This window comes from Tauraco erythrolophus, chromosome 14, assembly GCF_009769465.1.
Source record: "Tauraco erythrolophus isolate bTauEry1 chromosome 14, bTauEry1.pri, whole genome shotgun sequence".
Classification (NCBI taxonomy): domain Eukaryota; kingdom Metazoa; phylum Chordata; class Aves; order Musophagiformes; family Musophagidae; genus Tauraco; species Tauraco erythrolophus.
Genome location: NC_141478.1, coordinates 13,351,292 through 13,467,673, shown reverse-complemented (window position 1 = coordinate 13,467,673; position 116,382 = coordinate 13,351,292). Strand labels below are relative to the sequence as shown.

Here is a 116,382-nt window from a genome sequence, read left to right as displayed (position 1 = left end):
TCCCCGCGCCCGCGGAAATGGTCGAGCCCGGCCCCGCCGCCGGCCCCGGGCAGGGGGAGGGGACGGGGGAGGGCCGCGGCCGGCCGAGCATGCGCGGCCCCGGCAGCCGCAGCCCCTGCCCTCCCGCTCCCGCTCCCGGGGGAAAAAAGGGGCCGCTGCCTCCGCCGCGTCTTGGAGCGAGCGGCCCAGAGGGGCTTCTGGCAGCCGCCGGGGAGGCGGGAGAGACGGTCGGCGTGGGGCGGCCTTCCCGCCTCGCCCGGGGGGCACACCGCAGCGCGACTGCAAGGCAGGCTCTGGGGAGCTGGCTACGCGAAAATCCAGCACATCCAGGGGAAAGCTGTGGTTTGAAGTGCGCTCGGAGAGGCCGGGCTGCACACGCTTTTTGAGCTGTAAAAGCGGAATTCGGCCCTGCGGAGGAGGCCCGCGAATCCTTTCCATCTCGTTAAGCCCCTTCCTTGGGGCCGAATTACACAGTAGCGGCACAGCCAGCAACGAGTCTTCCTACTACAAAGAGACGACATCAAAAGTTTAATTGTAGCACATCTTGCTCTTCAAAATTTAGAATTAAAAAAAGCAGTAGCACAAAGGACAATAAGCATGTCAGCTAATTCTGCACATTTTCATAAATTAAAATTTAGCCCTTGCAGACACAGAACAAGCAACGAATCCCTAGGGATCCGGGGAAGACATTTTCAGTTTCCTGGCAGAACAAAGGATCGCAGCGGTAGCTCTTTTTCAGAACTATACGATCTGCTTCCAAAACGGGAGATAAATCACAGCGGTTTTCCTTCAAAAAAGACCTCATCACTTTGTAGTCAGAAATGCATACATGCAGGGGTCAGCTGAAAACCTTTAACATTAGGATCCTCAATACTTGTTAATTGCTAAAAAAAAAAAAAAAGGCTGAAAACTCTATTTGAAGAGATGAAGAGGATCAGTGCTTTTACAGCCCAAAACCAGGAACACAGTGGAACAGTTCAATCTCTTATCAGTGTATAATGTTATTATAGTATAAACTGGGAAGAACATAAAAAAAGTAGAATGATAATTAATTGGACCACAAGCACTAAAAAATTTGCCATTTCTTTTTTTTCCCCTGCTAGCAACCACTGTATTATATATACATATAATTTAGATGAAAATTAGATAAAATCTGACGCTCTAGTTTACATCAGACTCACTTCTATAAATTAATCTGCCTATGATCCACAGATCCAGAGCAATGAAAATAACTTTCAGAAGTACATTGATAACCTCAGAATCCTTCCCTATAGTCAGGCTCCTATTCTTAGAGCTGTACCAGAGTTAGGAATTATAGGATATTTTGGATAAAAACCTTTTGAGCATAGTTGCATGTACGAACAAAATAGCCTTATTTACACATTGCCCAGTAACCGACAAGGAAAAATATTGTACTAAACAGAACAGGACCCTCCCTCACTTTAGAAGCACAGAAGACAAGCAGCTTCCACAAGGAAGTGTAAAGTGACCTGCCATCTTTAGCATATATATATATATACACCCCCCAACAGGAATCTCAAAACTACCTAATATTACTGATCTAGAAAAAGATCAATTCTTACTTCAATGTAGCTTGATATTCTATCCCAGTTTTGTATTAATTCCATGCTTCATTGCCTATCTAAAGTTCTCAGTGTTCAAAAAATGTGTACTTTCTCTCCATTTACCCTTTCTGATACTTACTTCTATACCACTTGAACATTTCCTGTAATGTGTTGTAAACATGCAGCCATTTACAGGACACATTTAGTCATTTAGACAAAAGTCACCATACAATACAAAAGCAGCAGAAGTATTTTAAACATGCTGGAATGAAGGGAGCTGTAAAGCAGTGAGACCAGAAAAGGAGCTCGAACTGGTGATGATAATGCAAAGAAGTTGCTCATTAAAAATACACCTATTTATGTGGTATGCCTAGATACAGCTTTTATGTATAATAATATGTCTAATTGTGTTTAAATGTGTTTATTTTACACAATATGCTTCTGTTTATGTGATGTTTCTATTGATGTGAAATATTTTCTTTACTATTTCCCAATTCCATACGGTTTGTTATTTCCCCAGTGCTAAATCGACTCCTGCTTTGCCAGGCTTCTCTAACAAGAAACGATGCAGAAGGACTCTGTAGGGGCTGGGCCTGATGGTGGGAAGCGAAAAGAACTCAAAACCTGCCGTCACCAAAAGAGAGTATGACTGCAGGAGCCACACTACTTCTTCAAACTGCAAGCGACAAAACCCGTGCCTAAAACTTCAGACACAAATCACTTCCCCATTCATAAAGGCTTCACACAGAGGCAACGTGCTCCCAGACACTTGCTGGAACTGGCAAGCACAGAGCACACCTGCAATGCCAGGCTCTGGTTCTACACATTTGGCCTAGTACTCTCTGCTAGTGCACTGGTAAGCTTGCATGACACGTGACAGATAACACATAATCTCTGCTAATTATGACAAAATATGTTTAATCACGGTAGGAAAATGACTGGGTAAAAGTGTTGCCCATGTTTCTCACTACATCTCTGTTTTCATTTGGCACCATTTACATCATCTACTACTACACACTCCGCTTCCCAGCGCAGAGACAATACGGTGAAGAACGTAAGCTTTTCTATTTTGGATTCTGTTTTGGCTCATCCACAATCAACCCATTTTCTATTCTAGAACTATTTCTTTCCAGTGATGGTTTGTGAGCCAGAAAGAATACCGCTTGCCTGTCAGATGCCAAGGAGAACTTACAGGAATGCCAATTAGAATGTTTTTATATTGTGGTGAGTGCAGTTGTTATGGAGCCTAGAGAAATAACTGAAATGCAGCCTTTCAGTGCTATTTTTATACTTGTTTTATAACCACACTTCGACGTTTCTCATCTAGCTGATGAAAACAGAAGGCAGATGAAAGCAGAAAAAAACCCCAAACAACCCAACAACCCACCTTGCCAAGTTTATACCTAGAAGGTAGACATTCCATACTTCTCTGGATTTGCTTTTTGTGCTTTACCTCATACTATGATAAATGATATACTACATATTCTAGTGCTTAAGAGGAAAAAGAATGTTGGAAGAGTTATTGGTGATCTTTATGCAAGGCATTAGATATATCTATAATCACCTGACAGTAAGTTATGCATTTTGCACGTGTGCACTATGAATAGTCCTCTCGATTTCAATGCAATCATCAACAGTACAAGAAATTAATCACGCACAAGCCTGAGGGTTTGTACTCTAGAAGTCACTTTACATACAGCGTTTATTCGTACGCCACCTAAGGCAAAAAGAAGGACTTACGACTAGAATGGATAAAAATGGAAGAAAAAAGTCAAAGCTATTAAGATTGGAACATTTATTCAAGTTCCATCAGCTTTATCATCAGCTTTTCCTTTGCTTATTGAACTTACATTTTTGGTCCGTGAAGCTTACAAGCTTTTCTAGCTTCTACAACATAATATGATGTCTTTACATGAGCAATTCTTAACTGAGGTATTCTTAACCAATCAATATTGTAAAATGGATTTTAAAAAATACCAGTCGAAATCTTTCAACTTAGCTTCAAGGAAACCACAGAATCACAGAATGTTAGGGATTGGAAGGGACCTCAAAGGATCATCTAGTCCAATCCCCCTGCCAGAGCAGGACCACCTAGATCACTTGCACAAGAACGCGTCCAGGCGGGTTTTGAACATCTCGAGAGAAGGAGACTTCACAACCTCTCTGGGTAGTCTGTTCCAGTGTTCTGTTACCCTTACTGGGAAGAAGTTCTTCCTCATGTTTAAGCAGAACCTCCTATGTTCCAGCTTATATCCATTTCCCCTTGTCCTATCATTGGAGGCCACTGAGAAGAGCCTGGCTCCATCCTCATGACAGTCATTCTTCACATATTTATAAACATGAAATGCCTACTTTTAATACTTTTAAATCTACTGACCTCAGTTTGTTCATATTTGTCTTTTTCCTCCGATAATAAATCAATTTATAGCTTAAAACTTCAGCATGACTTTATGACCAGACATATGTTGGAGATGGAGGGATACTTCTTCCTTGGAAACACATAGCTCAGAATAGATTACTTTAGTTACTTCCCCACCCTTTCTGGAAAAAAAACAAACACCTTTGAACTGAAATACAAACCAGAAAATGTCAAGTAATTTTGTTTCAGAAAAATATGTGTAACCAAAAAAGGCATACGTGGGCTTCTAAAATGGAATTAAGCACCCAAAACTACACAGATACAGTGTTATTTGTCTGCTCTCTTTTAAGACTATTGACTCACATGTTTTTATATAAGTGGCACTATGCTTTTTCCTTGTTCCCAGGAAAAACAGTGAGAGAAAACCAATTTTGTTAAAAAATACAGTAAAGACTGCCAGAATATATCCTGTTAAAACTGGCTGAAGATTTCATTGCACAAATTTGGAAAGGCATGTCCTAACAGATCAGGTAAATATGACTGCACTTTTCCCTTGTAGTATGAAACATATATGGAAGTTATCTGGCGCCCTTCTTTCATGTGTTCATTTCATTGCTTTGCCAGTAAATGCCCAGTTCCATCCCAGCCACACAGTCCTGCGGCAGCCCCGTACGGACCAAAAGGCATGTCACGGTGTTTCACAGTGGAGCTGGGATATGGCCTGTGTCTGACAAACAAAGGAGGAGCTTTTCCTGTTAATCGAAGTCACTTCTCTGGGTACCAAATGACCAAAAGTAACACAGCTTCTTTTCGTTTAACATCTGCAACTACGCAGCAATGGTGATAGAAAACGAACCTTTATTTGAAAGGCACAGTACTACAAAATGGCAAAAATGGTATGTATATAGAGTCAGAAAAAACTGTAATCTTTAACACTATAATGTTACACGCCTTACTTTCACATCCTTTGTTTCACTTGCAAGAGCACTGAATGCAGAAGTGGTTCCCAAGAGCTACGTGGTGAAAATCTTCCCAAGAAGCCAAACCCCTGCTGCCAGGGGAGCGGGAATGACCTCGGCAACAGCTTCTGTGGGAGCCTCTCGGCCACGACCAATCTCTAGATGTTCCCGCCCGCACTTTAAGAACAGCATTTCTCTAAGCACCTACAAATGATCCCACTGCTCTCTTTCGACACCGACCTCTGAACGTCTTTGCTTTGCGACACTGATAACGACAGGCTCCCGCGGGTGGGAGGGCGGTTAGGCCGCTCCTGCGCCCGCACCCCTCGCCCGGGCAGCGCTCCCTCAGGGGGGCACCTGCACCGCCTCGACGCGCTCTGTGACCGCCGGGCCACGCTCCGCAGCCCCCGCAGGCCGGGCAGGGGCTGCCGCCAGCCCCCGTCGGGCTGACGCGCTCCGCACCCCGTGAGGCGCTAGCTCAGCCGCGGCAGGGCCCGCTGCCCGGTCCGGGAGCAGCGCAGCGGCGGGCAGCCAGGGGCGGACACTGAGGGAGCGCCCCCCGTACGGCCTCCGCCGCCGCCGGGCCCTCCCTCAGCGCTCGGCCGCAGCGCCGCGCGCCCGCCCCGCCCCGCCCCAGCGCGCGGTGCAGCGCCCCCTGCCGCCGGGCGGGCGCGCGGCGGAGCGGGGGCGGTGCCGGAAGTGCGCGGCCCGCGCGCCGGCCGGGCCCTTCCCTTCCCTTCCGGGCGGCGGAGGAGAGCGGGCGGTGGTGGTGGTGGCGGCGGCGGCGGCGGCGGGAGCCGCCATGAGCGACGTGGTGGAGCGGACGCTGAGCGCGCTGCCCGCGCTGCTGGGGCAGCACGACGCGGGCGCCGGGCAGGGCGGCGCCGGCGGCCCGGGCAGGGTTTCGGCCACCTCTCGGCTCGGGAGCCTCATCCGGAGCATCACGGCGCTCACCTCCAAGCATGTACGGGCTGTGCCCCGGGGCGGGCCGGGCGTCCTGCTCCTCCCGCCGCGTCGCAGCGGGCGGGGGCCGGGTCTTGTCCTCTTCCTCCGGCCCCCCGGGGGTGCCGCGGGCGCGGCGGGCTGCTGAGGCGCGGCGCGGGGCCGTGTCGTGCTGAGCTCCGGTACCTGGCGAGAAACCTGCCCGCAGTGCGTGTTCGCGCCGTGCCGCGTTGTGCCGTTCCCCGGGGGGCACGGGACGGGAAAGCGCGGCCGCGAAGCGTTGCCTCCAGTGCTTGAAACAAGCAGGTGTATGCTGGTTTTGGGAAGACAGTGGAATACTGTTAAATTAACGTGTCGCCTTTCACTTTTTTAAATGTTTTGCCTCCAGAATTTATGCGAGGTTAAAATAAGTTTAATCTTTTCTAGGAAGAAGAAAAATTAATCCAGCAGGAGCTAACCAGTCTGAAAGCAACAGTTTCTGCCCCCACCACGACCCTTGTGAGTTCTGTTAGTGGTTACAGGCTGTGGGAATAGCAGACCAAAGGTGAAGAAAAACACTGTTCTCACTTGTTTTACCAGGTGGTGTGCACAGGTTATTATACATATTTAATCACCAGCATCAAAAGGTACCACTGTCTGTGGTTTTGCACCGTGGTTAAAATGGGGAGGACACTGTGATTCTGTTTGATGTGAATAAAGTGTAGCAATACAGCACTCAGAGTCTGTCATTCTGTAGCTTCTGAAGTAATGCAGACAAAAAAGCTACATGATGAGCTGCTTCCATCAAATACCATTCTTTGCAGGCTGACGTTGTTCTTACAGTTAATTTGTGCTATGTCAGAAGCAGTGCTGTGTGTGCCCTGCTGCTCATGTCTGAGTTGCAGGAGTATATATATTCTGGTTTGAGCTAGTTAATGCATATCTCAGGCCCCAGCGTGAGAATTTTTGAAGGGAGAAGTTTTACCTCACACATAGTGAAAACCCATCCTAGGTCAGTGTAGTGATTGGTAAAAAATAATTTGCATGAGCAGTGTGATCATCTTACGTTTCAGATAATTCCTATTTTTTTATGTTATAATTAGTGTTATTAGTGTTTTTAATCACATGCTAATCAAAATACGATAATACCTTTTAAGGGTAATATATGGACTTGGTGATCTTAAAGGTCTTTTTCAACCTAGGTAATTCTATGATTCTATGATATGGTAAGTTCTGCTCTTGCGGTCAAAAATTAATGTTGATTGGCAGAAGAGGTTCATAGCAAAGGAAAAATTGCGAGTACCCTGATTTTAGAAAACTGATGCAAATGCATGTATGTTTCTATCAGATAAAATCCTCTACTTTATTAGAGCAGTGAAGAAGAGCATAAAACATGACTGACTTAAAATTCTCAGTAACTTATTTGTGATATTTCAGAGGCTGATGAAAGAATGTATGGTGAGACTCATCTATTGTGAAATGCTGGGGTACGAGTCTTCCTTTGGATATATCCATGCAATCAAGCTTGCACAGCAAGGAAATCTTTTGGAGAAAAGAGTTGGTATGTGAATGGACTGTAGCCTTAATAATATTTTCAAACTGTGTTTTTAAATTTTCTTAGGATTTATAATTCATCTAAAAATACAACTTAAAACATTCTTGTGCTTGTTTCATAGTCTTCCACTCCTCTTTGGAAGTAACTAAATCCCTAGTTTGTGAACTGCTCCCTATCTGCTTATAGAACAGAAAGCAGGGGAGATTATTTTTGGTTTTAAATCATGAGTTGTTCTTTCATTGTTTTGAATTGTGACACCAATAAACAAGTAATTTACGAGAAACTTTGTTTAAAAAACATCAAGCTGGGAATGAGCTTCTGACAGAGTTTGGTTTCTTGTTCATGTACTGTGGTACAAGAGTAGACAAAGATGTTAATGTCAGACAATTTCCACAAGCATAGTATTGGTTTCTCAGTATTTTACGTACAGATAGTTGTTTAGAATTTTTATAAAGGGCTTATTGCTGTTAGCAAAGTGGCCCTAAAATATTTTCTGTTTTGGTACTTTTAGGATTTTTTAAGTTTAGAAACAGTTGTAGGAAATGAGGCAAATAGGAAGGTCCTTATAGCATAAATGCAGAAATTTCTGAGGAAACCTGGAAGGTTCATTCAGACTTTTTGAAATTTCGTGCCGTTGTGATTTCCTTGCCTGCCAGTTTGGCTATTAATGTGTTTCCAGTAGACTTAGTTTGAAGTAGCTGTCAGCCTGTCTCATCTGGAGAATGTCCTTGCAGTTGCTGATTCAACTGCCTAGTGAAGACATTTCTTCTTGTTTGCAGAGAATATGGTTTAACTTCAAGCAATACTATGTCTGCATACACAGAAGGAAGGCAATGTCTTGTGGGATATGCTTGTTTGATATCCTGTGTTTGAATTTCATCTGGATCATCCACTCAAGTATTGGAGTTTCTGAGAGAATGTGTTACAAGTGGTGATTTAAAGTTGCTTTATCCCTGAGTAATGAAAGCCAGTGCACAGATGCTCTGGTAGGGACTGAGAAATTCTATCTTCACCAAACCTGGGAGGGCAGGTGGTAACCTGTTTTGAAGAAAACTCTGTGACCTCTGTAAGTGTCAAGAACCACTGTGTCTTTCTATTAACTGGTTTGAGACCTTTCCACACTAGGGCTTTTTTTGAGAAGGCTTTGGTGGAGCAGCATTATTTTCTTAAAATGTAGGTGGCCTAAAGTTTTCTGGACATGAAGTGCCCTTAAGCTTTGATCTGGTAAAACGATGTTACCAAGAGCATGTATGTGTGTTGTTTTTTTCTGCTGTTCTGCAGTTATATGATATATGAGGACAACCTTGTCTGTTCTTGGTGCAGTATACCAAAGTCTGTATTAAGGAAGCGTTGTCAGTTGATCCAGTCAAGATGGGTCACTCTTACCCAGCGTGACCCTTGATGAATGCCCGTGACTACACTTCTGCAGGTGTGCTAAGGTGATCAGGTCCATAGTTTCACAAACAGATAGATCAGTCTGATAGCCCAGACAATAGCAAGTTACTTCTTACAGTTATAAGTTGCTCGTTTCGATCCCTTGGCCCTAAATGAACCAAGGCCTTTTTCAAAATCCATCTCTGTAATACAGATGATGTCATGAGTTGTGGCACAGCCTCCCCACCCCCTGCTTTAAGGCCCTTATTTTAAACGGAAGAGGTCTTGAAGAAAAAGTTTTCTGGAAGGCTTCTTTTCTGGGGTTCTGGAATTGCTTCCTCCTTGTTAAGAAGTAACAAGGGAGTTTTTGGCGTAGGATGGTGAATTCACTTCTGTATTCCAAGTTGAATATAAAATTTATTTGAAATGGAACTTTATTTTTTGAAAAAAGAGAAAGAAACGTAAGGAAGTGCGTTTGTTACATTGTCGAGAAGGAATATACTTTTGTCCATGCAGAGAAGATACGCGTTTTCCAGGAAGTGATTTCTCAAGGTGTTTTTGGCTGCTTTTTAGCTAGGACAGTATTGTGATGTCTCTTATTTCTGACAGATTATGAATTCTTAGCTGTTCTTTGTTGGGCTTTACTGCAACATAAATATAACTGGTTTGCCTGGAAAGGAAAAAAAAGGGGTTTTTTTGAATTGTTTGCATTAGCTCATGTTGTATTACAGACAGTCTTAAGTTTTCTATCTTGAAGTTAGTTACTGCTTGAAAGTAGTAATGGTGGCTGCTTTCTTTTGTAGGTTACTTGGCAGTTTCTTTATTTCTCCATGAAAATCATGAACTGCTACTTCTACTTGTGAACACCGTTGTGAAGGTACAGTGTTTTTGGAGGTCTTGAGGTAAACTAAACTTGGACCAATTCTTCCCGTTCTGTGTCACGCAACATCTAAGCTATGTACTCGTTAGTTCTATCTTGCTCTCTTAAAGTTGCTGTTTCTTTGGTTAGCAATGAAAATTTGAAATGGCTTTCCCTGGCTTTTTAATTTAATCTTGACATTCCTGCTGTTGAAACTATAATTTAAAATATTTTCCATAAAATTTCCTTTATAAAATGTACCGGTTAGTTCTACATATTCTCAACTCCAGGAGGAGCCATGCATGCGTGTTTCAGTGTAAACTTTTGCTTTTAGCTGACAGCAAGTATCTGTTGACTTCTTTGAGTTCTTTAGAGACTTTTTGATAGAAAATGGAAATACGCTTTGGAATGACACTGAGAATCTATTGCCTAGGAATATTTTTGTAGGTGTCATCTTCTGTATTACTGCCTCTTACATGGAGCAGTTGTGACTTAACAGCAACTTTCTACGTAATGATTACTTTTATATTACAGTAGGCTGAAGCTACGTAAATTATAGACTGAAAGTGATGCTCATTTTGCTGTTGGGATTGAAAACTTGTTATAATCTTTAAAAATCTGACTTGAAGCTAGTAAGGATATAGAAAGAAGCGAAAAAAAATGAGAGTCCACAAAGAACTAAACCAAAGTAAGCACTAAAATCTTATCTGGGACAGATGGCCAGAGCAAATAATGATGTGAGCTGGAAATCTTTTATGTTTCATTTGTTTTGAAAAATAATTCTAGTCTTGTATTTGATGAATTCATGCATGCTTTTTTGTTTTAAGGTTACAGTGAGCTATATCTACCATTTGTAATTGTATTTGGGACAGATTGTGAACTTTTATTCTTTCTTTTGTAGAATGTTACGTGTAATTTGCATTCTCTGCTTAGGGAGTAGGTAATCTTTTAGTTTAGTGTACAAATATGTAACTGGCAGTATTATTGAGCTTGTTCTTTTTTCTTTTTTTTTTTTTTTTTTTTTAATTCTTTGGGCTAGATCAAAGGCACTAGAGAGAATACTGTTAAATTCTGTGAGAAGTGACTCATCCCACTGATCCAACTGGGGACTCAGCATAGTTTTGCAATCATCAAACTATTTCAGTAAAGAAACATTGACTGCAGGTTTATGTGTTAATCCTGAATATGTTTAAAATATGAATGTAGTTCTGTAACAGAAATGTGAGGGGCTTGCCCTGTATAAGGGAAGAAAAGAACTTGATCAGCTCAGTGGCATCTGACACTTCTCAAACACAAGCAGACAACAGAATGGCTGGCAGCAGGATGCTTGCTGTAGATGGGCTAGATCCAGCCTGCTTGTGAAGGATTTGGGCTATGTCTGTGCAGAATTGAAAATTCTAGATGAAAGATGACTGTCTTATTTCAATGATTGTAACAGGACTTACAGAGCACTAATCTAGTAGAGATATGTATGGCGTTAACCATTGTCAGCCAGATCTTTCCACGGGAGATGATTCCAGCTGTTCTTCCCCTGATAGAAGACAAACTCCAGCATTCTAAGTACGTATTTGTTTACAAATTTCAAGTGGCCTTGTATGGTTGGATGGCCTGATTTTGTAGGTAGTTTTAATAAACTGGTGTTTTTTCTCTGGGTTGGTCCTTCTAATCATTACCTTTGGAAATTGTTCCTCTCCTAGTTTTTCTCTTGGATTCTTGAGTCATTTGCAGTCTTGACTGAGTATTGGATAGTTACTAATTTTTTTCATAACCAGTTTTGACAGGTAAATGTAATTGAATTTATCTGCTGGAGTCCTTTTAACAAATATTTCGATGAAGAAGTGTTTGTAGAGTAAGTGGAGAAACAGATGGGGATCCTTTTAGTACTTAACTGATTTTTTTTTTTTTTTAAATAAAGTTCTTTATAGAAACTTTGGTAAAAGTGTATCTGCAGATACAATACCCTTGGATTGTTCGATTTGTGATTTATAACAACCCATACATAGAGGATAACATTATAAGAGTTGTGTTGTTTAGAAAAGGAACCGCGGAATGAACTGACTCAGGAACTTTGATAGATACTTTTTGGAGCTGCACATGTGACCACAGCAGACTAGCGGTGGCCAATTTCATTGTTTTATTTGGTGGCTGTTCTTTTGAATTGTCAATCTGACATCAAGCCCTGCTATGCTTTTAAGATTGCTTTGACACTTCCTCACTTAAATGGTATATATTTGCGAAGTCCTTTGTTATCAAATGTATAAAACGTGGGTTCTCATCTCTCTCCAAATTGTGATGCTCTGATAACTGGCCTCATAATTTTACATTGCTGTAGAAATAACAAGTGCAAGTTGTTTTGTTAAGTACTTGAAATACACAAGCAGCTTCGTTTTATTTTTTGTAAATCTCGTTTGTCTCCAGGGAAATTATCCGAAGAAAAGCTGTTCAAGCTTTATATAAATTCTATCTCATTGCTCCTAACCAAGTTCAGCATATTCATGATAAGTTCCGGAAAGCCTTATGTGACAGAGATGCTGGAGTCATGGCTGCTTCTTTGCATATTTATCTTCAAATGATTAAGGTAGGCAAAGAATGAAAAGTGCAGCTGAACTTAGGAGCTATTTTTATAAATGTATGTATTTTAATTTTAAATACGCTGTACTTTACAGGAGTTTTGCAGGAAAAGCTTACTTGTAACCGTTAGAAAAGTTGGTTTATGTGATCATGGGTATCTGCTGTGTTTGTTTGTGCTAGCTCTCCGTTTAGCTTGTCGGATCGACTTGCATGATCCAAATGTTCAGCATCGTTGGCATCCTTAGCTAGAGGATTTAATTTCTACAGTGTGTTAAAGGGTTTGCTGAAGTTCGCTTGTAAATTATTATCTTTTTTACTGTTGCCTTCAAGTTACATTCATTCTCTTTGCAAATTTGTAAGAAAATAGCATAGGTTTAAAGTGAAGAGCTTACAAGTGTTGGGGGAGGAGAGTAGAAGTTGAATTTAAAGAAATTAAACCGTCAGTGTAGGTGTTTGATTCTTACTCGATTTATGGATTATTTTTACATTTGAGGTGCTATATCAAGGTATTTGAATTGTATTTCTTTTTCATTATGTAGGAAAACTCATCTGGGTACAAGGACTTGACTGGGAGCTTTGTAACCATCCTAAAGCAGGTAGTGGGAGGAAAGCTCCCTATTGACTTCAACTATCACAGCGTGCCAGCACCATGGTTACAAATTCAGCTTTTAAGAATATTGGGGCTGTTAGGAAAAGATGATCCAAGGTAACTGGAACTTTCTCTGTAATTAATATTTTGAAGGTACAAAGAATACAGTCATGACCTGTACCTCACAGACAGCTTTCTGTTTGGTGGTGGGTTTTTTGGGTTTTTTTTGTGTGTGGTTTTTTTTTTTATATAAGATGATTTCAGTATTGATCTTATACATTTGCTATTAATGAATACAGTGAGCAGATACTTTTTAAACTGCAAAATTAGTTTCTTAGTTTGGCTAAACAATTGATTATTGTGGAATATACTTGAAATAGATTTTTGCTGGGACTTCTGTTACTATTTTACCAAACAACTGTGCGAAAATCCAGAGTAAAGATGCCTTAAAGGGTGGTGTCGTTTCCTGAGGACCTAGTTGTCTGCGATCCTTTTGCTGTTTGTTGTATTTTTTATACAAGCAGTGAGGGAAATGGTTTTTTTTCTTGTGATACAGTAAATGTTTCTTTTGAAAGCTGCAAACATCTTGTTAGATACTGTTTAGAAACATGTTGTAGAGCTCTTCCATGTTAAAGTGAACCTGTGGATATGAATGATTCACGTTAAAGATTTCAATTCTAGTGTTTCAGCTGTATGGCAAAATAAGACTACATGCTTGTTAGCACTGCAAATAATTTTCAATTATTTTTTTGTGTTGAACAGGACAAGCGAATTGATGTATGATGTTCTAGATGAATCTTTAAGAAGAGCAGAAATAAATCACAATATTACATACGGTGGGTGATGTTATTTTTTGTTATTATCAGTATTTGGAAAATCGAAAATGTGAGTAGTTGATCATGCTAAAATACATGTGCAGTACTCTTGAAAAATCTAATTATAGTCTTAATACACAACGATATTCTGAAGTGTCCAACTAGTAACTTGTAAAACAAGTGATACATTACCGTACAGGGTGGGTTTTTATCATTGAAGTAAAACATTTTTTATTTACTGGGAATTCATCTTGACTGAAAAGCCTCTATCATATGTTTGCATTGTTTTTGGCCTTAAGTGCAGAAAGTCATCTTCTTCATGAAAGCTCTTATTGAACATTGCTTCAGCTGAAATAAATGATAAAAGAAAAATCCTAGTGATACAGTCCTGTTTATTAGAAATGCTTAGATCTTCTTTTTTACTGTCCTGAGAAAGGCAGTAAAAAGTGTGCAAGAGTGACAGCATCAATTCCTTACAGCTGTGTAGGGCTTTTTCTCTAACTAGCCACAGTTAATAAAAATTACACCTTGAGAGTTCAGTGATAGTGGTGCCTGTGAAAAGATATTTTGGACACACATCTCAATTTAAAATTTCTAGAACATGGTAGAAGACTGTTAATTTAATTATCTTCTCAGCAGAGAAAGCTGTATTTGTTGCTAGAACAAAGCAAAATGAATAATTGAACTGTTAAATTGCTCAGCTTTTTTATTAGGAAAAACTTATTTGGATTTTTCTTTGCCTTCTCCTCCCCAGGTCTTAATGTCTCCCCAAACACCCAGACCTGATGTTCTAGAACCCTACATTAAAAGCTGTTTCACTATTAAAAAAAAAAAAAACCAAACCTGCCATTATTTTATTGTTAAAGCTGCGTAGATGTCACCAAAGTACCTGTGCTAATGGAATGGAGAGAAAATTGAGGCTTTTAAAACATCACTGAGGCGGGGGGGGGAACCATTGCCCACAGCTCTAGATGTCTGTTGCTTACTTGATATATATTTTGTAAAGCATTGCGTAAGCTTCACTTCCACTGAAAAGGGAAGTAGTCTCTTTTAGTAGATAATACATGAGGAAGCATCTGTCAGACGTTTAGTGTATTCAGTTTATTGCTTCTATTCTTTTAGGCAAGACCATACAAGACATGGGGAGGTGTGTTACCTTTAATACAGTCCTCAATTTGGACTTGCAGTTGCTAAGAGTTAAACAGTAAATTTGTTTTATACACTTAAGGGGCCAAAGTGGGCAGTTTGTTATGATTTATGCAAGGACATGGCGTTTAGGTATGTAGTTTTTGTTCAGGTATGATAAGCTTTTTATAAAACTTTAGTTGATGATCCAAGACAAAAGAAAAATGTAATTGAGTGATTACTCTTTCTTACACAAAGTCCTTAGTTATTGCACGTTTCTTGCTTCTTGTAGGCAATTGAGTTGTTAATATGCTAGTCTTTTTTCAGATTTAGTTTTGTAATGCTTAAGAAAAGTAGGTGGTTGTCTATTGGACAGTTCAGTTAGAGACTGAATTACATTACAACAACTAAAAATTACATCATGATTTTAAATGCCACTTAACTTGGAGAGAGTAACTTGGTCTGAATCTTTGCCCAAAGTGCTGCCACAAAGGATTAATTACGGGTTTTTTTGTGTTGTTTCATTTACTTCTACCTTTTTCTCAAACTATGTAATTTTTTTTTTTAATTTTATTTTTTTTAATAAGAGTGTTCTGGGGATGATTTTCACTGTCAGTAGTAGCTAGGAAATCATTTGAATTATTGAAAAATACTTTGTCTCACATCCTTCATAGTTGTCCATTGGCTTTCTAAAGACCATCCCAGTCCAGTCCCTTGAGCAACTGTAGGAGACTTGAAGGTTGGAAGAACTTTAAGGACAGAAAGTTGTATGCACAATGGCAAAGGCTAATAAAAAAACATGTATATACTAAGGGAGATGGTCTTTCATCTTGTTTTTACTTATGTCAGTAGATATTCCACAGTTAGATTCAGTGGGGGTGGGACAACACCGCAATTCCTGGATACAGTCAATGAACTTGTTTGCTTGATGAAAATTTTTTCCCTATAGAAGTATTTAATACCCATTAATTATGTGTCCTTTTCCACCCACCTCCACAGCCATCTTGTTTGAATGTGTCCAGACAATTTATACAATTCATCCCAAATCTGAACTACTTGAAAAGGCTGCCAAGTGCATTGGAAAATTTGTTTTGTCACCCAAAATTAATTTGAAATACTTAGGTAAGGATATCTGATTTCATTAAGATCTTTTTAATTTGATCATAGCAGTATACATTCTCTTGTATCAATTCCAATTGCCTGTGTTCTAGGTTTAAAGGCTCTGACCTATGTTGTCCAGCAAGATCCTAATCTGGCACTACAGCACCAGATGACAATAATTGAATGTCTGGACCATCCAGATCCCATTATTAAAAGGGAGGTCAGTGAATTTTTAAACATCAAAAATTAAGTTAATTTTTAAGATGAGTGATAGGTTTTCTAAAATGAATAGTGCGAAAGGCATGGTATGTCTCAGTTGTTGTGAGAGAGCAGTTAGGAACAGTATCAATGTGACAAGCTGGGTAGATAAGCAGTGTATTTCACTTAAGATTTGCCAAATAAAGACAGTTGCTCAATTTGACATCACAGTAAAGTGTTTCTGTTTGCCTGTTTCCCTTTTTGAGTCATCAGAGCCAATCAATATATTTTTTGCTTTCTCTTTCAGACTTTAGAGCTTCTCTATAGAATTACAAATGGACAAAATGTAGTTGTCATAGTTCAGAAGATGCTTGACTACTTAAAAGAAAGCAAGGAAGAATATACTATCATCAACTTAGTTGGCAAAATAGCAGAGCTAGCTGAGAAATATCCTTTTATTTTTCTGAAGATTTGGAGTCAAAGCTGAGGCAAATGTAGCATTTGTATCTTTCAGAGCATCTCTCATGTTCTTTTGAAGTGGGAAGTGTTACAGCTGTGCATTCCACTCTTTCAAATGCCAAAAAAAAAAAAAAGCAAAAGAAAACGCATACAAAAATGACCACAGTGTTTCTTGTATTTCACTGAGAGAAGGTAATGGCACTCAAAATACCTTATTTTGGCTTTGGAGTTTAGCATTTAAACCTTGTATTTTTAAATTAAAACTTTGAAGTCTTATACCACTGCATGGAGAGAGATGCCTCTGTTCTACCTTGAGTGCTGTTCTGTAATTGCGGGAATGGTCTTCCTCTTGGAGAGCTCTTCACTGGTGTGTGGATTTCAGTAACAACACATTTTCAGAGAAATAAAATATTACTATGCCAAAAAGATGAAAGTGGTGATTAGGTGTTTGGCATATGGTGGACATTGCTGTTAGGCTTGCCATTGCCTGATTTTTCTGTATGTATTCTTGTCAGTTAATTTGAGTTGTAAGCTCTTCTAAGAGAGCTCCCTTACCATCCTGTTTGCACACTGCTTGACACAGAGTAGCATCCAAAAAAAGCTGTGTTGTCATGCAGTACGCAAAAATAAGACAATAATAGTAATGTTTCTGTACTGTTGAAAATTTCCATTCAGTAATTTGAGGGATTTATTTGAGGGAAGGCAGAAGCTAGCTTCCAAAGTTAGCAAAGGCTGCTCAAATTTTAAATATATAAAAAAAGCAATGTTGCTTTCAGCTGAGTACTTCAAAACGTTTATTAAGTTTTTTCACTAAATCAACACCGAAACAGCTAGTCTATCATTGATCAAGTGATACTGGGTAAACAAACTCAAAAGATTGTGCTGGAAAGCTAGCACAGAACAAGTGTGAAATGAAAATACAGTAGGACAGGTTTCCACAGCTAAATCCTTGTGTGAAGTCTGCTTAAACTTAACATTTATTCATGCACCAGTTAAGATGCACTGATTGGCAAGCCAGCAAACTGCACGTAATGGGTAGCTGTTAAGTTAATGCGCAGGCTTCTTCGACAGGGCAGGAATTTAAAACTTCTCTACCTGACCACCAGTTTTCCTGAAGTTTACAGGAAACGCTTTATAAAAGATACAGGAATGTTTCCTCTTCGGTGAGATTGAGCTGATGCTTGACCATCAGGCCCACAACTTACTGGAGAGAGCAAAATGGGTAGTTTATTTGTGGAAAACTTGTTTTCCTTAGGGAGTGCACTAAAAAAGAAAGAAAAAGTTACACCTTAGCACTTCATTCCTTAACATCTGGACACGTATGCCCCTGGCAACGAGTGGTTCATCCAAACAATGAATGCCGTGTTTTCAGTTGGAGGTGACGCTGTGCATCCTGATATCCCAAACAACTTTCTGAGGCTGTTGGCTGAAGGTGAGTAGCTCCCTAAATGGTCTGAAGAATTAGATGGGATTCCTTAATCATGTGGTTATTTTTTCTTAAAATGCACTTTGAAATATTTGATGGGAGGTGTTATTTGCGTTTCAGGCAAAATATATATTGTTTTCTATCTAGGATTTGATGATGAAAAAGATGATGATCAGCTACGGATGTATGCAGTACGGTCTTATTTAGCATTACTGGAAGAGGAAGATGCATTGTATCCACAGAAATTCCTTCAAGTTATGAGTTGGGTAAGGTAGACACATGGACAAAATTGAATACACAGATCTGAGGAAACTGTCAAAAAGTGGTGATGTTTTTAATAAATATTTTTAACTGATTTATTTTTAGTCATGAATATGCTGTTTTTACTTGAAGTCAAAATATTATGCTAAGTCTATTTTTAGTGACCTCTTGGTGCCTGATGACTACTTAGCTTGTCATAGTTTGTGGAAAAGCTGACTTCCTCCCTTTAAGGTAGGTGACTATTGGAATGGCTTAGCAGCCACATGAATCTGATTGCATGCTGAGAGCCTTTCTGTCTTCATCAGGATTAGGCCAGATGTGGTTGTGAAATGCAGTTTTAGCCTTGCAGGTGACTGGCCAAGCGCTATGCTAGTATTGTTCGGCACCTGGGTAAGCCAGCTTCCAAGTAAGCTTCCTCCAAGGAAGAGGCTGCAGTATGAGCAAATCATGTTTTGTAAGGGCTTAATTGCTACGTTTAACTTTCTTTTCAAGACAGCTTTTTGATTTTTAGGAAGCTAAAAGTTGGAGTCTGCTGAGGTAAACACAAAGATCCTTTCAAGCCTTTTGCATTTAAAGCACAAAACGGTCAAGAAATAATTCAGAATATGTTTAAATAATAGTTTCTTGAATATGAGGTGGATTTTATTGTGTCGTTAGTACTACGTTCTAATTTCAAACCTGAAAGCACTGTTCTGTATGCCTAAATGCATATTTTGTCTGTTCTTTGTGAATAGGTGTTGGGGGAATATTCCAGCCTTATTGCAGATGTTGATCCAGAAGTTATTCTGACAAAGCTACACAGCCTGCTGAAGAAGAATTTTGTTACTTCTGAAACTAAAGTGTGGATAATGGCTGCAGTCACCAAGATAGCATCACATACCTCCTGTTCGAAGACGGTTGAGAGACTGATCCAAGAATTCAGCAGCTCTCTAGATACCTGCATGAGACAATATGCCTTTGAATTGAAGCACCTGTATGAAGACAAAGCACTGATGAGAAACTTACTTCCATTTGATGCTAGTTGCAGTGACATGGTGGTAAGACAGCTGCAACGTGTGTTCTTCATGAACCTCTTTGTAGTTCAGGAGGTTGAATATTTTGGTTAAAAGTGTTTTCAAAATGAATGATATTTGACAGTGTTGACAGGTGCCAGTCTTTAGTCTGCTCACAGTGAGTTTTCAGAAGCATACTTTTACAGGCATATGTGATGAATCGTAATGTTCTATACCAAAAGATAACCATAGTGTTTATATAGTAAGCTGGAGTAGCTTTTAACAAAATTATGATTTCATACACTGATTTATTTTTCATTGTCTTTTTTTTAAAGACAAGTTAGGCCTGCTTTAGTGATATGGTACTGCTGCTTAAGTCAAAGGGTTTGCCGCCTATTTAGAAACTACTGATCTTGACACTGAAATCCCCATGATAAATGATTGAAAATTATATTGATGTTGCTGAGGCTTTTTGGGGGAGGCTTTTTGAATACAGTAGTTTCATGTAATGATAGGATCAACTATTTTAGGAAACTCCACTCTGCTTTTTTTTTTTTCTTCTTTTTTTCTTGTTTAGACAAAAAATCAATAGCGGAGGAGTTAAATTACAAATCTCTAGCTCAAAGTCTGTTTCAACATACTTGCTTTGAACAGTTTTTGTTAATACAGCAACTTCACTGGTAGATATGGGAGTTGTGAGACACAAGATCCTGATTTGCTGATAAGACAATATTCTTCTGATAACAGGCTCATGTATAGAAAAAACTTTCATTGCTTTCTCATTTTTCTTAATTCTGTGTAGGTAGATGCTTCCTTATCTTTTCTGGATGGGTTTGTGGCTGAGGGACTTGCTTGTGGTGCAGCACCGTATAAGCCTCATCACCAGAGACAAGAGGAGAAACTTTCTCAGGAAAAAGGTGACTGTTAGTTTACTCCATTTATTAAATAGCTGATAAATTACCTGATAGGTATTAACAAACAATCTAAGTGTACAGTTAATATTATTTCTTAAAGTAATGTTACCTTAATATATCTCTTGTCTGTAGACTTAACCTGAGTTCAACTTAGATTTCAGTTCTGTGTCTGTCTAGCTGGTATATGTAACTATTCATTTATCGCAGGTTACTGTTCTGCAGATGAGCACGTTTCTTTGCTGGTCAATGGGGTTTGAAAGTTATGGGAATTATTAAAGTGGAAGCAAAGGATTCCTAACTTTATTATACTGAGCACTTAGTCTTGACTGTGAAATTGTAATTTGAAATAATAACCATTGTGGATTTATTTTATGACACAAATCTTAACCTGTACCTATAGTAGGTAAGAAATGTGCTTTTATTTATTTAAAAATACCTGAAGTCGCAAGTACTGGTTAGCATCTTCCACTGGTTCATAGATATTCCAGGAGGAGATATAGGTGAGGTAGAATATTCAGAAATATTCTAGAAGGGGGTCCACGGAGTTTATTGAAATTCTTTGTTTATAGATAACTAAATGCATGGGTTGATAGTTTGAATATTTTTATGTGGATGTTGTTTATCACAAAGCCCCTTGCATCTCTGTTCCCTCTTTATGAGACAGGATGTTTTTTTAGCACTGACCCCTCTTTTATCAGGAGAATTCTCTCATTCCAGTTGTCCAGCAGCTTTGCCCTGCTGTGTCACTTTGCTGGGAAGAAGAAAGTATAAGGCTGGCGTGGAGATGAGGGAAAGGGACTGTACCTCTTGATAGTTCCAGGGCTGCAACAGAGAGTCTGTGCTCTGCTTAGTACACAACATTGACTGTTTATGTTACAGTCCAAAACAATTTTTAGAAGCTATTCAAACTGCATTTTGGTTTGTAAAGCATAGCTAAGGTGGCTGGTTCTGAGCCCTGATTTGCCAGTCTTAATGAAAATGGCTTAATCACCCAAGGTGTCAAGTGTGTTTGCAAAGCAGAGCGTGATATATGGACATAGTGCTGTAGACTCAAATGTTATTTAGGTTCATGAACAAATGGAAAACCTCACTTATTTAGATCCAATGCAGTACTTCTGTCTACAAATACCAAGCATCTGCAGATGTTTTAGTGATACACTGGAAAGTCACTATTTCTGTTTAATTTCAGTGTATAAAACCAAATACCAAGTGAATATCTCTTTTATATAAATCTTGTGTGTATCTAAAAAACTTCCATGAGAACAGAAACATCCATTTTTAATGAGGATAGGATCCTGAATGAGAAGTTTGAGAAGTGCAGCAGTACAGCATACCTATTTTCAGAAAATAGATTTATTTCTTGCCTTTTTATGCCTCATTGTAATTTTAAGATTCTGTCTGTCTTGCAGCTCTGAATTTTGAACCTTATGGATTGTCATTTGCTTCAAGCGTGTCCTTATCTGGCGTCACCGGCAGACAGTCCCCCACTGGTTTATCTTTTGGTTCTGATACATCTGGTAATAGTGCTGAGACAGGGCATAAAGAGTGAGTTAATTTGTGTTTGAAACGAAGCACATTTAAGCTTCTATTCTTGTCAATATCATGTGTCTTTGCTACTTCATTGTGTGAAAGTAAAAGGATACAGTTGAACTTGAAAACCTCAGTCATGTAAGAAGAAATTCAGATAGCATCTTCTTGGAAATAACTAGAAAAAAAGCTAATGTAGTTAGACTGTTTTTCCGCTTTCTTCACAAAGTACAAATTAAGTGACAGTTAACGCAGTAAAACTGGGACGGGATTACATGATGATTACATGATTAAGTATTTTTTTCTGGCTGCTTTTTCTTACAGGCTGCACTTACTTTCTATGGGCTTACAATAGTGTGCCTTTTAAGGAAACTTTTTTCGTAAAAGTGACGGTAAAGATGGTGTAAGATAATCCTTAAGTTTTAGAACACTGCAAATAAATTCTGTATCCATAGTTTCATACAAATTAATAACTCCATTTATACTCTCGTAAATTGGTATGCAGGAAATCTTGGAAGCTTTTTCAGATTCTTTTACCAGTTTTCATAAGAAAACTTGAGTGAAGCTTTTGGTTGTAGGACTTCACAGCATTTATCCTGTGTCTGTTGAATTAACTACTGCTAGAGTTCAGGGTGTCTGAGAACATGAGCACTTTTCATAAGAGATAAAAATACTTTCTAAGCATCTTCTAATTTCAGTCTCTTACATTAACTTAGATTAATTTTTTTTAAGGAATCAGCAGTAGAAGTATTTAAATATATTTAGAGATTCCCAGAATCTTTCTCCTGGGGAGAAAGATAGATACCATGTTGCTTCTATTCACGTTTAAAAAATTATTGAAATACATTATAAGTGTCATATGGAACTCTAGATGGAGTTGGCAAACACGCTGTGCTACTAACTGCAGGTGTCTAGAGCTGACTTAGCATAGGTCTATACTTAGGACTACATAGCCTAGTCCAAGTGTGCATTTGCGGAGTGTTTTAAAAGTAATGAATGACATTACTAACATAGAACTTCATGCAGATGCAAAAGTGTTCGTTTGTATTCTGCTACTCACTGTGTGTATCGAAGCACCGAACTTCTGGATGTTGTTCAGAGTGGAGTGTTGGCAGTTCTTATGAACGTGGTGTTTGTATGGTTGATCCTGCTTTGTTTTGTTTGCCTTTTTAGGCCCAATACTCTGAAGCTTGAGGGAGTACGCAAGCTGTGGGGAAAAGAAGGCTATCTTCCAAAGAAAGAAAACAAAGCTGGGAATGAAAATGAGCCACAGACTGTTTCTTGTGGCAGCTTATTAGCAGGACAGATGGGTGATCCTCCTGCATCACGGTCTGATCAAGTTGCCAGCCTCTCTGAGGAAGACAGAGAGAAGCAGCAGTTAGCATCAACTTTGTTTGTTGGGCTAGGATCAAGTGCTGGTGTCAGTCTGGTAAGCGGTTCTTTTGAGACTTACCAGTTTAAAGTTTATGTATTCCCTTATTTACAGTTACAGATATTTATATGCAAATGGAGATCAAATTAGTGTTGTGGTAAAATGAGGCAAAAAAACTCCAAGTCATTGAAAACCTATTGAAAATTACTTTTGTAATGTGATAATTTGTAAAGAACCTGAAAAGAATTGGGTATTACTTGACGATGAAGCGACCTCTGGAGCAGATGTGATTCAGTAGCTAGAACTTCCCTCTCTTTACATGTTGCGCTTCCAGTTTTAATCTCGTTTCCCTAACAGCTATTCCGTGACCCAGCTTTGCGGAGCTGTTGGCATTCATTTGGCAGTAAGGCTAGAGTTCGATGCCCTATGTCAAGACCATTTTTTATTTATGCATGGTAATAAGTGGAACACTAAAGAATTCACCATTAGGTAATCTTTTTAAGACTGATATCATCATATTAGCCAGCTCAAATCTTGGCATTTATCACTGATTTAACTGGAAAATGTTTACCTGTGCTTGCTTTTTAATAGGAGCCTTTAGTTTATGTTTTAGAGAACCTAGAGTCATTCTTGCAATATAGGCTAATCCAATACCCTGTAAGAAATAACAACAAAAGCCTGTTACTGGATCCATTAAAATGTTTGGAATCTATTTGTATTTGTCATCTGAACTGATTCCTTGGTCATTATTTGTCCTTGCTCACTTGGTTTCATGCTGTTAACAGTAACACAGCTGGTTGCTAGAAACTTCTCCACCCATTATTACTTTTTTTTTTCCTTTTTCCTTTTCAGATGGGGAAAGCAGACACAGCTGCTCAGAAGTTCAAAAGAAAATCAAAGATAAACGAAACTCAAAATAGTGAAGGGGCGTCAGACTTCCAAAATATTGCTGCTTCAGATTTTGGTCCCTTACTTGATACAACACCTGTTAACATGGAAGACTGTGAGGGAAGTATACATGCAAGATTAAGGAAAGCCTCCCTGTGTTCTTCAGATATTGTAGAAGATAATTTAGGATTTGAAACACCTCAGTCCCTAAAAACATCTGTGCTGGATGACAGACTTTCAGATAGTAGGTTGTCAGAGTCGTCTTTGTTTACTGATACTAATATTGAAATTTTCCAGCCTTCTCCAAGTGCTCAGTCTGAAAGTGCCAGTAAAACACTGTTGGTCCCTTCCTTACCAGAAGAGCTAGAAGAGCTCACTCACTCTGAAGTAGTGGAACTTTGTCAGAGTGATGCCTTAGCTCTGTATTTCTGTAAGGTGTGGACAGATGACTCTTTGTTGCTCACTGTTTTTGTTTCAAATAAAACCACTTCTGCACTTTATGCTGTGAACTTAGTGTTTGAAGAAGCAGAACATTTTCAGGTAAGAAACTTTGTTTCCATTATGTTTCAAATTCACTTGGAACTTGCTTTTTGCTTAGATTTAAGTGTGCAGTTTGGTTTAACGTAATAGCCTTGCCTTTTTCCCAAAGCATTTCCTTAAAACCTGTGATATGTCTATAGCACACATCCTAAAGGGTAATGAAAGAAATCTGAATACTAAACTTTGTGTCATTTGGTATAAGTTAGCATCTCACTTTTTAAATTCACCTTAATTTTGTTTCCTACTGCTTGTCTTCATATAACAAGTACATATAATTTTTCACTTCTGAATTCAGCTTCTTCCTGGTGTTTATGACTGACTGCAAACCTAACCAGTCATACTCACAATGGTACCACTTGAGCTGCCAGAGAAATCACTGTGTGACTCTTTTTGTCTGGGTGTGACTATTGGCTTTGTGCATTCCTTTGTGTTTACTTGATAGGCAGGCATGCAGTTTCTTCCTTCACATGAAATTTGTCTAAGGTTACTTCAGGTTTTGGTTGTGTTTTTTTTTTTTTTTTAAAGACATTGGTCATTCTTGTTCTCATGCATTCAATTGATGTTGCGAAGGAGTCAGTCACTTTATTTTTTGACATCAGCTACACCTAGGATTTAACTATGGTAAAAGCATGTGATGGTCTTACTGAAACTTCACTTAAAGAATTGGAAAGCTATTTAGGAATTGCCTGTTAGCATGACTGTCCACAGGTTTTGCTGAAAAAACCACAGAATTATGAAACCTTGGAGACACTCAGCAAGTGATAACTGGATAAAGAGAATTAAGCACAATGTTTCTTTTAGAATGAACTTAATCAAGGAACTGCTAATTGGTTATGAAATCTCCATCTTTCCTATTTCTGGCTTGAATCAAACTTGTCATAACATTATTAGAAAGTGGGCATCTCATGGCTACTTTTGTCTTGTAATTCACTTAAGTTTCCACACAGACTGGTACCACAGATAGAATCTAGCTTGTTTGGAGAGGCCAGGGACTGCTGAGTAATCTTGAAATTATCCTTGTGATTAGGGATGATTTCTCAACTTCTTGCTTTTAGTATACAGCTTGGGGTATGTTACAGTGTTGTTTGCTCTTGTGTATTAGTTTATTTTGGGACTGAACTACAGAATTTAGCTTGGTCTCTCTGAGCAGTAATTAGAGGAAGGGGGGGAAACCAACAGGCAGAAAGAGATCAATTTCTCCAGTGTTTTAATTCTGATAGAACTTTTGTAGATATTAACGATTGCTTTATCCTCGATGAGAGCTGAGAAACGATAGCTCTGATCTCTGCCAAATAGTCCAAGAAAAATCAAATAGAAGTAAAAGGCACTTAAACAATTATATAGCTGTATCTTAACCACTTACACAACTTGACAGCAAGACTTATACTCTCTATTCCTTTTAAAAAATTACATAGATTTTGGAGAGTCCCACCTACCAGTTTCCTGTAATTGAAGCTCAAAGTGTGGAACGTTGTCAGAAATGTGTGTGGATGGACAAAATCTGTACACAGGGAATTTTTTCTGGCTCTGTTAATTACCAAGCAGAGATGGAAACTCGCCTTGAATTTTCAATAACTTTATCATTGTTGGACTTCATCAGGTAAATAAAATAAGCTGCAGTTTTAAAAAATGTGTGTACTCAAATAAGTATTAGACAAGGGCAAGATGATTTGGGTATTGATTATGAAAATATAAGGTTTCATCTTGAGCAGCTAATTTTAATCATAGAATCATGTAGGTTGGAAGAGACTTTGAAGATTGAGTCCAACCCTTAACCTGACACTGCCAAGTCCACCCCCAGACCATGTCCCTAAGTACCACATCTGCACCCCTCTTAAATACCTCCAGGGGTGGTGACTCAGCCACTTCCCTAGGCAGCCTGTTCCAATGCTGAACAACCCTTTCAGTGAAGAATTTTTTCTTAATATCTAATCTAAACCTCCCCTGGTGCAACTTGAGGCCATTTTCTCTTGTCCTGTTTCTTGTTACTTGAGAGAGGAGACCCACACCCACCTCGCTACAACCTCCTTTCAGGAGACGGCTGTTAAAGATAGTAAATGGTTATTAATAGACTTTCAAAATAGTTCCAGAAGAAGTACAAATCCAGTGAGAACTGAGTGAGCAGAAGGGCATGTTGTTTTAAAACATGCTTTAATATAAACACGTCAAACTGAAATAAGTGATTTGTGTAGAGAGACCTACACATTATATGAAAAGGCTGACAGCTTTTGCAGGGGAAGAAGAAAACTCATTTTACTCATTTTTGAACACTGCATTTATTTTAGGGTAGAAAAAGCAAGTGTTCTTTTTCCAGTAGACTTTTCTGGTTTATAGTGAAATCCACCTTGTTTTCAATAATAGAGTCTACTACTCATTGAACTTGTTTCGTCTCTTTCACTTTGGTCTTCCATTTACACAGAATAATGTTTGTTGTTTATTTTTTTTAAATTTAGAAGACTAAAGCAATTAATAGAAACTTTTTTGATGCTTAAGCTGGGAAGAGGAGAGGTTTATTTAAACTAATCCATATTTACTTATTGCTTGCTGTATTGTCCAGTTTCTTCCAGATATGATTTTTTGGGAGACTACATATATTCTGAATAATGTATCTTATTTTGCTAAGATATGTGGTGAACTTATTTTTAGGCCAATGGAAATGACTACAGAAGACTTTGGGAAGCTCTGGCTGTCCCTTTCCAATGATGTGAAACAGAATATAAAAACGTCATCATCTCAAGATTCCCTTCAGCACATCTGAATACACTGCAACAGAAGCTGAAACTCCATATAGTTGATGTTATAGGTGAGTGAAAGTATACTGTAAAGTTGCTTACAACTCAATTTCTCCCAGGAAAAGAAGTGTTTGGAAGCAGGTATCTTACAGTTAAGGCTGGGAACCTTTAGGAGCATAGTAAGGATGGGAGCATTGTTCTGTGGACTTTGTTTGCCTTACGTAGGGGGTCTGTGAAGATTGATGTAAATGTATAACTGTACAGCAAACAGTAAATTATACAAGGGAGCAGACTTGCACTGTGAAGAGTTTTGGACAGGACAAAAAAATGGGAATGAAGCTATATGACAAATACAAAGCTGGGATTACACGCAGGAGGCATGATTCTTGGTGACATGTTAGAGGAGTAGGGGTAAGAAGAGAAAAGAACAGCAGAAATGGAATTTGAGAGAAAGATACTTTTTTTGTTGAACTATACTGTAGATACTGTTACAAGTTAATTGTTACTTCATTTTTTTCTGTGGCTTCTGTTGTTTTAAGGTAATGAGGGAATACTGGCATGCCAGCTACTTCCATCGGTGCCCTGCCTGCTCCACTGTCGCACTCACTCGGGGATGCTGGCTTTGTGGTTCAGATCGCCTTGTTCTGCACTTCCGGATGGTTTGCTTTATCAGTGTCAAAAGGTGATGGAGAAATCCTAATAACAACAGTGCCTGCCTTAATCTGTTTGGTGCGTGGAAAAACAAATCAAAGATTTATACAGTTGCACAGGTATTACCAAAGCTAAATTAAGATAACTGCTTCTCAGAAGTATTACAAGTTTTCTGTCAGCTGGCATGTGTCATGTGGACTTGGAAGAATGATGACCTAAATTATGCCTGCAAAAACATGCTCAGGACTGTACAGTGACTAACAAGTAATCCATTAAAGTATTGTTACCTGTTTAAGTGAAATGTATATTTCTTAATTTGTTGTAAATGACTGAAAGTATTTATTTTTATTATGCAGCTTTTATAGATGCCAACAATTATTCCTCATAGCAAATACTTAAGTATGATTTTAAAGAAAACATGTCTCCATCATGAGGTCAGACCTGATCAGTTATCAGGATCACCTAATTTTGTTTGATATTTTTTCTAAAGCTATTTTTAAACTCTGCTGGCAACAAGACCTGTATTGGTGGCTGTATGAAGTACTTTATGTAGCAACAAACACATGTTTTGAAAATATTGAAAAGATTTTGGTGAGCAGCGCACTTCCCATGTTCTTTGATATTTGCCATTTAAGTGGTAACATCTAAATAGATTTTTGATAGGAGGCGAGCATGTGAAACTGTATGGAAGCACCTCATGGGGGATGATCTAAGGCCCTTCAGGTTAGTTTCTGCCTGCAGTTCTTCCTGCCCCATGTTTTGGTCGCGTTCCCTTTCCCTAGGGGCCTGTGACAGTCATGGAATATTCGTGCGTGTCTAAAGATAAGTTTTGTGAGGATCAAGTGTGAGATGACTGAGCTGGGGGTAGCTGGCTGTGAACATGTTCATTGCTCCCCAGTCAATCCTATAAATTTAATCGGGTCAATATCCCTGTTCATGAAAATTCACCTGAAGGAAATTTTCATTTATTCTTACTTCTAACTGTTTATAGCCCCAGTATGACTCTTCAGACTTCTGACTTGCACAGATGTGGCTGTATTGTGTGCGCATGGCTAGGAACTGCACTAAGGCGTAAGAGATCTAAATTGGACCAGCGTAAATGATAAATGTGTCTGTCTAGATGTCTCCTTTTCTTCCTGAAATAGCCTCAGTCTTTAAAATCCAGCAATCTTAAAAAATTATTTATTAACTCATCATGCTAAATGAAAACTTTAATACTGTTTAATGTTATATAACCAGTCATATTTTTTATTTAAAAACATCAAAAGATTGTACACATGGTTCAGACGTGGTGTAACTGGATTCTACAGCGGAATTCTTTCCTTTGTGTGTTTAATATTAACAAGGAAAATGTTTGTTATATTTCAGTGTTACTGATTCTCACCTGATAAGCACTGGTTGTAAAGGAAAATAAAGTATTCTGTTACTTTGCTAAAGTTTTGGTAAACATTCATGAATCATGGTAAGAATGTTTATGTGCTGAAAGTTTCTTTGTTCTTTTTTTTCGTTCTTTTTTTTTTTTAAGTCAAGCCACTTGTGTTATCACAAGTATAATCATGTAAGCAAAGCTCCTTTTTTATTGCTGTTTCAGTACCCTCTTACTGAGGAATTTAAAGTGCACTGATCCTGTAAGTATACTGACCTTTCTGAACCAGCAGGTTAACAGTGTTTTGGAACGAACCCCTAGGTACCAGGAGACGCCACTGTTATGTTGCTCTGTGCCATGAGCAACTTGGGAGTCCTGAATATTTTGGAGTGAATGGACAAAGTGATTGTACCGGATGCATATTTCAACTGTTTTGTCAGGTTCTCCCCCAATACCCCAAGTATTTTCAGATATTTTTAATAAAACAAATACTTTGGTAGGAAAATTTGTCGAAGTGCAATATGGCAGCATGATGCAGTATGCTTTCCTAAACGTAGATCATATCTCCCTTGTCTTACATTACTTTCTGCTAGGTATTCCCAACCCCTTCTCATCCGGACCCGAGAGAATATATGTGTGTAATGGATGGCACTATCTTGCGGTTTTCCTGTACTTGCAAGTAGCTCATAAATGACATTGCCTGATGGTTTCTAAATACTGCAAAGGCAGTTACTCCTATAGAGTCCTACAAGCAGTTTTTCAGCATAAAATCTGAGTTACCTCTTCTTTTCTGGCACCAAGGTATGTGAAAATGGAAGTAGGCTTGCTTAAGTCGTCCAGTTAAGACTTGCTTTTGTGATTCTGTTGCTGTGGTAAGAGGTTTGTACTTTACCTCTTGGTTCTCTTCAGGGTCAACTATTTATATGCCTTTCTCTGAGAATGTTTCTCTTGACACAAATAAGATTACATGTTCAGTGTGGTGTACTGTTCTGTGGTACATGTACAATTCCATTAGGATGCCAGGAGTGGTCACTCCCTTGAGAGTTTCTTGAACGTTAACATTTTTCTCTTTAACTTTATGTAATAAAGTTGGCAGTGATGAAGCAAAGAATATTGTGTCCTGCCATGATATGATTCATAAAATTAACCTGACGGCAATAATTTATCAGTGGTGTGGCTCAACACCACTTATGAAGATTGCTTTAAACTTTTATTTTAAGGTAGTTGGCAGTTTTCTCTGTGCCAATCTTTAATTGCTTCCAGTATAATTACCATGTGAGTTGTTTGCAAATCTTTCTGAGCTGTTTCAGCCAAAACAGCGTGCCTTTTCTGGGAATAAGGATAGGAGGATATATGCTTGCTGCTGTTAAAACATTCTGGTAGGTTGTAGCATCTCCATGTTTAGAGCAGGGATTTGAAATCTGTCAGGGATGTGTCTTCTGTCTAACTTAACTCACATTTAGATAAACTGAGCTAAACACATCATGGAAAACTTGCAAGAAGATGCTCAGTAGAGAGCTAGATCTTGGCATGTTACATCTGCTCCGGCCTCGACACAGGCTGCCTGTTAGTCTTCCAGGCACTGCTCCAGCTGTGCCTGGGGAGAGGCTGGTACCTTGAAGGCAGAAAGCTTGTGCTTTTTCTTCCACGTGGCTTGTGAAGGAGTTTCTGAGCCTTCTGACTTAACCACGCTACTAAACACACTGAGCCAGCATCATTTGTTAGCTCAAGTGCTTGAGAACTTTGTGGAAAACCAGAAATTTCCTCTACTGCTGACACGTTTGTGTTGCCTGTGTGTGATGCAACAGAAAAGTGGATTTCCAGTTTTCTTTAAACCCTTAAATTGTCCATCGACCTCCCTCCTACGTTCACAAAATCTGGTTGTCAAACAGCATTAATGTTGCAAAAGTTGAAGGTGATAGATTACACAAATTCCCTTCTCTTATTGCTTACTTTCAGTTTACATGGCATGGTAGAATAAATAAATAAAAAGGAGTCAAAAAGGGCAGTAACCACACATTTTTAATCCACGAATATGATAATACATCATATACTTAAGGTGATTTGAACATTGCTCATATTTTAGCAATGTTATTACATACCAAGCTACAAGTACAAAAGTAAACAATGAATATACAGGATATGCAAGTATGAGAAATACTTGAAAACATTCTCTTTCCTTAAGGCTACTCAGATTTATAAATAAACAACAGATGTTCAACTGGTTTGTCTAAAATACCAGAATCTGAATATTGATACTTGCAACACGCAAAAAGAAAGTCACAGATACAGGATATCCCTTTCCTTTGGACATCTTGAATGCTGAATAATCATTTTCTCTGGCTCTAAAAAAACAAATGGTTGCCACAAGTGAAACAAACACACAAAATCTGACGTGTGCACTGGGACAGGAGTGTTGAATACAATAAATACTGTTCAAAAGCATCAATGGACAAGTACGTGCTTGGAAAAAATGCAGCTAATGGTTCATGTAAATATGGCTCTGCAAATGGCTGAACTCGCGACCCCAAATGTTGGTGTTTCGTTACTGTGCTGTGTTGCAAAGGAATTGTCACCTTCATTGCTACTAAATATACTTTTTATGGTTAAAGGAAATACAGGAGGAAAATTACATTGTTACAGACTGCTCTGGTAATGTCTTGTGCTGCCATTTTTACTGTGCTCCAAAATGAGTTTTTCTGGGAACAGATAAAAATCCATCCAGCACAACCCTAGTGAATATGCGATCTGGGTATGTGTATTCTCAGCTGTATAAAGGCGTGATAGTCAAAATTGTTGTTGCAAGAGATACAATATAGTTATTCTGGGTTGAGGAAAGACAGAAAAATAACAAAATTTTGAACCGTTTTCTCCACCATCACAGTATTTAAGAGTTTAAATGAGAAACATAAATTTTTCTTACCCTAAAGTAATGGCTGATCAACGCTGGAAGTTTTCCTTAGAGAGGAATGGCTTTATATTTTCTTCTCTTTGTCAACTTTCAAGTACATGCATCTCTGTGTTATAATATATGTGATATGGAAGGTGTTACCTCCAGGCAATGGGATTGTCTGCTATCTGCGTCAGCTAGGAGGAGATGGTACATGATACTGAAGTGTCAGTAGATAGAGGTGAGTCTGGAGGATAAGATGTAGAGGGCAAGTTGAGGAGAGTTTTCTGAACATACTTCCTTGGCTTAGGATCAGCCAGCACCTGCCCAGCTGCAAGATTCTGCAAGTGGCAAGCTGGTGTATCTACTCTGCTCTGGTTCTCCCTCAATCCTAACAGAACTGTACAGAAACCAGTATTTCTTGGCAACATGTTTTCAGTTTGAAGACATCAGTATATTTTGTTTAAAAAAGAAAAGTCGCTGAAAACGTTCTGAACAAATAAGTCAGTCATGAAGCTCACTAGAGTCACTAAGACTGTCCTCTTAAGACTGCTGTGGGAATGCTACATTTAGATGGCACCACAAGCACAGCGAATGGAGTCCCTTGTTTATCACACCTCTGTTTTACTGTAGGCACAAATTAACATCAAGGACATGTTAAACCGAGAGTTTTATCTAGGCTGAATATTTCAAGGATAGGGGATGTAGATGTCGTTTTGTCGCTCTGTTGGTGTCTTAGTCATGCTCCTCTTCACAAGTGCAATTTCAAAATCTTCACAAAGAACATTCTGTTGCAGCAGGCAAAACAGTAAGAGCGGAAAGAGCAGCACAACCTTCAGCCTAAACTCATCTGATGTTACTGAATACGCAAACCCTGACAGTGGGCAAACCGATGTACTACTTGATCTAATTTTCTGGTTACCTTTGAGCTTGAACCACTGAGCTGCTTTTCAAAATTAAAATGACACCTTCTCTCTGTTATGAGCAGGTATGAGACAAAACTCTCTAATGAAAACATTGCTGCATAGAGCAGTTCTTTAAATTTTCTCCCACTTCTACTCAGTTTGCATTATTTGTTGTTCCCCTATTAGACTTGAATACCATGTAAAATCAGAGATGCCTTCTCATATATTGGTTCCTGATCCTTTTGAAAGGAGTGAGCTTAATCCATCACAGCCCTACTTTCTGTCTAAGCTTTTTCAGTTAGTGTGGAAATAAAAAAAAACACACGCACCCAGGGCCTGGGGGTAAATTCCATGCGTTGCTCTTTTACCTTCACCTGTCTATTTTTATGTAGCCGTGTATTTGAGTTTACTTTCTTTTTACACGTTCAGCCTTGAACACAAAGCTAGTAAGATCATGGTGTATAGCCATCTGTTTCTGAACAATATATATCGGCAGCCTCGTTCACTCGGCTCCTTGGAAAAGACTGAATTATCTGAACAAAACATTAAAATTGATAGCTTTCTGATTTAAGTTTTCCACTTCATCATGAGCCTGGTGAGCACTTTCTGATCTCTGCTGGAGACTGTAGTAAGAGACCGTGAGGAAGGAAGCTCGCTTGCTCACCATGGCTCATGAAGGGTGACCAGTTCTAGGGAGAAGTTTTTGGTTGGTTTCTTGGTTTTGAGCGTAGTTTCAAAGGACCTTCTCATCAAGTAGTTTGTTGATGCCATCGCAGATCTTTTTGAGGTATGGCCGACAATCCCCATCAAGACTGTAGAGGGCAGTTAGAAATTCCACATCTGCAAAGTGATTGAAGACGTGATTGATGCGCCCGTGGGATCTCGGTGTCAGGTGTCGATCTACTAGTTCATGCACAAGGTCCTTACATTCATTCAGAAGTTCTGCAAGAACGTTTCTATCAAAAGTGTACTCTACCTCGTAGAAACTGACAATTGTCATGGCAGTTTGGTTCAGCTTCTTCCTGAACTTGTCTACGATTTCCAGCTCCTCTTGGTTGAACTGATTATTTCGATAGAGGATCCCAATTTTTATTGCCACTTTAATTAGGTCTTTCATAATTTTATGGGCTTCCTTTTTGTTTCTGGTGTGTTCTTTTGTTACTTTGTACAGCTCATCGAAGATTTCACTGCTTGTGTCATCGATTAGCATGTTAGCCATGGTTTTGGTTGCCATTTTACTCAGGATCTTTTTTTGGGCTTGCAGTGCGAGATTCTTGGAACTGAAACAATCGGGACCTGTTTCAGGATAACAGAGAAGAGGGAAAATGTTAATTTTATTTGATGAATGATTTTCACAATCTGGTAAGAAAAGTAGCACCTGTGCTTAACTGCAATGTTATGTATGTCACTACTGATCATTACGTATTGTCATGGTTGCAGTAACGGGAACATTTCCAACACTATTTCCAGATGTCCTTGGCGTCTCAGACATCCGTGTTCAGGTCTTGCTCTCACTGAGGTTTTCTGCTTACAAATTAAGTACAGAATATTCTGGCAGGGGATATCTATGCTGGTTCTTTGCTAGTCTTTTAATTTTGAAGTTCAATATTAAAGCTTTCTTGGCAGAGAGATCCGTTGAGGTGTTGTGATCGAAATAATACATAAGCTATCAGAGATGAGCGAAATGAGATACTGACAAATAAATACACGAACCTGAAGGAATTATACTTTTGGTCAGTGGGAGGCACTGTGGTTCCACCGTTAGACTGAGCAGCAGCTGAGAGACTAAGGCTGATAAAGCAGATTCAGAAACGTGGATGTATTTTGCTTTAATCTCTAGTAATGAAGCCTTTACCATTTGTTATCAATTTGAAAAATTATAGAATGTGATTTTTTGTAAAACATGGGTGCTTCAGTGCATACAGTTCCTGCCAGATGAAAATACATCAGCTATTTGCTCTACATTTATCAAATTGCTTGGATTTTTTTTTATCTTTTACCTATCCGTGCAAGTTTCACTCAGCACCTGAGCATGTGGCTACTCCTGCTGGACTTTACCCAATGAGCTTCTGTAATTATCGGTACAGATAAATTTGACCTTCCTCTGTTTTTCATGTTAATGTTGGTATTTAACTGACCCTGTGTGGAAAAAGTACAGGAAACAGAAAGACTTCATATGAAATAATCATCCAGTTTAATACTAGGGTAGTGAATTCTCTGTTGGATCAAAGGACATTTGATCATTGTAGCCAAAGGGTGATGAGCGCGTGTATACTCGGGCTTACGGCCGGTGAGTGCCAAGTGCTGGCAGAGCAGCCTCTTTGGTACAAGGCACCTTCCTGGCCATGCCCTCGCACCTCCTCGGTGTTTGCTCACGCCCTGGAGATGCCCATCTTTCCCTGCCAGCTGGAGACCTCGCTCTGCTCGCTGGGAGACCAGAGCTGTGGCTGGTGCAAGGGGGATGGAGGTAACTGTGTCCTTCACCAGCTGCGGGGGCATCAAACCACTAAGCGATTAAAAATGAAAATAAAAATCAAAGCCTCCAATGCTGATTTGATTTGGGAGCCCGAGCGGGTCTTAGGCTGGTTGGGTGAGCTCCAGAGGCTCTTTCCAGCCTTCAGCACATGGATGCTGTCACCCCGCTGTGCAGCCGTCATCTGTTGCTCTTTGTGGTGGAGGCTGATCCGTGGCCTCACTCATGCTGCTGTGGGTTCGCCGCAGCCTCTCCTTCCTCCCTGTGCTCCCTGCATTCTCCCGTGAGGCAAAATGGGTGCTGGGTGCCAGCACTCACTTCGAGTAAATAACACTCTGAATTTAAACAGTCTACTGTTTAAATCCTATTTTTCAAGTTAGCTGGAATATTAAAGTTGTCATCTTTCTTTGTGTGCTACAGCTGTACTACTGAGCAATATGAAAGAGTAAAATTTAATTTCAACTGAATCACCACCTGGAAAAAATTTCATGTGCTTAAAAGAATTGCCTGTCATTTGGAGATAAAATTGTGGGGCTGAGCTGCTGACTGGGGGAAATAGAAAAACGGTGATTTAATCTAGAAATGATAAAACCAGGATGAAAGCATTCTTTCACTTAGCAGAACACGGGTATATAATAGTATCTGTGCTGAATAATTATGTGCATTTGACACAGTAAAATGAAGATTAATATTAGTGTCTGTTTTTGTAGTAACTATTTGCTATTAATCAAGTGGACACAGTTGTTCAGTATCTCTTTTGATTAAAACCTGAAAATAATTGCAGTAGATTTTCAGAATATTAGTTTTATTAACATTTATGGCACTTCAGCCTCCGTGTCATTTTCACCAGGTGAGAGCCCAGTTGGCTCCCACTGTGCTCAGCGCATCGCTGCAGGGAGAGCTTTGCAGAGCCATTGCAATTCTGTGGCTTGAAGCAAAGCCTGCAGTCGTGGCGTGCAGAAAGAGGTGGCTACCAAAGCACCACGTCCCTCATCGCACGCTCCACGCCCTTGTTACGCCGGTGCATCTGTGGGAGAGCCAGGACCAGCACGACCACCAGCACGTTCTCAAATACACAGGCATGCAGCTGCCCTCCCATCCATGTGATTTCTGAGACAAAATTCTATGCTCAATTAGCATATAAAAGCTTCTAATAAACTTCTCAGAAGTGAGGTTTGTCTGGCACAAAAAAAGTGGTTCTGAGGTATGTTCCTCAAAGTCCTGGCTGTCATCCCAAAACTGAACAGACTGTGATCTCCAAAGATGGGTTTCTTCCCCCGTGACACCCCTGAGTTTGGGTACCTCAAATGATGACAACACAGTTCCCAACAAAAGGTGCAAGCTCTGAAATGGGCAGTGCAGCCAGAGAGCATCAGGCTGCGTTGAACTGAGTGTTAAGGCTGGAGCGTTTTGCCGTAGCAAGTCCCAAGTGCGGGATCTGCTATTTAACAGCATCCGAGTAAGCTCCTTCTCTTCTTTCTAAAAATAAAATAAATCTGTTATTACGTTGGAGCTGCTAAACTTTTCTCTAGAAGCTGTATTCCCCTTTCCTCTATGATTTCCTTTACCAGGCCCTAATGCTAAATCCTCTCCTCTTGCATCTTGCTCTGCTTCAACCAGGACCCCAGTTTCATGCCTCCTGTATTGCTGCGGCCCCCTCCACCACTCGTGCTCCTGTCTCTCCAGCCTGTCTCACTGTGGCATCTCTAGCACCTAAACCGTACCAGCCACGAGTGCTCCGAGCCCTCAGAAACCAGGCATATCCAGATACTTTGTGCACACTCCTTTCTCCCGCCTCCTTCCGTGATTTGTGCTGCTCTGGGTATTACAAAATCCGTAATAGCTGGTAATTAGTTTCACCATTGTGACTGCTGTGTGCTCTCTCCCAGTGAACTGTACCATGCAGACAAGGTCCCAGTGGGGAAGGGCAGCACTCGGTTGGGACACAGGACAACCTTGTGCATCTGTAGCCTACTGTGGTGCTCCATGTTAAACAAGCGAGCTGCAGCCTCCTGCCACGGTCCCTGCACCACGCCAGGCCACTGCTGAGAAGCTCAGGGAGGAGGACAACTGGAGCATCCCGGCTGCACTAGCAAGGTGCCAACCTGGCCACGGGGATAGGTGCTCTGCACAGCCTCAGCTCCTGGTCTCCACCTGCCCAAGCGCTTGCTGGTGGGGTCAGACAATGTCCGCGCCACGAGGAGAAGGCAGGCAACGGTCATCAGCCCATTAGCGCAGCCCAGACAGCGGCGTGGGGGCTGTTTGCCAAGGGCTGTACGCAGCTTTGCTTCAATTCAGGGCGCGCACGGTTTGACAGCCGTGTGTCCTGGAAGGTGTGCGAGCAACTGGACTGATGGTTTGGATTCCTGCCTCCAAAATCACATAGTGCTCCGAGTCCAAGGTGACGCCTTGCCTTTCAAAGATCACAAGTGGTGAGCCGCGTGATGCAGTTCAGGCTTTCATGGGGACCGTAGGTTTATCGCGGCAGTCTTCTCTTACCGCAGCACACTGCTCGTTACACAAAATGCATCATCTTTGCCTCCTACGTACAGCAATTCTATTTTGCGCTTTCATACAGCAAAACAAATCAGCAACAACTTTATAGATGCTATTAGCTTTCAGGAACATTACACCAAAGCTAAGAAAGAAAATCCAATCTTTGAGCATACTGCTTTGCTGGGTGACTATCAGCTTCCATAACAGAAAGTCTGACATCTTAGTTTTTACCAAAGTAAGGACCAGTTCTGCCTTCAGATTTGCTTTATCCCTCTCTAGAGAGCAGCGCATGATAAAAGCTATTAAAAAAACCCCATGTGGTGGGACTGATCCTGTAGCAGCCTTCCATCCTTCCAAAAGTGCAGCTCTTCAGACCTGTATTTCCACAGCTGTGACGCCCAGCGTGTGCCTGGCTGCAGGCGGGAAGGGGGACAGGGGAGAGAGTCCCTGCGCCCGGGGGGTCCCACCGTCACGCTGCCTCCCTGCTCCCCGCTAGCACTGGCCCAGCTTCTGGCACACAGTGCTGAACACGGCAAAGATGCCTCACATCCACTAAACGTAATAACAGGATTGCTTAATAACAGAGTTGCTTAATAACAGAAGTGTGGAAAAAGTCTGGCAACTCTAGAGAGTGGATGTCAGAGTTTTATATTTTAAAGAGTTTTTGAGACTAAAATGCGAGAGCATCTGTAATATTCTTGAAATATTTGGATTCCAGATGGCTGTACCAAGTACAAAATGATTAGAACTAAATGCTCAGCAATACTATTTTCATGTAAATATCCATTCAGTCGCTCTGCACAAAACACACGGCAGAACCAGTGAACCAGAACACGCTCCGCTATGCCCAGGAGCGAGCACAGCCGACGGCTTCTGAAAGCAATTACACAGGCATGGAAACAGCTCCCCCTGAGCACACGATCCATTTCCCTCCCAGTTAGCCACTTCTTAGTCAAAGCCTTAATGAAGTCTTGCAGCCAGGCTCTTCTCTCCCCTGGCAAACGGCAGAAGGACATGTGGAGGTGAGCTCTGGGGGAGCACTGCTTCGCAGGTGAAAGGGAGAGAGCTGGAGTTCATCCACGGAGTTTCTGCGGAGTTTGCCCAGTGCATTTTTAATGGTATTGACAGGGTCGCTTGGAGAGAGAGGATACAGAGCAATTTCTTTGGCTTTGTTGCACCTGCGGAGTTACGGCTGCCCGGCAGCTGGTACTGCAGCACCAGCTGCAGCTTGTACCAGTTAATCGATTGCCTCAGCCATGGCCTTCACCTGGTCTCAAGTGAATCACACTGAGGGCGGTGTTGCCTACTGCCCTGGTGCTGGGAGTGTGATCCCAACTCCCGGCAGTGGGCTGTGCTTTCCAGCCCCTGCCAAGCAGTGTGTGTGCGTGGGGGGCACTGAGCTGGCCTGAGAGCATCCTGGAGAGGTGAGTTTGAGCTGTTCTAAGCTAAAAGACTGAGCTAAAAACATGAAGAACTGCACGACTGCAGTGGGCTCCTGCAGCCTGGCAGGAACCGGAGGTGATGGGAGTCAGAAAAGGTCCCTGCATCTGCACTCCAGCTGTGCTGTAAGTGAGCAGAGGGCTGAATCTTAACTGAACAAGAGGGAAGGATGTAGGAAAGTAAAGATGATGAAGAGGCTGAAATATTTTTAATACTCCTGAATCCTCAATTTTCAAATGCAGGGCAGCCTCTGCAGCAAAAGACAGGCTTTAAGGAGTCAGCAATGCTGCTGGAAACATGGGCATCCCTCCAGCTGCTAGGAGTAGCTCGGTCTTGTGGGAGATGGGCTAAGCCAAGGGACAGGCACGCTCTCAGAGTTTGCTACAGTAGAAGATAGCTGGGTTGTGAAAACTGCTGTAGGAATGGGCTGTTTTAATGATTTGTGTGACCCAGTTTGAATGCATCTGTGTATTTTAACCCGAGCCTGGAGAGTCTGGGAATGCCAATGGGAAGGAATGAGGCAGCTGTATCATAAAGCTCTAGCAGAGAGTTAAATGAGCAGTGAGTATCAGAACGGTTAATCCAGTGTTCCTGCTCATGTTGATAATTTACTGGGCTGGCAGCTTGTTTCTTTATAACACGTGGTTACCTGCAAAGTCTTTTTTTCTTGACATAAATAGTTAAGAAAGCATATTAACCTCTGAGGAAAATAAGAGCAGAGAGTTTTATTATGCTGTTCTGGAAAGCTACAAGGATGAGAAAAAGCTAGAGCAGATTTGGAATGGAGAATGTAGAAAAACAAACAACAAAAAAATGCAGTTGCTTAATTTGCAGCATTCAGGCAAAACATTTAGAGGTAATGAGCTGCAAACTTGTGTGTTTTACTTATCCTTTAAGTATCACTTACATGCTGTAAGATTGATTAGAAAAGTGAACTGCAGAACTCAAGATTTCAAAATAGCTCTAAAAGCAGACAGGCAAAAAAGTGCACTAAAAGCACTTCTCCTGTAGAAGTTTAGTACTGAGCAGCCAAGGAGCTGGCTGTAAGCGCATGTATTACTCTTGGACAGCTACAGGATCACTGCAGAAGAAACATTCAGTGTTTCCAGTAACTTTAAGCCAAGAAATCCAATAGACCAGATGGAATATATCGGCTTTCGGGGAGGGCCAGTTTAAACATGTGTAAGCACCAGGGGCCCAGCGCTCAAACTTTTAACACTTCTAAATTGTTACTATGAACATAAAATAATTGCTCACTTCTGTAGTGGAACAGGAGATTACAGATTGTTAATTATATGATCCTGGGAGAATGTACCGGTATCCAAACGTCTGAAGGGAGAACTTGGACGGGCTGGGAATGGCAGCAACAGCCCTGTAGAGAGGGAATATGACTGAATGGAAAAAAGAAAAAGGCAATTTTTCCTTCCAGTGCTTTATACGAGCTGCAATCATGCTGCAAAAAAGCACTGTCTGGGAATCTAGCGACTGGAATTTCCTAATGATGGTCTTATTTCAGCAGCTGGCTTGCACTTGGCATTTACTTTACTACTAATATATTGTTGCTACCTGCTGGAATGTGCCTTTCAGTACCTGGCGGAGGTGGTGGTGGGCTGGGGAGCTCTGTCTGTACGGAGAAGTGGAGCAATGCAGAACCAGTGGTTAAAATGTTCTCCTCGTCTCGGTGAGGCCTCCAGAGACCATATCCAGGGGGAGAGGAGCTCAGCTGCGGTTTCCATCGGCTCTGCCGACGCTGCCAAGGAAGAGGCTGGCTAAGCTTTTCTCCTGCTACCCCCAGCAGCTGGCTGGGAATGGAACTACCCTGCTGTATTCTCCTGTGTCTAAAAGCAGGAGCTGGCAAGCGGTGTCTGGGTAACAGCACTGTCCCGTGGCCGAAGCCGGCCCATGGTATGGAAACCTTCACAAGAGCTCCCTCGATCACCTGGCAGAGCTGACACGCTGCTGGGATTTTGTACAGCTGCTATTTGATGTTACAAATGAGACATTATACTCACTCATATCCTGGAAACTTGCATCCAGCTTGTGAGAGAGGAAACCCTGCCCTGATGAAAAGGCCCAATGAGGATCATCTCTGTGCACGCTGTCCCTGAGCCACAACCCAAATGGAGGCACCCACCAGGCAGCAGCTGCTTTGCTCGTCACCCAGCCCTCGGGTCCCGCCTGCGAGCAGCCAAGTCACCTCTCTGGAAGTGGCTACCAACACTCTTAATTTTTTTAATTTGGCAACATACACCAGAACCGAAACCTAAACCAGGCTGAAGCCTAGGGAATGGTATCTTCGAAGGGTGACTTTCAAGTGCTCCATTTCAGTGCTGCACCTCCCACTTTGTAGCAGGCAGGGGAGCTCTGCCAAGGCAGCAAACTCATCTGCTTAACTTCTGGCAGTGGGTGGCAAGCGTAAACTACACAGGACTCGCTCACGCAGCACCCCACGGCACACACACACAGAGCGAACGAGGCTTTGCTCTTATCTGGAAGTGCTCAGATGTTTCAGAAACAAGCAGGTCTGTCTGCCAGGAGCGATAGTAAAATACTGTCGTGTTTGGGCTTTTTAAGCTTCGCTGTACAACTAAAAAGAGGTTTTGATAAACTGACCACTGTATTTTCTAAACAGGCTTAAAGTCTTTCAGTGTCAGCTCGTTATGTTGACAGCAAGTGCAAAATACATTGAAAAGACTGAACATCCCTACCGTAGAAATCTGGCTGGTGCTGCAAGACAAAACACTTGCACACTGGCAGCAAAGATTTGACAAGGGAGATTTGCCATAAATCGAGTCATAATAGAACAAGGTATCACCTGGCCTGATCTTTAGGGAATGAGACTGCAGGAGGATTGGTTACTACCTGTTGCAATGACCTATTGATTCTGTTTCTGTTTTTTGAGACAGATGTTGTGATTATATCAGTGTGTTTATTTGTTTGTTTTTTCTTTAAATGCTAGCTTCGGTCAAAAAAGGTCTTTTAGAGTGGAGAAGCATGCTGGCATATCCAAAACACTAGAGCAGGATTGTAGGTAAGCAGGAATAGCTCACAAAACCCAGCAGATAGCGCTTTGGTGGCAATAGGGGACATCTCGAATTGGTTAGGATTTATTGGCCTTCAGACTGTCAGTTTTGCCCCTACCAGTATATGCTATATAGCAAATCCTGGGCATTAAATGTTGAAGAGTTTAACTGCAGTCTCTGAAACATTCTGTGTTTAATCTCCTTTGTCTTCTCCACATCTACCACGTCTTACACTTTCCTTTCAAAGACGCTGCATTTAGAAATGAGGTATCATGGTGACTGTGTAGCAAAAATGTCTAATTAGATGAAAAATTATTATCTCATAGGAAAACTATACTTGCTTTAATGTCTGACCATGTAATTTTTCACAACAGGACAGTAACGAGTTCCTTGATATGTGCTAAGGAACTGTTTATTGCTTAGATGGGACAGAGTCTCTGGGAAAGCATCCAGCATACAATGACTGATAAACCAATTATCTTGTTGAGGAAAAAAGCCTCACAGGCTTCTTTAGAAGGACTCAACCATCACATTCTTCCACACAAAAGTAACAATTATCTAGAAAAGAAAGGATTTCCTTGCCAAAGTATTATTTGCCACTGGGACTCTTAAAAGCCGTGAAAAACCTTTCAAGGCCTTGCAGCTATCTTGTTTTTATCCAGATGCAATTATTGTAGCAACTTCTGTTTGTACATGATCTGTAGCACTCGCTTGTAGAACTACTTTACGATCAGTTTCCAGACTGGTAGATACTGGTTTGAGGAAAAACTTGAAGAGAAAAAAAAAATTGCAAACACTGAATAATGGAGAATCCAGCCTGTGTTATCTAAGTATGAGGGATACAGCTAAGCATCCTGGAAGCCAGCAGCAGGAATAGCCTCACTTACAGCTGCTGAGGCTTTCTGTTTTCAGTACATACAAACTCTTTTGCTCCAGGAATGCAGTGACAACTTAGTCTCTCCCCTTGCCTCTTTAAAACAAACAAAAATCTCCCAAAGCACACAGAGAGAAAACAGAGCCAGGACAGACTGTGCACAACTACACAGCAGGTGCTTTCCACATGTTACATCTGTGCTTCAGTATCTACTTGCAGTGGCCCAGAAGCAAATCTCCTGATTCAACCTCTGGCCATGTTTTCCTGGTATAGACAGAGTATTTGGTGCCTGGGAGCAGCTATGCCCTTCTTCTGATGTTTGAATGTCTGAACGCTGTGACGCTTGTGACAGATCCTGGGGGAGTCGAATGTGATTTCATGAAGGACTGGGATTCTTCACCAGGATGCAGGAACTCTTCTGTGTATTCTTTCACACACTCTCTCTGGGAGGGTGAGGGAAAGAGAAGGGCTATGGAGGTATCTGTGCTTTTTCTGGGCTTGGTAATTACCAGTCATCGCTCCTGGTTAACAGGAGGTGCACGTTTCCCTATGCTTCTGTAGCTCAAATGCTTACTATTCCTTCCGCAGCAGGGTCTCTTTAGCATACAGGAGCCAATTGTTCCCAGTAGGAACATCATCATATGCTGTTAGTAAAGCAAGGCCTGGCAATATCAGCCTAAATATTAAACAAGGTCTCAGTGCAACATGTGTGCTTTAAACAGATGAAGTGCAGCTAAGACTGAGGCTATTGGGTACCAATTCATTCTTCTTCCCTCCACCCCCCTTATTTCTCATCCTCTCAGGAAGAAAATTATGAGGGTTTATTTTTGTGCCTTGAAGTTGCTTGTTGTTGCAGTACACTGCTCTTTCTCCAGAGATATAATGTCCTTGCTTTTTACATAGAGTAATTCTATTTTTGACTCTAATATGCTAAGAATGGCATGAAAAATAACCACGTCTATGCTCTAGGGATGTACAAAATTCCATGAGAAAGCAAGCAAGTGGGACCCCAAGGACAGCTGGTCCAAAGATGCTGTGAAACTCCAAGATGGTATTTCTCTGTAGCTTAATATGAGGCTGAAAGGAAATGGGAGAAAAAAGTATTTCTGCAAAACCAGGTCAAGGTGAATAAACTTTTAAAAAACACGCAATAAGCTGCAACTGCAGAAGGTGTCAAGCTGCAGCTGACCTGGAGGTCCCCAGCTGTGCTGGGCTGAGCTCTGCCACATCCACAGGGAGAAGATGGGACTTGGCAGCTCCGGCACCGCATCCCTGCAGAACTGCACCAGCATCTCTGCAGAGCATATGATTCGTTTCACCGTCCTCCAGCATGCTGCTCAGATACATCAAAATAGCCCACCTTGTCCCACGGAGGGGGAGTGATTGGAAGCAAAATTGGAATTCTCTCTTGTGTGTGGGGTGGTGTGGTTTTTTTTTTTTTAAACAAAACAACCACTGTCAATACTACTTAGCTTTCTTTGCTTGAAATGCTTTGAGGACACCGACACAGTGCGAGTGCTGGGGTAGGGGTAACCGAACAGTGTGCGTGTAAATGAGAAGAGGCCAAGGGAAGTGGAGGGGGAAGACAGGCTGTTTAAGCTTGGAATTGATTTAAGTTAATGGCATCTGCGTATCTGGCAAACGATGGAGATGTTTTGGGTTTTTTTTTGTTTGTTTGTTTGTTTTGTTTTGTGGGTTTTTTTTATGAACACCACGTGCTATTGTTTTACTGCCTTGGTATTTGCTTGCTTGACCACTAAGTTTTGAATTAAGGAGGTGATGGATAGGAGGGAAATAAAAATGGCAGAGATCAGGTACATCTGGAAAAATGTACTGTGGGTCCCTAAATAAAACACCAGAGGAGCTCTTAATCTTCCCAATTAACTCCAGCCATGGTTCCAAACTCTGTTTAAACTAGAGAAGAAAGTCAAATGAGGGGAAGATAGAGGGGACAATAGTGGCAGGAAGTGTCTGATAGCAGTTAATTCTCCCAAGTCAGGAGCAGGCACTCTAGAATGATCACAAAATATTTAAAACTATTAAGAAAAGAAAGTTTAATTACCCTTATGCATAATCTATTTATTGTCTCATTTTTATTGTTTGCTTGTTATGTTCTTTGGGGAGTCAATTAATTAAAAGAAAAAATATTTCGAAGATGCTGGTTAGCACTTATTATTCAGCTACTAGTCACAGGAGTGTGGAAGATGAGGGCTTACAGGTTATAACACGTTTGGACCTGCTGTTTGGCAGCCAACGAATAGGGACAGCCATGGCCATAATACAGCTGGAAGAGCAGGACTGTGATGTGACTATCACTAAAGAAAACAAAGGATGCCAAACCTGCTGCAGCATGAGGGCCTGACAGGGGCATCAGGGAGATTAAGTGTGACTTATTCTGTGACTGATGGATGTTATTAAACAAACAAACAAACAACCTGCCCAAATAACAAAACAAAGACCAACCAAACCAAACTAAAACTCTTGATAGAAAAGACTCTGCAGGTGTGAAAGTCAATTGCTAAAGAAGTATTCTTCTGAACCCTCACCTTGAGTCAAGCCTAGTTATAATATTTTGTATGTCACAGCACCGTTACTTACAAGGTATGTGGGTGCTACCTGTGTCTGGGTATTTATGACAGTTTTAATTTCTTACATGAATGTGAAGACCTAGATATTTAAAGGCATCTAATGTATCACTAAGTGCAGTCCAAAGTTTTAATTCCTAGTCTGAGAATATTCAAGAGGGAGGGAAAAAGGACTACAATCAATCTGGAGGACATACTGCAACTTGAGTCTTTTGAGGTAAAGAAAGTGCTCCCAATTAATTCACCACTCGCCATACCAGTGACCCGCCTCCTGGCTGCGGAGCATCCCTTGCTCTCTGTGCCCGATGTCCTTCTGCCCCTGCACACGGAGCCATGCACCGTGTCCTGCTCTGTGCCCCGCGGCAGGCTGGAGAGAGTTTCAGCTTTTCTGACCCTCGTTTTCAACTATTACACTTTGCTTTCCGTAACAGGTTGCAGGACAGGCCCAGGCTCTGCCCGCACAATGCCGGCGGTGAGGAGGTCATTGCTGTTTGAAGCAGACAGTTTTGCTTCACCCAGCTCCAAATAGCTGATACTTTGTGCTGCAGCTTTACAGCTCCAGCATGATACCAGATGGGAATGTTGCTTGTGCAAGTCCATAAAAGACCTGAGGGCATCCTCCCCTTCTGAGTAAAAGCTGCTGATAATATCAGTGTCTGGATGGTGCCTGCTTTGGTTTCTTTTAACTCATTTGAAGTAATTTTTTTCCATCCACTAAAAGTTTAAAGTTTCTTTAGACACTTCTAACAGGCAATCCAACTATGGCCTTGCTGAAACAAAACCTGTTTGCTGTTTGATAATAACCATCAGAATTGATGTTGTAGAATCCATCTTCAAGAAGTTAGTTCAATGGCATAGTTATAAATGAACCACTGGTGTTACAAGTTTAAAAAAAATAATTTTTTTTTTTGTAAATGTTATCTGCTTATCCTGGCTGACAAGCAAATGAGTAAATTCCTTTTCCTTGTAGTTTAGGGTTTTTTTTCCCTTCTTCAGGGGAAGAGATCGGATTAAGCATGTGCTATACTGAAATAGCTGCCCACGCACAAACACTGGCACTTTGCATAGCTTTACAAGAAAAATCTAAACAACGTGTCAATACTGTTGATCCAGGGTGAAATGAATGTCTTGTTTTCAGTCTGAAAATGCTAGAAAAGTATTTCTTAACAACAGCAAAGCTGAAACTGAAAAGGCAAAAGACACAAATACTTAAAAAGAGAGTCTGCTTATGCCTGTTTGCTGTTGTTCCCAAAAGAGGACAACAAAACTAGAAGAGTCTCCATTTACTTATTGTTTTAAACAATGCTCTACTGTTTGTCTGATTATTATTATTTTTTTTTAAAGATTTTTACAGTTGCAGAATATTAGGCTGTGTGGAAACCTTGTCTTTATTTTAGGGAAGTTTTTTGGTGTTTTTTTCTTCCCTCCTCCCTCTAGAGAAAGATTAGCTGCTGGGGTGATGGCCAACCTAGATTTTAAGTGGAAAACTCCTGACCAAAGGGAAAATTAATGCTGGTCAATGCAGCTGGGATTCATCAAGCTCTCCATCTCTTTTTGTGCATCTGATTAGGGATTTATTGGTAGGAAGAAAGCACATGTTGCCTCATGCCTCAGACGTGATCTATAACCCTGTTTTCCTTTAAGATGAAGCCTGATTTGGACTTCAATATATCCTCTGTGTGATCTGCTCTGCACTGCTCATCTGCAGTTTCAGGTCAAGCATCTGATCAAGATGCACAAAACACTAAGAATGGAGTATGTGATGACTTCCATCCCTATGAAAAAAGACACAGACTCATGAATTAGACCACCTGCTGTATCCTCCATAGTTGTTCTCTGAAATACTGTCATACAGACTGACCAGTTTTTATCCAGCGTTTTCTTTAATAGAAAGGAATAATTTTTAAACCATGAAAAACTCAGTATAGCCTAATGAAAATATAAGCTGAATGTTAGAGTAAGAGCAGAAGATTATGTCCTGTGGAAGGCTACAAAACTCAGTAAGGTGGATTTGCAGGTCAATTCTGTTCCGCCTTGGCTCAAGCTTTGCATGAATAATATCTGCCAAAAGTCACAGTCTCTTGCTGATCTACACTAACAAAAGAAAAAATCCTGAGGTTATACTGGAAAAAAGGGAGGAGGAACTAGACTACAAATGATGGTTTCCTTGTTACGGGTTTAAACTGAAGTGCTAAGCATGGCATCAATATTTTCACAGCTATCTAACTGATCCGAGCAGCATAAATAATATCTTACAGTCAAAACTCCTGTAGAGGGTAAATGCTAATGAAGATGATCTGGTTTTGCACTCTTGTTCATTGTGTGTATGCATACTGCAAAACATATCATAACAGAAGGAGTATCCTGATAACAGGAATGCCTTCTCTGTCATCACGGAGTCTGTAATAACAGTTTATCAGCAGTAGCCGTAACCACTCATGGTGCAGAAGTTTAAGCGCAACTCTTTATTTCAGAAAAGCAGAAATGGAAAAGTACTGAAATGGTCAAGATGGTTCTTAGGAGGCCTGTTGCATTGTTCTGAGGCATGTGAGTACCAGCAATGTGTTGTGGTTTTATATATACATAAGTATCCTCACTCTATGATATTTCAGGTATATGGAGTTGTGGGAACTACGGCTGGTCCGCGGATCCCAGGACAGAAGATGAAGAAACTGGCCTTGGAGAAATTGCTGTGTACTCCTGCAGACCTGAAAATTCCCTGAACAGAAGTGCAAAACAACTTGCAGGTGCTTGGGAGAGCCAGGGAGCCGTAAGATAAAGAGGAACTGTATGATAAGAGACTGGACTGTGGTTTTGCACTAATTGTGTGATGTAATGAATTTGGCTTAAGTTATGTAGAGCATGTGATCACCAATCATGTATTAGGCTAAGGCGCGTGAACAGCTGTAGTTAACCAACCGCCTAATTGCTTATGTCGCGTGCACTGTTAGAATTAGTATAAAGGCGTGCTGGAACTTGCAAGGATTAGATTAATTAATTATATAATAAATCAATACTGCTTGAACCTGTGTATGTCGTGTCCGTCTCAACAGCGACATACAGCAACATCTGGTGACCCTGACGTGATTCACCAGGACATGAACTTTTGGACCACAGGGCGAAGTGCGGTGGAGACGGAGCCCAGCGTAGCCTGAGAGCGGCGGGGAAGCTGCGAATTGATCCGGATCGACTTAGACTTTGACACCTGGGACAGGTGAGCCGCTGGGAACGGGATAATGGGAAATAGCCTCACAAAGGAGGAGGAAGCCGTCCATTCTTTGTGGATGTTAATATTGAAAAGAAAAGGACTGAAAGTATCTAATAATAACCTCCAAAAAATGTTATTGTGGGCGCAGCGACAAGGGCTTGAAGCAAACTCTGCCACAGCATTCAGTGTGTCTGTTTGGCAAGCCCTGGGGAAGAAACTATTTGATGCTGCTACCAGTGGGGAAAAAGAAGCTGTGGACTTATTGACAACGTGGCGATCATTTTTAGAGGCCTTGAAAGACTTAAAGTCTGAGCACGATAAAGCAGAGGATAAGACGGACTCTGTTCCGATAACCTCTTCTGCAGCAAGTGAGGTTGTGGGAGAGACTTCTAAAGTGAATGACAGCTCAGCTGGGAGGTTACCGCCTGTGCCTAAGCCGAGAAAAAGGTTGCTGAAATCCGCTCGTTTAGTGGAGCCGGACTCCCTGGGAGCGTACGTATCCCCCGCAGAACAGCTAAAGGCGGCGGAAAAATCTTCAGGAACGTATGTGTCCCCTGCAGCACAGCTAAAAGCGGCAGAAAAATTTACTCCCTACAAGTTGCCTTGGCAGCAGCTGCAAGAGGCAAAAGAAAAATATGCAGCTTCTAAGGTTGAAACATGCTCTCTCCCTTCTCCATTGAATTCCTCTGATATTGAGGAGACAGAGGACAAACAAATACAGGATCAGTTATATCCCCCTTTACTGGAGAGTGACGGAGAGGATGATCCTAAGAGAGATTTTGCTGAGATGCCCACTATTTCTGCAAAGCAGGTGGGAAAACAGGGGGATCTACCGTGTCGGCCTCCCTTACCCCGGTCATGGGAGTTGCCATCTGCTACAGTGATGGTTCAGCCACATAATGCAGTACGTTTTTGGGATGCGGTTAGGAAAAAAGCAGTGGAGGCTGGAGACTGGGACTTGACTGAAGCACTGGGGGCACCGGTCAATAAGGATCTGCCTGTGATGGAAATAAAGGGAGGACCTAGTACATGCCCTGTGGAGTTAGCCCTCCCAGGTTCTAATCAGCCCAATCAACATGTGGGGTGGTCATGGAAAGTTATACAGGATATGCAGAAGGCGGTAGCTCAGTATGGACCGAATTCCCCAGCAGTGACACAATTGTTGCGATTATTGAGTTTAGAGGTATTGGTGCCATACGATTTTCAACGTTTGGCTCAAATTATGTTTCAGCCAGTACAGCGCTCGGTTTTTATGAATGTTTGGAGACAACAGGCCGATCATCAAGCATTGCAAAATATGCAGTTGCCCCAAGGTGACCCTTGTCACGGTGTAGGTGCAGATGTGTTGATGGGAATGGGTCAAGTGTTTAGTAATCCGGCAGCTCAAGCACAGTGGCATCCCCAAATTCTTGTGCAAATTAAGCAAATAGGGATGCAAGCTTTGATGCGCACGGCAGAAATGGCAGAGCCTAAGGCAAGATATTCAACAATTAAACAAGGGGTCAGGGAACCTTTCTTACAATTTGTGGAAAAATTGCAAGGGGCTATAGAAAAACAAGTATTTGACAACAGTTTGCGAGCCCTGTTAACAAAGCAGTTGGCGAGAGATAACGCCAACCCTGACTGTCAGAGAGTTATTGAGACATTGCCGGGGGACCCCTCCTTAGAGGAAATGGTTATTGCGTGTGCTAAAGTCGGGTCTGTAGAGCATAAAATGACTGCACTGGCCACCGCCCTAGCTGCCTTGCGTGTTCAGGAGCAGAAGTGTTATAGATGTGGAAACCTGGGACATATAATATCAGAGTGCCCAGGACTGAAAGGCCAAAGGCTGACAATAAATGCCGGAAAAGTTAATGGCTCAGTGCCAGTTACTTGCCATAAATGTGGAAAAATAGGTCATTTTGCTAAACAATGTCGATCAAAGTTTTATGCTACCGGTCAGCCAATTCCGGGAAACGGCAAAAAGAGCGCGAGGGGGCGCGCGCAGACACAAATGCCCTACAGTCCTGGCAACCCTTTTGCGGGAGCAATGCAGCATCCACAAACCAATCCACAAACTTATGCGACAAACTATCAGGAAAGACAGTCGGAGCTGCCGGGATGGATGTATCCATCGCCGACACAGTAACAATAAATAATTGTCAAATTCACAAAGTGCCTTTGGATGCATGGGGACCAATCGGTAAAGGACTTAGTGCTTTGTTAATAGGACGATCAAGTGGCACCTTGCAAGGGTTGATAGTGCATGTAGGACTGGTTGATGCTGATTATACAGGACAGATCTGTGCTATGGTATCTACTGCGACACCACCAGTAACTATTGTTAAAGGGACTCGAATTGCTCAACTTGTGCCCTTTGTGAGTTGTGTTCCTAAAACAGAGCAAACTGTTCGGGGCAACAACGGATTTGGATCTACGGGGAAACCATCTGGTTTTTGGTCCCAGACTGTCACCGACAAGAGACCACAAATGACGTGCACACTTACAATGGATCATGCAACCCCATCGCAGACAAAACTAATGGGTTTGTCGGACACAGGAGCTGATGTTACTATCATTGCACAGCGTGACTGGCCTTCCACCTGGCCTCTAGTGTCAAATAGTGCGGGAGTAATGGGTCTTGGGGGGGTTGCTAACAGTTTTATGGCCGCCAAGCCTGTCCTTATTAGTAACCCTGAGGGACAGAAGGCCACTATTAGACCATATGTGACCACAGCACCCTTAAATTTGTGGGGGAGGGACTGCCTTGGACAATGGGGCATAAGAATTACAACGGATTTTTAGCAGGGGTCACTGTGCTGCAGGGCGTGACACAGCCCACACTGGCATTAACATGGTTAACAGAAAAGCCTGTTTGGGTGGACCAGTGGCCCCTCAATCAAGAAAAACTCACAGCCCTGCACCTTCTGGTTAAAGAGCAATTGGTAGCAGGACATATAGAAGCCTCTCACAGCCCCTGGAACACACCTGTGTTTGTGATAAAAAAAGAAATCAGGAAAATGGCGTTTATTGCATGATTTAAGAAAAATCAATGAGGTGATGGCAACAATGGGGGCCTTGCAACCAGGGTTGCCCTCACCAACTATGATTCCAATGCAATGGGAAATTGTAATATTGGATTGAAAGGATTGCTTTTTTACTATTCCTCTTGCTAACCAGGACATGGAGAAATTTGCATTCACAGTGCCTTCAGTGAATAACGGTGAACCAGCCAAAAGGTATCATTGGAAAGTTTTACCACAAGGTATGAAAAATTCACCCACTATTTGTCAGTGGTTCGTGGCAAAAGCCTTAAGCCCTATTCGAGCTGCATTTCCATCAGGGTATTGTTATCATTATATGGATGACATCTCACTAGCTGCACCTTCGCAGGTAATGCTGGCTGAAATGGAGGCTGAAGCACGAAAGTCATTACAATACCATGGATTGGTGATTGCCCCAGAAAAAGTGCAACGCCAGCAGCCATGGTTGTACCTGGGTATCAAGGTGTTAGATCAGACGGTAATGCCACAACCAATTCAGTTGCAAATAAAGGTAAAAACCCTGAATGATGTACAAAAACTAGCAGGGATGATTAATTGGGTCCGACCTTATTTGGGCTTGACGCCTTCCAAATTACAACCGCTCTTGGAGTTGTTAAAAGGGGACTCGGACCTTTCTGCACCACGAGTTCTAACTCCAGAAGCAAAACAGGTGATTGAAGAGGTAGAACAGGCAATCATGCAGAAACATGTATGGAGGATCGATCTAACTGTATCAGTGCAAGTGTTTGTTTTGATAGATGATCTGATACCTTTTGCAATGCTTGCACAGTGGAATTCTGATTGGCAAGATCCTTTGCATGTTTTGGAATGGGCTTTTTTGCCTTTTAAAACTAAAAAAACTGCTCCCGGACTTTTTGAACTTTTAGCTCAAATTATTATGAAAACTAGAGCTCGCTGTGTAGAATTGTTGGCAAGAGATCCTGAGAACATTGTGATACCAGTAAAAAGCGAATATTTTGAATGGTGCCTTGCCAACAGTTCAGCACTTCAAGCAGCAATGACAAATTATACAGGTCAAATTAGTTATCACCTGCCCTCACATCCATTAATAAAAATGGGTGGCCAGATTCGATTTGCACAAAAACAATTAAGTTAATCTGACCCTGTGCCTGGTCCCACGGTGTTCACTGACGGTTCAGGAAAAACAGGGAAGGCTGCTATTGCCTGGTATGATGGACATCAATGGCAGAACAGAGTGGAACACCAGGAAGGCTCTCCTCAGATTGTTGAATTGAGGGCCATGACTATGGTATTTCAGCAATTTTCTTGTCCTGTTAATGTTGTTACTGATTCGGCCTATGTGGCTGGGTTAGTGCAACGGTTAGACAAGGCTGTCCTTAGCCGTGTTACTCAAGAAAAACTTTTTGGAATTTTAAAACTATTATGGACTGAAATTCAAAAGTGACATTCTCCTTACTATGTATTACATATAAAGAGTCATACGAACCTCCCTGGTTTTTTGGTGGAAGGAAATGCAAGAGCAGATGCACTAGTATCAGGCGTAGCAATGGGACCTTCTCCAAACATTAAACAACAAGCTATTGTTTCTCATCAATTTTTTCATCAGGGTTATTGAGCCCTGAGACGACAATTTCGCTTGTCCAATGCTGAGGCTCGTGCTATTGTTGCTGCATGCCCTGACTGTCAAGGCCAACATGTCCCTCACTACTATGGGGCCAACCCTAGAGGGTCATGGGCCCTCCAGATCTGGCAAACAGATGTTACTCATATTGTTGAATTTGGCAGATTAAAATTTGTCCATGTATCTATTGACACGTTTTCTTCGGTCATCATTGCTACTGCTCACGCGGGAGAAACTGCCAAAGATGCCATTTGCCATTGGCAACGGGCTTTTTCTATTGCTGGAGTCCCGCATCAGATAAAAATGGATAATGGTCCAGCTTATGTATCTCAAAAGGTTAATTCATTTTTACAGCTGTGGGGTGTGATTCATGTTACTGGTATCCCTCATTCTCCCACTGGACAAGGTATTGTTGAACGTGCTCATGGCACATTAAAATGGCTTCTGCAAAAACAAGAAGGGGGAATGGCAGGGGATCCTCCAGAGGCTCGACTGAACAAAGCTATGTATGTCCTGAATTTTTTTACAGGTCTCTGATGATTCTCAGGAACCCCCGATAATACGTCACTTTGGCTCACTAACCACCACCTGTGGGATGTCCCCAGGAGCCAAAGTTAGGGTTCGGGATCTACAGACAGGTCAGTGGTCTGATCCCTGTGATCCGATAACCTGGGGTCGAGGGTATGCTTGTGTCTCGACAGATGGTGGTCCCCGGTGGGTTCCTGCTTGTTGTGTCCGGCCTGTGGTGGAAAGCTTATCTCGTTGAAGCATGGACATTGGCTGAGTAAGCAAGCCAATGTTACGTCAATAGTATTGAGTGATTTATTAACTGATGCTGATAGTGTTAGGCATGCTACACTGCAAAATAGAGCTGCAATTGTTTGTCTTTTATTGTTAGTGCAAGGAGATAGATGTGAAGATTTTGAGGGAATGTGGTTTTGTATGGGACTGGCTGAATAAATTGCTCAGAGGATGGGATTGCCCAGCTGGTTGTTATCATTGCTAAAAACAAGGTTGCTGATTCTGATCATTGTTGTACTTGTGTTATTAATATTGCCCTGTCTGGACAGTTTGCTGCAAAGGGCCCTGCAGCAAGCTGTCAGAGCAATTTCTTTTAGCACAAATACAAAAAGGGGGAATTGTGGGAACTACGGCTGGTCTGTGGATCCCAGGACAGAAGATGAAGAAACTGGCCTTGGAGAAATTGCTGTGTACCCCTGCAGATCTGAAAACTCCCTGAACAGAAGAAGTGGAAAACAACTTGCAGGTGCTGGGAGAGCCAGGGAACCGTAAGATAAGGAGGAACTGTATGATAAGAGACTGGACTGTGTTTTTGCACTAATTGTGTGATGTAATGAATTTGGCTTAAGTTATGTAGAGCATGTGATCACCAATCATGTATTAGACTAAGGCGCGTGAACAGCTGTAGTTAACCAACCGCCTAATTGCTTATGTCGCGTGCACTGTTAGAATTAGTATAAAGGCGTGCTGGAACTTGCAAGGATTAGATTAATTAATTATATAATAAATCAATACTGCTTGAACCTGTGTATGTCGTGTCCGTCTCAACAGCGACATACAGCAACATGGAGTCAGGATTAAATTTGCAGAGGAAAAATCAAAAAATCACTGCCTTTGTTACCTAAAGAAAACCCTGAAAGGATAAGCCTTAATGATAAGCATAGACAAGCCGACTGTGGCATCCCTCATGAGGTTTCAATTCTGTGAAATCTCCAAGTACATATGTACTGAGTTTATTTGTGCTGATACCCACACATGTACTGAAAGCATCCAGCTGAACATGCAGGATAGTGCAGAAAAGTTACCTCAGAACACAGCAGCCACAACAGCCTCCAGGGAAAGACTTCACATGAACTGAATCAGGCCCAGCCTGGTATTTCAAGAAAGAATGCAGCACAACCCGCATGCTGTTACCATCTCCCTGTTTCAGATGCCAGCAAAACTGCTGCCTTGATATCTGGTTAATGGTAATGGAATAACAGGCAGTCCACAGCTCTGCTGGAAAATAAAGACTGTGCCTAGGAATAAAAATTCATTCTATCAAAGCAACTGCTACTTCTGAAGGTAATTTAGTCAATTTTGCCATTTCTAAATCTCGAGCATGAATTTTTAGTGTCTGTGGTACATGCTGAAGAAACAGAGCCGCCAGCATGCTACTTTTCCTTCCAGAGCCGTTCCATGCATAGGCAGCTTCTCCATGCTGATCAAGAAAGTTTCCAAAGGTGAGTTTAGATCCATCTGATCTCTCCTGGATTTGACATGGTATTCAGAGAGTGAACAGCCTGTGAAGCTTCCTCAGACAGTCTAGCAGTCACCTGAGGGGAAATAATGCTTAGTTTCCCCTTACCGCTTTTTGAGACTTGGTAAGTCCTTTCCTAGAGACTTAATCTGGCATTTCTTAGTCCTGCTCTGAGGCTCTGCTGGGTTCAGTGCTCTGTGTGCCTGAAGAAGTGTGATAAAACAGACTTCTTGCTCAGCTCTCATCAGTCCCATAGGAACAAACTAGATTCTGCCCAATCTCATCTTTCCCATTCAACTCTTTTTACAATGAAGAAAAATGTTAATTCCTTTCTTGCAGAGGGACTTGAACAGTTCTGGTCTGTATTGCTGTGTACGGGCAACCCACCAGAGAGGATCTGGTCAGCTAAGAATGGGACAGACCACTTGGACCCCAATTCTGATAACTGATCTGATTCCCTTTAGCAGGAGGGTCTAACAATCCCTATCATATGCTTGTCTAGAGATGTAAAACTATTACGCTCATGTATTTTGTAGGGTTCAACTTTTCCTGAGACAACATCTGTGATCTATCTGTAGTTCCTGCTCTGTGCTCCTGTGGTTGCTGTAGCATAACCCAGGGACGTTTGCATCTAATTATATAAACAATGAGCTGAAAGCAATCACTGCTGCAGAGAGCCTTCAATCAAATGATATATTTGTATGCTTTTAAATGGAGACTGGAGCCTTAAAAAGGAATGACTGTATACCTATCATTCATTACTATTATTTCATATTTCATATACCAAAATAATCTCAAGAGTTTCCTACGGGTTTGCACCACAAAGCCTAGAAACAGTAACACAATGTTTGTGCTCTGAATATAGGTATTGCTGTATTGCTCACAGGGAATAAACTGTTAGCAGGAGCATTTAAATAAACTCATCCAGTTGAATGATACTCTAAAATAAATCATAGAATCATAGAATGGTTAGGGTTGGAAGGGACCTCAAAGATCATGTAGTTACAACCTCCCCGCCATGGGCAGGGAAATCCTCCACTACGCCAGGCTGCTCAAAGCCTCATCCAACCTGGCCTTGAACACCTCCAGGGATGGGGCATCCACAACTTCTCTGGGCAACCTGTTCCAGTACCTCACCAACCTCAATGTAAAGAATTTTTTTCTCATATCTAACCTAAATCTGCCCTCTTTCAGTTTAAATCCATTGCCCCTTGTCCTAAACCATTTAACTTTTATTAACAGGCATTATTAATGTCATGAAACTTCCCAGGATGATTCAACCCAGAAGAGAGAAAGTTTGCAGTCCTCCCTGTAGAGATATTACATATTCAACACGAAAGGTCTGAAACAGAACCCCCTTTTGTTTATTCTTATTTCATTTTAATTAATGCTAATTTGAGCTGCTCGCGTTATGCTATTAAACCCTACACTACAATATATTTGAAGCTTCCTTTGGCAAATAACTCAGCAGAAATTTCACTTGGCTGACCCAACCTTAATGGAGCCATTTTTGCTGCCAAACTCAAGAGCTGGCACGCTTTTTTTTTTTCTCTTTTTTTTTTCTGCCCACCCCCCAAGTCTATTCAAATAGTTTGTTTTGCAGCAATCTGTTCTCTTCCTCTGGGCCTGCTGGTGTTGCTGAGGAGCCCTTGGCCTCACGCAATCTGCTCTGCCTTGCCTTTTGCCTGGAACTCGCCCACCCGTGTTTCTTCCCGTTCCGGCTGCACTGGGCCCTCCCCAGCTACAGGGCTCCCCAGATTTGTTGTAGGAGCCACTGCTGCCAGCATCTCCCCATCAGTCAGCTGTCTGTCTGTTCTTTCTTCAAGCCTAAAGCCTGAAGATGATTTACCGCTTGCTGCTTTTCAATGTTCTCTCCCCAAATATTAATTACTCTCATGCTTACAGAGGAAACACATGCAGCAGTTTCCACGCTGCTTTACCCTTCCAGCATGCTTAACCATCCCCCCAATGCAAAATACGCTCATCACAGATTGCATTTTCTTCCAGCAAACGGGCACCCCAGCGAGCTTCTCAGACAAGCTTCCCACTATGTGAACTCTCGTCGAGTGAACCCCAGTGGTGCTCGCGTCATGTTGTTATTTGACTTTAATATACACAGAAATTGCTTGTGGAAAGCTTTTATCAAAGAAATAAAACTCCAAATACCAGAACCCTGTTTTTTATAGAGCGCGAGACTATACAAAAGACAGAAATCCAAGCAGTGCGTTATGGCTTGCAGGATTTCTGACAAATGGATGCAGTGGGTTAAAAAAGAAAAAAAAAAAAAAAAGTTGTCAGCTGTCATTGCCTACATTTTGGTCCTGTGTTCATGCTCAGAGTTGGTTTATGCTTTTTCTTTCTGGAACTCACAAAGGAGATACATCCTAAGACAGGAACTGAAGAGAGATTTGTATCCAGTTGACTTTTGGTTAACTGAGAATATTCCAATGCTATGAACACAAGTCTGTAAATGTGATGACATGCCACAAGAACTTATTCAGGGAAATGCTGCTTTTCTTATTATATATATATTTGTAATAATTATATTGCTTTATACACTGGTCAAATAGAAGCTGATAAATCTCATTAACATTTCATAGGTATGGTCTGTAAAAGTCCAGAGATGCTTGACAATTCTACAGCTATTTGCTTTATTCCAGAATAATAATCAGAGCAACACCCTAAAAGCAATGTGGCACATTCAATATTTAAAAAACATACACCTAAATGTCTGAATTTGGATATGCCTGTAATGGCTTCTAGTGTCATTTAATTACTTAATTATTCTACATTTACATATAAGAGATCTTTATTTTTAAAAAGCAAATATTATGTAATACCTATTTATTGACAGAAGAACCAATGAAACAATATGCATTTGGAGGCAGCTCCCTCCTTTGTTTTCTTTCTAAAGAGAGCTTTACAAAAATTGAAATAAATGGTCAAGATGATGTGGCAAGGAAAGTTAGATATCTTCTCAGATAAACCACAGAAAACAAAATGTTCAAAGAAAATATTTACTTTTATTTTCTTTACAAAGGTAAAAGAAAATGCTGCCTTGTGGAGGAGTGTTTGCTGTATGCTGCCTCTGAAATACCTGTAGATCCTAAGGTTGCATATGAACAAAGAGATTTAGACCAGGATTCTCCCTCCTTTTGCATAGATCTGAGTACTTTTGCTATATTCAGTGTTTCATTAAAAAAGTGTTTACTTATATTGGTGATAATGGCCTAAACTGGCCATGTAAAATTATGACGTATATGCTGATAGGAAGATTATTTTTCCAAAGATGCTTCCCTACTTTCCATGATGTACTCAGGTTTGTTTCCAATCATGTCTCATCCAAGACTGATTTAATATTCAGCAGATGCTCTTCCCTAATTCTTTTAGAAGGAAGTTGCTATTTAAAGGGGATGTATTCCAATCAACTGGGTTTTTTTTGAGATTCCCTGCACCATGTTTCTCAGACTATATTGTCTCTGTACAGGTTATCTGGTGTTATCGTTCTAATTTTCCGCAGCTTCCAGAGGATGACTATGCATCGCACAATGGCTATTGCCTGAATCACTGTCCCAAATAATACAAAAAGTATGTCTTTGTCATATTCAGGCTCTCATCCTCCAGACTGGGGACTGGATCAGTAAATGCAGAGGACTATTTTCTGATTTCTTTTATTTATGTTTATTTTTCACTATGACAACTTCTCAAGCAGAGAACAAGCTGAAATTTTGTCATGTCTGTTCTTGACTCATTCTTCCTTCTTTTATTTTCATGAAATAATTATGCAATTCATCTGGAATATGGGAATGTAAATTACTCATGTCAATGGCTAGAAAAAGAGTGACCTTTAATGGCATTGTCTCTGCTTAAGCTTCAGAAGTGAAGAGACAAAAGGTACAGGTCACCAAAGCAGTACATGAAAAAAACATCTTCAGAAATACAAACGGAGAAATGTGTGCAGTGGATGATTAAAAGACTCTGAAGTTTCTGACATTATTGGTTAATTCTCCCTAGCTCCCATGATTTATAAGATCTCTGGAACTCTTAGTTCTATGTTATTTCTTGGCTGTCATTCTTATCACGTATGCTAAATAATGTGTTTTGGTTAAATATGGGCAACTGTAATCACACTCTGTTCTTCAAGTCCTACTTCTGTAATCTTTTCCTCTTTGTTATGCAAGAAAAAATGGACTTTCCTCTTAAAATAAGAATCTGTGCCAAAACCAGTTTAGACCTCTGACAATGTCTGCCATGGTCCAAATGACAAGGGGTATTTCTATGAAATTTAGTGTTCTGCTGAGAGTGAAATTCATTTGCTCTCTCGATTGGTTGCAGGACTAGCCAGTTATCCATTTCACCTGGAAAATCTACAACACATCTCTACTTGGGTGAGGAAAGATTAGACAAAAAGCGTTGACCAACACATAGTGCGTTACCTTCCTCTCTTTGTTGTTTAATAGACATTTTGTACTGTATTAACAGCAGCATCTCCTGTTTTGTTCATCCCCTTTGCAAAACGTACCTGGTTTATTTCTTTAGTGGCAAAGGTGCAAGCTAAATGGACTCTTCCTTCCTTCTCAAAGCAGTCTACAAAACCGACTTTTTTTCAGATATCTTGTTTTATAGTAATTACTGAGCAGACACATCAAGAGTCCCCTGCTTTCCTCCCTGCTTCAGAACAGGTTTATGTGTGTGCTGCTCAGCAAGCTAGCAGCAGTGATGCAGAGGTGGAAACTGTTCATCAAACACAGGACTATGATTACGACACTGCGGCTTCGACTCTTCTAGCCATGGCAGTGAGCTGTGCTATCGCTCTAGGGACCATGGAGAATTCATGTGGCCAGGAACTGCTTGGGGTAATACTTGCTTAGCAGGTAAGTAGAGGGCAGTAAGAGGTTCCTCAATAAGGTATCTTTCATAAGAACCTCTTCATGTCTTTAAGCACTGCTTTCTTGGCTTCCTCAGGTTAAGATACACTGCCTGCACAAAATCCAGCAAATGGGGCATTCTCTGCACTTTTGTACCTCGGGAGCACTGACACAGCAAAGGAGCCATTTGCTTCCCTGGTAAGTAATCCGTACAGAAATGCCAGCATGGGAAACGCTCAAAGATGCTACCCTTGGGATAACATGGAAGTAAAGCACTGAATTCAGAAGGGCCATCACTTCCCTTTCACAACTATGTTTTTCTTTCTCATGCAATATAGAGAGTGTGGTGTTTTCCAGGAAAAGTGTTTTGCCATTATAGTAATTCTCCAAGTGTCAGTTCTAATTGCTGCCTTTTGTGGTATTTTTGGACTTGCAGCTTAAGATGGCCACTGTTGGCTTAATGTTTCAGAATTAATATTTACGTGGGGAGGGGAAAATGCTTAGCTAAATGTAATGGCAACAGACATGTTTACGTGGAGCCTTTAAAAGGTTTCTTTTGATTCCTTGCAGAATTTGCAACATTACATTGCAGCACAGTTAATGAATGAGTTGCACAGAGTAGAGCCGTCTGGTTTGCTTTCCCTAATTGAGATGTACAGAAATGAATGGAATGACCTAAGTGCTAAGTGGAGCAAAGTAACGCTTTTGAAGTCCTAACTAAATGGCAAGAGGTTAGTTACACCAGCAAAGCCACCTCTGTGCAAAAATATAAAATCCTCCTCCTTTGAACAGGTACAATAATAAGCCTATTCCACTCGGTTAGTCCTGACTAACCCACTGAAGTGGGAAGAAAATGAATGAAAAGCCGTTTCTTTCTCCATTGCCAGAGAACAGCTCTCAAAACAGCGCTTTTCAGCGGTACCCTGATTAGAATGGCTGGCGGCTCGGGGGACTCCCAGTTGCCAGCCTTGGCACCTCACTGATTTTCAGCACCATTTGTTACTTTTTTTAAACCTAAAGCAAGTTGAAACTCATCAAAATATGCTTCTTTAACAGCCAGGGATTTCACAGCCAAGCCTTGCTTAAACTTATTCATGTGAATAGCTTTATCATTTTATAGGATATGTTCTGAGTAAAATGAGCAGACCTTAGTGTGAAATTGAATTAAAAATATATTGATTTCTTTTTCCTTCCCCTCTCCTATCTTTCCAAATGTGTCCTAAATTTTTGCCTGCACTAAGGTAACCTTCATGCAATTTAAAGTTTAATAGCCGTATTGAATAATATCCCAAAGATGAGTCAGAGTGTTACTGAAATTTGCACTGAAGTCATAGAAAAACATAACCCCCGAATCAAGAGGAATTTATGGTCTTTCCTATCTCTCCTGTCCCAAGGTGCAGATCCAGCCTCTGAAACTATTTGCTCTGCTTTAAAATAAGAAGCTAAATCCTCTGGTGTACCCTGGCATAGTTACACCTGCACTGATAAACTGGTACAGTTCTGTATACCAAGGGAGGGAGTCCTCCCCTCATCAGATTTATTTTTAACAGCTTGACTGAAGAACAATAATGACTGTGGACCTAAAGAGACTAAAGGCTGGACAAATATTATGGCTGTATCTACTTATACAATTGAACACAGGGAAATTAATGAATTATGGGCTATCTCTAGCACTAATATAAGCTGGAAATGTTCTTATTAAGCTATTTTGATGGAAATCATTGATGGGTTGAAATATTGTTGGAAATGCATGTATTTTTGATAAAATTCCATATGATTTCCTGTCAATCTCCCAGCTTGTCAGACAGTCCTTTCTTCCTGCGTCTGCCATTTGCATCAGCTTTGCTGCATAGAGTTTGGCTGAACAAGTGAGTTGTTCCTGTTGTGCCATAGGGAACCCAGCTCTCTGCTCCTCTTCCAACTAACAGAGCTGTTATTGACCTTGGTCTTGTAGACTCAGTGTCCTTTTGGAAAAAAACTCCAAACAAAACAGAACCAAACCCATCAAAAAACTGTGTGTGTGTAAATATCTATATGCATAAATATGTATATACACACATACACTTTTAAATTTTCTCAGGAAATTTTTCATTCTTAATGACAACACAGCACCGTAGATTTTACTAGTCTTTCAGCCATGTAAAGACTGCCTTTTAATCAGGTCTAATCTTGCATACGCTTATGCAGATTTCCCTAATGATATTGTAATTTCATCTCTGCGACACCACAGGACTGACAGTAATAATTGTTTCAGCATTTGTTCTTACCCGCTGTCCAAAGCCTTTGTCATTTCACAGGATACCAAATGCATTTATTGGGATACTCTACTTCTAAAATATCCAACAGAAAAATTATTATTGTCATAAAATGTTCTAAATGTATGGAGCACGACGGGAACAGTCCTATTTCTCACAAACTCTGCAGGATTAAATCATGTACTTCGGGAGAACTGTTGCTTATTAAGAAATTATTTATGAGTTGAATTATATCACTTCTAAATATATAAAGAGTTGGGATGGCTTCCAACAATTGCTAAAGAACCCAGCCAAGTGATGCTTTCCAATTAAATCAGGCTGACTTTTTTTTTTTTAACTTCTCAGTGTCCTGTGTTCTTTCTTCTGTTTTTCCACGATTCAAGTAGATAATGTATTAACCTTGTACAACTGAAGTCTCTCACATCTCCTCTTTGGTATCCTTTCATGTGGTGGTGATCAGTAGGAATCTCTCTGTAGGTACTCACTACATGAAAGGTTTCTTTCTTGTCTGTATGACTGCTGCTGGTGATGCTTAAGTTCTTGCTTTTACTTAGGACCAGTTGTTATACAGAGCTTCAAAGCTTATAACTTCTGATGGCTCATTGGTATTTGTATTGTTCGTTCTTTGATAATGACCGTGTTAAAAAACCTGCAGAAAACTGCAGACCAGAAAACATCAACTTCCATGGTAGCACCTACGCTGTTCAAGTTATGCAAGGAGATAGATACAACTATTATTAACTAATTTATTAGCAGGGGAATAAAGACAGATTGATTTTAAAAAAAATGCTGAACAAGAAATTCCACTAAACCATAAAGCATGCCCTTTCCCACTAGTGTTGGATGAAACACAATCACGGTGAGGCACTGGAATAGGTTGCGCAGAGAAGTTGTGGCTGCCCCATTCCTGGAAATGTTCAAGGTCAGGTTAGATGAGGCTTTGAGCAACCTGGTCTTGTGGAAGATATCCCTGCAATGGTGGGGAGTTGGAACTAGGTGATCCTTAAGGACCCTTCCAACCCAAACCATTCTGTGATTCTATGAAACTCAGATGTTTACAGAGAGGTTATGCACCACCGCTTATGTGCTATGTAGCACTTGTACCAGCTCTATAAAATTTCACAACTCTCCACAGAGGTTTGAGTTTATTTCCTAGGTAAAGCATATAAAAAGTACAGTCTAGCACCTAGCCTAGATAAGTAAGATCTGGGTGGTCGTACTCAGACTAGAGCAGCCCATGAACTTTTTCCAAGATGTGAGTGATAAAGCAACTAAGAAAATCCAGTCAATTATCTACAAGCTTAAATTTACTATGTAAGCATGCTCAACTGAAGAAAAGTTAAGTAACCTGCAAAATGAAACAAAAACATTGAAAAATCACTGCAGTAAACTATTGGATGAGAGTTTATTCCTTGGCAGATCAGCCTTCCTATAGCTGGCTATAGTTCGCATTGCTGCAGAGTTCACTTTGTTCTATGCTAAAGGAGTATGTCTGCTCCAGAGTACATAGGGCCTGCCTTTATTGCTGGTGTTGGAAGTTTGCCACTCAAAGAACAAATCAGAATTATTTATTTTTTCCAGAACTTTGGAGTAGACAGCAACCTCGTTTGGGTATCTGCTGTATTTATTTAGCTCTGTTATCAGTTCATCTAGTTACCGATGATTGTTTGCAAGATTTAAATAAAGGTTTCTCCTCCATTAGTACTGGAAAATGAAACCAGATTGTGTTACTTGGAAAAATTATTTAAAAAGATGGAAATTATTCTTGTACAAGAAGGACAGAAATAGCCCAACACAAGTGTATTCCACAGTTGCCAGTTGAAACAGCAGCCTATTTTGTGCTACGCCTTTCACTGATTCATTTCTAGGGTTGTTCTCTAAAAACAATCTACAGTTAGTGGGTCTGAACTGCTGCTTTCTGTCAAGTGGAAACTGAGTGTCTATTGCACAGCCTTTTTCCAAAAGCTCCTTTTGAAAGCTGAAACACTGGAGCACAGAGATCTGCCAGAGAACGCCACTGGGAATGCAGGAATGCGGTCCTTGCCTCGTGCCCGTACGTCCTGCCAGCTCCTCTCTTTCTGCTGCGACAATTCCTACGCTGTAACAGCGGCTATCGCGGCCCATGCCGTACGTAGGAGTTTTAGCCAGAGGATTCATGAAGGCAAATCCATTTGTCACGCATCCGCATCTCCACCAGCCTGTACGAGAACTTCCCTGAAGCAACGTCCAACAGTACTCGCGCTTGGAGGCAGAGCGCAGCTTGACACAAACCGCTTTCCTTCCTGCGGAGCGGAATTACCCTGTCATGCTGCCCCATGTGACCATATATTAAGGGGCTGGCAGTTACAGAACTATCTGCTGTTTTCAATAAAGGCTTCTTTAGGTTGGTTTCAGGACCTCAAGTTTTCTGGGCACAGAACTATCTAAATTGATGCTTTTAGGACGTTGCAACCATCTCTGCATGAGAGATGATACATTCGTAGTTCTTGCTGAGACTGACAGAACTAAGGTAGTGAATGATGTACCTTGGGTAGGGGGACGACAGTGTGCAGAAGACCTCTGCTTTTCCTTTACATTGTATATGGGCAGCCAGAACTCTGGCTACTCCTGGTGAAGGCAGCTCTTACTCTGAAAGTCCTTGGGAGCACGCCAGAAGAGAGGTAGTCTGTGAGGCATTAGCCAAAGAGCGCTCACAAGACACTGGAGGAGGCTGGGATTATTATAGTCGAGCTACTCTAACTCAGGATTAGTTTTATTCACAGATTAATCTCATAAAAGATAATTTAAAGCTGCTGTGCTAGGCTCAGGTAGGGCTGTCAGTCCCTCGGGTAACATTCTTTGCACTCAAACGATGCATTAGATTTGGGAATCAGCAACAAAACTCGCCATCTCATTGAATTATACCACACCTCACTACGTTTTCACAATGACGTTCAAAGGGCAACGGCACACTAAAATACATATTTATGTACTTTAAACATACGTCCTTGAACAGATTTTTGTGTAACATCCACTGTGCTTTTTAAAACTTCATTCTCACAAGCCAGCAAGCTTCTGCAGAACTCTTTACCAACCACGATCAACCACGGATAATCTTTTATGGCTAGAATTGAAGATTTTACTTAATACTATATTATCTGGGGGTAATGGAACATATAAAGAATCTCTGTGAAACTCTTCAAACTGCTGAAGGCCAATGTAAGCCCTTAGCAGTATATGGGCCTTAGGTCCTCAGTGAAGTGTATCTTATGGAGATCTTTTTTACCCATATGAATTTCACAGTCAGAACTGGGATGGACAGAGGAAGGAGTAGAAAGGAAAGCCTTATCCCTCTTTCACCCCCATTTCTGCTCAATTCATTCATGTGGCTGCACAACGTATCTTCCTCTCCTAGGTCAGGGCTGCATCCATCCCTTTACCTTCTTCTGCCCCTTATTCTTTAACCTTCTTCTGCCCCTTCTTCTTTAACCTTTTTCTGCCCCTTTGACAACAGATTAGCTGTTCAGCTCACTTCCAAAACATCACTTAGTTGCTCCAAAAATTATCATAGCTTCTCTTTTGGGTCACAGCCATCGTGGCCTCTGTCAAACTGTTTATTTACAATACATCTTAAAAGACCTCTGACATCCCAATCAGTAGTAAAATGAAATAATCATCGATTTCCTACAAGATGTATCAATCTTTATACCATTATGGAGAGGAAGGAGAAGACTGGCTTGAGAAATAATCACAGTAATAACTTTTGAATCTCAGTATGGAAATAGTAACACACACAAAAATATACACATATATTTAACAAATAAGGATTTTAGACATACTTTCTACATTTTTATAATTTGAAAGGTCTCAAAGCATACTGAACACAAATATCCTTCAGTTTTTCATTGCAGAGTGTATCCTGCTTAATAAACCATCACCAGATACACGTTGGCTATGTGAGAACTGAGAAGTCCATTGCATTCTGTTAGAAAGGTCATTCTGTAACGTCCCTATTTGAAAAAGACAAAGAAAAAAGAAAAAGAAAAAGAAAGAAAAAAGAAAAAGAAAAAGAAAAAGAAAAAGAAAAAGAAAAAGAAAAAGAAAAAGAAAAAAGAAAAGAAAAAGGAAAAGGAAAAGGAAAAGGAAAAGGAAAAGGAAAAGGAAAAGGAAAAGGAAAAGGAAAAGGAAAAGAAAAAGGAAAAGAAAAAGGAAAAGACACTGAAGCAAATTTTTCTTCTCCTCTCCAAGCAGAAGTTATGAAAATCCTCTCCATAAAAAGTTATACAGAGCAAAAACCAAAAAAGGCTTTCCCAGCAATCACTTTCTGAGGTATTTAGAATTCTCTTTCTCAACTCTGCTAAAAAGTAGTATTACTGCTACCACAAATTTGCTAGAAAGATAATGACAGATCTGCCCTGAGCTTCAAATAGCAGGCACTTGTTCATTGTTCTTTCATAACCAAATACCAAATTTTCACTCATGTTTGGAAATGAAATGACAAAATCCCTTGTCTGCAGCTATGTACAACAAAGGCACTAATTAGAAAATTCCCTGGCAAATGACAAAGCCAAGACTCATTTCTGTTCAAGATCACGATGTTTAAACATATTCAGGTAGATAAGAAATGCAGAAGACAAGGATAATCAGGTATATTTTCTACCATATTTTTTCTTTATTTCAATATGAAAAGTACACCTTTGAATTTTCTAAAAAAACCTGAACCAGCAGCATCTTTTACTTCTCACCTAAGCTGTAAACCTTTTTCTGGTGTATATGCTATCCATGTCAGAGAACAATTTTTTTTTTTTTAATTTATCCAATCACATCATCTTTGTCTTTGTACTCATCAGATTTCACACTCAAGCTGAGAATTTTCATTAAGGTTTGCAAAAGGACAGATTTTGGGACACAGCTAATCATGATTCCTTTATTCTACTCAAGTATTTTAAAACATTCTGGGAAATGTAAACTTTCCAAAGCTTTTTGCCATTTGGGCATTTTGATTTAGAACGGATCCTCAGTTCTTCAGTCGTATTGGTTTGTGCATTTAAATATAAACTTTATCTCTTTCTTCTCGTGCTAGGAATCCCACTTCGCACATTGGCTAATTAACTACAATTTAGAGTGGAGTAGGAATGATTATTCTGCAGTAATGCTGCTGTTTCTTAGCAACTGTGAAAGATACGGTGAAGGATGTGAAAGAGGAACCCAAATAACATCATTTCCAGATTGAGAACTTCCACCTAGACTAACCTGCTGGTGGGATAGTAAATTCTAAACTTCCATTTGCCTACTTCAGTGCTACGTCCCTTGCAGGCTCTAACAGTGTGATTTGCAGAGTCCCAGATGGCATTTAAGCATTTAATTTCCACAGAGCTGATAATACCTGCTAGCTACTTCAAAAAACTTGTAAAATTTCATTAGAAAAATATTTTTCTGCTTCCTTCCCACATAATGACATATGTCTAGCACTAACTCCTCACTTGATGAGAGTTTTACCAAAGTAAAACTGCAAGGTTAGGGCTTGCTTCAGTGTTAAACAATAAACAGAATTTATTTTATTAACAGCAAAATTGGTAATTATGTTTTTCTCCATAATGCTACAAAAGTATTTTGAGCGTTTAAATTGTTTTACTGTACTCTGAAGATACTTATTTCATATATTAACCAATTTTACACTGCAAGACAAACAATGCTCTCGCTGATTTTCAAAAATATTAATAGAATTTAAAAACCAGTCTGACAGCTGGAAGTCCAATTAAAAAATCAAATTCTTTTAATACTTGCAGAATCTTTTTATGCCTTGCTATGTAGTCCTACTCTGCAATTGCTACTTTCATATGACATTGTCAATACTGCAGATTTAATTTTTACTCTGGAAAAGAAGGAAGATTGGTCTCTGTGATCCTATTTATATTCTGCTTTTTGAGTATGGGAATGTCTGAAATGGAAAACCACACAGCAGACTTTGAAGTACCAAAGTGAGGATAAAAATGAAGTAATGGCTCAAAAATAACATGAACCATGTAGTCAGATTTTGATCTATGCATCTGTGACATACAGAACGTGCTCATGGGAGATATGTGTGGTAACACTGCTTATGCTCACAGCCTCTGGAGAGCTGGAAGGATGGAGGTCTGTGTAAGTATTGATAGCCTCATGGCTAACCAGTGGGTCACAACCCCTGCCAGGATGCAAAAGTCCCACGTCTTCATCTCCAGCGTGTAAGACCATGCTGCAGCCTGTCATGAGGAACACATCTGGCACAGAAGGAGGAAAGAACAGTGGTGCCAGGATGCAATGTGGTTATCTGCCAGCCTTTCTGCAGCCCGACCTTCCAAGGGAGACCCCAGGCCAAAGTGCCTTGCTGCTGTCTCACCGTAGCACAAGGTGCTCCTCATCAGCACATCAAGGGCTTCAGTGACCAGCTGTGCCTGGTGCTTGAAATGGAAGAGGGGTGGGAGGAGAGTGTGTTACCTGCTGCAGGGGAGCGAGGAGGAGGTGGTTGTGGGAGGCTGAAACACAGGGTGCACAACTTGCAAGGTGGGTGTGCGGCTCCTTGGTACTGCTGGTGTGTCTGCTTGCTTGGGGGTTCTTGGGGCTGTTACTGGTTGGAGGCTGTGAGAGGTTTTTGTGTTGGTGTTATACTGTACTTTGTTCTTCTTGCTTGGGTATTTGTTGCTGTGAGAGACTGGAAGAAGCCTTGGTCTAACTTAAAGACCGCTCAGGGCAGCCTACGATAGTGTGCTGAGGCTTGCATGGAGAACCCCTGCAAAAGACAGGGGCTTTTTCACAGTGCTACAGAGCATGTACAGGGTTTTTGTGATCCTTTTGGGATGCTCTGGCAGGTACAGGGGGAACCAGGGTTTCTCTGGTGGTCACCATAGTTTTGTTTCATTATCTCATGGAATGGAGGATGGATCCTACTGACTGTTGAAGTTGTTGGCTTTTTTTTCTTGAAAGAAGCTAATCAAAACATATAAAAATCTGAAGCTGTAATTCTTTAGCCACATGTTTATAGTGGTGCCTGGCCAGGCATTCTGCAAGTCCTGTGTGAGCTGAGGAGTCACGTCTGCAGGCACTGTGTGGTAGCACATCTACCAGTCTGTCTGATGGGGTGTTTAAAGGACTATTGTGTATTCTCTGACCTTAATATTAAGATTAGTTTGTCAGTGCTTGACTTGTTACTTGTTTAGATTGTGTGGTTTTTAGAGATTTTTTTGATTGTGTTTTTTTTTTTTAAAGTGGAGATATTCTTTAGCGATTTGAAAGAAAGATGGGAAACTGCTGGATTAACCAGTGTAAGCAAAGTATATGCTTCATGCTCAGATGGTGTTCACAGAAAAAGCATTTTCTTGCAGTGTAAGCTCCAATGGTCCCTGGGAATACCATTTTACTATATTTTAACTGCTTTTTGTTGAGGTATCTTATTTTCCTCTACCTTGTAGATGAGTGTTTAACTCTATTAATATTCAAATGAGTATCATCAAGGCTTGATTAGTTTATTTCTGGCAGCAGAATAGCTGAACGTTATGCCAACTGCTTTCTGTAGTTTTTGTCTCCATGTATCGTATTTCAATAATTTTGCTTTGATGTTCTTTCCTTGCATAGCCCAGAGTGACTTTGTAACATGCTCTTTGAGAGGAAAAAGGACTTTTCCCTTGTCTTCCTCTATACAATAAAACAAGAGAACCTTTGTGTTCCCAAGTTGCGAGTGTGCCACTCCTAAGGGCTGGCTTGCAGGTAAATGGAAGGCAAGACCATACTTGGTTTGGAGTCCTACCTCCGTAAGGCAGCCCACATCTTTCTCCTTCTGCAGTCTGGAGCTGAAGAGAGTCTGTTTTCTTAGTCTTGCTGTATTTTGTACTCATAAAAGCCGAATGAAAGATTTGGTGTTCCTGGCTAACAGACTCAGCAGAGCAACTGGAGACCTAGTCCTCCTAGTAGTCAGTTGAGTGGCCACTTGGAAGGCATCTCACTTTCCTCACTTCGCATGGAAACCAAAGTCTGTGGCAGAGAGGCTGAAAACGTCTTAAGTCTTTCACCTATGGGTCAGGGTGAGCCTGGAATTTGCAACAGGACTCTAAATACTCTATCTGTTAAGATGTAACCTAAAAACTGCCAAACTTTTGGGTTTTCTTCACCTGTTATTGTAAGTGAAAAAGTCTTCCTTGCTTCCCCCCTGCTGCCTCAGCCACCCTTCAGTCGGCTTAGATTTTTTCAGGAGAAAGTTACAGCACTATGAAGAAAAGAGTAAGGCTAACTGTAATTCATAGCTTCTAAAGTTCCTTTTCTTTTTTTTTCCTGGTTAAAAATCAGATTCCTAAGATAGATGTTCTGTTTAGTCTATCTTGGGTCACTTCAGGAACAGGTCTACTTTTGTAAGACTTTTTTTTTTTCTTTCCTGTTATATATGGCTTTGTTATAACAAGATTAAAATAAAACCCCCAGATGTTCAATGTATGAAATTACACTGTCAGGTTTGCCAGAAAGTGTGTCTGCTCCTCGGCAACTGCGCTTGGTATTAATTTTCCTCCTGGCCTCGCTGCACTGTTAAGCTGTCAAATAATGTGTTGTCAGCCTGCAGGCTGGGAGTAGATGGTGTACTTTTAATTGAGCAGAAATCCACCTTCCTTTTTTCCAGGTGTAATTTATGCCTACAATGTGCTTGTAGTGGGCATCAGGCAAGCTGCATCTACAGCTGTCTATAGGAGACAGTTATATGTTAAGGGGGAAAGTTTGCCAGTAGGTGTCAATGGCTAGCAGCTATATGATATGTAAATACAAGATATTATTGACAAACCTCCAGGTACAGTTTGCTGATGACTTAGACTGGCTTTTTTTCTGCTTTCAAAGCCAGCTGGCACAGAAGGCGGCTGCACCTGGCTTCTGGAGGAACATGTAGCAATTCAGGATCAGTAACACCTGAGGTGGTGCTGGAAGGGATTAATCTGAATTGAATCTAGGGAGACGAGAATGGATTGTGCGTATGATCTGACAACACAAGATACGCACACGTGGTGCACTCATGGTTTAACCCAATCTATGGTTTTTCAGCTTGCTGCAGAGAAGGAGGGATGAGAATAATCAAGTGGTTTTCTTTAATTTTTTTCAGCTGTGTCTTTATGAGCCTCTGCAACTGAGCTGTCTACATTTACATTTTGAAAATCAATGTCTGTGTTGAATCACCTGCAACTTGATGATTAGGTAACTGATCAATGATCAAGGCTTAGCAGCTCTAAAGTTGCAGCCAGTGAGGGTTGTTTGGCTAATGCTAGGATCAGTGGGCTATCCATGCAATCCACAGAGATATGACACTCTCCAGAAAGGCTGGAGCTTGTATCTAAAAGACTATCAATGTTGTAAATGAGATGGGGTTAAAGACAGATTTTAGTTTTTTGGTAAAGGTTATTCTGTCTGCTTACATGGAAAACAAAGTCAGGATACCAATTTGTTTTGCTGTAGAAAATAGTTTACATCACTGAACTAACCTTTGAATTGCTGTGTATTGTTTCAGTATCATAGGAACATGAGGTTCAACGAACAAACTTTTTATCAATCATCTAACCCATTCCTTTCTCTGAGATAAGAGTAGCAGGCTAGAAGAGATACCTGTTTAATCCATTCCTAAAGACCAACTCTTACAGTCAGAAAGATTTTCCTAATGTCAGACTAAATCTCTTGGGCTGCAAATACGCTGAGTGCTTCTTGCTCTGCCTCCAGCAGACATCAATCCCTGTGTGCATTAACTAACTTTAGCAAACTTCCAGTGTGTGTGTGTAAAACGTTGTCTTGTAGTGATTTAATTTCTAGATTAAATAAACTGATCTTGAGAAGTGGGAGAAGGAAAATAACACTATCCACTACAGCTGTTTACCAGTGAGTTGTCAACCTGTGTTTCTACAGGCAAGGTTACCATCAGAGCTCATTAATGAAAGGCTATGCCTCAGGTGGATCTGATTTTGGAGTTTGTTATGTTTCAGGCCAGGTTTTCACATGGCTTTCTAGAGTTAGAGGTTTAGTGCCAGGCTACCAGATCTTGTCATTTTAGAACAGGATATATTATTCCTTGTACTAAGGCACAGCCTAAGAGGAAGCGACAGAGGGCAGATGGTTTTAAAGCACAAATTCACACCCTAGAAAGCCAGCTTCCTGCAGAAAAATCTTGACAGAATCAGAAAATGTCTGTGTTCCTTGGCCTGCACACAAGTGAGCTTGGCAGCAAGCAAGCTCTTGAAGATTATGGTGTAGGTGGGTTATATATGTAAAGTCCACACAAACTGTTTTAGGTGGAAGAACTGAAATTCAGGTTATGAAGAAAACAGAGTGACTCTATGTGCCGTGGGAATACTTTTCAGTCTATGACTTACAGTAGGTTTCTTGGGGAGACTGTGGTCTTAGACCGTGGTGTGTGTATCACAGTCGTGTAAGCAAGCCTGTGTCCTGTCACTTGATCAAGATCTCTTTTTGTGCTTGACCCCACCCTGTATTTTGAAGGACTTGTATTGGAAAATATGCCAGCAGTCACGAGCACATTAATTCTGCCAAACTTCTTTTTTTCTGGCAAATTCTCTTTGAGTGAAAAGCTTTCCTCGTTTCAGTAAGAGGCTCACGTATTAAAGAAAAAAGCAAAACAAAGCAACACCTAATAGTTTCAAATTGTGGGTTCTAATTTTATCCCAAACATGCTTTCACTGCCAGAGAGCTGGACAGTTTGAATCAGAAGCAAATGGAAAGATGGGGGTAGGAAAACATGAGTGTGTTCTCTTTAGCTGAATTGCTAAAAAATATGAAATTTCTACTTCTGTTTGTAACATTCCTTTATTGCTTTATCATATGCAATAGCACTGCTTATTGAAAAACTGAAATAAATTGCACTCATCTGTTTAATATGACAAAGTCAAGTGTGGTTAAGATAAATTAGTTCTCACACTGCAGCCTTTTATGAAAGACTTAGCAGAGATACATATGCATTCAATATGGTCTTTCAGATTTAAGATGATGTGTTAACTGCAGAGGTGCAGCTTCTTTCTTGAGGATGGAAGTTCTCTCAGAATATACCTAAAAAAGTACCTGCAGTGACCGTGCACTACATAGCTACTAGTATTTATTAGCCTTAATGAAAACATTTTCGGGTTCCTACTGCACAAACTCATAATGAAAGGCACTCCTGACCTAAAAATAGTAAAGGTTAACAGACAAAGCAGACCAAGAACAGGAGGAGAACTAAACACAACCGCAATACTTGCTTAAGGCTGTGATTAAGACCCTGCTGTCAGTCCAGTACTTCATCCATCAGATTTTGAAAGGATATCATATGGGAGGTTGCACAAAGAAGTTATCTTTACAAAGTCCTTAAATTTCAAATGCTATTTGCTTTGAAATTCAGGAAAGTATTACTTAACAAAAAATCTAAAGTGCCAAAGTTTGCTTTAAAAGGTATTTGTCATTTGTGTATCTTTTACAATGTATTAAACTGGAAGACAAAGCATTACTACGGGAGTCTAGGCTTAATATGAATACAGTATTACTAGTACACACACCTACTGGGATGTTACATGAAGAAAGGAATCCTGCCACTGTTTTGTTTGGGGTTTTTTTTAATGCCACTGTTTTGTTTGGGGTTTTTTTTAATGCCACTGTTTTGTTTGGGGTTTTTTTTAATGCCACTGTTTTGTTTGGGGTTTTTTTTAATGCCACTGTTTTGTTTGGGGTTTTTTTTAATGCCACTGTTTTGTTTGGGGTTTTTTTTAATGCCACTGTTTTGTTTGGGGTTTTTTTTAATGCCACTGTTTTGTTTGGGGTTTTTTTTAATGCCACTGTTTTGTTTGGGGTTTTTTAATGAAAGGAAAAACTGAAAAGAGAAAGGTTTTTCAGGTTTTGTTGTCTTACTCAGATATTTTTATTTCCATCTTGTTCCAAATGCACATGTGGAAACATGGTGAAGCTTCTTAAATACTGTCATTTTTTGTTAACGCTGCATGTGTTTATCCCTGCGTACTTTGTTAGAACTGCTCTGAATTAAATAAACCCCAAACCAGCATTTCATCTGTTGAAATCTGACATACCTGGGCATATCCTAGGAGTATCCTCCCTATAACTATAGCCATTGAATGTTTCCTCTGTGATGTCTGCGCCATCCAAGTAACTGCTATTGCAGAACTGGTCACTCTGCTTTCACTGGCTCAAGTAATACTGTCCTGAGATTAATTTTTATTTGCTATTTCACTGTAAATTGCTTGTTCTAAGCAAGCTAGCCTCTGTTTCCCCTTTATCATCATGAAAGCGTTATGTGTGTGTGTATATAAGCGCAAGTGGAAGTAACTTTAAATACCAATTTTGTTTGTCTGAGTATTTAAACATGGGGGGGTTTGTGTTTGTGTTTTTTTTTTGAATCTGCTAAAAACAAAACAGGAAACCCCTGACAAGAGAACCTACTCCAAATCCTGGCAGAATCTAGGTGTGCTACCCTCAAGGCCTGAGAAAGACCTGCAAAAGGTCAAGATACAGGTTTTTTCCAGTGTAGCAGCAGCAGCATTGTGTGCAGCTGTCCCAGGGAGGCAGCTTCCCAGCCATGCGGCTCCCCAAGAACAACTATGGAGAGGCAGAGATTGATCTATCCCCAATAACAGTCTGCAATTTTGATGGCACTAAAATGCCGAGTAACATTATTTTCTTCCCCAGAGCTGTTATTCCACGTTGTACCTCTAAAGAGTTGCAGAGCCTACACCTTCTATGATTTATTCAGGTCTTGACATTTGTTAAAAATATTTAAAACTTCGCTTTAAAGTTTTACCTACTGATGAGTGTGCACCTCCCATTCATGGTAATGGCATGATTGTTACTAGAGTGAAAAACGTGAACAGGATAATGACTTCCATTTTGCAGAACACTTTTTACTTACTAAGCTGTTTCTGATGTTCTGTGTATTTTTATAAAGGAAACCGCTTTTATATTGTTGTATTTCTGCCTCTCCAGGGATGATGTCAAAAAACCTACTGAAGCCTATGACTTGAAAGTGTTTAGCTTTTCATCTATATATAGCATTTCCTTACTTAAGGGAAATTACTTTCATCCACTTTATATATGTACAAAAAAGCTTAAGTTATATTCAATCATATGCTGTTTGTATAAAAAGTTTTCAGCCCCAAAAAAGTTAGACCAAGGCAAGCTTCAAACCAAATGAATTCAAGTAGATAGTTGTAAAACTTCCAGCAACAAAATTGCTGTGACTTCTATAAGCTTTATGATGTCATGTATATTTTTATCACTTTATCATGGTAAAGAAGCCACATGGCTTTAAAAGCAAGCTAAGTACTTTTTTTTAAAGATTTGTTTTCAATATCTTTAATAACACATGATCTGTAGGGCAGACAGAATTTGTATTTTAGCCATTGATGAAGTGACTAAGCACAGGCATAAACTGTCCCTGAATTATAATCCCTGTTATGAAGAACTACTGCTTTAATGTCTGTAAAAACGAGGAAAGAAACAAAGTATTCCAGAGCTAGCTGCTTAACATGATGGCACATTAAACAATTTCCATCAAATGTGGCTACGAGAAAAAAGGAACTCTACAAATATAGAAAAGCAGTTTCAGTAACAAGTATATAATCAACAAAAGTCTCTCAGTCTGCGGTTGCCTGCATTGGTTATTTGGTACGTCTAGTCATACTTTATTCCCATGCGCAGCCAGAGGTATTTCACGTGCACCTTTCTACCTCCTTGTCATTGACTGCAGTTACTTCAAGGAAATTGAATTCTGTTCTATGAAAATACGGAAAACATTGAATAATGCTTCCCCCCACCATCACTTTAAATTCTCTTCCTACACATCACTTGTCTCTGTCTTAATACTGCTCAGCTGTTGCTGAGGCAGTATTTTCCTGGAGAAGCTCTAGAGGGTAAATACACAGAGCTCGAAGCAGCAGAAGAGCAACTGTACCTCATCTTGTACCTGGTGGGCAAGTGCAGACGCAGCTCTTGGGAAGGTGAAAGCTGCAGAGACATCATGGCTGCAAAGTCCTGTAACGCGAGCATGTGGCTCCTGCTGTGCTACTCCATGCAAAGAGGAGAGGGCTGCCCCCAGGAAGAGCTGTGCTCGCCCTGTCAGTCTCCCCATCTGCCGGGCAGGACCATCTCCCCTCTTGTATTCCAGCAGATTACCCAGAGATGCTGTGGTGGAAAATGGGGACCCTGTTTCTAGCCACACTGGTGACAGAATATGAAACCCGGGTGTCCGGGTGGCTGCTGGCCCTGCAAAGGGCAGACTCAGCTCTGATCCGCATTCGATTCAGCTCAGCCAGGTCAGCAGTGGGGTGCAGAGGTAGATGCAGGCGCTGTGTTGGTGAACCTGCGCCACCTTGGCAATTCCCCTGCTCCAAGTTCTTTCCCTAAAGCCTCCCTTGGCGTATTTCTGTGCTCTCATCCTTGTCTCATTGCGGAATAACATTGAAAGAGGCATTCTTGTCCTAAGTGAAGAAGAGCTTAGTTTCTAGAAACATCTCTCGCCTTCACTGCCTCTTCACATGGCTGTTTAAAGCTTCTGCTTTCTTTCTAGAGGCAACTCCGTAAATCCTCTTACAATATCTTTTCATTAAAAATTATTAGAACTTTTAAGAAAACATACTGGGAAACTTGAGTAGGAGGAGATCTGGATGCCGTGGTTCATCACAATACTCTGCAAAAGGTCTAGGCTCTATTTTCCTTTTATTCCTCGTAATTAAGCTATGTCACTAGAAAGCATTGTCTTCCTCTGACCTTGTTTGATCAGTGACAGTCATGGACTGCTGTGTCTGGAGGGAAATGCAATTTTCCCCTGGGCCTGCTATTCAAGCTCAATGATTTGATCTTACAGGGGTGAGGATATACTGTTTCTTCAAGTAGGTGTTTGTTCAGGAGTGCACTTAGGAAACAACAGGGAGGCTCTTGTTATCTGGAGATGCTATTGTGTTCTCACTTTCTGGCAAATATTACATCTACCTGTTTCAGTATTTCAAAATCAAATTAACTTTCTTGTTCTTGACATGCTTTACTAATCAAGATGACACCGATCTCATTTGCAGGCCCACTGTCTGTTTTGTTTGTTTGCCAAAGGAGGCAGGTTAGTTCCTCTGGCAAGGCAAATCTGTTTCTAATACCTCTAATTACCAAGACAACGCAATATCTGACTCCCATCAGTTTTCCCTTTCATGAAACAAAACTTGCCAGCATTTACTCCCTTTCATAGTGGCAGAAATCATAAACCCAAGAATATTTGAGAAGAAATGAGTTAAGGAAGAAGAATCAAATCAATACTGGAAGAATTGAGGCTTGCAAAAAATAGTATATTGGCAGAGGCACAGAGGAAATGAGATCAGTTACATGTTAGAAAGATGCGGATATCTGGAGGAGGAACACAAATGAACTATTAGTGTAAAAGGTGAGGATGGGTGGAAAGAGGAAAAAAAGGAAAAGATTCTAGAGGTTAGAAGATGGAGGAAACAGCTGAAGTCTTGGAATCTGCGTTCTTGCAAGGGACTCGGGAGCACGTGGCAGTCAAAGAGAGGATGCAAGGGGGCTTTTGACTTTCCTTGCCTTCTGCATGCCACACTATGCTCCATGTGCCAGGCCTTTTTTCAAAGTATGAGGCATTTCTGCATGTCCTCCCGAAGTGCAGTTCTGCTTGCTCTTCCTGATGTAGCCAAACCATCCATTTTTGCTGGCACAAGCTGTTGCATGTAGCAACATAACACTGAAAGTGGCTGGGTTTTGGCTCTTTGTAACTATGCTTTTAAACACCTAGCCCTGAGTAGAATCAGCACAAGTCTCTCAAACTTCTTGAAGTGAATGATACCAACTAGTTAAAAAGAACCCTAGTTCACAGTTGGGAAATCAGGTATCTGGTTTCCTAAAGGAGGAAAACTAAAGGGAGGTATCGTGGTCTGGAGGATAAACAGAGACCAGCTGATTAACAACTAGGTATTGGGATTGCTCTAAGCCCTCAGGCATCTGATTTAAGCCAAATTTTAGAATTAAATCATGGAATTATGGAGAACGCTGTTATTCATCTGTCCTTAAGATGATTTGTTCTTGGCTTTCCATCAATTCTTTATGATTTCTGTAAGGGGAAGTGCTTTGTGGAGAAATGCCAGTGGTGACTGTTTTAGATGAACATACCAGTCTGCAGTTTTTTGGTTTGGGTTTTTTTTGTTGGTGGTGGTTTTGTTCTTTGGTGGGGGAGGGAGGTGTAGACAAGAGTGAAATCTCAGCTGTATCTGCCCCAAGGATACAAAGTGTTATGTCATTCCTTATTATGCAGGATGATATCTGATAACCTTTAAGAACTGATCTGGAAATAGACTCTTAAAAACAAATACAGGTAAGAGAAAAGACAGAGACACCTCATTATCTGAGGTCAGGCTAGATTTATATGATAGAAGCTAGTTTCTGACAGAGATGAGGTTTAATCACTGAACAAAAACTTCCTTTTTGAGTTATACAGAGCCAGGTACATTTAAAGGGCACCAGTTAATCCAAGTTGGTAAGAATGCGGCAGGCTTGGCACTCTGCAAAGTTTTGGAAGTGGTCTTTACATATACTTAAGCTTGAACTTTTTATCCCATTCCTAAATCTGTAATCTAAGTCAACACTTTTCCTCCCTGATTCTTTATATTTTTCTAAGAGATCCAGTAGCTGTGTATCATAACCACTGTATACTGATTATCTTTGCATCTACTACTAAACATTTCTCCTCACAGTGGAGATCATTAATGAAATAATGTATTAAAATAGTGAGGCACCAACTATAACTTGCTTTGAAGTGGACATGAAGGTTGCCCTTGATACGTTAACCTGCTTCTCTTCGACTTCTGTGAGTGAAGGGAAAACAACGAATGAATACACAAAGTTAAAATTAAATGCAAGTAAATAAAAACCACAGATGTTCACCTGGCATAACATTATATAACAGAGAGGTTTTGTTGGAAAAATCATCTGAAAGATGGTTATCTTACTTTAAAAAAACCTCAAAGCTCACTCTGAAAAGTCCAAGAAACTTTTATTTGTTTGATCTGCATCTGTCAGTGATTTGACCCTGTAAACTATGTGCTCTAAAAGTAAACGGAAAACTATTTGGAAAGGAAACAGTAACACAATGATAGTGTTAACACATTTCTTGAAAGAGAAAACTTAGATTTTCCTGTAACACAAGCTGCTTGGATAAGCAAAGCTAATGCCACAAATGAGATGCTGCATTGGTAGTGAGGTATTTTGCTAATTTTTACTACTTGTGTTTCAGAAGACTACCTTTCACATTAACCTAGCACCAGTAAGAAAACCAAAGGGAATGTCTTCATGGTGAAGTGTTTGTTTCATTTCATAGAAGGAAATCATCTTCCTGCCGTATTGTCTGTTGTTACATTGACAGATGTTAGCCAAAACCTATATCTGTACAGAAAGACCTCTGTTCCTCTGTAGAAACGCTAGACAGAACCACCTGATAACACTTGACTTAAAACAGAATCTCTACCAAAGAGGGATCAGAGACCACTGGAAAGGACAGCAAAGTGACTCTTGCTCTTTCTCAGCCTTTTTCATTATTGATGGCTGCTTTAGAGCAGAAAAATCACTGGCTATCAGCCAGTGTCTGAGTTCAGCTTGGCTTCTCAATAAGTTTGAGTCCTAGGTATAAAGTCTTAATGATTGCAACAAGTTAGTCTCAGCTTCCTGTGAGTATCCTCCAGCTGGACTTGTCATCCTATAAAACACCCTCCTGTAATCTAACTGGCAGAGAGACTTCTGCAGACAAACAAACAGCAAATAATACACTTTTAGTTGGAAAAGGCTCCAAACCCGGATCTTGACCTACAGCAGCTGCCCTGGGAGATGTTCACAAGCAGTCCAACAGCCTGAACAGCTGCGAGCGGTGCACCAGGAGTCACAGTAATAGTGAAGAATGTCTGCACCCTGCTCTGATCACAGGGTCTACGTCTGTAAATAAACTGGGACAGAAACTGTTGTACGTGCATCGTACTGCCATCTGGATGCAAGCTGAATTCTTTCCCGCACTCCAAATGTTGTTTAATTCATTCTGGCTACTGTTATCCTCTGTCTCATGCCAGGACACTTTGTGGGAGGCTATCTGGCATGGGCTGAAACAGTGCCAGGAAGTATATTAATAGATAAACAGTTTAGAGGATTGTGTACCACTGCTTGGGCCCACAGCCAGGTCCTGCTTAGTTTTCTAGAAAAGACAGTGAGCGCTCTTAGAAAGTTACAGGGTTCTCCTCCTTTCCTGGGAGGGCCTGTCACCCCAAGGCTGATGCTGTGGATAAAACGCAAATACACAAGACTTCTCAGGCTGGCCAGGTCTTCCAGAACTCTCGTTTATCTCACCTACTGTTTTCCTTTTTACCTGAGGTTTATAGCTTTGTTCTGCCATTACCAACAAAATCTGATGACGTACTATTCCTACCATGACTTTTGAGTCTTTAGTGTAGATGAGAAGAGGGGATAAAAATTTTATTTCTTCAAACAGGAGGTCTGAGGTTTTTGAGGAGATGTGCTCATTGCCTTGTACAGGTCATTCACTACTGCCAAAATATCACATCAAATGGAACCTGCTCTCATCCCTGGCCTTTGTCAAGGCAGACAGGAATGGCTGACTGCTAGCAGCACCATAATTTCGGCTGGGAACAGCTCGGTTTGGGGCTCTGGAGAGTCCCTTAGAAACATCATTCATATAAGTGTAAAATTAACTTCCCTGCCTGAGAAACAGGCTGTCTCTGACCTGGCAAAGTTGTGGCTGGCTTCTGCCTGCTATTTGTGTGTCTGGCTGGCACTAGCACGCCCTGTCCTTAAAGTGGGTAGTTCTGATGAAGAACATCAAATATTTTATACACTATATAAATACTTAACACATATTTTGTGTGCCTGCTGTCCCTACCCGGGAGTCAGGTTCTGCTTCACCCATGATGACAAATTCTTCTGAGGCCATATGTTTTCATATGCCATCCTCAAAAGTAGGAAGAAGCTATCAAAGCTACTGAAAAGAGTTGTTACCTCATACACTATCAGCTATTGCTGCTTAGCAGTCTCATCCACAGATGAGCTGCTATTGCACAAGCAGGTGAGCCTGGGCTTCAGTTCCGTGCTTCATGAAGTTCATATTTCCACTTGATTTTAAAAACCAGAAGCCTGAACAAGATGACATCTTCAACTAAACTGTCTACTCTGCTTGTCCAATTTGTCTAGTAATCCCACTTCTGTCAAGTTGACTTAGTCCTTACTATTATGACAGCATGACTAGATTTCTTGCCTTTCAAAGTTTTTATTTTTTTTATTCCCCTCCTCAAGTTGGACAATGCTCCCAATCTGACAGTCACTGTGTTAGAGGGGTCTGTATGTAAATTAGAAGCCCAGGTGTTTCCTGGAGGGAACAGCAGAGATCAAAAAAATCACCCAACCAGACTCTTGGCTCATGTGCCTGCCCAAGCTGCTGCTCTTACAGGCAGTTGCTGCCTGCTCATCCTGAAGTCTCTTCCTCACTCTGTCTTGGCAGGGAAACTTGGACACATGCTTGCTTCAGCTTGCAGTGTGATCCAAAAATCCCTGTTACAGAGTTTGGAGCATGAGTTCCCATGACATGCTAGTTGGTATCTGTCATCTGTCCATCTTTTCAACTAGCTTTGTTTTCCCTTTGTTTTCCAGCAGAAGGGAAGGGAGAGCCCCTTTATGAGACAGATGCTAGAAAGCGCTTCACTTATAGAAGCATCCAGGAGAGTCTGCACCTTCCACTCAAAATAGTCTGGTGTGTGTTTTTTTTTTTTCCTAGCTTCTATACTTACAACTTGCTGTTATCTACTACTTCTGCTGGCTTGTCTGAAGTCCAGTAAACATTATTCCATAATCTGATTTGGACCTTTTCATGTAGAATCAAAACAAGGCTTTGTTAAATCAAAACCTGCTTTGTTCAAACACATCAGTATTTTCTGGGGCCAAGCATACCTTTTGTTGTGATAAACATTGGTCAAATGACCAGCGTGATGTTGCAAAAAGAGTTATAATGCCTACTTGCACTTTAAATCACACAAGTGTCACTGATGCCTCAAATAATTAAGTGCTAAGAATCTTACATTACACTTTCTAATTTTGTATTTACAAGAATATATTAGCTCCTGAATGGTATTTAACTCTGTAAAACTGTGATTAAAATATGTAACAGGCTTAAAAGATTAATATCACAAAAGTACAGGCAGTTCACATAGCATGATAAATAATTTGCAGAAAAAAATTATTTGCTAAGCATTGCAAATCAAGTAATATTACAGCACCAAAAAAATTATTCACATCTGTCAGGGCTGTTTTACAACAGTAAATGTTTAAACCTGTTGTTGTTTTTAGTAAGTATATATTTATTGTCCAGAGTAGAGTTCAGATAATTTATCAATTAATTTTAAATGCATTACTATTTCTATGCAAGGAGTTGCAGGGTAAGATCTTGGCTCTATTGAAGACAGTGAGACTCTCACTGTCCTTATGGATGCAAGCCTGGTGATAAGGTTGTCTTCATTTTGCTCTCCCTGGCATCATACAAAGTCATAGGTTCCACAGTGTTAATGTTTTAAAAAAAAAAAAAATCCTCTCACCAGTTTGGAGCTCTACTTGGCGTGCAAGCTGCTCTCTTTCCTAGGCCAAATGTATTTTGACTTCAGTGGGAGGAAAGCCAGAGAAGGAACCAGCAACAGTTTACTCTCCAGGATACGTTAAACTTCATAAAAATAATCTTTATTTTTTCAAAGAATATACAGGCAATTTAGCCTTTAGTTATCCTATGTTAATAGTGTAACATAATAGTTCCATTAAAATAAATATGGAAATCTGTGTTCTCACTTAGTAGCTTGTAGAAAGGCTTAAATCAATTTCACATAAAAGCTATATGGCCAAATTCGTGCCTGTTTCAGCTGAGGAACCTAAGACAAGTCACACCAAATGACAGTCTACTGCCTTCTTTTTCTCACATGCAGAATCTCCAAATCCACTGCAAAATCACTGCTGTTGGAGATGTCCTGGATTTTTGTGAGATCTTACTCTGAAAGACGGCACATAGGATCATACTTTCCTGTGGTAGGCTTCCTATGAAAGAGCTGGGAAAAAGTAGCCTATTGCTTTACTGAAGAATTTTTTCAAAAAAATCCTCTCAATAGGTGGATGCTAAAAAAAAAAATGAGAACGATATTCTATTTTAAGATTACCTGTTCAGTTCTCAAAAGCTTGTCTATAGGACAAGAAATATGACCAGTTGCAGGTACATTAAAACTCAAGAAATTCACTGAGGGTAGCACTAGCAAGCACGTAACTTTGCTTTTGCATTACAATATATAAGGTTTTCAGAATCGTGAAGAGTTCTTTAATGCTTTTGGTACGGGTCTATCTCAGGAGTAACTTAAAAAAAAAAACCACAACAACTTTTTGACTATATAGTCAACTCGGATATGAAGCAGTAATGGATGTGTGAGGAGACTGGTGGAAGCCAAGGCTGCAGAGCTGGATGTTCTTGTGTGCAGAGGTGTGGTGCTTTTTCTTGTTTGTGATTTTTTTTTTTTTTAAAGTATGGCTAAGATCTTACACTACTTACATATAAGGAGCTCTTTGTTTGCACCAAAGAAATATGAAGATGCTACTGTGACAACATGTTCAGAATAAATACAGAAAAAATACTTCTGCCTCCTTGGAGACTCAGCTTTAAGTGGGCTATTAAAGGAAATGAGGCTGCTGGGATCTCAGAGTAAGACTCCAGCTGGCTCTTGGAAGCCAAGCACGTGCAGCAGATGGTGGGGGCGTACAAGGCAGCCTCCTGCCCTGCACGCACCCATGTGAGTCCCGGGAATGGCAGGGGTGCTGTCCTACCAGGACACAGCAAAAGGCTGGATGAGTATTGCAGGGGCAGTACAAACCCTTAGATGGTACATGTTTTTAAACACCCATATTGCATTAGCATCATGGAGCCCTAGTGATAAAGTAAACTGTATCAAGCTGGGCTTGGGCAGTCAGACAACCCAAGAAGTGGGCAATGGTTACAAGGAGTTTTAACTGCGTGAGCAGAAGTCATTGCTTTACAAACTTGGAAATGCAGAGCCTGGTGATGAAGAGTGCAAGCTAAACATTCAAGTTGGTGTCACTTTCAATACAAAATCCTAGTTGTTCTAATGCCAATGGCCAAAATCGGACTGTTACTAGGAATTTATTCCAAACACTTCTCTGAGGCTCTCTGCTTGCCCTACAAACTGCAGGCAGAATGCCCCTGGTCACTGGGATCTGGGGGCTGTGGCACCTTCCTGAAGGTGGTGACTGAATCCCACACTGTAACCCCTCAGCTTCTGTGCCTGTGATGGTGACTGACAGCATGACTGCTGCACACCCACACACAGAGACACTGCACTGTGCATATGGCAGAGCATGGGGAAAGACCAAATGAAATCTAGCAAAAATGTATTTTTCAGAAGAGGATGGGGGATACAAACAGCAAGTAATTCTTTAGTGAAGAAACGATGATTGCAGCTGGTTAAGACAAAACCACTGAGTTTTCACTCTATTCCAGTTTTATTCTACTGCATAGGCATCTGCCATGTATGGTCAAAACACCAGATTTTTCTTCTCTCGGATAGTACAAAGAAGGAATAGAAAAGAGGAGAGGAGAATGATGAGCATCAACTCTTGGCAGCTAGCAAGTGGTGACATAAAAAGCACTTATGACAATCGCTAAGCATAGTTATTTTTAATTTATTTAAAAGAAAATCCTATTCAGAACAGGAGTAAGTTGTTGGCAGGAGCTATATTACATTAATTTGTCTATAAATGTAATGTTTGTAACTTGCACTGCATGCACTGATTTGAATATTTCGATGAAAAAGTTGAGCTGTTGGTGGTCTTTGTTAGTAAGTTCAACCTAATAGAACTTCATGAATATAAGGAGTTGTATGACCTGTTGCTAGTCTTATTTCATTCTCTAGATCTCAAGTAAGAAAACACATAGCAAGATATAAAGAGTAAATACCCCTAATATTTAAAACTGAACTGGATTTAAGACTATGCTATAAAATCCTGTTCTGCTGGGAGACTAGACAAGGTAATATTTATCTTACGACCTCCTACCACTGTTCATTACTGCTGTATTAATAGGACAGTTGAAATATTTCAAAAAATATTTGGCATTTTTTCCTGTTGTAGTTAAAATATTGTTTGGTGTTGAAACCTTTCTTTTGGGGAGGAGGGAGGTGTCATCTGGGATAAAGGATGTGTCTGAACTGGACAGATCAAGGTGAAAAGATTTTTCTCAAAGAAGGTTTCATAACATAACACAGGAACTTTCTACTTGGGTTAATTATGATCACTAGGATGATTTCAGATGTCATTCCAATTGCCCTTGCTCGTGTCTGAGGCCAGCTAAATGGCTTCAGAGAAGGTGGCTGTGACTTCCACCACGGGAAGCTGGAGGTCAAACAGGTCTCTTCCGCACCAAGTGTCAGTTATTGCCTGGCATCTGTGGTGTGCCAGCTGTGTGTGTGATACCACCACAGCCTGCTCTGCCGATGGCAGGGAAATGCCACCGCTGCCTGAGGGAGTCAGAAACCCAGAGATATGCCTGGGCAAGGGGGTGGCTTTGAGCTGACAGCAGTTCTCCACAGACCAGCACTGGTACATGTGCTGTGCTGGTGGGCAAACCTACCTCTGCATGTGCTGGATTTCCTCTACATATGCCAGATTTCAGCCAAGTTTATTGTCCCCATTTGCTGTTTGTGCAGGACAGCCTTTGGTTGTGGCACATCAGCCACGGTTTGTTTCGTGTAGGACGCAGGAATGCGGAGATTTGGAAATGGCAGGAGATGATTTTTGGCTGGTGGTGGGTTTTTTCTGTTTTATTTTTTCCCCTTTCCGTCTCATCTAAGAACTATGCGGGCTGCAGCAGTCAGACAGCAGCGGGTTTTGGTTTTTTTCGGTGACAAGTCAGGACCTGAAAACAATAGCCTCGTGCCCCGAGGGCCCCGCACGCGGCCTCCGAGGGGGGCCTCCTGACCGCTGCGGTCCCGGGCTGACAGCAAAATAACCCGAACCAACCCCAAAAAACTTTGCAGCCTCTGGGTGTGAAGCACAATGCATCAGCCGCACGCCAGCGCTGCCCATGGAACGGGCTGTCACGTCGCGCTGGAACGCAACTCTCCAGGGCAGCGCTCGCCCCTGCTCCGGGCAGCCGGCTGGCGGGGCACGGCGCCGGGCACCCCTCCTGCCGCCGCGGGGCGTCTCTGCCCGAGCACCGGGTACCGCTCGCATCGCCTGCGGGGCGGACGGGCAGCGGGCGGCTTCTCGCCTTGGCCAGTGCCTGCCGGCCGGCGGGGCTGGCGCGGGGCTCTGGCATCGCCCCTCAGCGCCGAGCCTCGCGCGCCGGCCCTGCCGCTGCCTCAGAGGCGGCGGAGGGGGCACACCCCGTCCTGCTCGCAGTCGCTCGCGGGGCCGGGCGGCACCGGTCCGTCGGGCAGCAGCCCTCCTTACCTGCGGGTGAGACCAGCTCGCCTTCGCTGAGCTCCCCGGAGTCCGAGTCCATGCTGCAGGTACCGGTGGCAGAGAGGAACCGAGGGGCAGCTGGGGCCGGGCGGCGAGCGGCTGGCCGCCGCTGGCAGGAGGAGTGCCCGCAGCCGGGGAGCCGGAGCCGGGAGCGAGTGGCGAGCAGCGCCTGCTGCCTCCTCCTCTGCTCCCAGCCCGGGCGCTGGGTCCGCGCCACCACATGCAGCCACCTCGCTTAGTGCCATTGGCTGCGAAGGAGGCGCGGAGACGGGCGGGCTCCGGCGAGGGGAGGAGGGAGCGGGGGCGCGGCGGAGGAACGGCTTCTTCCCCGAGCCTGTTACACAAGTTCGTCTCGCAGCCGGCTGCGTCTCCGCGGTTTGGCCGGGACCTCCGGCTGGCAGCCGCTGCGGGGAAACGGGCCGGCGGGGCTGCCCGGCGGCGGCCGGGGCGGGAGCCGGGCCCCGCGGCCGCGCAGCTGGGGCCTCCCCGCTCCGCCGGGGGCTCGAGGCCGCTCCTGGGGCAGAACTTGGGAGCACAAAAAGGACCGAAGTGACGGCCCTTTGCACGGGCTGATACTGCGTCTCCCGTTTACTCGGTCTCGTCCTTCTTCTCTCATGGGCATCTCCCCTGACCTTCAGTTATGGCTCTGTCTCTGTTCACCGGCTCCGTCTCCTTGGTGATCAATTTCCTCAAAAATTAGTCATTAGAACAGTGGAGGCTGACAGGGAAGTGTCAGTTCTTGTTGGACATTAGTGCCCAGAACAACATTGAAGGAGTGAATTTTACTGCTGCCTGTTTGCACGTTATTTGTGGGCTCAGGGGGCAGTGCGATATTTGGTAAATTAAGACCATGTTAGAAGGTTGTTTTAAACTCTTGAGTCTGAAGACTTTATAGCTTGAACTCTGCAGACTTTGCCTGTGTCCTACAGGCTACTGCAGTCCTGAGCCATCCCTTAATTCAGATGGTTGAGGCTACTTGTTCAGTTCTGAGGTTAGGTAGACCTTTCTTGCCCTTTGCTTTTATTCCTTTCTACTTGCTTGCTGTTACAGGCCAAAGATCACTTTAATTGTAGCATAAAAATCCCAGGAAAGTAGTAGCAAAAATACTTTTCTGTTCAGGAAGCAAATGTTATTGTAAAACAGACCTCATAGATCTATCTGATCCATAGATACGTCACATCCTAAAAGCTGGCTAGCCTCAAAGGTTTACCTGCAGATTACTGCAATCTCCTGCTAGATGTTTATGCCTATAGCTGTGGACCACAGATACCTCTTACCTCTTTCTTCACTCTGTAACTCTCTCCCCTGAAGCTGTGCAGATCTTCACTTTGCTGGAGAAAACAGTGCCTGGACACTGCTTTGAAGCTGCCTGTATGAAGTTATTTATTGTCATCAGACAATGCAAAACATTCCTGACGAATGTGAAGACTTTCGCTGTTAGTGTATACCGTGACATTTAAAAAATATATACATATAAAAAGAGGATTCTTTCTAAACTCAAAGGGCCCTGTGAAATTCTTTCCAGTGATGGCTTGTTCTAAGCAATGCTAACTGTAAGAACAACAATAGTAAAAATAAGCTGGGGTTTGCCTTATGTTCTAGGGTGAATCCTAGCATGCTCCCTTGGCCTTCAAATCAGGTTGAGCCTGAAGACAGAGAAGTCCTCAAGCTTTCTGGCCCTGGGAATACGCACATTGCTATGTTGAATTTGGACACAAAATTCTTCTAACTCTGGAGTGACAAGTTAGGTATTAAGTAATTTGGCATTGCTGTCATACTCTGGGTCTATAGTGTTAAGACACTTCTGGTTTTTATTCCATGAAAGCAAATCCTGACTTTTGTTTGTAATTGCTTTCATTAAATTTAAAATGATATTCCAAATACTGCTGATTATAACCCCATAAATTAGTATCATAGAAGGAAAACCATCTAAATTGAAGTGATTCTGTGATTCTATGATGAGGAGCCAATGCAAAATCTGAATGCAGATAACAGAGTGGGGAATCTACAAGCATGATATAAAAAAAATGTAGCAACAGAAAAATGCCAAGGTAAAGTTATGAAAGATAATCCCAGATGCCGCACCAAGAACAGAATCTGAGAGTTGGAAAGTTTAATCTCTTTCTGTCTCTTTTTTCTTTCTCCCCGTTTGCCTTTTACAGCACAAATACAACCTAAAAAACCTCCCCAATAAGAGTATAGCAGTTCAATAGGAAGAGAATTTGAGTGCAGTTAATTAATTTTTTTTTACTGTCTTTAATTGCTTGAAACTCTGATGGTAATTTCTAACCTGGACAGATTCTGACTTTATAATGATGATTGGGGTAATTAGGTAAGCAAAAAAAAAACCCCCAAAACACCCAAGTATTTTTTTGCAGGGGGGTGTGTACACTGGAACCCTTCCGGCTCCCGCAGTGGCAAAGGGGGCTGCCTGGTACTGTCTGTTCTGGGTCATGTAGTAAGCTGATACAATGCAGCTGTGAATGCGCTTCCGAGGTATTCTAGGCGCTGGCCTTACCCTATTTTCTGTGTGGGCTTTTTTCTCCTGCGTCCACAATTTATACTATAATTGCAATTAAATGTTAAAATCTGAATAGTGACACTTCTCTGCCACTGATCATAGTTCAGTCGATAGAAGGACAGATTATTTTTCATGATCTTCTGAAAGACAAAAATCTTGGCATGGAATAGTTAAAATGAAAACTGAATCCCACTTATTTTAATTCTTGTCAGGTTGGGGTTTTTTTATCCTTCTATAACCACAATAACAAATGTTATGATGGAAATGATGTAACTTAATCAATATTGTATTGCATCAGGCTTGTGATATATACATTGGGCATTCTCATTACTATGCTGTAATTACTTTCTATTCCACAGTAAATGCTATTTCAAGATTACTTTCCCTCTTTATTACTTCTGACTATAAAGCAGTTCTTGAAGTTTTCATCAGTAACAGAATGAGCATATTGTTTCATTTCAAAACATATGGTTGGAATTCAGCTTTTTCCTTCTCCATGTTCTCTGCCCAGCAGAGTCCAGCACTTGATTTAACATGTGACCTGGAAAATTCCATATGCTTAGAGCTTGAACTTCATAGTTTCCGCTCATTACAATCCTGGTGCAGAGAAAAGCTCAAAAGGATAATTAACAGCAATATATGTACTAACTAGATACATATTAAATGAAACTCTACGTAGAGGAAGTTGACATTTCATGACCTAGTTACTTTTTGCATTTAGTACAAATAGTGCAATTACATATTCATTGTTACAAGCCACAGCTCTGTGACTGTAGCTCTGTGGCGGTTTCCTTTATTACCAGGGTAGACCTAAATGTTGTTGGGATACTTAGAAACTGGAAGGCTTTTTTCTCTAGATTCAGTTAATACATTTGCCCTCAAATCTCTACAAACACTACTTACGAGGAGAGCTGCTAACACAGCCGACTGGAGCTGCCCCGTGCGTTGCGTGTATTCCCAGTGACATGATGCTGCATGTAACGGCTGCATCGCTGTATGGCTCCTCCATTCACATTTCGGATGCATCTGGTCTTGATCTTCATTCCATATGGAACTTATCTGAAATCCTCCTCTGCCTACTCATTGTATGAGTGTGCTGGAGATGTGCCTGTGAGAGTTTTTAGGAGTCATGCTTTTTCACTGTTCTATCTGCGAATCACACTTGCATGTTCATGCAAATACAGTTGTGTCATATTCTAAGTACTTAAGTAGCCCAGCTGCCATAGCATCAATGTCTAATATGTTTATCCTTACAGGACTATTGTGAAATAAAAATAATAGTATTTCTCTATTTCAGAGAGAGGGAAATGAGGTACTGAGAAGCTGCGATTTAAAGCCAACTGTGACGCACAAGCTTTCACCTGTATCTCTTGAGCTGTACCTGAGCTGTTAGGTTATCCATTTCTGCTAAATAAAAGATTGGCAAGCTGCCTCTGTTTTGCTACTCAAGCTTTCTTCCTTCAAATTGAGCCTTAAAGCCTATCTCAGGAAGCATTTTCTCTTCTTTCCGTTAGTAAATCTAACAGAACCCCCTCTGCACTACCATCTTTGTGTCTGGCTTGTCTGGCTAAGACTGTAAAGACACATGGGCAGGATTACATCTTTTTGGTTCTAAATGTAAAAGTGTAAGATTATATTTTTTTTCTTGCAAATAATTTTTTAACCTCATTTAAATAAGGTCTACCCTGGGATGTACTGTTTCTAATATTGTTGTCAAATATTTTGCTTCGTAATTTATGATATATCTTTCATGTCCAAGTGCCATTGTTACTGAAGGTAGAGAAGCATCTCCCATAGGCTGATATACTCATGAAATGAACTGTAGCAGATTTAAATTTTTTTTCCAATTTCTTTGTGGTGTCAGTTTTCTTCATGAAATATATATAAATACATTGTCTGCACCGTTATTGGCAAAGCATGAATAACCAGTATCAAGGATCAGTAGATTTCTCTGTCAACAACTTTGTCATGCCAAGAACTTAGATTCTTACTGATGTCTGGAAGCTGGTCAGCATCATACACATATATAGGTTTTGCATACATTTTTAATAAATTTTAGTTGCAATAATGCATCTATTGGTAGTCTGCAAACAATCTTCATGTTTGATTTAGAATTTAAATAATGAACAAGATTGCTGCATTATTTTAATTCTTACTCATGTGCCAGTAGATATTTAAAGATCTAGATTTTTGTAACATCTGATTTAAGCAGTCCATGTACCCCTTATCTTGGGAGAATAAACGTGGAAGGGTGCAGTGTTTTCTGCCCCCTCCCTTTTTTTTTTTAGTTTAAGTTACTATTAGGAGATGTAGGGCATCGATTCTGAATGCCTACCATAGTATAGACATATTTTTAGCCTTTGAGCTTGCTGAATTGTGTTCTGTCTTTGTCTGGTCTTGACTCTTCTTGAAGAAGAGCTGAGGAAGCAGTTACAGACTGAGACTGAAGCCTGGTATTGGTGCTAACCTATGCTGTGATGTTTTTGGAAAATCAGATTTAAAGTTGGGACTGAGATTTAGCTTCAGTCACCTTGAAGAGCCTTGTAAGGTGCTCTTCTAAGATTTTAATTCCAAATGAAATAAAATAGAAGAGAAATATTGTACTCATGTGCAAGTTACATCATGCTGAACTGCATTACTCTTGATAGGTTATCAGAAAGGATAATTTTGTCAAAAATTGATATTTCCCCTGCTTAAAAAGGCTGAGACTGTGGATTGACTAGCATAGAAAAAGTTAAACAACAGTAATTGATCTGATCCAAATTCTGACTACTCATACTAAGAAAGGAAGAAGGAAGAATAAATATCTCTTCCTTTGAGCTGATGCAACACTGAAAAAGGGTGGTAACTTTTAAAGAAGGAACAGTTAAATTGGGAGGCAAGCATTTTGCTTATCGATAATAAGGTTTTCCATATTAAACTGTAATTTGAATTCTCTGGGCATTTCATAGTTTTGTACTACTTTAGTTGTTTTTATTTTTTTTAAAGATACTTTACCATTCTTTTTTGAGATGATGAGTAGAAGGATGCCTCTCTTGCAAATTATGTATGCAGTTTGCTGGAGAATGGCAAACTCTTGCATTCATAAACTTGCATTCTAAGCAATTAAAGCTGCCTTCCCAAAGTGAAAGTGCACCTGTTAATTCTGTTGTTGGAAAATTTCTTTTGTGGAAATGTTATTGGTTAGGCCATGACCCTCACTTGTTTTTATGAGCAGGGAGTTAGGTGTTATTATTTTAAAGCCCTAATAAATCACATACTTATTTTACTTGCAATTTTAAATTTCATTATAGATGGGGTACCAATAATATTAAAGGATAAGACTGATTAGCCAAAACATGAACTTTATTTCTGCTTTCTCTGTTCTGGGGTTGGGAAATAGACTTTAAAGAGTTTGTCTTGAAGGAATCACTGTAAAATACAGGATAAAGCAGGGAGTTGTCTTTTGCTTTGTCCTCATTCTGATGCTGTCTAGAGAAAACCAGGGGACAGCTGCCAGTAAGAACCATTTTCCTGTCTGCCACTGCCTTGGGGAATTTATTTTTAATTCTCATGGTGGTCACTGAAATTATTTTAAAATATATCGCACTCCTTACTTTCCATGTGTTGTTGAGTTACACCCTTCATTATGAAGGTTGATTATCTGATGGTTACGCTTAAGCCTTTGACCATGTCTAAGGTGCAAGTAAAATACCTTTAAACCAACGGCAGATGCTGCTTGTTACTGAGCTGTGTTTCAGCAAGCTTTGAAACAGTCTTCTGCTTCTAGTCTGGAAGATGGGTCATCCTTGTTTTCATCCCTGATTTCAAATTGTGTAGGAGGAGGATTCCACAACTTCATGATACTCTGAGAAAGCAGAGAAAATTTTGTTGCTAGGAGACTATGGAAGACCTACACTGTACTATATCTTTCCAGAATGTTTTATAGTTAGCATTAGTTATTTTGTTAAATTTTCTAATCCTGTTCTTTACGCAAACATCCATGTTTTTTCCTATGGTCATGATGCTTGTTCCACACTTATGTATACTAGTAAATACGTTCTTTCTGTGGTTATTTCTGTATTACTTTCTTCCTTTCTTCTATTCTTCAACACACAAAAACCAGCCCACCAAACATTTCAGATTAAGTTGTGTTTTGAAGGCTGATATTTATTCACATGACGATGTTGCCTAGACATCCTAAATTATTATCATATGGTAGATTGTGCTTTCCCACAAAAGACAAATGCTGAGATCCAGAGTTGCACATCTTACGTGGAAACTTAGTAACATTTTGCAAATTGGATATTGTGAGGAAAAGTCTTAAAGCATACAGTGTTTTGCAGCTGAACAGGTCTGGTTACTCCTTTATGCTGGATGCTGTGACTCCTGTTTTACAGCTATAAGATGTATCTGCACATTGGAAAGGTGATTGAATCAGTGCTGTGGATTTCAGTCCAGGAGTGACGTATCTGTGACTGAAATAGTGATGCAACAGCTGAGATCAGTCTTGGTATAGAGTTTCTGCTAGAAAGCGTAGCACCCTTTGGACTAAAGGGAATCATTATCTCTGAGAGGCAAGCATAGAGACAGAAAACATTTTTTTTTTTTTTGTGGAGCAATTCACTAACATCCACAGGCTTTGCTCAAATGGCAGAATGTTAATGTACTCATTTGTGGTTCCTGTAGAGCTTGATGTGATTTTTAGAACAGTATGGAAACATCATCTTCATCTGACAGTGCGTGGGCATTACTTCATGACCATTTTTAAGAGCATGGCAAAAGGCACTCTGCTACCCACCTATCTATAAATAACTAAATATCATCAACTCAGACATAAAATTGCATTTTATGGGTAGTCTTAGGAACAAGGCAATTAGATTATATGTAGTCCTACAACAGTACCAGTAAAGAGAATGAAATTACTTAGAAACTTGCTGTCCAGACCACTTTCAGGTGGATTATTTCTCTTGCACATACTGAAGGACTCAGAGTACCCATAAATACAATATATGAATTACTTGAATTCAACTTGAACAATAAAAATTTGTCTGTAGATAGGAAGATCTGGAGCCTTTACTGTTGTATGACTGAATTTTTGGATTGTAGTTCTCGGGTTCTCTTTGCAGCTAAGGTAGCTGGAAGGGGTAGAGAATGTCTGCTAAGACACTTTGAAATACTGGAATTTTTAAGGAAAGAGGAAATGTAAAGGGGACAACTTGTCATTGTCCTTCAGTGAGCTCTGCAGACTACTTGCTGTTGACAATCACTAAGGGAAACTGATCTCAGTACAAGATGTGGCCTACAAGCCAGGATTTTTTGAAGTAGAGACCCTCCTGCAATCTTTCATGGCTGTGTCTTTAGGCAGAATCCTTTGTTCAGCTGGAAACTCCTATTTTTTTTTTTCTCCTGAAAAGAAGAATTTGTCCAAAAACTTGGGTAAGAATCGTACTAGTTCCATCTTCCCTCCTCCACCTCCCTCACCTCTTCTTCAGGGAAATACACTTTAGATAAACAATCATTTCAGTGGGCATTAGAATTGGTGCAATCATTATCAATGTTCTGCAGGAGCAGGGAAGGAAGATACTATCTGGTTGAGAGAGATTTTTAAGGTTTGGGGCTGGGGAAAAAGAGAACACAAGCAAGGCGCAGTCGTAAACAACTCTTTAGTACTTTCCTATTGGATCTAGAGAAACGCAGGTTCACAGTCCTCGTTTGCCTGATTGAAAATAAAGACTTGAGCCTATGTATCTTACATAATATCAAGTGTCTGTGAGATGTTCTGATTCATTGCATGTATATATAGTTATTCAGAGCAAATAGTTCTAGCAAGAGTTGTTCAAGCTGCGCTACAGATATAAATCAGTTGTTCTCTTGATAAATAGTACCGAGACTGTCCTCCTTCAACATTGCTGAGATCAGCACTGTGGGATGTGTCTTGCTAATGATGTCTACTCAATGATTTTTATATAAATTCTATCTATTTCCAGCATATACAAGGGAAAAGTAATGTTGAGAAGTGAAAAAAAAAAAATGTAGCAGGTAAAGCTTACCAAAGGGCTAAGAAGGAAAACCACATATCAACACATCTGGTATTGTAAGATTTAGAATGAAAACACTTGGGTGCAATGATTTGTGTGAAAAGTGCTTAATGCCTTAGTGCTGATATGCTGATATAGACATACCTGTGGCTGGCAAGTCAGAGAACAGATGTGCTTCTGTCCTTGAAGGTACAGATTTCAGAATTATGAGGAAAAATGTTTAAAGGTAGGACTATTGCGTTAATGTGTCTTTGTTTTTTAGCTTTGTTGAGAAAACAGGCTCAGATTGTCTCTCTCTGTCTTTGCCTGAATAACTTTTAATGCAACTAGCTAGTTTCAAAAAGTCAGAAGAGGAAAGCATGCCTCAAAAATGGTTCGGTTTCTACAAACTGGAAATTGGGTCTTCCCCCTTCACTCTGCAACCAAACTGATGTCCCTGCTAAAAGAAAAGCAGGGAAAACTTATCTGTTTGTTTGGCATCAACCAGCTGGAGAGTTGTTATGCATTAACTCAGATTTAGCTAGTGTATCGTATGGTGTTGCTGTGTTGGTAGGTCTTTTGGAAGGTAAACCATGACTTACTGTGGTGTAGGGAAGAAAATAGGAGTGACTAAAGTACTGAAGGATCCACATCTACAGGAAACAAGGTATGTTAATTTCTGTGCATGTGGAACAGAATATCTGAAAGTGAATTTACAGTTGTACTAGTGCAGAAAATTACTGTTGTGGCTCTCTATGACCCATCCAGTTTTTATTCTGACCTGGAGACAATTGCTTGGAAAAACAACAACCACCACCACCCCCCCAAAACACCAGAAAAAAAAATCTATAATGATGAAATTGTAATGAGATAAAATACTGCTTCAATCATTAAACTGGAGTGTCAAGCAGATCAAAAGAGTACAAAATGCAAATAATCTAAAAATTATGGTGAGTGTGACTTAAGTAAAATGTCTGATCTTTGAGATTATTTTTTTTTTTGTTGGTTTATATTAGAAAGTAAAGTTGCAAAATGGTACAAGACATCTGGGGCTCCTCAGCTCTTTAGAAGGGCCCGTTGTCAGCTGATATATGAAATTAATGATGTGAGGCTCAGGAGAAAGGAGGATGGCAAGATTTTTTTTCAAGGCAATATAGTACTAATTCAGCTGGAGCTTGAACTAGTGTGGGTATAGAGGATGAAAATATTACATTAATAAGCATATTCTGTGGCATATTTACCTAATGGCAATTGATGGTATACTTTCAAGCCTTGCTGTGTAAGATTTAAAAAGCCATGTAGAAAATAGTTCGGATTTTTTGAGGATTTTTTTTTTGTAAAAAAAAAAAAAAAAGTGTTCATAAACTGCAGTGAGAAATGATTACAAGGTTATTTATTAAAGAAAGGTGAATTCTGTAAGTGTAGAAGACGTTGAAAGACATGTAAAATCTGTAATGTGGATTGAATGTGAAGAAAACTACATTTTTATCAAACTGTAAAGCAAACCTTTAGAGCCTTTCAGCATACAGTGAATCATTTTCCATGTGAAATCCTGGTACCTAAAGTCAATGGAAACTTTTAGACTTCAGTAAGGCCTCCATTTCACTTCAGAGATGTAAAATTGACACAAAGATGACTTCATGTTGTCCAGGTAGGACAGCTGAAGTCCTCTTCCTCACACTTCATGCTTTATTCTGTGGCAGCACTGAGAGAGATGATCTGATCGGCTGAGATAAGAAGAAACGGTCTGCTGGGTCACATTGTTGTATCAACATCTGGGTCAGTGGTGGTGAAGTGATAGGGAAGGTCTCAAAACAAGACTTGCTGGGAATTTTCTTGATATCAAAGCTCCAAGTATAGAACTTGATTGTGAAGCTCTCAGTCTGGGGGAAACTGCTCTCTTGCATTGGCCCCTTCTTTGCAGTTACCAGCTGCATCTGGCTTACGAATACTAAAGGAGCAGGCAGATTAAGTTGCCTGCATGTGGAATGTACTGGACTACACTCCTAGAGCATTTTGCACAATGGTGTAGCTGGGAGGGCAGGACTCTGAGTCAATCTCAACTCATCTACACGTGTCCATGGGAGAGCACACCCTATGGAGTGATACTTGGTTAAAACTCGAATTCTCACAGCTTCAGCAGGTGAGACTGCTCTTGGGAGGTAGGTGTTAGACTAGGACAAATATTGTAAGACTAGTATTGTCTTACAAAGGTTTGTCTTTGTTAAAGACAGAGTATAACATTTGTCAGTGAAACACGTTCTCTCTTGGTTTGTTATGCACTGGTAAAGTAAATAAATAATAATTAAAAAATTAGGCTGAAAGTTGTAGGCAGGGGAGACTCACATCCGTTATCTGCAAGGCAATTCAGAGTCAAAGATGACAACCCAGCCATAACTATAACAACTGTTTCTACTAAGTATCTTATCAGATTAAAATTTACAATGTCTAGCAGATTTGAGAAGAATGCCAAGTAAAGATCCACTCACAGGAGGAGCATTTCCTATTTTCAGGCAAACAGGTAGACATGGAGTCTCAGCATCTCACGGGAAGTACTGAGCACCACAAAGGGATTGGACTCTGACAGGGGAACTGAGTACTGACATGAAGAATGGTGGTGTGGGATGATTTGATCAGCAGCATGTGGAGAAAAGCCTGAAGAGGAGACAGCACTATGTGTTTCAGAATGTGAGAATGCAACCCCTCTTTCTCTGTGCATGGCTAAGAAGCCCAGTTCGTTACTGAGAACAAAAGTAAACCAATGGATTTCGGATACTATCCATGGGTTGGTTATATAACAACACTTTCAGCTCTGTATCAACAGTTACAATGAGTAGCAAGCTGAGTCACTGCAGATGTTTATCATGGATATCACAAGCCCAAGGGCAGATCCAACTGCTGCAGCAGGTGTTATAGTGAAAGAATGTGAAGAATGATAGAAAGCCATCACGAAGTCTACAAACTGAAATGCCGCAGGAGAACATCAGGGTACTAAAGCAAGCATGCTATTTCATTAGATAAATAAATGTTAAGGTTCCCACCATTTTGAAGGATAATAAACTGTGACTGTACCCTATAATTAACAAGAAAATCATGCCCAACAAACACCAATCCAATTGAGATCACATGTCCCTAACCAGAGTGTTCAGAGCTTTGTTAAAGTCAACCAGGTACTGTGAAGTTCTAACAGCGTGCTGAGAATTTCAAGAGAAGGATCTAAAGTAGTAGCTCATGTCATTCTAGAGATAAAAATATCTTATCTGGAGTAAAACTGGAAACTGGGCCTGGCTACTCTTTTTTTTTTTTTTTTTTTACTGAAGAACAATATTCTTTGTTCTAATGAGTTCTGGGATTTTAAGAGTTCCAATGACTAGTGTTTAACACTGAAGGAGGCACGGAACCTGTGATGTTGCTGTCACCTTCTCACAGCATCATACAGTAGGAATGAGAACTGATTGAAACATTCACAGTTGAGGCAGCATTGCAATGAAATTTTGATGTGTACTACTGGAACTGTTAGGAGAGGTGATCGTTAGTTAACTGATTATGTAACTTTTTAAAAATTTTCCAAGTATAGATTTAAGAGGTAGCAATGAAAATAAATAAGTAGTACAACGATATATACAGTTTGCTCTCCAGAGCATACAGTATCACACTGAACACTAACCAAAGCTACTTTGAGGTAACAGATTCAGTTTCAGAAATAGACTATTGTTTAAAGTGAGATGCTCTTGATATTGAAAAATACTATGTGAAAAAGCAACCTTACAAAGCATTGGACAGAGCATATGTGGGTTGGATTTAAGCAGTCCATTTGTTGTATTGCTCTCACATGCCATGGTAAAATGAATCCTGAAATACTTTGTGTAATGACTCATCTGATATTAAGATGTGTCAGTGTTCATAAACAATGCTGTTCATCTTCTGTGTGTTATGTGCATGTGTAAGAGGTGTAGGTGGAAGCTGAAGTTTTAGTTGTGATGACTCAGCCTTTATTCACTGTTTCTCTTATTTCTGATTTATGAAGAAATTCTCTTCTTTACTGTGTACTTAGGTGAAATTCCAGTGTTCAGTGAGGAATGTAATATGGTTGTTTCCTGGAACAATCCTGAGATTTTTGTGTCAGATATTTGACTGCTAAAAAATCAACCTCCTGTCACAGGCAGTAATCTGGGGTTTTCTTTGGCCCTCATTTCTTCATTCTCATTCTTGGCAATCTGCTTAATGGGGATGTTTTACCTACCCTCTTCTCTGTCAGATTTTACATGCAATTATTAAAGTGCTTTTGTAGGTAAAGGTTATTAAGAGAAATATGCCTTTTATGAATTTCGTATTATTTCATACACTCAAAGTATTCTCGTTTTGTTATCTTGCCAGACTATTTGATAAGCTAGTGACCAACTAGGACACAATGCAGAATGATTATGCAAAAATTACGGGGAAAAGAACAAGTAGTTTTGACAGTGATTTAGGTCTTGATTGGTACATAGTGAAATAGTCTATTCGACTTTCCAGCACGTTTTTTTCTTATTAAGATTTGTCTCATTATAAATTTTAGATTCTGTAATTTGTGTAATCTATTAGATGATAAAATCTCCTTGAATAAAGAATGAAAAAGGTGACCTGTCTTCTAATAGAACTAAATTCAGACTGAGAGTTCGAACTCAAAATTTGTATTGACTTGCAAGCTGCATACACTAAGTGTAGCCAGCAGATGGAGGGCTGTTACCAGCTGCTTAAAATTGTAGTTGTCTGGCTATCCATGGGAGGCACACTGCAAACTGTCTGAAAGCTGTCTAGTCTTGATGCTTCATGTTTCTCACAAAGTAAGAACCTGTGCTTTAAAAGATAGACCCTATTACAATTATTTGAACTATATTTTATTTACAATGATGTGTAGCTCCATTTGTGACTTTTAAAGCTTTGTGGATGGTGAAGGCACTTAGAAACCAGGTGATTATTGCAAAGCCAGGACATACACACATATATATAAATATAAATAAATATATATATGTGGGAGTGGAGGGAGGTTGGCTGCATTCCTTTTAACATCATGAAAACTCAAAGATCTATAATAGAAATGTACCTGAAAGTCTTGATACACTGCAAGGTACGTGAGCTTTTCTGTTTCCTTTTTTTTTGATAAATGTTGACGAAAATAATTCACCACACTAAATGAGATTTCCTTATACAGCATGTCAGGACATGACTTGGTAACAGAGCTAAACTGACCTCATGTCACTTGAAAAGGGCAGGCCTGCTTCCCTGCTCCCACTCTCGCTCTACTTTTGTCATTGTTATTGTCACAACTTAGCTGCCATCGCCTCCCAAGAGACAGTATAGACAGTTAAACTGGCAGAAAAATAGCTTGCTAAAATAAAAGCAAAAAGGTTTCTACTGATTTAGTTCCTTGAAAAATTTAACATGAAATCACACAAGGGTCTGTGAGAAAGGGGCAGGCATTTGTGATTAGGGTAAGAAAAAGGAAAGCAGGACCCCTGTTTCATTTTTCTGTGTGTATAAAAGGTGCTATCAGTATAGCTCAGAATGAACGATAGTTTATGAGGTTGCAGGGTCAGTGTAAGTACATAAATATACACTGATGGTTGCAGTTCTCCTATAGTGAAGGGTAACTTTGGACTGCAGGCGTTTTTCTGGAACTTCTCAAGAACGTTGTTACTCCTGGTCGAATGGATGCAATACTGGTTGATATATGGTAACCCCTTCTTTTAAGGCATGCTCAATCTGGGACTTTCTCTTGCATCTTTAGTTACCTGCTTACTCCTTGAATGGCTGCAGCAACTTCAGTACAAGAACCTCATGGAAGCTGTGGCAACCTAAGCAGTAACAATAGAAGAAAAGAAAGAGGGTGGTTGAGCCAATTTTTGTTGGTATGCGAGTTGACCAAGGCTGCAATTTTCTTTGCCAATTTCTACTTTGTTCTGACCCCTTGCACTTCAGGGAATAGGGGCAGCAGCAACAGAAGCAAGCTGTGTGTGATCCTTGCCAAGTTTTCCCCTTTTCTCCTCCACAATGGGTCTTCTGGACCATCTCCCTTTGTTTCTTTTTAGCTGGTCAGCCAGCCCAGCATGACTTTTCCCTGGCTGCCTACCATCTGCCTGTAGACTCTCTTCTCCTTTTGTTCCTCTTTAAAAGCTCACTCCTGTGAGGCATTGGGAGTCTGCAGTGAAATGCTAAACGTGCACGTTTCCTACTGATGTTTAGCACCAATGGCTGCTCAGAATCAGTTAGGAGAGTTAGCATATAGAGACCAAGTATCATGGCTTGTTAAAAGGACACACCAGCAATGGAAGCCGAGTTTGAGCCATGTTTTTTATAGCCTTGTGATGATGTCCTAATGAATATTTATCATTATTTGTGAGACCCTATTTTCAGTACTCGTGTATTATAGTAACAGCTGACAAAATGTTCATTTTGGTTTGTAATGAAACTGTCTCTGTTTTAGCTGTTTATTATGATGGCCATGTCACTCCCATGCCATTGTCTGCCATAGTAACACAGCTGGATTATTGGCAGGCTAGTAAGTTTAAAGGCATATCTGATTAGTTTGTTTCTTGTCCAGATGAGGGTCTGTGAGTGGAAATGTTAACTCTTTGCACTGTGTGTTTATCTTGTAGCAGAGGTGAACAATGTCCAGTCAGGTTTGGCAGGTGTCTTTAGCATAGGAGAACTCTTCCAGAACTTTCCAAGCTTTTGCTTTTAGTGGCAGACACTAAAATAAAACTCCTTCAGTAAGAAGCAATACAAAAGAGCGTTCACTGATAAAGTAAAGTAAATTCAATTGAATTAGACTTTTGTCAAGTTTAAATCAGTTGGAATAGACTATAATACAAATATTGCAGTAAGGAATGCTTGTTAGGAATGTGCCACAAGAAAGCTGTGTATGCTGTTTGGCAAAGTGTAATTAAGTAGTGCTTTATTTTGAACAATAACCAAGCCCTTGGCTCATGTGTCAGACTCTGTACTTCATCTTTCCTATATCCTTGCTATACTGGACTGACCAACGCAGAGATGTTTGATGGAGAGGATTAGCACTCATTCTGTACACACATGGTCAGAAGTTGTCAGTTGTCTCGAGAACTTCCTTCAGCCCCAACCAGTGTATTAATTCAGTGACCTTATAGGGCCTGGAATACATTCCCCAGTTTTATACTTGTTAAAAAATGTATTTGAATCAAAAGCTTTAAACTTCTTTTGCTCCTGACATTTTAAAATAACTTTCTATGTTTTCTTTTAATCATATCAGACTTAAAAAAAAAACAAACAAAAACCCACAAACAAACAAAACCAAACAAAACCCAAGAAAATTAAACTAATTTTGAGTAAATCTAACATCACAATAACTGTCCACAAAGAGTGCTCATTAGTAATAGATATTATACTTTAAAGCCATGCCCACTGGCTTTGCTGCCACATTTTTACAATACCTGACATAATAGTGTAAAAGTATGTTTTTATCATTTGGGGAACTGCTGATACTGGCTTTACAACATATAAAGCAAGGCTTGACTCCTCTGCCAAAAAGCTGGCAATCTAATTCAGTGGAACATTGGCCAATTCTGCACTCAGTTTTCTCAAGAAAAAAAAAAATACAACCCCAAACTTTTACATGCAGTGATGTCTTTTCTTCTACAGTTATTCATTCTCTTGGCTTGAATATAAGACAAGGCTTTATCAGAAAGTAAAATCTGAAATAATATTGCATGCCTTATTTCTCAGAGTAATGCTTGGAGATGGCAAATGTTTTGTTGCCTGGTACTGAGTTTGTTTTAAAAAGCACCTCTGCTTGTTTTTGATGCCAGCTCAAAGTTCTGTTGGTGCCTAAGCTTGAATGAGTGGCAACAGTTTGGCACAACTGCTTGAAGCACTTATCAAGTTTCCTTTAAAAACCACAGTGGGTGTTCTGGTAAGGACAGCAGGGGGAGCTTCTGGTGGAGCTGTTTCTAGAATTCAGGACTAGTTTGACACATTGGTCTCGCAGAAAGGTGTGAAGCTTGTGACCTGCTGTAGGTCCAACAAGCAGTTAAGAGCTTTCTAGCCCTCTCACTAACCACTGTTGAAGTTCAGAGACAAAGAAGAACTTGTAAACAGCAGTGGCATACTGTGGGAGAAGTAAGCTGTAGGGCAGCAGTGGAGGTGAGAAGTGAGTGGGGTGGTTGGGCAAGTTTAACTGGAGCCTTAAGAATCGCTCCTGTCAGGAGACCTGATGAAGGGTGACCCTCTGATGTAGCAGGTCACTTGACTCTGGCATCATGTGTACATGTAGCACTGTGCTCTGTCTGCTCCTCTGCAAGGATCCCAATCATTCAGCAGATGACAAAAATAGGGTAACCAGCCAAATCTGGCACTAGAGATTGGGGCACTCTAGCAGTGGTATATGAGGAGCATCCACGGGATTGAGCTGTAGCATGAGCAACCAGGGAAGTTAACACAGCATGAAAGAGTCATTAAGGATGATTGTGGGAACGCGCATGGTGATGTAGTGGGGAGAAAGAGATCAAGTTTGGAGCTAGAAAGAGGCTGATGGAAGCAGGCTGGAGAGCAGGTTCCCTAGCACATAGGACAGCATGGCACATTCAATGGTTTTAATGTGTAGCTTGTTAATTTGTTTCAGTTCTAAAACATGAGATCACATTCGTATTCGTGACCTGCTTATTATTAGGCCAACACAGTAATCCAGAGCCTGATTCCTGTAACATGGACAGTGCAGGCTTATGTATGTTTCTGCATGTACGTTTTTTCTTCACTGCATAAGAAAGTTGACACAGAAGATACATATCTAAGGAATCAAAAAAAAAAAAAAATGTTTTGGAAGCTAGGATCTTTATTTTCTTTCCTGCCCAAGTCCATTGACCTGGTGGCGTTAGTGATGCATTGGTAATAAATCCTGAACCTATTTAATCTGGCTCACAGCCTAGGGCTTTGGCTACCAATGCAATTCTAGATCTCGTCAGTGAAAGATATTTGCAATCTTACACTGACATTTAGGAATCTGGTCAAAATATTTTGTCATTGTTTCCCTGACTTAAATTTTAGCACAATCCATGTTAGTCTGGAAACCTTTTTACACTGTCATTTTTTTTAAACTATGAACCAAAAGAGCATGGAAATGCTCCTTAGAGATGAGACTTCAATCTATGTTTCTGCCGAGAGAGAAAACAGCTTTAAATAAACCAGTCTTACTTTTGGGATTACTTTCTCCCTTTTCTCAAATAATGCTGCTGTTCTGAGGATGCTTAGTTTAGGCAAATGATATTTTCAGATAAGAAGATACTTTATCAGAAGTTGACAAAACCAGCTCTAACTTAATGCTGTATGATGGATTGAACCATAAGGTTGTCTTTGCAGTGTTAGTTTTGAAGCTTCAGACAAAAGCTGGTTTGGGTTCAGCCTCAATTATATCAACTGAAATTCCTTGACATTTGAGTGGAAAAGGAATCTGGATGATTGATTCCACCTTTGGCCAATCTCCTTTTCACTAAAAGTTGAGAACAAGTGAGCCTGATTTTGCTGTAGAAAAGCATACTGTAGTTGGGTTTTGGCTCTTAAAAAAGAACCTGGAATGATTTGGAGCTGGATCCCATTTGTTGTTCACAAATTCCAAGGACTTGTCAGGGAGAAAGTATCTCTTATTTGTTCTGTATAACACAGACCATTAAGTACTGAAGTTTGTCACTGCAGTGCATATTGCACTGCATCTGGTTTCTTCTTACATCCCCAAATTAGAAACAGAAATTCAGCTGTTACCATAATGAAAGGAGAGGACTATGCTGGCATTTCAGTTTTTAAAAAGCACATTCTAGAAAACTTAAGTTAAAGCAGGAACATTCTTTCAAAATGATTGTCTGTGTTCCTGTAAGAGAATGCAAAAAGTGTTAATAATATAACACACCACACAAGAACAGATGTCTCATGGCAAAGTTTAAATAAAATTGGAAGAAATTAACACCCGGTTTGCTAATGTGCAGCAGTGGAAACTTTGGTCTACATAAGGGGGGCTCAAGCTTGGACGCCTCCATCCCCTCCCCTTCATTATTGAACAAAGAGGGAAATAGGAACACAACAAAAATAGAAACTGTTAAAAAAAAAAAGCTCAGTCAATGTGTTCGTTTTTATCCTGTAGCAGAGTTTCATTTGCTGATCCATTTTCTTTGCATAATTGCTGATGAATGGAGCTCACCTTTAATCTCTGAAGCACAAGTCTTAATTGCATAAATGCAATATATAAAGGCACACAATGTAATCCCAGTTCCAGAAGACTGCTACTTTTGATTTTTCCCTGAGACATTATCTCATTAAATTTGTATCTCTGTGAAATTGTTTGAACTCAGCAAAACTTGGAAAATTAGGAAGTTTAAATAACTGATTTCAGAGTTGGCCTGTCCTGTTTCAAGTAGAGATGAGGAAAAAAATCAGTGTCAGATGGAACAAAGTCCACTGTATCCAGTTCCTGAAAAATTGTGAGTAGTTTTACACAGTAGCTTTGTAAATTTACAGGTTTTTGCCTTCCTCACAGTTCATAAATAAATTTATATACATATTTAGAATCATAGAATGGGTAGGATTGGAAGGGACCTCAAAGATCACCTAGTTCCAAGCCCCCTGTCATGGGCAGGGACACCCTCCACCAGGTTGCTCAAAGCCTCATATCTTTATCCAAATATCTTCTTTATTTGATGCTGAACTCTCAGGTCAGCAATATCACAGCACAGTGCTTAAAAGGCTGGTTTTTTAGGTGTAGAACTTTGCCAATATGTTGGGGGTTTTTACATTTACACTGTGTGTTATTCTGAAGAGACAATGAGCCAATGACCACTCACAGGTGATGGCTGTCTTTGAAATGGAGGAAAACTCTCGCACGCAAATGTTATTCTTTCATGTGCATGAACCAAATATGTACTGCTAAATTATTCCCAGCTGAGCAATTATTTTGCTGCTCAATAAGGACTGACGGTTGAATTATTATTTTTGGCTTCTTTATCAAAGTGATTGTTGAATATCAGTCCTTTTTAGGACTTGCAGAGTCAAGGAAGTGTAACTTTGCTCATCAGAATAAACATATTTACCTTGTAACAGTCCAGGATATTGGAATTTTCCAGCTGGATCAATGATTTATGGATTATCTAACTACATGTTAGTAGAAATTCTGTTAGCTTCTCAGACTATGTTTGGTAGGTGGGAAAATGCTGTGATAACTGTGTTGTGATGACTGACCAGCAAAGAAATTCTTTATTAAGTAGATTATTCAGAATGCAATTTAAAGCTTTTTTTCTTTTTTTTAATTGATTTTGGAAAGATTTTGTTCTTTTAACAAGGGTTATTGGAGTCTTACCCTTCAGTCTCTCAAAAATTATGATTCCTTTTGTGAGTGCCAAGCATTAGCTATTGTTCTTTCTCATCCAGAAAACAATAGCTCAATTTAATCCTAAACCTCTGCTGCTCTATTTCTAATAAAACTTAATTATCAAAAGATGCAATACTCCTTTTATAGCAGCTGCATTAATTAGACTTTCTCCTGGATATAATCATTCTGAGCACTTCAGAGCTTTCAGTTTGATAATTCATTACATTCAAGCAGAGATTGTGGAGCTATGTTAGCATCATTATGTGTATTTTACCTTGTTGCAAAGAAGTTCCAAATTTTACCCTTTCAGCACTTTAGAACATCTGACTGGAAAAAAAAAAAAAAAAGAATTTTTAGGAAGTTTGATGTGTTGAGTTTTTGGATTATCTGGTCTTCATTTGTCCAGAGACTATCTGAAAATTTCTGTTTGTGTGTTGGGTGGTAAGAAAAAGATTCAAGTCCTTCCTTTCATTATGTTGGAGTGTAGGGGAAGACCTGTTGAGTGGGGTAGGGAAAGGACATGTTCAGGCTACCTAAAAAGTATTGCACCACTGACCTCTGTATCTTTCTATCCTCATGTGATTTACACCTTGAGTCTTTTGAGGACAGCAGTACTTTTGGCCATCAGGAAGTAATATCTGTGATATCACTATCTTCTGTAACTTCTACCATACGTCCAAAATACTCCTCAAACTACTGAGTCCCGCTGAGGCGGCGATGGAGCTGCTGAAATGGCTTTATTTCCTCCTGGTTCAGAACTGTGGACAAAGCATGCTCACACTGCCTTCCCCATACCTCGGGGATATTAACGTAAAGAATAGCTCTTCAGTTTTAAAGGTTTTCACCCAGTAATTTAGTGAAGGGAACCCCATGTCTAGAACAGCCCTCTACTGTTTAATTTATACTAATGCTTTAAGTTCATTATTATTCTGTGCTGATTTTATAGATTAATTTATGAGAAGAGTGTTTGAATGGGAATGTGATTTGGTCAAGGACCTGGACAAGGAGAATATTCCTCTCTTTATTTCTGGAAGAACTACTGAGATATTAGTCTGCTCCGTGTATCATATGCAAATGTCATTTGGACTGAATACAGCTGCAATATTTTGCCATTTATGGAGAGCCTTGGAAATACAGCAGGTAACTAAGTGTGTGTTGATCCGCTGTCTAACCATTAGAGACGATCTTAATATAAGCATAACATAGCTTAAAGCATAATATATTTTTAGCTTGTTTTTCTGGAGGAAAAAAAAGTGCTGAGGCCTTATGGAATAGTATATAGGAAGAATTGAGATGTAGTTAGTACAACGTTTAAACTGTGGTAGTATGTACACTTGGTATTGTTCTGTAGGGGAAGGATAGAAAAAAAAAGATAAAACATCTCATAAGCCTTCACAGCTACGAGAGTTCTGGATGCTTACAGTGTCCTGTTTTCCTAGAATGTGCTTAAAAAATAAAAATCTTCCCTATCATTTAGTAATATAGTATAGCAGTTTGAAAGAAATGTTAAAAACAAAGGCATCAAGCTCTCAGTAAAAATTCAATATCATTTCAATGAGCCTTTGATTTCAATGAAACTGCACTGGACTAATGATTTAATTCCTCATGATCAGTAAAACTTGATGAATTTACTACAGTATGTTTTAGTGTTTAGTGTGTAGTATTTGATGACAGAAGGTTTATATTCTCCATTATGGAAACTCTCTTTGACTTTTGGGCAAAATACTTGTATATTATGACAGACACTGACACAGGTGGCAAAGAGAGAGAGAAGCTATTGATGCCTATATACTTGTTTCAACAAGATTTTCTGTAGTCTAATCAATCAGTTTAATGTATTTTACTGGTCTTGTCTATTAGATTGTATAGAATTTTACAGCTAGTTTGAGTGAACCACACCTGAGAATTATGTGACATATCATTTATTACTGTCTGCTGTGATGGGCCAAGTGCCTGAGGTTTGGTGTGAAACAAAAGATTTTTGAACCATTGAACTCTGTAGCCTTGATGAAAAGCAAGGAGGAGTAGAGTCTGAAAAATAGTGTCTTATGGAGACAGACTAGGGCCAGACAGTCAGGAGAGAAAGGATTTTCTTATTTCTGTGCTTCATTCCCCCCCCCTCCCTGGCATATTGTTCCAATAGGATTCATAAGGGATGTCTTTAATAATTTTGATAAAAGAACTTTTCACAACTTGCTGTGGTGATATAACAGCTCTGAATGCTATCTGACTTTGAGAACTGTGCAATATGTCCTATGTAATATCTAGTTTTAAGAACTACAGTGTCTGGAATGTCTAAGTAGCAAAAGGGGGAACTTTAAGAGGGGAAAGAGAACACTCTGTAAGATTTCCTGGTACTGTTGAAATCCCAGCCATTGTCTGCTGGCTGCTAGCTGACTTGAACAAAGCAAAATAATACATTTTGTCCCAATTACAGACTTTTAAGTTTCTGTGTGTCAATGGTATGTGTTAAATAGGAAAAGGTACTGATTTCTGAGACAATAGGTAGGGAAGACAAAGGTGTGCATACTTTTGTGAAGGCAGGCAAGAACATCCTTATAAGACTTTTTGATAGCAAAAATGTAAGTTATTACCAATTGATTCTTCAGCTGTCCGCTATGATGGAACCAATCTCATTTGATTAAGATAGTATTTCTGTTCTGTTTTTTATCGTTGACAAGCATAGTAAAGCTGTTAAAATTTAGAATAAACCTGTACAATTTCCAAAGCTTATTATTAAAGCTTTATTGATTTGACATTGAGATGACTTGTGAGGAGAGTATGCATGTCCTACTTATCCAGAGAGCAATGCCTGACCATGTTATATCTCTTAGTAAGGGCTACCTTAGACAACTCAACAATTGGGAGTTTAAAATTAGATTGCTGGTTGTCAAAACTAACAGCTGAGCGACAGGAGAGCAACCCATTCCTGGAACGAACTACACTATGACGTCTGCTCCTCCAAGCAACATGGTAGTCATAGTGGAACCTTGTGCAGACTTTTTGAACAGCATTTGGCAGTGCAGGCAATGTCTGCAATCTGATATGATGTTTTTCTATTGTTCCTTCACCCTATCACTCATCAGTCATTTTACTTTTATAAAACATAGAGATCTTGAGCTAAAGGGCGCAAAAGGAAAAGCTTCTTGTGCCTCAGTAGGCTTCATGCAACCCCTGTTGTGCACAGTATTTGATTATTAAGAATAAGGATCATTAGAGATAGAATTTATGATCTTTTTTTTCCTCTAAAAGATATTTTCTAGTAAGCTTTTGCTTTTATTCAGTGATGTGTTTCACACAGCTTTTTTCTGTTTTCATCTAAAGAGGGTAACTAGTGCTCCTGTCTCTTTGCTGTGAACGTATTGTGCTTGCGTAGGTGTGGAGGTGAAACATTAATTTGTGTAAGAATTGTATCCAGTAGTTGCTTTTTCTGTGAAAATGTCTTCCATTTTGTTTTTGTAAAATATAAGAGCTTTTTTTTTTCCTCAATGGCAAACTTTTTGGAAAGCAGGAACATGACATAGTGCTCTACTACTGAATGATTTTCAGTTATCGTGCTTGGTGTGTTCTGTGCATCATAACAGTGAAAGACAAGAAAACATTTATATCTGCTGATGTTACTGCACCTGATCTCTAGTTTGGAAAGTTTCTCAAACTTTAATGGCTTTAGAATCACCTGTGAATTTCTGCTAGACCATAGTAGTACAACGATCTATGTAAGTCTGGGTTCTATGAAGATGAGGATAAGAGTATCCTTTTCTAATCTTGTTTTGAAGCAACTGTTGCTACTGATCAGCCTGAAATCAGGACGCGGGGTGGGTGAAAAACAGTAATTAAAAAATGTCATTCCGAATATTAGCCAAAAAAAGTTAAACGTATTTATCTTGTAATGACATTACTAGGCTGACCAGATAAAGTAAAATAAAGAAAATATGTCATGTACTTCACAGTACAACACATTAATGCTGGGGAGAAACGTGCTCTGGTGCAGAAAATCTTGCTGTAGTATATTGTCACTTCCCTCTTCCACAAAAAAAAAGAATAATTCAGAACCATATGGGAGTCTAATAAAACTGAGTGTCAACAATCCTCTCACATCCATTCCAGATGGTTTAGACTTTCCTTGGAACTGAATGTCTCATATAAATTTAGCTCCCTGTTTATTCTCAGTTAATAACAGTTGCAAAGGTGAAGAGAGATTAATGTAGCAGAAAAGACATGAGAACGGCAAGATGCCTTTCTTGCAAAATAATTTAATATTGAAAGATACAATTCCAGTGTATGAGCAGAAGGATATGACTGCAAACAAGCAGTTTGATTTACTACATATATTCAAACATATTATGGCATGCAAAGAAAAGGAATATTTCCTAATAAGGAAAAGCTTGGTTTCCTTTCAAAAGGAGGGCGGCAGAGGGGAACTGTATTCCTGAATAAAAGGAAAAATTGACTGGCTTTGGGAACTTTGTGCGATTTCCCATATTTTTCCAGTTCTTGATCTCAAATAAATCTGTCTTTCCCTCTGAGACCTTTATGAGCAGAGTTTGATAATCAGGCGGATTTGTTTGTCATAACTGCTAATAACTGAGACTTAGGATGAAATCATTCAGCTTAATTTAGCAGGTAATACGAAACATTATGTACCAATAAACTGTGTGGATTTGGTGTTGAGGAACCTGGTTTAGGGACCCTGACAATGCAGGGTCAATGGTTGGGCTCGATGATCTTGAGGGTCTTTTCCAACCAAATGAATCTATGACTCTAATAAAGAAATGCAGATTCATCTAACATTCCATCCCTACAGGCTAAAAAGGGATCCTACATGTGCTTTTCTGTGCACCGTGCCTGTGGTAAATATTGTGGTCTAATGTTACTTTTTTTTTTTCTTTTAAAATGAGCATGTCTTTTGTCTTCAAAATCCATCTTGACACACGATTCAAAGTATGTTCTACTGGTGGTTACATCTATGGGTTTGAGTTTGCATAACTACTTTTACAACAATAAATCTTGCCTTGTCCATAGGCTAGATGACCTTTTTGCTGCACAGATTATTAGAAAAAGAGCAAACCAATAAAAAAAACCCCAAACAAACAAAAAACAAAACAGCAAAAGTTTAGTTTCACACCACCGTTCTTTAGTTAGAGATTTTCTTTCCTCTGACAAAACAGGAACTGGAACTGATTGAGGTACAATATTACTGCAATTAATGCAATATTACTGCATTGGAGCGATGTCTTGCTCTGTGTTTTCTCTCTCTTGCCCCTCACAAATACTAGGCATCAAAACAGTCAAAAACTTATATGAAAAATTGTTGCATGTTTTGAGTTCTCTGTATTCATCTGGCTTGTACTTCAATTACGTTTTTAAGGAAGAGTAAAAACCCATCTTTTTGAGTGGTTTTTTTTGTGTCTTTATGTATTTATTTAAACACTGCTAGCAACCTTGCTTACTTGCCTTGCTTACTAGATACCAAGTGAAAATTCCAAAGTTTGAAAGCTGATGATGAATGAAAGACGTGATCAGTTATGGCTAAATTTTGGAATTAAGGATAGATTTGATTTTTGCATGAGTAAATAAGGCCTCCTGTGGTTCAGGTACAATCATGGTTTCTCCAGTATCATCTTCAAAAGGCTTAACACTGCAGAACTGGAGGAAATAAGTGGAGAGCTGCGTTCTGCTTCGATTCTGTCTATGAAAACATCAAACAGGCACTTTGCTGGTGTGAAGGAGAGGTCCGTAGGAAGATGTATGTCCATAATATCATGGATATTGTGAGAAAATACTGCCACAGAGTTGAGTGAGAACTTTCTGTTGCAAACACATCATATTCTTAATAAAGGTACTGGCAAACCTCTTTTGGTTAAAATGGGAGCAGGATAAAGCCTGGTTAGGCTTTTGTATTGCTTTTTACTTGCTTTAAATTAAATACAGCCAAGATGTCTTAGATAATCTGGTTTGATTTCCTGGTGTAAGACAAAAATCTTACTGTGTCTTTAAAAAAAATTTTTGAGACCTTGTGTGTTTTTTTTTTTTAATCAGTGCTTGTGTGCAAAATTGAGCCACAAAGTTTTGTTTTCCAAAGAGTATTTTTTTATTGTGAGTGTCGTGTCCAAGCATCCAGTGAAGTGTGATGGGATTTTGCCATTGACTGTAATGGGTAAATAAAAAATGCACAACCTTCTTACATACATACACACAATATAATCACCACCCCATAATAATCAGTCCTTTGATATTTAATAAATTAACAGTATAGTTGTCATGGGCAATTGTTGTTTATCAGCTGTATATCTTGTGCACAAGCATTATTCTACACAAAAATAATTATTTTTGTGAGTCATTGCCCACTTGGCAAAAACATATTAATATATGAAACCTACTCTGAAAAATAATTTAAGCCAGTTTGCAATGATTCCTTTGTTCTTCTTGTTTGTCTTTAGAAGGTATTTAATTCTGAAGAGATATTGAAGGCTAGGGATTTAAATTCTGAGAGAACTTGATCCCTAATTAATTTTAAAAGGCCTCGGTGTAGCTTCTTTTGCACGGTTAATTTTGAATGCACAATTGACCCTACTTCACAGTCTAGTAGTATTATCTAATATTTTTGCTACTGAGGGATTATTAAACTGAAGATTGCTTGGGAAGTGTAATGTCTAAGTATAGCTTTTGGTGGCTATATTTCATCCATGTGGTACTCTGTCGTCTTTTAGGGGATAACAGATGGGTTCAAGTGTCCATGCAGTTTGTTCTCAAGAGAAGCAATTCCTTTTATTTCAGAAGTTCAGTGGTTTAGATCTAGCTATTCATTTTAGTCTTTGCTGCTGCGTGAGGTTTACAAAGGCAGGTTCTCTCCCTAGTACGTGACTCCCTAAGAGTTGGAAGGATGACACAAAAGTTCTATTTGGTGAAACCAAATAGTTCTGTGGCACCAGGACTAGGAAAGCCTGATTTATTTCTCAAGTTTTTTCTTGTTTAATGAACTGTGAGAACTAAAGGTGGATCTATCTAAGAAGGCTCCATCACATGTCCATTAGACATGTTCTAATGTCTAATAAATTGAGTGGTAGTTTGTTGGTTTTAATTTTTTTTCAGTCATAACTTCTCTTTTTTCTATCTTCCTGCATGTTTCAGAAAACTTGGAGCATTGAAAATATTTGTAAAATTTTCTACCTTTCCTCTTCTAATTTTTTTAGTGCAAAAGTTTTTAGGGGGAGAGCATGCAAATAGAAAGAATGCATGACTGTGTAATTCTTATTTCTGGAGTAAACGGAATTAGCAATGTGTGTGTCATTCTTTGATTTCTACACTTGTCTATGTGTATAGGAGGTGGAAAAAAAAATCCATGTTTCGCCATTTCAGTATCCTACTAGGTTACATACAAAAGATGTGATGCATCAAATTTCCTTTAATAACCTAGCAGAATCATCATCAGTAAGGCGAAGACAATTAATTCTCTTCATTAAACTTCTAAGTGGTTATTTTAAAGTAACTAGGAGACCATATGCTTTATAGTTTTGCATAGCTAATGCATATCCATTGCAGTGTTTTCTGTAACACTAAAGCTCACAATTATACTGAAGAGTTAGAAGATATCTGTGTTCATGTGGTGATTTCAGAAATGGCTGTAAAGAGGTGTTAATTAAATGCTTAGCTTTTCTAGTTACACGTTTTAAATTTTAAACAGAGATTAATATAGATGTCTGGCTACTACACGAACCTGTAAAACGTGTGGCTGAACCTGAAGTGAAATCTCTGACAGTTGAACAGGTTTAAATGTTCTTTTTTGTTTGTTTTTATCCACTGGCAATGGATTTGAAGCCATATCAGATATGAGTGCCTTTTTCTCAAAGGCAGTTTGGAATCTGAACCTATTTTACATGCTAGTCTTAAATCTACTTTCATCCAAAACTAGAAAAAAATAACCCCAAGCCTTTCTATATTTAAGCCTAGTTTATTGGGTTTTATTTCTTCTCTCAACAGGCCATTTAAATGTAATTCAGTGGGGTGGTGGTGGGTAAGCTTGGTAAACTATCATGAATTCCATTGGAAATGGACTTCATTACTAAGAGCAACAAAACACCCTTTAAAACATTCAAAAGATGTATTTTTCTTATCATTTGTTCTTCCCAATGAATTCTATGGTTTCCTTCATTCACAATGCATGATAATGATTCTGAATGTTTGGTGATGTTTACTTAGCATCAGTAACTTCCTGATTTTCAGGTTTTTCTGCTACTAAATGAGGGCTAAGAAATGAACTTGAGCACTGGACTTCTTGTTTGCCTGTGCTGTTGTCATGGTTTGATGTGGAGGGGGGGTGGTTCTGGTGGCAGGAGAGGGGTTTTGGTCCATGTGACCTCCCCGGTTTTGGAACCGGGTTAGGCTTAGTTCTGGCCACCAGATCAGACTGCCATCCCCCTCGGGATTGAGCCAATAGGGCGCCTCTGTGAATTGCCCTATTTAAGTCAGGACAAAGGAACCGGAAAAGGTGCTTCGCCCAGGATCGAGCAGAGAAGGGAGGAGGGCACTGCCCCCGCTCCCTGGCTCCCGGCCGGGCAGCTGCCTGCGTCGGGCCGGCGCCGCCCATGGAGGATGGCGGCGGCGGAGCCAGCTGGGGAACTCGGGGGTACCCCACTCCCGGGGTGCCCACTGGGCTGAGTTCACCTGGAGAGGACTCAGACCTGAGAGAAACAGCCGCATCGACAGCAGGTCAGTGAGGATGGAGCGGGAGGAGGTGTGCCGGAGCCGAGTTTCCCCTGCGGCTGATGGTGAGATAGCAGGCGGCCCCCCTGCAACCAGGACGGCCTCGGTGGAGCAGAGACCCACTCGCGGCCCGTGGGGAGAAGATGCCTGAGTCTGAGGATGGTCGTGTTGGGGTGCACGACATGGCAGAGAGGCATCTGGAGTCTGCGTGACGACCCACGCTGGAGCGAGTGGCTACAGCTCCCTAAGTACC

At 40.4% G+C, this 116,382-nt stretch overlaps 3 protein-coding genes across 4 annotated transcripts; 2 read left to right on the top strand and 1 right to left on the bottom strand.

Annotated features, from left to right (window-relative positions):
• Positions 1-5,685: 5,685 nt before the first annotated feature.
• On the top strand, positions 5,686-29,278 carry AP4E1 (adaptor related protein complex 4 subunit epsilon 1). The gene is given in 22 exon segments (XM_086620117.1): positions 5,686-5,847; positions 6,252-6,323; positions 7,242-7,365; positions 9,537-9,610; positions 11,031-11,152; positions 12,011-12,170; positions 12,703-12,869; positions 13,515-13,588; positions 15,692-15,814; positions 15,904-16,013; positions 16,299-16,438; positions 17,770-17,882; positions 18,024-18,142; positions 18,872-19,174; positions 19,932-20,046; positions 21,453-21,588; positions 22,744-22,999; positions 23,795-24,370; positions 25,786-25,970; positions 27,017-27,105; positions 27,108-27,173; positions 27,642-29,278. Coding segments are annotated over 22 exon segments (3,447 nt in total). The 3' UTR covers positions 27,803-29,278.
• A 2,783-nt stretch (positions 29,279-32,061) lies between these two features.
• TIPE3 (TNF alpha induced protein 8 like 3) lies at positions 32,062-87,581 on the bottom strand. 2 transcript variants are annotated; one of them, XM_086620223.1, is made up of 2 exons: positions 87,530-87,581; positions 32,062-34,210 (listed from the first exon to the last, which is right to left on the bottom strand). In XM_086620223.1, the coding sequence occupies exons 1-2, from the start codon at positions 87,579-87,581 to the stop codon at positions 33,648-33,650; spliced, it is 615 nt and encodes a 204-aa protein (XP_086476349.1). In that variant the 3' UTR covers positions 32,062-33,647. The 2 variants fall into 2 exon arrangements, with proteins under 2 accessions (XP_086476349.1, XP_086476350.1); XM_086620224.1 differs by lacking the exon at positions 87,530-87,581 and adding an exon at positions 41,336-41,443.
• LOC147527848 (uncharacterized) lies at positions 49,042-51,452 on the top strand. The gene is given in 2 exon segments (XM_086620250.1): positions 49,042-51,105; positions 51,107-51,452. Coding segments are annotated over 2 exon segments (2,109 nt in total). The 3' UTR covers positions 51,152-51,452.
• Positions 87,582-116,382: the final 28,801 nt, after the last annotated feature.

Coding starts and splice junctions, on each gene's coding strand:
- TIPE3 (XM_086620223.1), bottom strand. CDS start 87,581: ATGGACTCGGACTCCGGGGAGCTCAGCGAAGGCGAGCTGGTCTCACCC. Junction 34,211..87,529: donor CGAGCTGGTCTCACCCGCAG/GTAAGGAGGGCT, acceptor ATCCTGAAACAG/GTCCCGATTGTTTCAGTTCC.